The sequence below is a fragment of the Bactrocera neohumeralis genome, chromosome 2 (assembly GCF_024586455.1).
Source record: "Bactrocera neohumeralis isolate Rockhampton chromosome 2, APGP_CSIRO_Bneo_wtdbg2-racon-allhic-juicebox.fasta_v2, whole genome shotgun sequence".
Lineage (NCBI taxonomy): Eukaryota > Metazoa > Arthropoda > Insecta > Diptera > Tephritidae > Bactrocera > Bactrocera neohumeralis.
The window spans coordinates 30,852,223-30,996,401 of NC_065919.1; the positions used below are offsets into that span (position 1 = coordinate 30,852,223).

The window sequence follows — 144,179 nt, forward strand, 5'->3', positions numbered from 1 at the left end:
CATTGTCCTCGGTTCCACAAAATGCAATGCTTTATTATTACACGAAATGCTTTATGATCCATTTTTTTGTAAACTAACACAAGTTGCTTCAGAAAAATGCTATATCTTATTAACGAATAGTTATAATGCAACTAATAGAAATCGTATAGATGGTAGTAGTACATAGATAATATATCAGCCACAGCGAATCGTGGACGGGTCCTCTAGTAAATATATGTATAAAAAATAAATTTTTTCAAAATTATTTAAATTTTAAATGGTGGCACAATATTTGCGCACCCTTTTCTTGATGTTTTTAAAATTATCATTTACAAAATCTTCAATTTCCCTTGCATTACATAAATTGTCTTTTATATTTCGGGATTCGAGAACAAAAACAAAAATTAATAATCGAAAATCGCTTTACTGATTCTTCATTCTTCGTTTGAACCAATTGTCGAGGCACTTTTGCCACTCTGATTGAGCTTCCTCCGAAATATGTATTCTGAAAGTATCAATCGCCTCCAAAAACGTGGACCTCTAAGTTTACTTTTTACGAACGGGAATGAAAAGAAGTCATTTGTTGCCAAGTCAGGACTATACGTTGCGTTACGGTACGTTACGGCATGGTTGCAATATACCTATTCAGTTTTTCCAAAAAAAAAGAACAGGCAACCATTTGCTTGGAAGTGCTTCGTGCGCGAACAACGTTTGTTGAATTCGGCTCATCTTGAAACACACATACAGTCGACTGCTGTTTACTTTCGGGCCTACATATGTACATATATGCGTAAATGCACGATTCATCACCTGTCACGAAGTCATTTTTTACAGTCCAATGTCCATGCAAATTTGAATATACGCTTGTCCCACTAATATCCATAGTTGTCTCAATCTCACGAATATGACGATCTGGCAATATCAGTTTGCGCACAGCATCAAAAGTTTCCGGAACAACAATTGATTTTGACGATCCTCCCAAAATTCGTCTTAGAGTTATCTACGACCTCGATTGAATTCACCATACCATTGACAAACACTGGTCCTTGATGGAGGTTCATCGTCAAAAATTTAATTAAGTTCATTTATGCAATCTTGATGAGTTAATCCACGTTGAAAGTGGTCGAAAATAATCGCGACAAAATGTTGGGGATTTAATTCCATTCTTTGGGTGAGAAGAATACTTTAAGTTACTGTAACATATCATGTAAGTATACATATAACATCAAAAATGTCAAACTTTACAATAAAATTGCGAGTTGCAAAATTGCTACACTAGGGTTTCCAAATCCCGAAATATAAAAGGCAACCTACGTACTTAATTACCTGTGTGTACGTATTTTATTGTCACAATTCGACTATAAAAACTATTTTATTAGCTTTGCGATAAAAATTGGCTGAAAGTAAACAAAATACATATAAGTAGTATGTCTCTTTCTAAAGCCCGTACTTAAGGTTTTTTCATTTAAGTGCAAAAAGAAAGCGTGAGAGCAGAGTAAATTCGTACAAAGAAAAAAACACACACATAGATTATTTATCCTTTAAAAATTTCATTTATTTCTAACTTCATCAAATTCCGAACATCGGAACTTTAAAATTTCAGCATTTAAACGGATCTTTGAAGGAACTTGCTAAATTATGAACGCAGATAAAATTAAAAACAAATAATAATGGACATCATATGCATATGAATCGAAAGCCATAAAAAACTCCTCTTTAACTTAATTCATGCGCCAGGCATGTAAGTTGACAAAGGGTAGGTTAGCGCTGTCACAGCGTACTGGTGAATTGCTGTTGAGAAAATCACCAACGGTATATTCCACCAAAAGTCAAATTAACGAAACTTACTGTGGAAAACCAGCTTGTACAAAGGCAGACGGTGGTACCTCCATCAAAGTCAAATGGTCAGCATTATCACAGATTAGGCGCGCCATGCTCGTTTTCCGTATCTCATCGAGTTGCTCCAACGTAAAGGCGCCGGGATTCACATCTTTACCATACTCGTAGAAGTAGCGGTCGCCATGTTTGAAGCGCGAGAATTGGTCGGCAATTATTTCGGAGAAAGTGCTGCCAACAACTGCGTCGTTAAGTGGGTTTTCAAGTAGGCCGCCCACCCAGAGATCAATGTCGTCAGGATGCCGGTAAACCGCGGCGAGTTTGTTACCAATCTTGGAATTAAATTGGGGACAATAACTATAAGAACATAGGCATAGTCATACGAAACGGAATACCTCTTCAGGCAAATCTTTAAAAGAGCGCAGTTTTCTAAGGCCTTTCACTTCCAAGTAGTCATTATATCCGCGTAGTCCTTGGTCGCGTCCACGTTGTATGTTAAAAGCCGCCAGATCCAAGCCAAACGGATTGTGACCACGAAACAGAAATCGACTCAGCTGTAAAAATAGACATCGGATCTATTGAATTATAAATATTCACACTCACAATTCAAACAATTTACACCGTGTGTTATGAAGTTGTCCGCTTTTTGCATTGGCTGAGTATATAAGGTTCGAAGCATGTCATCATAGAAGGTGCGAATACGCATTCGTGACGGATTGAACATTACATCTGGAATGTTGATGGTTTCGTCCACTTTATTGCCTCGCTTATGTATATGGAACTTTCCATCGATTGTCGAATGGCCCATTCGGAAAGCTGCTCCTGAAAACTCATTTGTTATCGCTGGGTTCACCTCTTCACTGTAACCCTTGGCATAACCGTGATGCTGAGGTACCAAACGGAACCTCTTCATCTGTATTGGTCCAATCACTGCCGGTAAGTACTCATTATAGACGATGTGCTGAAGTTCAGCAATGAGTATTCGCCGTGCTTCCTGGAAGAGTGTTTCATCGTTTAAGTGGGAATTCAAACGCGCCAACTCCCCAGCGATACGATTGTGTTCGCGTGCAAAGAGAACATGCAACGTAATAAGCGATATGATTTGGTTGGTACGACCGTCACCTATGTAACACGAACCAATTAAAGGAACTTAAGGGGAAAACAATATGGTAGCCTGCCTGATTTGTAGCAAGTCTTGCCAGGATCATCACTTTCACAAGCCTTCTTGTCGCTTATCATAGGTAGCAGGTCTCGTCCGAAATCCTTGGACATGCGGAGTCGACCGCCATTGAACTCGCGTAATTCCCTAGCGGTAGCCTCACTCGAACCATACACTGTGGAGGCATCGATGAAGTGGCTCACCTTGCTGCGCTGCTTGCCATAGCCGACTTTGCATTCGGCGTTAGGTGCGAGTGATAATCGTACGAAGTTCATACAACGCACATTGAATGTGCCGTAAAAATCGTCATCGGGCGACACCATTATCGGCATACAAGCAAAATGGCGTTTATGTTCAGGTAAAGCTTGAGCGCCATTTGCGGTGCAGCATTCCACCAACTCACCACCTTCTGTGTGTGCGAAAATAAAGAACCATGAAATATTTTTCTATTAAGTGGCTGTTCTAGTCTAGAAGCCCGAATTTCAAGTATATTCTGACAATGTATGTACATATCTACGGATATTAACTATTAATTTTTATCATTCGTTTGTTCAAAATTTTAGAATAAACGAAGTAAATCAAACAAAAAGTTTTTCATACAGGTACTTCATTTGGAACCGCTCGCTTTGTACTTCAGCTAAGTATACTATATGTTATATTGATTAGATTTGAACAATATGTTCGGAGAATGTAGGGTTATCTCGAACAATAATCGATGCCTAATTTCGTGAAGATTTCTTTAATTCTTTATTTAATCTGGAACAATTAGTTTGTATGGCTGTATTTATGTTCCGAATCAGCGGTTCGGAAAACTTCTTTGTATAACAATGACGGATTCTTGAATACTACAATTGTCATTATCGCACGAACCAACAAAACTGGAATGAATTTCATAAAATGGCGGCGACTACTTTTTTCACGATTTTTTAACCTTTCTCGAATTTTTTAAGAATATTACCAATTAACAAACAAAACAAACAAATTTGTTAACAAGTTTAAAATTATGTACATATGTAAATTAACTGTTTAAACTTGCGGATTGGTGAGGATCAAACGGTTAAAAGAAAGTAAATTTGGATAACCCTTTCAGGGAACTACCTATATTCAAAGCTATTGAAGCATGGTAATAAAAAATTTCAGTTTTTTCATGTCTAGACTAGAAGACTCCCTTAAAAACTAAAAGTTTTGCAACAGATTTGCTCACCCAGTCGCACGGATGCTGATTGTGTGACATCGTGTGCAACGAACTGACCAAACTGCATTAAAAACAGGTTGTACTTTAGATGCGGTAAGTCCACGTCCGTCATGAGACGCCGCGAAGCTTCACGTGCTCCCATCAACTCGGATCCATCCACTGAGTGCAAGCGTGGCGTCCATATGCCATCCTCATATGCGGGTGGTAGTAAACGTTCCATAGGTTGGCCGGCTGAGCCCCATAGTGAGCGGTGCGGTAGTTTATTATTGCAGACGCCATCGAAGGAACGATAACGTGCGTTCGGCTCACTGCAGTGGTGAGGTCCTGAGCAGTGGTGAGCTAGTGGCGTTTTCTTAAAATCCACCTGAACATTATTGGTGATAAGATCGTCTACAGGTATCTCTTCTCTAGTTTAATACAAAACACGTACAAATAAGTGATTGAAATAAGGTTAAATAAGAGCCTACTGACTTTTTAGAAAACAGTTGTCCGGCTATGATTTGCTGCATAGCCGAATTTGACAAATGGAAGTTTTGTTTATCATCAAACGCATTGGAGTGGAAGGCTATGCCATGCAGGAATTCCGGTTGGCCGCGGCGTACCGGCAACATTGCCACATTATGCATCAATTTCTCAAACTTCTGGCGGGATTCTTCCAACACCGACAATGGTAGGAAATCGGCGACGGGCGTGCGCTCAGTGCCAGCACGTGTAGCTACCCAACGATTTCAGGTGCGAAGAGAGAACAATTAAAACATAAGATTAAGAATATATGTAATTGGTCGGCAAGCGATACTTACCTGTGTGATTCTGTCCAGTGAGACAGCAATAACCGAAAGTGCCACCAGGAAGATCGCAAATCTGCGGTTTCTCATGGTCTTTCATCCGCACATGCGCCGGACACTGAATTTGAGGCACACACGTCACATTGTCTGGACAAGTATCGCATTTAATTAGAAGGCTAGAAGCAGGGTTAGCTGTGATACCCTCTGAAATATTAGTACAATGAGAACTGAGTGCCTTTGCATTTGTTGAATTTTCCTAAACTTTGGTCCCGCTCGGTCACTAACATATTAAATATATCATAGGATTAAGACATAACTTAAAGGTAAAGAATATATAAAATTTTTATATTCCGAGGTTCTTAGATATCTAAGGATGACAAAGTCCAGTATTCGAATTTAAACGTACAGTCAAGTTTTCATAGTAATTGTAAACAGAGACCCCCCCATTTGGCTCCCGTCACCAGAAAGTAATGCGATTTTCTGCCAAACACATTCCGATAAAAGTAACGGTATAGGAAAACTGTCATAATCGCTATTTCTATCATTACTGTTAGGCAAAGTTCACGTTTTAGTCCTTAACTGAAGTTCATCTTCTAAGAATCTTCGCGTTCTAACCGTTGGAATAATTTGTAAAATCTTGTGTAAATTACACAGGTTACCTTTGAACTCTTTAACCTAAAAGTGGGTTCATTTAATGAATACAAATATAGTTTTTGAAAGCAACAACAACCAATGGACAACAGCCTGGTAGTCATATTCAGTCTGTCGATCCCCAACATAATTCAATTTTATAATATAATCTTCACTAAGAGACTGCAAACCTGTATCTCCTTTAGGAGGCAACTCCCAGACTCTGGTAGTATAATCTTCCTCATCCTCCAGACCGGCGGTGGTGAAAGCAGGAGCTTCCGTTGCACTGGATGTGGTCGTAAACACTTCAACAGGGGCAGTTGTCGATCGCTTCACTTTCACTACCGAAAACCCTCTCACATGACAGGTAAATAAGCAAAAAGCAATTAAAAACAAAATTGGCGCGTTAAACTTAATAAGAAGTCGCATGATTTATTAATTTAAGTTTTAGCATTTAAAAATATTATTCTTAAAATACAAGAAAAATGTTAACTCCTCTCACATAAGCCACAGTATCGATACTGGTGAGCCGTAATAAACTGAACTGTTTCGGTTCTTTTCCATACATGTTTTTGATATCAACATATGTACATATGTATGCATATAGTATATTTATATAGCAGGCATTTAAATATTATGGATATACATACACATGTACACATACATATATATACTACATGTAATCACACATGTCCTTTTAGGAAATCTCAGCTCATGCTCCGATAACTTTACGAAATGAAACCAGCCGATAATTTTCGCAGCACAAATTTCGTTCGTAATTTCGTCGATAATTAGAACACCCAATCACACTCTGTTTATGATAAACCCCAGCGGGATAATGGTTGACCGCTTACGTTTTTCTTTGAAGAATGCTCCGAAGAAAATTCTATGTAGAATTCTTCGATACTAGGTAATGCATAAAAGTAAGCTATGCAGCTAAATTCTACTGCGTTCATATTTACAATCAAGTAAGTACATGAAAAACGATACATACATACATATGTAAACAACAAATACATTTCTATTATTTCGTCAAATCGTCAAGCATTTGAAGAAAATTTGCAAAAAGTTGCTATTTTAATTAAAAATTTTGTTTAATTTTGTGTTTAAACTTTGAATAAAGAAATAAAATTAATATTCTCGAAAAGGCATATGAGAAGACTAATTGAAAATGAAGAAAGTGAAGCACTTCAATGCGTTACTATTTGGTAAGTTTTTCGTGTTTTTATCATTGATGGAAATTTGTAATTATAAATTTACGGTTTCATCTTTTTTTGTAGAATGTGTAAAGCAAAATTAATATGCAATTTTTTGAAAAAAAAAACAAAAAGAGACTCAGCCACAAAATTAAAAGAAAGACATTCCTTTTTATACATAAATACTTGTTTTCACAACGAATTTCATACGTATTTTCATAAATAAAGCAAAATTAATATGCAATTTTTTCTATTCTACTATTGCCCTTGGCATAGAAGAAATCCCCCTTAACTTTGGCATCGAAGAATTCTTCGTTAATTGAGGCATCGAAGAATTCTTCGTTAACTGTGGCATCGAAGAATTCTTCGTCCCTATGGCAAGCGAAAGGGGTGATCTGTTACTTTTCGTAGGACATCGCCGTGTTAATTTTCATCGGTCGGAGTAAGCGATACAATCATGCTGCATCGTTTACCTTGCTCGCTTTGCGCTCCCATAAGATAGGTCGTATCAGCTGACAAGGGCCACGGGTTTACGTTTTTGGCTGTTTCGGCTATTACCAATGTCTACCATATCCCGCTGTGACATTCTCTGCGTCAACCTTCTCTGTGATAAATATTCTCTGCCTATGATAAACGTTCTCTGATATAATACACGTTCTCTGCCCCAATCAAAGAACGTCACAGAGAACGTTTATAATAGAGAAGGTTCACGGCACGAAGAACGTGATAAAATGTTCATTTATCACTATGTATTGTGAAATATTTCACTTTTTAAATAATATTATCATAGTTTGTTATATAAATATGTAAGTATGAATATATCAAATACAAAAAATAATTAAAAAATAGGCCTTATTTTCTCATTAACTACGAATTTGAAAAGGTTAATTAATTCAAATGTATTCAATTGCACCTGTATTCATAAATATGCACAAAAAGAATTCATACGAATACACATGTTTGCATATAAACGTATAAAAATATAAGCAAAAGAGCGAACATACATATGTAATATATAAGTAGTTTTGAGCATAGTTTTTATTCCACGCTCAGCTCTGTTCAAGCAAAATGTTAAAATTTCTCCTGCTGAGCTGGCAGTGGTGAAACTCCTCCATCGAAGTTATCGAGTTATCGAAAAATATTTTTACGTTCTTCGTGCCGTGAACCTTCTCTATTATAAACGTTCTCTGAACGTCATATACGTTCTCTGGTTGAACTACATATATTTGCTATGCTGCATTCCACGAGCACTAAACATGTTAGTAAGGTCACACTCCTATTTTGATGCATTTAAAGTTTGAGGGCCACGGAAACTTATTCAAAAATTCAGTTAGAGAACGTACGTTCTCTGCCTGCAGTCCGTACGTTCTCTGCCGCGATCTCTTTTTCCCATTCCACTGTCATTCTTTGTTTGACAGTTGTTTGGTTTTGTTGTTACTCGAGTTCGTGCAATTCCAATGGATTAGTGGGAATTCAGTTGTGAATTTTCATTCGAGTCGTTGTGTTGTAAATTTTATTCACGTTTGTATTGTGCGGAATTCGGAAGAATTGCAGTAAATATAATTACATATTTAACCTGTTTTGAAGAGTGCCCGTGATAAAATTGCATTTCATTGCAAATAGCTTTTACATTAGTAAATGGTGAGCAATACACATTTGTGTGGTAATCGAAATAAAAGTTAATTGAATGGCGACGACGCGGCGCCGATTTTCTGGAGGTAAAAATCCGTTGCTGCGCTGCAAAATCGTCGAAGTTGCGCCGACGCCAACGACCACTTTGCAAGTGTGAAAGAGATGCAGAGACATATTAGAGTTTGTTCGTTGTTTAACACGTTAAAGTCTGGAATTCCAAAAGAAACGAAAATCTGCAAGAAAAATAAAATAAACAACGTAAAGGAAATAGCAGAAGTTAATATAAAATTTTCAAAGCAAAATCATTATAATTGAAATACGTATTGAATTTCGAAAAATTGTGTTTATTAGTGCAAAGTAAAGAATAAAACGAGTCTTAATTGGATATGTGTAATAAAATTGCCTGTGAAAAGTGAAAGATAAACTGTCAGTGCTGAAGTGACCTGGATGCTGGTATTTTAGAAAATCGGTATAATAATATGTATTATTTTTTGTTTACTCGACACTTCATATATAACTTACTGTATTTAAATTTTATTTTAACAGTTGTTTATAGATACATACCTATATGTATGTATGTTAATAGGTGTATATGAGTCGGTGTTAACATTTCCTAGTCCTAATTGACTAATTGTATCACTGACTTGAGAGGATTTCAAAATTTGTGGATTGTCCCAAAACCTCAAAAAACTCAAGATTAGTAAAATGCAATTAAGAAATGTATTATATTTTCTGCTTTGTAATATAAGGTTGAAATTCAATTGGAATGCGTTGGTTCTCTCAACTACCTGTCAATGCTTTTTTAATTACTTCTCTTTTCCTTTACACATTTGCTCTCCCACATTTAATCCAAAATATGTCGTTATTATTCTCCGCGTTTATTTACTCTTAAGGGTGCGCCTCTAGAATTTCAATTGAATACCTACGTCTCGGGGCAATAAGACTTATTTTGCATTATTTATTTTCTCGCTAACCTTCGTGTTTATAATAACTCCGAAAAGTGTATTTATTGTTTCCTAAGAAATCTGAGCCGCATCTCCATCACAACTCGCTGAGCATCGACACTAAACCGTGAAAACATCTAAGTGTGTGTGTGTGTGTACATACATACTATATATTTATGTACATGCATTTGGCTTCATACCTGTCCGTACAAGTATTCAAGTTGTGAAACCACAATAAACCTCGACTGAGGCAAACGTCGACGCTATGGTTTCGTCATCATCAGCTCTGCCAGTTGTTCATAATGAAGGTGTTCTCGACTGGAAGATCGGAATTTCTGGTGATTGTTGTTGGTTTAATGTTAGTTTCGTCGTTTTAGCTGTTTTGTATTTCTCATTGCTTTATTTGTTTTGTTTAGCATAGGGTACTTTCAACTGGCGTTTATTATATCAACTTTTCTACATCTTGACTGTTTTCGGTTATTGCTTTCTTTTTCATTTCGTATTCTTTCGTTATGTGAACACCCGCTCCTAACCTGACTTGTTTTATAATTGGCTAGCTGAACCGTTTGTTCGTTGTTCGCTGGTTTTTGTGGCGGCAAACGTTGTCAAGTTATTCCTACGAGTATATTCTGAGTCAATTCCGCGGCTCACTCGACATGCACTGTTGAAACCGTCGACTTCAAATTCAACTCTGGCTCTAGGCTGTTGTGTGTGTTCTCTATTCTAATCGCTGTTTACTGCCGGTCATTGGACTCCATTCTGCTTCCAATTTGTTCCTTACTTTTATATTCTGGTCACATAATTTGAACACTGGATAGCGCTGTTCTACGTCAACAGTAGTTGAATTCAAACATACATATTTACAATATTTTAATGGTCTTTATTTCGATCACTAGTTTCTTGATATGTGGTTATTTCGACACAATTTTCAGACAAAACAAATTCCATTTTTGCATTCAAAAGGAAAATGAAAATATTTTTCATTTCTTTATTAAATTTGACTGTTTAGTAATGTATGAAGAGCCGCATAATTGGGTTAGAAAATGCTATTTTGTGTTTTGCAATGCAAGTTTCCAGTTACATTATTGTGTTGCAATCATTCACTTGCAGACAAATATGTGTAAGTAAATATTTATAATGACGTATATTTACGGTAAATACATATGCATATTTATGTCGATTTTTGAAATTGCAAAATAAGAAAGTCTTAACTTGACCTTATGTGTAAATTAAATTGGCTAAATGACCTCCTTTTTATTCCATACTGATATTATTTCGATCTCTGAAGTAGGTAGCGACGATTAACATTAAATTAATTGTTTGTTACACTTTTATTTCAAACTATCAGTTGTGTAACTTTTAGGGGTGGTTTGTTAAATATTCCCATACAATTTTATCTAATAAATTGCCACATTTATTTTCATTACATAACTGTACTTGCACTAAGTTCGATTTTTATTCCCACTAATAATGCATAATGAACGTTTTGATCATTTTTTGTGTATACATTTAGCTTCAAACCTCATAAAAATTATTTATGTAGATTGGTTTGGTATGACAACAAGTACTCAGTTATTCAATCAAGTAATGGATTCAAAGTTTAAACTCACTTTTCCTATTTGTTTGTGAATAGTTAATAGTGGAAACATACATTTGCAATCGTCGATAGGCACATTTTTAGTGCATTACTGGGGAAAAAAAGCAGGTTCTATAAACCTAGGTTCAGCCTCCGTAAATTATTTGCTCTTTTAGGTCATTGACACAGCCAAAAAAATAACTTTCGTTTGAAGTACAAAGATGTTATGTTGTTCTCAAAGTAAATCAAGTAAACAGTTGTCTTGTGCCGCCTTATTTACTCAAGCATTTGAGATTGCCTTACCAAGCAGTACAACTTTATTTGCTTTTCACATATTTTTACAATTTTGAGGTAACATGTACTTGCCTATAGTTTTGTAAACATGTAGATGATTGCTTTTCTTGTACAAAGTTACAATATTTTTGCCTTTTTAATTGTTTATAGTGCCCTACTTTGTTACCTATAATTTACCCTTATTTCATATCAAAAAGTAAATATTTGGTGTAAATTATTGCCACCAGGGTGACTATGAAATACATATGTGTGCGGTATGTACTGATAAAGAAGTACTTATGTGCAACTTTATAATCGAGTTTTAGTCACGTAACTCGGCTATAACCGCGTAAGCGGTGTCTACGCTAGTAGAAAAGAAGAACCCCTTTGTTTTTGCAATGCAATGTGATATTGTTTGGTCGCCTTTAATGTCGGTACAGCTAAAAGTAACATTTTACTTTTTTGTTTATAAGTTAAAAATTGGTATACAAGAAAGAATATAGTGCTATTTAACAAAGTGTTTTAATTTTCTACCATATACCTGTAAAGTTGTTAAACCTTGAGTTTTGCGATTCGGCTAAAATAATAGTGAAAGTAACGTCAAATTCCATGCCATTTGAAGAGCTTAACATTCATATATGTGCAAATAAAAGTAAAGTTATTCGTGAATGCACCTACTACTATAAATATATATTTTATTAAATATATGTATGTATATTTAATAACAATAGCTGCTTTGCCTTTAAGTATTTTCTATTAATTTTCATATATGTATGTATGTATGTATGTTATGTTGTGCTCGTATAAATAAAAAGTCAAGTGGCACCTGTTATTGCTATTTTGAATCCTACACAAGGGCAAATGGGAAATGAGTGTTTAATTTGATGGCAACCCTATGGCATGTTGAGCAACTGCAGTTGATTGTTAAGAAGTGATATGTTCTATAACTTCCATTGAACGTATTTGTTGGTGTGTTTATGGAAGTTGCAACTTGGAAGCCTTTCTGCGTGAACAACAATGTTTATGTACATACATACATATGTATAACCATACTTTATTGTATATGTTGCACTGTACCTTCAAGTTTCTTGTCTAATAGATTTAAAGGAGTGCTTCCAATTAATATCATCAACAAGTTTAAAGTAGATCAATTTATTATTGATAAAATGGCTGAAGTATCATCGATATTCCATAATATTACGTAAGTATATGTGAGGTAGCTCCTACCACCATAATTGATTAAAATATATTTAAGGGTAAATATATGCTCTAAATTATTATTTTTTATTACTGCTATGGATTTAATAATGAAAAAAAAATTTATTAACATAGTAAAATATAATTCTGAGAATAATGTCATTATTATTAATATAAACAGAAAAAAATTTTGAAGTTTCTCATTAGCATAGCACACAACGAAGTGGCTCGCTCAGTGCCTTTACTATCTCCCATAGTCCTATTTTATAAATTCTTATTTTAGTTGTATAATTCTGATTACCGTCTGTATATTTGAATAAACTAAAATGAGGAATAAGTTATGCACAAAAAATTAAAAAGATAGTTCTTTTTAGAAGAATTATTGAGTTTTAATTGCATATTTTGGTCTGGGCATAGAAACTCCTCGATTCGAGTCCAAAGTTCTCCAGCATTTCTTAATTTTTTTTTAACAATCTCCATTTTAATACTTCTACATACATTTTCAATGGGGTTGGTGTCGGGACTCTGCTTTGGCCAGCTCAAGACGGCAATACTTTCTGCAGTGAGCCATTTCTGCTTTGCATCAATTACGTGCATAAATATTCGATTTATACGCCAATGGTTCCACAGTATTTTTCAGAATTTTGAAATATAAAATTTGGTCCAATCTACAATCTATCCTGTTTTTGCTTTAGTTATAGCGGCACATTTCTGCGGAGTTGAAAGTTCTTGACCGGATAAAAAATCCGAGTCCGTTTCGGTTACGTAGACCCGACTGTCGGGGGAACGGTCCTGTTGTTGTTTTGACGGAGTTATTAATCCTCGTTAGGATGGTAAGGGTCATTTGTGTTGTCGTCGACGTCATCTAACGGGAGGCCCAAGAAAGAAGAAGCGGGGTCGGACCAGAGGGAATAGGGTGTTAGATGAGTAGGGTTCGTAGGGCATGCAAAGAGGTGGTGTGTTTATGGAAGTTGCGCTGGGGTCACTCGCGTTTCTCGCGGTAGCTGGAGCTCTTCGTCTGCTATGGGTGGTTATTTGACTCCAAGAACGCCATTCACGGGAAGGGAGTCGTTGAAGGTGTTGATGGCTCCACTGTGAATGGCGGTCAGTACCTGTCGAAAGTTAGTTGCGTCCGAAGTTCGGTCGGCGTACTGGACGGTGATTTCTACGAAAGCATCCGAGCAGGAACTGCTTGGAGAGGAGTTCATTATGCTTCTTAACTGGGAGCATAAGCGTCTCGCTGTGGGGGTGTTCAATGGGAAACATCAAAAGGCATCCCGTCGTGGTCCGGAGTACAGTGTTCTGACAGGTCTGAAGTTTCGTCATCTGCGTGCCACTGCATCCACGCGACCATATATGTATGTAGGTGCTGCGTAATTAAGGACCGGCCGGCCGATTGCCTTGTATGTATGTTGCCAACAACGTTTCTTTGTCTTTTCCCCATGTGCTGCCGGCTAGCGACTTGAGGATTTTGTTGCGGCTCTGTACCTTGGCGATAATCGCGGTCGTATGGGGAGAGAAGGAGCATAGACTGTCGAAAGTTACACCTAAAATCTTAGGATTATTGACAGTCGGAATTTTGACGCCGGCGACTGCAATATTAAGCTCAAGTCTATACTCCTTCGTCCAGTTTGTAAATATGGTCGCTGTGAATTTGGTGGGGGAAAGTGTGAGGGGAACGGTCCTCATCATCAATGGTCCAACACCGTTCCCGGAAAACGCTCCCCAGACCATCATGCTACCACCTACATATGTATATGCCTGACACCCGGGGCGGTGGACATATGGCGTGTCATCGGATCCAATACAATCCATTTTTGTTTTACGGCTCAAAATTTGTTTCCAAAATGTGGCGTCCTTTTTAAAAAATTTTTTTTTTTTGTTTCTTTTGGACAGCAAAGATTTCATTCGACCAAACAACTGAGCACAAGCCTACGGATACGCTAAACCCAAATTCCTCATTTATTTTAGCTTTGATTTGTTTGATGATGGCTTTATCAGCATGTTCTGTTGTTTTACGTGGAGAAGCTTTGCGATTTTTTTTTTATATTTCAGTAAATTAGGATCACCTTTGACAAAATTTATGGCCATTTTCATCGACAAATTCATAATTCTGGCAATCTGAGTTGGATTTATGTCTTTTTTTGTTTAGATCAGAGTTCATTCTGCTTTCTTCCAGAGTACAATGCAAATATTTACCCATTTTTTAACAAATTTCGATAGAATGCGATTGTAAGGTGTAACAACAAAAAAAGAGGTATGATAACGCTTAAATGTAATGAAAATGAAGAAAATAATATGAAACTATTTTTCAACTTTACCTAATATTCCCGCGAAGTGCCAACATTAGATATTTTTTATGATAGCAAGAAAAATGATATCATTCTGTTTTCTTAGCAATGATACCTTTGTTTCGCGAATTTTGTCAAAAGCACATTTCTTTTGCATTTGACTGCTATTCGTCTAGTCAAGTAAACTGTCTGAAGCCAGTGTTCGTATTTAACCATGGGAAGTGTAACAATGATTGACAGATCAAATATGGTGGTTATTCGTCATCGATGAAAATTGCGAACACAGCTGAATAACGGAAATAATGGCGCATACTACATATTTTGTTGTATTTTTTGTCGCATTGTGCCCCACTTGTCCAAGAGGTCATCTAGCTACATACATAGCTTTTGTTCGGTTTAATTCAATTGTGTTTTGAACGCCACAACAAAACTTAAATACCCGATGACTGGCTGCCATTACTCGGCAATTACTGCTACGTCATGAGAATTGGCCGAGTTGCTGATATAGTGCAACCATAAAACAAAAACTCATGTGCGAACAACAATCGTTCAACAACTTATTATAGTTTATTGCACCCATGAACATTCCCTAAGTGGGGAACAGTTACACCTATGTATAGTGCACTTGGAGCCGTATCTAAATTACTTTGCTTTGCGGAGACATTTTGTGGATCCAGAGTGAATATAATTCTATATAAGTTGGTTGATTCCATAAATTTTATAAGCGGATAACGCAATTTTGTTTTTTTTCAGAATAAGTCATAAACATATACGCATGCATACATACATATGTACATATGATTATTTTCTTTTGCAATAACTCATAAGAAATCACGGTCAATCAAGCTAAACAAGTTTCGCGTTTTAACAATTTCAAAACAAGGCAATAGCAGCGCCTACAACAACTATACATACCTGTAGCTGGTCTACAACAGTAAATACAAATTTAAGAAATCAAGAAACGTGTTGGACTGGCAGCAACTGCGCACAGCGAGAAGTTCAATATTGTAGGAATGAATGAATGAATGAAAAGGATTGGTGGGAGTGGGGAGAAACTGTTGCTTTTCACTGAGAGTAATGCGTATTTGTATAAGCTTAGATAGAACGACTAACGGCTTACAGTCCGATGGCAATGCATATTTGATTAAAATTTTTTTCATATGCTTTGCCTCTTTAAGGTTAGCTGTGCTTCATTGTGCTTTATAATATTTGATACATTTTTATTAAAACCCGTATATTACGCAAACTAGTTTTTGAGATATCGACTTGAAGTCCTTGTCCCCCAAGAAACTGCTATACAAACTGAACGACCAAAATCATCCCGATATTTGCTATATTATTTGACTAGATATCATCACGGAAATTTTGCAGATCGGAGTATAATAGTAAATAGCGATCAAAAAGAACTTCTTATGTATTTGTGGAGGGTGTTATACATACATATGCAGCTTCGGAGTAACCGTTTTTTCTTGTTTCTGAAGCAATTTTATCTCATAATAAAGTTTATAAAAAACTCGAATTTTTATTTAAATTTAAACCTATGGGAATCTCTCTGTTCGAAAATATTTGTAAATTGTTCTTTATTAGTTCGTGCAAAAACTGGATTTTATCAAACTATCGGCAAGCGGCCTTTTCAAACGTGCATTTTTTTTTATAAGTATTTATGCATATTCACATGCTAATCATGCATCAACTCGCTGCTTTTATTTTGATGTAATATTTTATTGTGTAACTCGAGACAACATATGCACGTACATATGTATATACTTATTTGTGTGAGTAATTAAGTTATCGCGAATAAATTATACAGGTGTGTTTTGAAATGCGACTTTTAAGCTCCATCTTAATGGGTATAGAGAATGTTTTGTTTTTGTTTTACGTAGGTTTATTTGTATATTTTTTAGTATAATTCTAAGAACGAAGTAATAGGTTGTAAACTATTAAATATTCTTTGGTTGTTGCTCAAGTTGTTTTAATATTCGACTTATTCCAGCAATTATCGACTTATTTCATTTACTGTTTTATTTACAACAAATTATTGTATTTGTAAAAGTGTTTTATTTCACATTACACCAAATATTACTGCACAATAAGCGCATAGTAGAAATTAAGTCCGTAGGAATTTATAGGATAACAAATTATGTCAGAGTCCTTAACGTGGAGTGAATGCCAAAAATTTAGCGCAAAGTGTACATGTTTCGGAGTAGATTGAAGCGACCCTGTTGGACGTGTATATAACGCGGGATATGATATAACGGATCAATTTGCCACTTACAGATCCGAACAGGGTTAGAGCGCTACAAGACATCCCTTGTTAACTCGATAAAATCCAGCTCAATTTCCGCTGTCGCTGTCGCTGTCGTGGGTCCCATTCCTTCATACTTATTTCTAAATAAATGTGTTGTATGTATATCAGGATCAGTATATTATTATTTTATAATTTTTTCCATTGCGCTCTTATCTTAGTTTCTATAATTCTAAAGTAATTCCCTTCCGTATGTATTGGTGATTCATTTTGGGATTTGTAACATTTAGGTTTGTACAATGGTCGTAGCGCGCTGTCAAATTTAGGCATATAAGTCTTACTTGTATTTATGAATATGAATATTTTGAGGCTTGACGAGCTAATTTATGGATGAGTGATGATGAGTGTAAGAATATTATGTAGGTAAATTACATCATAATTAAGTCTTTAGAAAACATCCATAAACATAAATACTGCATTTTTAGATTAGCTAAAGATTTTGTGGTCCTATATCCACCAAATTCGTAATGTTCAATGCAAAGCAGATGAACATTGCCCAAATCTGCAGCTGACTCCAATGAAAAAGATTAATTTAAAGAACATCTCGGTTAAACAATTGGAGTTCACAGAGCGGAATAGTGAAACAATCCGACAGACATGAACACCAAGACAAAACATTGTTTCTCTTGCGAACATTTAAGACATCTCCGCTTAGCAACAGTCTACCGACCAAGAGATTCCCATATTTGCGACAGGGAAGATCAGTAGTCACATAACTGTTTGAAGTAAGCATGCGCATTGAATGGGAAGATAAGAGTGGCACAGAGGGGTGGCGAGTGGCAAATGGCGAAGATCAACGATGCAAACATCTCTTCTCCACACAGCCAGTAGATGCTAAGGCCTTGTTGCCATGCTATATACATATAAGACAGAAGACAAGACAATAAAGAATAACTTCAAGTAGACAATTGTTCGCAAAAATGCCTGGAATGTAGGTAAGAATAATGGAAGAAAATAATGCCTGACACTGATGACTAAATGTTGAAAGGAGAGCACCTAGAATCGTGAGTGAACTGATCGTCGCGTCAGTGAAATATAAGACTGGTTGGGGGTTGACTGTTTACACTTAGTGCCTGTGTGTGTTCACGTGTTTAGTGCTGTAGTCCTTATGTAAAAAATGGTATGTCATTGCACAAAAATATTAGTCGCATGACGCCAAGGATAAGATAAGGACATTCCAATTGCTGATGGCGGCTCCAATTTTGTAGCGATGAACAGGTAGTTGAAATTCTTGAAGATGTGTAGTATTATTTGGTTTTAATCTTAGAATGACGAAAGTAGAAATGGAAATAAAGTAGGGGGTATGTATGTATATGAGTAATGGAAAATATGTAGACAATGAATATACAAATTGACAACACTGAGAAATAAATACTAGGCTTATTGCGCTGACATGCACTCAAGTGGAACACGCATGGGCATTCTACCATACTATTGTATCGGTCACTGGCTTTATATTTTGTATATCTTTGACAAAATGACTTATTGATTTTACAAAGAATATGTTTTGTTATGTATGCAAGAGCAGACACTTTAGCAATCAGAGAATTTGTAGTTACAGCGGTGGCACCGTTTGTATGTAGCTACAACATATAGCTAAAAACAAGAAAAAAAATGTTGACTTCAGTTGCAAACAAAGCCATAATACTCGTACGCTTCACAAATACAAGATATTCCTCCCTAAAAATTTTCATGGATCAACTGGTATGACATCTATATATGCTATAGTGATCCGATTTTTTTTTTATTTTTTCATAGATTGCACCATGGACTTAGACAATGTCGAATTTCGTGAATATACCTCGTACAATGAAAATGTTTTGCATGCAAGCATTTGCTTACGAATGTTCCTTTTGTATGTCAGCTAATAATACAGTGATCCAATCTTAATAATTTCTTCGGAAATTGGACCAGTGACTTAGGCAATAACTTAGCCAAACTTTTGCTGAACTACTGTCCTTAGCAACCTTAAGATGAAACTAAATACATACATACTTATGTATGTATATTGGCGTAGTGCTCATTTACAAAGCTGTTTGGAGCAAGGCGAGATTGAATCATTCGATTTTTTTCTCCTCCACTGTCCAGTCCTTGCCAGGCTGAGGTTAAAACATGTCAATAGAATTGCTTTTGGTCAACCTAGTGAATTGGCTGCGATTAATATTAGTCCCCTTTAGAAATTTGTGGAGACGTAAAAACCCTTCGTCAATCTAAGAGGCTGCTATTGAGTATGGGCGGTATCTGAATGCCCCGCCCACAAAATTTTGTTAATCGAAAACTTATAAAGTGCCTTAACGACAAAAATTAAGAGGCAAAACTCTATGTTAATACAGGGCATCTGTGGTTTAAAACTTTAATATTTTTTATTAAATTTAAGACCACTAAAGCTATTTATACTAAACTTGTTGAGAATAAATATTTTCTAGCAATTCTTTATACTGTGGGAAAACGTGTGAAATCAGACTCATCAAAAAATATTGCAATAGATGATATATTCTACACAAAATGATGGCTTTCCAAAAGAAATAAATTATTATCAAATATTATTAATGTTTCTTTATATAATTTGTGTGTGTGTCACTGGAACGTACTTATGTTCGGTTATTGGAATTGGTTTTTTATGAAAATATTAATCAAAACGTTGTGCTCATGAAATTTGTCCAGTTATGGAAGGCATCCGGTTATAAGGACTGTCCGTTATGGAGAATATCACTCTGTATACTACCCTCCGATGATCGTGAGATCTTCAACTATACCTGTTTGCCAGTGACTTAATTTAATCAGTCAACAATTGCGCAGACTCCAATTTACAGTTATTTGACATGTACTTTGCATAATACATATGTTTGTATGTACATAATTAGGCCACAGTGTTTTTGTGTTCTCACACTAAAATGCAAGAATTTGTAGTGTTGTGTAGTAGAGTCATAATGAATACTTGTAACTTTTTGTTTTTGTTGGTACACCGGCACTCAACATCTTAATTACTTCCCCGCCCAATTAAGTGCCCACTGTTTACCGGATGGTTGCACATAACTACTATCTTGGATCAGGGCTCGAAGCTTACCAAAAGAGTTCCTGAAAAAGTCTTTACGCGGCCCCAGTTAGGTGCTGAGTAATCAGCAACTGGCGCTTAATTTCATTGTATATGTATGTATGTATGTGTAAAAGTGTGCGTTCCATTGTTTTCCAAATTGTGCCGCAATTTACCAACTATCATAAAGCGATTTGCTTGCCACATAACTTTGCTAATGCTAGAAAATAACTGTTTGCGATAGCACGCTCGCTTGGAAGAGTTGGGAAAAGAAAATGGAATTAAAATTTCACTTTATGAGCGGCGCTTTTGCTTCAGCAGTTGACCGGTGTCTGGTGGCTTGCGATTGCTAGCTGTAGCCACGGTGGTCAGGTAACTGCGGTTAATTGAAACCCATGCGAGATTAGTGGACAAAACATTACATTAATGCAACTCTGTGCGAGTGTACATAGTACATACATATGTATGTTCACCAGCATGTGCATAAATTGGCTACGTTAGGTAACTTGACGCGCTGGACCAAGCTGGTGTAAAATTTGTTGCGTATTTACATACTTATGTTTGGGTTTCATATGTTAGGAGTACATACATACATACATATGTACATACATATAGTTTGTGGATGTGTGTGTGAGTGCGTTCGCGTTCCGTGGCGTTATTGTGCACGCTTTACATCATTACACTTCACGAACGTGATGTTTCACTGTTTTCATGTTTTATGTTTCCTTTCAGCGTTTCTATTGCTGAGCTTTTAATTATTTCCAGTTGCATACAACTTGAAAGACACATATCGGGCTTGGGTGATCACTTTCGCTACTTTGTTGTTGTTGTTATTCCATTATGTTTATTTCGCGTTGTTATTTTGGCTTTTTCACTTCGCTATAGTGGCACTTTGCCATGTTAAACTGTTTATTAACACCACTGGGAGGTGTTGTTGTTGTCGTGCAGTGGCATTGGTCACTACCGCAAAATCCAGTAGCGAAAATTTCACCCGAAACTGCTTTATATTTACATAATTTATGCACCTAGGTTACTTCGAAGCTGTCGAACTAACGAACGCATAAGAGTGACTAATTTACAAAGTCATCGGTTATCTTTCAATTTGTTTACCTTTCACTCTTAAATTGTAGTAATCTAAATGTGGGCATACTTTTAATACAAAGTTAATGCCATTTTGCACTCACAACAGATCGACCTTAACACTTTCTGTTGCAGTCGCGATTTCCAGTTATAGTCACGTACATACATATGTACATATATGTATATGTATGTATGTATGTATTCAAGTTGTTTTATAATTTATATTTCCTTTAAAAATATCAGCAAATCACGTATGATATTATAAAACTTGGCCTTTCTTTTCAGTAAAAATACTAAATTATTAAATTTTTATTTATATACATACATACATATAGTACATACATATGTATATGTTGCACAGAGTATGATAGTATGACGAAGATGACGGGACGATCAAAATATTTAAAACGTTATAATCACCAGCCTCAAACTTTTTTTAATACATTGTTTGTCCGGAAAGTAATAGGACTGATTTTCTTACGCCACGTCTGTACTTCGGAGCATAGTGCGCACTGGAGGACTCGGTAGAGGTGGCTCCTAGCTAACGAACGAGCGGCTGGAGAGTCAGGACAAACATTTTCGCCAGAGGTACGCGATTAAATTCTGTGTGAAACTCAGTAAATCTGCGACAGAGACGTTTGATATGGTTAATCATCTGGCTTGGCTTAGCCAGATGTAGCTTTAGTTGTTGAAAATTATGCTCATTGTCTTTTTTGACAACAAAGACATCGTCCTCAATGAATTTGTTTCTCCTGGACAAACCGTTAACGCCAAGTTTTACGTGGAAGTCCTCAAGAAGCTCAAACGAAGGGTCAATCGTTTCCAACAAAACATCGCAGCCGATTGGAAGTTGCCTTCTTGTGAACAGCTACCTAAATCGACTCAGTCCTATCACTTTGCGGACAAACCCTGTATACCCACAAAGAAATAATCTGTATCAACCATATCTAGCAACTTTATATAGACCGGTACGGGTCAAGTTTGATCTTGAATGTATAATGAAACACCCTGCGGCGGCATTAAATTTGACTGCAAAGATAGAACAGCACGTTTCCATGTAAAATGATATGCAAATTTTACAATGAACGCGACGTCGTTCACTTTTAGGTGAAATCGAAATCGGAAAGTCGAAAAATGTTGATCCCTGCATAAATCAATTTTTATGATGCTTATCCAATGTCCAAACTGGGTGATAAAAAACCACTGACTAAACAATATTTTTACTTCACAACTGTTTAAGAGTTTTTTAAAAGTCAAGATGTACTATTTGTGGTAATCATGCTTTAAACATTTCCAAATATAACTTGCATTCTTAATTATCTGAACCCTATCTCCCTTTGTCTACTATAAACACTCTGTCTGCCTTTCCATAGAGTTAAACAAAGTACTATATAAATATCGCTCATTGGGCCACTCAACAAATCGTCATAGTTCGCAATCTGAGGCGGTAGATGGTATGTATTGTGAGGAAGTACGTGCACGCATGCGCCTATCAGCATAAGAAGAAATATCCTATGCCCACTCATACGCTTTTCATGCGTATCTGAGCAAAGTGTTAATGAAATGTTGCAATTGATTTTAGCTGCCACACCTTTTTTAAATATATTTCACATTTCGTTAACTTAAATAATATATGTAAATATGCCAATGAAAATGGAAAAAAATATTTATGCAAAAAGCCATTGCAGCGCGATTGCTAAACTCTATGACGCTCAACATAAGTATGCAAGTCAACAGAAGTCAATGAGTAAATGAATATTTAATTAAATAACTTCCTCAGTGTCCAAAGCGAAGCTTCGTCAATTAACTTATAACACAGACATGTGTTGGCACTCCCACAATAGACATTACGGATTGGAATTTCAAGAAAAGTAAACAAAAATACTTTCGTAACCTCAATATAAATATTAAGATTATTTATTATATACCTATTACGATCCTGTTATGCGTTGTTGATAGAATATCTTCTATCTAGGTCCACTTGATGCTACTACATTACAATAAATTATGATTTATTGCCTTTAATACATATACATAGTAAGTTACGAACAATAAAATATAATCGTCCTACACTCAGCGAAAAAAAAACCCACGCAGTCGAAAATTTTCTTTGTTTTGCCCACCGTAAAGCATTCACCCTATTTAATGGTGTGGGGGGCTATAACGAAGTTTGGTGTTGGGCAGCTTATTATTCTAAAAGGATCTGTGAATGCCGAAAAATACATTGGAATTTTGAGAGAAGGCGTTTTGCCAACAATTGAACAGCTGTCCGAACATACCCAAAAAGTGTATTTTCAGGATGATTCAGCCCCTTGCCATAGAGCCAAAACGGTAACTAAAGCATAAAAATATTGAAATTCATTTTTCAATAATTCATTTCAAACATATACAGGTTACAAAACAAAAAGAGTTTTATGGAATTGAGTCTCTCACTTGGCCAGGAAACAGTCCAGATCTCAATCCAATTGAGAACTGCTGGCATTATATGGGCAAAAGGATAAAAGAAAAGCGTCCAAAAAGTCTAAAAGAAATGGAAAAAATTATTGAAGTTGTGTGGAATGAAGAAATTAACAAAAATTATCTTGAACGTTTGTTTGAATCCATGCCTAAACGAATAGCCGAGGTTATAAAGAGGAGTTCAACAAAATACTCAGAAAATTTTTGTACAAAAAATGTTATTTTGATTTGTTATGTATTCTATTGCTAAATAAAGATCATATAAAACATAAAATATCTTAATAACTTGTTTAAAAATCACATTATTGTCCATAACAAATTTTTCGTCTGGGGTATGTTATGTGTGTGTATTTACATTTTTTTCATTAAAACAAGTTTTAAACTATAAGTTTTTCACATAAAAATGCTTGAAACATGAACTAAATAAAAGTGGTTGACTCCCCAAGAAAAATGTTTTACTTAGAATAACATGTATCTAAGTTTTGAGCTATTTGAAACCACTTTGTAAAGTGCGTGGGTTTTTTTTTCGCCGAGTGTACTTATTTTCCGGTCCAAAAAAAAAGTATTAATTTCATTTAAATTCAACTAAGTTATATTTTTATTATATACTTCATATCAAGTGCTATTGGTAGCAGTAAAAATATTGGAAAAAAAAACAATTTATAAATATTACATAAACATAGGTAATAAATATATTTCAAAAATTCAAAGGACAAAAAAATAGAATCAAAACTTTTTACATTAAAAAAAAATATATATTTTTTTAAGGGAACTAATAGAAAAAATTGTTAGTAGATTGTAGTGTATTCTTTATCGTCTAATACAGATGCACATCTTCTAGGCATAGACCTAATTAGGCTACCGAAAGTGTTCTGTGGAACAGAATACCAAACCTTTGTATCTTCTCTCAGAATTCTGTCTTATTTTTCGGTTAAACGGGTGCAATATTTTCCTTAACAATTTTCCGTAAGTTTTTGATTGGATTCAGATCTGGTGAATGCTCTGTCCAAGCCATAACGCTAACACCATGACCACGCTCTCTTGTTGGAATTGCCAAAATGCAAAGCGAATTCCATTCAGCATATGGGAGTATGACCTTATCTAAAACTTTATCCAAAAAATAGGTCCCGCACCACAATATGAGAAACAATCCTAAACCATTCGAAAAACTTGGTCGTGTAACAGACGCACATTTTTTTGTTTTTTGGACGTCGGACTCACACCCAACTATCATTTCCATTTTTTTTTTTTTATTTTTAGCTCCGCCCTAATTAATGTGTCGTTTTATCAACCGAATACGATTGCATCTACGTATGCTATTTTCTCAGCATTAGCACCTTTTGGGACCATGTGCCAAAGCAATTTTTCTCCACAAGTCGTCTTACTGTTCTTGAAGAAATTTTTGCACATAATTCTTATTGAATGACTGCAGAGGCCTTAAACGGGTCGTGCATCGACAATCATGCAATATTTCGTGCGACTTCCGCAGTCATTTTTTTGTGGTCGGCCTATTTTTTCAAACTTTTTTCGGAAATTTTAAAATTTAAATTGCCTTAACGAGTGACCTATTCCTTGCAAATTTTGAACGCACAGTCTTTCCTCCTCTAAGCAATGTTTTTCTTGACCCATTGTTTTTAAATACATTCATAATTGATACAATTATTCATTCCTGTTGAATAAATCTAATTAAGTTAATATACATACATATGTACATATCTACTTATTACGCTTTTTAAATTCAATATTTTTCATTTATGAAATCATTTCGTTATTGATTCTATTATTTTGTCACCAAGCACGATGCCACGCTATTTACACTTTTTAAATGACAGTTAAGTATAAAACTCGACAATACTATCTATTCCTCTTTTTTGAAAGTACATACATAAGTATTATCGCCTTTGTTATTATGCAGAAAAGTTACTACATAAATGAAAAATTTCACTAAAATTATACCACTGTTTCAAAACAAAACCTTCGATTCTATATTATTATCCGTAACCGTATATACATATATACATATTATAGTCTGGATATATATTTTTTTCCAAGCTCAGTTTAAGTTGAAGTTAAAGCACACATAAAAAGCATAACGCAAATTGAAATTGGAACTTAAATTTCTAGGATCTTCAGATAATGAAAAGACGCCAAAAATGAAATTGATATATGGACCTTATTTTGGAATGATCGCTTTCGAATCCATTGCTTCAGCTCTCCCCTAAGCTTTTCAATTGGATTCATGTCGGGAGACGGATTAGGCCAATTATGAGAATTTCCTCCTTTGCCCTGGAACCAATATCTTACTGTTTTCACGAATCCTTAAATTTTTGACATTCCTTTTAATTTTTGAGCATTCTGCTCTAAATACAATGAAAACCCTAGTAGAAACGGTCCCATAAAAAAATCGTCCGATTTGCTGAAAACCTTAGAATAATTAAAATTGTACTTACTATTTTGACCACTTAAAAAATGAACTTCAATAATAGATTGGCATGCTTACATCAATGTGGGGATTCACCATTTTCTTTTCACTTTAAAAAGTATTGTCATATCGAATTTATTAAAACTGAAAATTTAACCACGATTGCGGCCTAAGGGAATGTACTTATTATTCTGACCATGTGTGTAACTGCTAGAAAATTAGCACAAATAACACCTTGTTTTGACACGCTCACAGTCTTCGTGGTTATACCCTTAATTTCTTTGTCAACTCATAACATGACTTTGTTTCATTTATCAAAATATTTTTAATTTTTCCTATTTCAACCTTTTAGTGAACTAATTATAATTAATCTGTGTTTTGCGATCTACAGCAGACCGTTAAAATTCATAATTGCTAAGGAATCACCACCAGCTGAGAAAGACCCAAAACAATAAGATGGACCCACTCTATTGATGAATAGCGAACTTTAATTATTCCAATATTTTAAAGGTTTTTGGAGCTCGAAATAAAAAATCAATTTAAATGTCGTAGATATTGAAAACGATAACATCTATGGATCACTGTGGGGCGTCTCTTTTATAACTTTGCAATTCTGATTCGCAACAAACTTATCATAAAAAACTGCCAACGATTCAGAAGCTCTTAAGGGGTTGCCATTCAAACAAATTATGTTGCCAGTATTTTTTTTTATGAAAGTAAAAGCATAGCATCATTAAATAAGGTTTCGACTTGACATTTATGATATTTATGGTGTAAAAAGTCAACCAGAGGATCGAAATCCCAGCAATTTTATATATACATACATATACAATATATAACTTATACACTGACCGACAAATTCGGCATAAGGTTTGTTAGAAAAACGACCAAGTTTTTGCCCAATTTTATCTATTTTCGGTAAAAAGATACACTGTTATGAGTAAAACACGCTCTCTCATTTTCGTTGAGATAACCCACATATTGACTGATATATGCGGTCACCCGGAAGTTCGAAAATTATACTATTAGGTATATGGAGGCTAAGAGAAATATTGTTCCGATTCAACCCCTTTTTGACATACAGACATACCATTAAAAGAGAAGAATTATCACTTAATTTTAATTATATATCTCACACAATGAGCGACATTTTCGATCAAAAGACAACCATAGGTACTGGAGTCCAAATATTCGGTACCTAGGGGTTTGAAAAGTTTTTGTTGGATGTGTGGCACACACTGAAGACATTATTCGTGCAAAGTTTTATCCCGTTATATTAATTTCTTCATGATTCGTGTTTCGTTAATTTTTAAGAGTACAGTTATTGGGGAGTGAGCGGGGTTGTCCTCCGATTTTATCTAGTTTTGCATGGACTCAATTTGGTTGTTGCGGCTTCAATGGTTTAGAAGATATGTACATTAAACTTGTTAGAGGGCGAGGCCATACCCAATTTTTCAAAAAAAAAATTGCCCACATGTGCCCCTTGCAACTGCGATTTTCGGTACCAAATTAGAGTTTTATGTCTTAATTAAGTGCTTAGTTAGTTTCGGTTAATGGCGATTTGGGGGCGTGGCAGTGGTCCGATTACTCCCATCTACAAACTTTTTTGTACTAATGAATCCACATACCAAGTTTCATCGACATATCTCAGTTTTTACTCAAGTTACAGCTTGCACAGACGGACGGGCAGACATACAGTCAACCGGATTTCAACTCTAGTCATCTCGATTATTTATATGTATATATGTATATAGCCCTATATATATCGCTTAGTTTTAGGTCTGTAGCAACAGGTTGCAAGAGTATAAAAATTTTAAAGTTCCAAGTAAAGCTCCTTATGGTGACCATCACCAAAAGTTTTAACAAAATCTAGTGCCTGATCGTAGCTTATTTTAACGAAAAGGGAGCCTCATGAAAATCTGCATATATCTACATATGTATATTTGCAGCAACTGTTTTGTTAGTATAACTACTATTTATCGTTTTCGGCCCCATTTTCTACATTACTAGGCTGAAGCTCATGTTCTTTATTATTATGATTGAATGCTCGAGCACATCTCGAAAGTAAATTGTTATTACGTAGACAATAATAAATTGCCTTGATAGCGGCCCAAACATCAGGAGGTGAGGGATAATAATCGTGAGTATGAGTAGCAAGTAAAACCTTGCACTAACAACTGCTGCTAGCTACCTGCTCTCAATCGTTCCAGATCCCGCGGGGACTCTTGCTAATTTCTTACTCTATATATCTACAGGAGAACTTCAATAGAAGTTTATAGAAAAAGTTATTATTTCTATTATGAATATCCACTTAATATATTTCCATTTTCACTCTTCGCACTTTAATTTTATTCCAAATTTGATATAAACATCGCATAGGTACTTGGCTACTAGAACTAGCGGCACATCGTGAGCCATTTTGTACTGTTATGCTGCTTTTCGCTACTTAACAATTATCAACCAGTCTCATATTTTACACTAAATGGCCTATTATTCTAACAATCGCAGAGTGACTACTGAAAAGTAGTACATAAGTAAGTACCAGGAGCATGAACTTTGGTATAACTGTGTAACTGTGCAGGCACGCAACGCAGAAACGCCGAGATACGAGCGTAAGAGTCAACAACCAGTTTGGTATTTTTGCTTTGAATTATTACACTAAGATTTCGCCAACAATAGACGCGCGACTTGGAAGCAAAAACAAAATAGAAAGTTTGAAAAGTGTTACTTGCAAAAGGCAGGGCATTGGTGTGAGACGACCGGAAAGGTGGAAAATAGAGTACGAACTTGTAATGTGCTGAACACAATGAGCGCGACAGACTGCAGCAGCACGACAGTGAACTGAAAATGGCGTTGTGAATCCTTCTACATGAACATTTGTGAGAAGGCAGCAACATAACAATGGCCGGCATGTACACAAGACAACACAGCTCTCCATTTTGCATGTAGACAATTTCGTTGTGGCCATACTAATACCTTGCACTTCAATGAAATTTTAATATTTTGTTCAAAGTGAAATTTTTTATGCAAAAAATAAAAAAATAGGTAAATTTATTTGCTTTAAATTATCAATTGTTATTACAAATGATATAATAGAGCTGTTTTATGCTTTTGTTTGTAAAATAACGTAAGGTTTGTATGAGCTTTGAATAATTTTACATTTTACATATTAGTGGCATCACCACTTTACCTCATCTATTTAGTGTCAACTCTACTGTCGTCCTACTGTCGTTGGCAAATATAAAAATATATTGAAGTTAGCGAGAGCGACAACTGTCGGCCTGCAGTCGTGTATTCGTGCAGCTGTCCAAATACTGTGTCCATAAGAACGTGTGTATTTTAATATTTGACAGATGTCGTTTGCAGTCTGTCGCGCTCATTGTGTTCAGCACATAATGCTTTATTAAGTACACTGCTGTAAAATTGGATTAAAATCTAAAAGAGGTGGAGAACGAACTTAACCAACAGTAATGCCAATAAGCGGTCCACGGCGCCAAAAAAATGATTACATACTTATATGTACATTTACTCGTACTTTGTATGTACGAAGGCAGAGCCACAGTTGGACGACAAAAAGGCTCTCTGAACTTTTAGTTTGCCGAAGGTAAAGAAACAAAACAGTGGCAAGCGAGCGAGGCCGCAAACCGAGAACGAATGGCAAACGTAAACAAAATTGGTGATCACACAACGAAACCATAAAAAAGCAAATGCAGAATCAAAACAGAACAAATAGACCATACACGTTGGCGGTATCGCTGCGTTGAAGGAAAAGATAACGAAATGTGAAGAAGCGTCTACTGAGACACACTAATTAAATGACGAAAGCAGGCAATTGTTTAATTTGAAAGTTCAATTATTTAATTGCCGATTAATAAGTATTACCATAGTAGAATTACATAGCTTGCCAGAAGCACGATTACCATAGTGCGTGTATCGGCGCGTGTTTTAAAAGTATAAGTAAATGATATAAATTAGTAAGTAAAAAGAATTATATATTATATACATATATGTATAATAATATTATCATGTCAATGAGCTTGTATTACTTTTTCGGAAAATGAAAGCCTGGAAACGTTGACCATCATCCGAAAAATATTTCCTCAACATGAATCACCTCTTGACTTTATAGCATCGACAACTGCTTTAATCCGCATTATTTCAAGAGTTAATGAAAATAACTCCGTTGCTAACTCCCATTTAATCCTCAAAATTTCAGAGAGTAAGATGTACTTTCGTTGGCAACATTGTTAAAAATGGCCACACTGACAGCTGTTTTTCAAAATTTCAATAATAAAACAAGAGATTTTATGTTATGATGCAGTTTTAAAAATTACGTGTTGAGTTGTTTTTGTAAAAAAATGGTTTTGTAACAATTGGACGGCTAACAACCGCAATATTTATCTTTATCCATTTTCGTTGAAATATTATAAAAATGACAATAAGCTGTTTCCGAGAGTTTCAAATTCTCATAGCTGCCGTCTGTCACCTACAAATTTGGATCTGATTAAGTGCACAGTTAATGCGGATTAACGCTACCATCTGAAAAAAAAGAAAAAACGTTAACTTCGGTTCCTTCCAAGAACTGTTAATTAAGAACATGTATTTAATGTGAAACACAATTGATTCGATGAACCCAATTTTCGAGTACTTTTTCCACTAAATCAAGTTGTATATCATGAATAGCACGTTCTAAAGCTTAAATGAGGTTTTATTTATTGCTAAAGATCAAAGGCTTCAAATAATCCCACAAGTAGTAATCTAATGAAGTAAAATCATAACTTCTTGGAGGTCATTTAATGTCACAACTTCTTGAAATAATCGAATCTCCAAACTTTTCTCGCGATAATTCAGTTGCAGGTGCTGTGTGGCACATAGTTCCAGATGTTATCAAGATCAATTTCTTCCAATTGTGGTCTTAAAAAGTTGGTTATCATAAACCTTTGCTGCTCTCCATTGACAGGAACGGTGTCACCAGCTTCAGAAAAAAGTACTGACCGATGATTCCACCAGACCAAAAACAACATCAGACTGTCAATTTAGGTGAATGTAATGGTTGTTCATGAATAATTTGTGAATTTTCTTCGCACCAGAATCGACAGCTATGTTTATTTATCGCATCACTCAGATGAAGGTGAGCCTCATCCGAAAATATGATTTTCTTAAAAAAATCGTTATCGTTTTCACGTTGTAATTTCACGACGTTTACGGTGGCCAATGGCTTCAGTTCTTCAGTCAGAAAAAATTTATACGGATACCAGCAGAAAAGCTATCTCAAAAACCGTAAGAGGCAAAACTTGCCTGAACGGCAGCAATATTTTCATTGCTTCGAACGATTCTTTGTCTTATTGGGTATATCTTTCCATGATGAAAATGTAAACATTACTGAATACAATGACATTACAGATCATGACATATTAAAAATGGCCGAAACGACACTTAGAAATTATATCATTCCTAATTGAAAACCCGGTATACATACATATATGTATAGTCAGACGGACATGGCTAAATCGACTCTGCTCACACAGTTCACTTCTATTAAAACATGTAGAGCTTCCGCCGATTCCTTCTTAGTGGAAGTTCGTGCCAAACTTAAGTAGCCTGCTCAGGATATTAAAAACCAAATACTTAAGATAATATGCGTTGCGGAATCCACATAAAAAACTGTCTACATATGTATATCCATCATTATTTTGCCTCGTAACATAACTACAGAGAAAATAGTTTTGTTCATATAATCGTTCTTTGTATTACCTAGAACTATTCGGAATAGATATAGTATGTATATATGCACTTATTATATTACAGAGAGTAGTTAATAGTAGTAGAAAGAGAGAGAGATACTTTTTCGTAGACAATTTTTTAAAAAGTAGGCATGACTCCACCTTCTTATGTTTAAAGCGTATATCTCACAAACCAGTAAAGCTATTTCAACCAAACGGGATAAAAACTCTTCGTACACACATAACCTTTATGTTGAAAACTACTAACAAAGCAATACCTCTAAATAAAAACGTAAGAAGTGTTAAATTTTACACTTTTTATGATACGGAATGGCTTCATAGGAGCCGGTGTAAAAATCGGGCAGTGAACGGTGTAATCATATATCTCAAGATCTACTCGAACGATTTCAATCTAGTTCGGTGAATGACATTATCTTATTATTTTTATGTTAGATTGTGAAATCGGACGAAATAGGGCAATAACTATGTGTACCTATTTACAATCGAACGAAGTTTTCTTTAGAACGAATTTCCTGAGCTAGCAATATTATCTATATTAAAGCCAAAAATATATAGATTTTGCAGAAATAGTTTTTTGTACTATTCTACATTTTAGAATCATTACTGCAGATTACCCTAACATATAGCTTATGTGTCTCACCTCTTTAGTACAGACTGAGAAACATAATATGGCAGTGGTGCTCTTGGCGGCATGCTTGAGTAATTTTACCAGTAACTATGCATATGCGTATTTGTTTTTGCACATACATATTTACACATGTTCATACATAGCTTTATGCTTACAGGCCTTAAAGAAATTCGCAACAACAGCTTTGAGTTGCTCGATGGGCTGGTGCGCCTCTGCTCTACCAGCGTGTCAACCATGTACAATTGTACAGTCGTCAGTCATAATCACACGCAAATATTTGTAGACGCATACCCGGCCGACTAGACGCAGTGTCTTCTGCTTTTTGAAAAAAGGTTTACAACTAAATTGCCTGTAAAAGTTTCCGCATTAAACGACAAGAAATAGAATATGAAATTCGTGATCAACTAAGTGTAACCGTCGACGGTTATTAATCAAACAAATACAAATACAACAACATGAAGATTTGAAAAAAGTGCAAAGAAAGTCTAAAGCATTTACGGTTAATACGAGTGGCAGAGAGGACAGACAACTTGAGGCCGAGCAATGCAACCCTCTTTCGCGCAATGCCGCATTTGTAGCGACATTAACGAGATTGAACTCAACTGCAGTAGTAGTGTTTTGCTTTTGAAGAAACTTTCCGTTGTGACATGCATGGTTTCATTTGCACCAAAAACACACAGCACACCCTCAATTTGGTGCACACAAATTTGTGGCAATAACAAAACAACAAACAATTTAAATGAATGCTTGAAATAATCTTTAGGTCGCCAGCGAAACGAAGCATAGATAACCAAGTTAGGCATTTTTGTGTATGTTAAATAGAACCGTTACAACCGAAAATATAATTTTAGTCAAACTTTAAAAAACAAGAAAAGCGTTTAATTCGGTCGCACCGAAGCTAGCAAACCCTTCACAAATAAAGTTCAACAAAAGAACTTGATTTTGATCGTTCAGTTTGTATTGCAGCTATATTTCATAGTAATCCGATCTGGAAAATTTCTTCACAGATTTTAGCGTTGCCGTGGATGTTAATCGTAAAGATATCTCGACAAGTAAAAAAGTTTTCCTTATAAGAACTTGACTTTGATCGTTCAGTTTATATGACAGCTAAATGCTATAGTGGTTCGATATCGACGGTTCCGACAATTGAGCAGCTTCTTGTGGAGGAAAAAATCTGTGCAATATTTCAGATACTTAAAAACTGAGCGACTAGTTAGCGTACATACAGACAAACAGACAGACGTACATGGCTAACGCAACTCAGCTCATCCGGTTGATAATTTATATACATACATATTGATTGATTAATATGAGGAATGCACTGCGACCTTTGGTCTATTGTGCCCTCTCCTAACTTACATAGACTCACCTAGCCCCAGCGCATCGATGAAGTTCAGTAGCCTTCTGGGCGCTAGTGAGGCTATGCTATCCCTATCCGGAAGCACTGCTCCGAGGGCCTTAGTCCTGCGTCTACAGACTGCTGCGCAGTCAATCAGCAGGTGCTCCGGGGTTTCAGGCTCCAGGTCGCAGAACCGGCAGTTGATGCAAGAGGATAGGCCCATGTTATACAGGTGCCTATTCAGCTTACAGTGGCCGGTATACCATGCGACCAGCAGCCTGAGTTTGTTCCTGGGAAGGTTTATTATAACCTTGAACCTGCTTAGATTGTATCCTCCCATTAGCAGTTTGGCATGTCTCATACCACGCGTTTGCCGCCAATGCTCCTCTCTGCCCACTCCTTCTTCCCTACGAAGTAGCTCCTTTATGGTGTGTGGACCTACCCCAATAAAGGGTTCCGGTCCCACCATCTTGGTGGAGGCTGCGGAGCGGGCTAGCTCATCCGCCAGTTCATTGCCGGCTATACCTCTGTGACCGGGCACCCAGATTAGGTGTACCTGGTTACGTTCTGCAAGGCTATTCAGCCTCTCCCTGCACTCCTGCACTAATAGCGATTTGATTTCGTAGGAAGTGATCGCTTTTAGCGCCGCTTGGCTATCACTGAGAATGGCTATTCTCTCATTGCGATAGTTGCGGTGGAGGTTTATTTCTAAACACCGACTTATGGCATAAACTTCTGCCTGGAAAATGCTCGGGATCTCTCCCATGGGTATGGAGAGCTTAGTGCGTGGGCCAGCAATCCCCGCACCGATCCCCTCCGACATTTTTGATCCGTCGGTGTACCACCTTAGCGTACTATTCCTCAGCATCAGTTCGAGGTTGGACTCATTCCACTCATCCTTGCTGCCGAGGGTGACCTTAAACTTTCTCTTAAAGTTAACTATTTTGGTAGTGCTGTCCCTCGGGAGGAGGGCTGATGGTACATCGCCACTGATCTTTTCCATCCTCTGGGACGAGATTACTCTACCTTTGCCCCACCCCTCTGCCGTTAATTGCAGAATTGTGTGCTTGGCTACCTGACCGATAACCAAATGAAGCGGAGTAAGCTCCGTCAGAGCCTCCAGTGCTGCCGTTGGACAGGTGCGCATTGCGCCCGTCATGCAGACACAGGCTAGCCGTTGCAGCTTCGATAGCTTGGTCCTAACCGAAGTCTGCGACGCTATTGAGGCCCAGGCTACCGCCCCATATGTGATTATAGGTCGCACTATCATGGTGTACAACCACCTGAGGATCCTTGGCTTACAGCCCCAGGATTTGCCCGCCAGCCGGTTGCACACCATACATATATATATGTACATATATATTTTATAGGATATATGTACGTTGTTTCCTTTTGGGTGTTACAAACTTCGTTGCAACGTTAATATACCCTGTGAAAGGTATAAAATTTTCAGTAATTGTTCAAAATTCTAATAAATCAATTCTGACATAGTTAAGTCTTAAGTTTATGTTAAGGCTTACATTTAAGTTAAGTTTAAGTGTTAATAGTTTAACTCAATATGTTAAAATAATAACCTATGGACATTTCTTACTTTTTATAGTAACACCCAAGTGTTTCTCCAAAAGGTGTCCAGATGCACGGAGCCTATCGGTGCGCAAGATTTTAGAAGCTAAGTAAAGAATGACACACGATAGAAAAATGCTTGACCGAGAAGCCGTACGTTCTGTCATCCAGCAATGGAATGCGAATCGTTTGGATCTGTTCGCTTTATCCGAACCTGACGAGGTAAGGCAAATTTGATTGAACTGGGAAAAAGGTTCTAACATTCCAAATTTTCAAACATTCCATTTCTCCACAGAATCTTTTATTTCATGGCGTTATGCGTTTTTATTTCCAAGATGCTGGACAAAAAGTGGCAACTAAGTGCATTCGTGTTGCCTCTGACGCAACAGTCTCAGATGTTATTGGTAGGTGTAACGGTATTTTACTGAATTAAATGCTAAAATTAAAATTAATTGATATTTATATTTTACATTAATTTGACGCATTTAACCCTTACAGATACCCTTATCGAGAAATTCCGTCCCGATATGCGTATGCTCTCAGTGCCAAATTACGCTCTCTATGAGGTGCATGCAAATGGCGAAGAGCGGCGTTTGAACCCTGACGAAAAGCCATTGCTTGTACAATTAAATTGGCATATCGATGATCGTGAGGGTCGGTTCTTGTTAAAAAACATCGACCAAAAAACTACGGTAAGCTAGAATTTTTACATGTGCAACTTTAGTATTTCACTTACAAAACTTTTTGGTGTTTCTACTAAATTTATACGAGTATACAGTTTTTGTTACGATATCTATAAATGCAATGCTATTTTTCAACTCTGTTTAGCCAATCGAACAGTCAGATATGAACTTTAAGCGCAAACTGTCTAAACGCGAAAAGAAGGAACAAAAAAAGAAAGAAAAATTGGCAAAGTTGAACTCTGAATCGACAGCTGGCGGCTTTAACGGTGGCATCGTCAACGGCGGAGTAGAGGGTGAAACCCAGGTGGCTGGCAAACTTTATACTGAACTACCGGAGACATCTTTTACGCGCTCAATTTCAAATCCCGAAGCTGTTATGCGTCGACGACGACAACAAAAGCTTGAAAAGAAGTTACAACAGTTCCGCTCGCGCGACGGCGGACCTGACACCGGCGGTACATTGAAGATTTACGGCGAGAGTCTTTGCCAAGATGTCCCATACAAAACATTGCTGCTATCAATACGCGACTGTGCGCAAGCAGTCGTCAGGGAAATGCTATCGAAATATGGTTTGGACAAAGCTGATCCCTTACACTATTGTTTGGTGCAGGTTTGACTTCCACTCACAATAACTTTCGAAAACAAAAGCTTAAACATTTTTGTGTTGTTATTATAGGTGAACAGTGATGGCACAGAGTATATATTGGACGATGATGAGTGCCCGCTATCGATACTGATGAATCACCCAACATCGCGAGGTAAGTAGCTTCCAAGTGGTAAAAATTTCATAACCCAATTTTATTTGAAACTTGCCGCGAATGCTGTATTTCCAGCGAAACTCATATACCCGCATAAACAACAAGCACGATTTGTGGAAAGAATTCAAAAATAGATATGTGCAATTGAATTGTAATTGTTTCATTCATAACTCTGTCCATCACTCCTCACTTGAAGAAAATAATTTGTCGGTCACAAGCATAAAAGCTGACATGTATGTATATATGTACATACATACATTTGTTGTATCAACGACTTGTATACAACAACTGAGCATGCTTGAGGCATACTTGAGCACATATACATACATATGTATTCGTTTGTTGCTGCATTAGCAAGGAGTTGCCTGTAGCTCTATGCTGCGTTACATTTCCATACAATTAAGAAAAGTTTTATCAATAGTTATGGCTGCGCGGGAACAGATGTGCGCTGTCGACACAGAATGCCCATAAAAGTTTTTGGTGCATTGCATTTTTGTTTATATTTTTGGGAGGCCCTTATTGCTGTATGCTTCCGCATATTTTATGTTGGGTGACCCGACTATTGAATTGGAAATATTTGAATGCTCATAATTCAGTAGTGAACGGGAGCGACGAGTATTGCTGTTGAGTAGTTCGCAGAAAATAGCAATATTTTCGGGAAAATGTGAAAATTATATTTCCGGGAGTAAAACTGTATTTTTATGTGGATATACATATATAATATTATAAAAGTTTTAAAAAGCATAATGCCCAAGAAAATAACGAAAGAATGCTATAAAAAATTAAGTAAGTTATAAACCAAGATGAAAAATAATTAGCCCAAATAAGAAATAAACAAAAGTGGAAAACTGGTGTGAAGTTGAGCGATTCGCAGTATAAAGAAGCAGGCATTCATAAATGTACTCGTACTTATAAAGTGATTTTTCTAAAACAGCATACGAAAACAATAGGGACAGCTACGATTTGGGATATTTCCGAATGAAACTTTTTAAACAAATATTTTTTTTAAATAACTGTATAAAGTGTAGTAAAAATAATACCACTATTTTCACAGTAAATTGCACCGTTTTGTTCGAAAACTTGTTGGCATTTTGAAAGTGATTTCACTTATCTAATCTAATCATCTTCGAATATTTGGCCTGGTGTTCTTCTATTGACCAAATATGGCCACTTCTGCGTAATTGCCTCCTTCAGAGGGTCCAATCGTTGAATTCATATCACTGTTGAAATAATAAATTTATTTGAATTTAATTTTTCAAAGGATTGGAAACCCTTCTAAAAAATATTGCCAACATAAATTTATCTTAAACTTTGTAAGATTGATGCCAATATTTCATTTATTGTATGTTAGTGAATAAATATATTAACCAAATGGTAACATTCTCGAAAATATGGCGAACCTTAAGCATTCTTAAAAGTCTTAAGTTAAGTGATATTTAATTTAACTTATTGTGTCGTCTCAAAAAAATATATTTTTAAAGTATAATCACAATTTACATATATTATTGTGAAATCCAGGTTAATTATTATTTTCATTTAGCAGTTCTCTTAATATTTCATTCATATATGTATATGTACATTCAGACATTCTGAGGAAATAATTCTATCTTCGTGCTTGGTTCTTTGCTGTATGTTTGGGTTCACGGAATATGTTGATGACATGAAAATTTTGAGAATCAGTTTCTTTTGTCCTTAATTTTTTGATAGACGAATTAAGACCTTTTTAAATGATCAGCGTTACAAGCTGAGTCGATTTAGCCATGTCCAACTGTCCGTTTGTCTTTATATACGCGAACTACTCCCCCAGTTTTTGAGATATCACTCTGAAATACTTATTTGTCGGAACCGCAGATATCGGACCACCGTAGCATATAGTTATTGTATGGAAAAGATATCTTCACAAAATTTGGCATTGATTACTCTCCAAGGCTACAATACGATTTCGGACTTAGATGACATCAGTTATTATTGTTTTTAGAAAGTGCTGATATACAATTCCATATTTAATAAGTATCTGAATTCATTTAACTTTTCACTGTGTACTGGAAAGTGTTCACCAGCTGATTAAAGGAATAAAGAACGTTGAATCCTACGCATGCGTTAATATAACAGCCAAGCTCTCTTGCACAACATTGTTGCTTCTCAATCAAATGAAATTACTTACGAACAAATAAGCTAAAAAAGATTGTAATGTTTTCCAAGATGAGAGCAGCACCCCTTCGGAGAAGCAGAAAGTTAGTACAAATTTATCATGGACGCTTTTGTTGTGTGAACGAGCTTTGGGGTTTAAGATGAGATTGCAAATAGCCACATGTTGCCTGCGAGTCTATTCGCTACAAGGCTGAGGGACTGAGTGAAAACAAAAGTAAATTGGCATGCAATAGTGTTTGCATGACAGACGAAATGGACATAAACACTTTTCGCATGAAAGAGTACTTACATACATACATTTCCCATGAGGCGGGATCATGTTACCGAAATTTTAGTGAAAGTGCCGTCATACGGGTAAATGGCATTTAACCACCTTTACATACCAATGTTCTGGATAAATGTCAAGAATATGTCCCAAGTATCAACTTGTCTGACTAAATTATCACGTGCTATGGTCACCTAATGGCACTGCACCACCCGCTATAAAAGTACAATCCAACTACAGTTTGACTAATGGGTGCATCATATATTTACATTTCGAGTGATAAGACTAAATTCTTGTCTGTCCGGATTATGGTGCAATGTTGGCACCGTTTTTGGCATTCCTCATCGTTTCATAAATTTAATTATTATCTTTGTAAAAATAACACTACAAAGCGTAGCCTTTGTATATATATATGCATGTGCGTTTAAGCATATCAGTTACCTACATATACTGCTTATCGTCTTTTTGATAAGATACTCCTGTTACACTTGACTCATTCGCCAGCATACACTTTCAGGTGTTCTGAGCGCATGTGTACCTTTTTGATGAGCGCTTTGCACCCTCGATAGTAGTACGCATGTTTGTATGTGCGGTGGAGTACTCATTTTTTGCTGGCAGCAGTCGTGATTGTCTCATACGCTGGTGAGTTACACGCTGATAGGTACTGCTGAGTTTTTATTTCATCAAGGATACTATTTTCCACAAATTGTTATTGTTATACTGCACACAAGTGTTGCATAGGTATTGTAGCCATAATGTCGCTGTCGTGGTCGGTGTTTTCGTCGTAGGCGCCGCTGTTGTGAGTTCTAGCATAGAAGTATATGCACCGCGTGTTTCGCTCTCCGATTGCCATCACCAATCGGCTGGCAATAGTCACAAAGAAACGGTGCTCTTAAGCGCACTGCCACTTAGTCTGACGGTGTAAAAGTTCTTCTACTTTTTAGAATAAGAATTTTTTCAAGTTCAAGTTCACTACTTTTATTTGTGCAATATATATATTTTTATGTTTGTTCACTACAATTTTTTTTTTGAAGTTTATGTATACTCTCTTTGTGCTAACTGTTGATTGATTATCCAAATTGGCATCTAAGATCAGCAAAAAGAATTTTGTGTGTGAGCGAGTTTGTATTTTGTACAAGTGAAAGGATGCAGGAGTTTGTTCTGATTGGCCGCGGGGAACGGATGTGCGGTTCATTGGATTTTAATGTGTGTCATTGCTGAGGAGCATCTGCGCAAACAGCTGCAAAATGATGGATTGGGGAATCAGGCGTAAGTGCATAATTTATGAACACTCATTACCGTAATAGTGGGAGGATTTGTCATCATTGCAAAGATTCACAGAATACTGTAACTCACAAAATGGCAAAATTTCTAAGTGAAAGTTAAGAAGGAAAAGTACTCAACCAACTTGAGTTTAATGTCAAAAATAATTAGTTAAACAAAAATGATTAGTTGAATTGTGGCTCAAATATGAGAAGCCTGTTTGTTGTAATGGTTTTTGTGATAATTTATGTTAACTGTAGTGATGCTGTTGCTAATGTGCGGTCGTTAACGTCTCAACATGCCGCTAATAGTTTTACTCTTTATTTCCTATGGTCCGGATGGTTTTGTGCAATTTGTGTGAAATCACAGCGAGTATTCCATATTTATATACGGGAAATTGGGCGCAAACTTTCCTTCAATATGTACATACATATATATATTTTTTTATATACGAAATATTGTTTACATACATGTATGTATGTAGTATGCACATATGTACATATTTAAGTTAAATAGAGTAATTGAGGATTTTCTTTTAAAAAAGGTAAAAATATTGATAACTTTATCATTTCAATATATTCAGAATTTCATGTTTCTTTAAGAATTAATGTTTTTGCATTTTTTCTGTGATAGCTTATTGCTTGCATTCATATTTATATACATACTTATGTACATACATACACACACACATGCATGTTTATCTACAGTAAATCTAGATTAAATGTATGTAAATTGTTTACTATGTTTTGCTAACGTCATCACGAATGTGACCTTTATTTAATGCAAACATTTTATTACTTATATATACTATACATATATTACATAAGCTTGCACTAAAAGTATCTTTTGTATCGCATCTCTCATTAATTCTCATATGTGGGCCAAAAATAGTAAGACTTTTTAATTTCAAATCATCAAATCCTTTGTGTGACATTTGCTTTTATTACGTCCTGGCAAAAACTCCATACGCGGTCCACTAGTACAGGCTGACTGCATATGGTAATACTTTGTATTTGAACTTTTAGAGTGATAGCTTCTTTCAAGGACCTCATAATAAGTGTTATTTAGTTTTCCCAAAATAATACAAAAAAATGCCGAACAATTTTGTCGCACGGTTCAAGGTATTGTTTATGGTTTATTCTGGTTTAATTACTAATCATTATATCCAACCAAATTAATGAATATTGATTTAAGACACATGCGTATTGATAGATGTATATTATTTACTTTTCACATACTTTATAGGCGGTGGAATGGGCCACATATACACAGCCTAATGAAGCCATGTGCATATGTATGTAAATATCTATACTTACATATACTATATAAAGCTCAATTGTGAGGAAATTACGCAAATCTACTTACGACGTCAATCGTTAGCTCCTCCTCTCCGAACTTATAATTTCGTCGGAGTTGATTATTTATCTTAGCATACTTTGGTATAAGGATACAAAGGAAAGGTAAAACATTTGGGTGAAAATCAGATAGGAAAGCACAAACGACTGGCTGTTGAATTTAATGATGGTTATTATAAGTGTGTCAATTTGTAACCGCGATTCGGGCCAAACAAGTTGTGCTTTACTGGAATGGTTTGTAAAGTGCCTTCTACCCCATCTATTCGGCCTTAAATTTTAAGATGATAGTTAATATATAGGAGCAAACGATATTCTGGTTTTAACGGACAAATGAATGTGTTTGAAAGCAATACTAAGTTGAATTAAGATCTCTCGATACAGAGAGTATGCAGATTTCAATCTTCTCTAAGATCATTTATTCGCGATCGTTTCACAGCTCTATGGATCATTCTGAACACAAAACTTCTTGAAAACTTCCCATTTTTACTCATCTAATCACGGTAGCCGTTTTGGTCCAGTTTTTCTCTTGGTTCATCACTTTGTGAAATTGTTCATTTTGATTGCCATGATTTAGAAAATTTACTTTGTCCAATAAACTAACAGGATTTTTCATTATCGCTACAATCATATTCCAACATAAAACTTTTTTGGGATAGAGTAATAAACAATCGACATATTTTCTAGTGTTTTTACTTTCCGCTTCATTTCCGTCCATTACGAATGTACTTAGTTCGACATATTTAGATTACTGGATCAAGAGCAGGAGTGTTAAAATGGCACATCGAACCGAAAGTTATACACATTTTTTAAATTTCATTTCGCTTAAGTTAAATAACTGACTGATTTTAATTTCAATAGTATAGCAACCATATGCCTGTTAAATCTAAGAAAAACACTTCTTGGAGTGCGAAATTTCCTCTTCTGTAAGAGATATTTTTATTTACAAATGCAGGTTTCCTACTCTTTCTTTTTCTCGAAAAGATTGTACCAGATTTAAGTCCATAGTTTTGTGGTTCGCAATTGTCTCCATGACTGATGCGTTTACATTTTTACGTGAGCAAATACTTTATATACAGTTAAGGACAATAAAATAAAATCAATCGGTTTGTTTTGCAACAATGGTATAATTTTCCGAAATTCTTCATTTATGAGTAACTTTTCTTTTAAAAAAGAAGAAAGTATAGCATTGTCGAGGTTTACAGTTAAGTGTAATTTAAAAAGTGTAAATAGTGTGCCTCGAGCTTAATGACAAAATATTTAAATCATTAGCGAAATGGTTTCATAAACGAAAAATATTGAATTTAAAAAGCGTAAAAATTAGTTTTCTTAACTCAGTTAGATCTGTAGAACGAATATTTGTATCAATTATGTATTTACATATGTAAAAAAATGGGTCGAGCAAAGCATTTTTCAGAGGAAGAAAGATTGTGCGTCCAAAATTTGCAAGGAAAGGATCACGGGCAAAGGGAAATTGCAATCATATTGAATATGTCCTAAATTTGTGTTTAAAGCCTTAAAATTTCTAAAAGAAGGTTGAAAAAATAGGCTGACCACAAAAAATTATTGCGAAAGTCGATGACAATATTGCAAGATTGTCGAGCACGATCCGTTGAAGACTACTGCAGCCAATCAACAAGAATTTTGTGGAGAAAAATATACATATTTCAATGCTGATAAAACGAATCGTATTCAGTTTGCAAAAGGACGCATTAATTAGAGCGGAGCTAAAACTTAAAAAAAAAAACGGTTCGACAGTCTATGGCCTGATTGCAAAATTTCTATTATAGGAAATTGTGGTTGAACATGAGTGCGACGCCCAAAAACTAAAGAAATGCGCTACACGACTATGTCCTTCAAACCCCGTGGCGGCAGTATAATAGCTTTGGGTTATTTTTCATAGTGTGGTTTCAGACCTATTTTTTTTTTTTGGATATAAGAAAACATGGACGGCAATATATACGTTAAAATTTTAGGTAAAGTCATACTTCCATATGCTGAATGGAATTCGCCTTCAATTTGGCAAATCCAAGAAGAGAGCGAGCCAAAACATACTTCGGGTCTTGCAGAAAAATGGTTGAGTTATGCTCGGCCAGTCTTGAACCCTTTAAACCGAGAAATCAGTTGGAACTGTGAGCGAAAGTTCAAAAATCTGGTATTCGTAGCCTAATTACATTCGTGTTACAAAGTACGAAAAACTTTTTCAATTAGTTCTCTGTAAAAAATATGTTTTTTATATGATTTTATTTTTATTGCCCTCCGAATTTTTGAAATTTGTATTTTACCCTTGTTTTTGCGATGTTTATGAATTGTTTTTTTTCAATATTTTTACTAATATAATAATAATAATTCACATGAAGTAAATAATAAAATTATGTTGGTTGAATTTAAATCAAATTCTTATTTTTTTAGAACGGAAAATTAATACTAAGTACATATATGTATGTACAGTTGTCCCCAAAAAAATAGGAGTGAAACGAATTGTTAATTTTCATTAACAAAAATGTTTTTTTTTTTAATTTTTGCACAATGTAATTTGCTAAAGATCTATTACTATTTCCAGATTTCATTTAATTCAATTAAACATAAACAAAATTTTATATCGCAGTTTATATCAAGTAAACTAAAAAACTCGGCTATAATCGCGTAAGCGGTGTCTACGCCAATTAAGAAGAAGAAGAAGAAACTAAAAAACTAGTTCCACAAAAAAAATAGGAGTATTTTATGTAATACGAGACCGTTCTATAATTTTAATATATAACGCTTCCAAAGTTTCACAGAATATTAAAATAATTAATATTTCGTTGAATAGCCTCGATTTTTTAACACAGCATCACATCTCCGAGGCATGGAGTCTATGAGATCCTGACAACATTTTATTGGTATTCCTTTCCAAGCCTCTTTCACTACTTGCCATAAATCTCTCGAATTGATTGGTTTCTCTTCAGCTACTTTCTTCTTGGTATCTGTCCACAAGTTTTTAATGGAGTTGAGGTCAGGAGCACTTGCTAGTATGTTTAGGGTCATTATCCCGTTGATATACCCAAATCGATGGCATATTTCACGAGGCATGTGTCAACATTACCTCATATAATATTTTGCCCTTTGGTCCATGATGCCTTCAATTAAGTGAATTGGACCACTTTGATTTGGCATCGTTATGTATAACGGTTTTTGTGGTAAACCGGGGATTATATTCCGAGGTAGGGGGACATCGGACAAAGTTCCTAGAGCCTGTACTACCAAATAACTTAACTTTGAATTCGTCTGACCACAATATGTTTTCGCCATTTAGACGCGGATCAGGAGCCATGTTCTTTTGCAAATTGTGTGTGGGCTTCCTTGTGCTTGTTTTTAATGGGGGTCCTTTTCTTGGCCTTCGGGCAAATAATTTGTTCTGTCCCAAATGCCTACGAACAGTTTCAGTATTAACCGACAAATTTAGTTCGTCGTGGATGCTCCTGGTTGAAGCAAAAGGATTAATTTTGCAGTGGCGTACTATATTGCGATCGTCTGCAGTGGATGTTTTGCGATTTCGTCTACGAGTTTCATTTTTGTACCAAATACCACTATAAAATAAAAAAAAATTGAATAAAATAATAACTAATTTGAATTGCTGCTAGATTATGGAACTATACTTACTATTCTAATTTTGTGGATATTTTGTATGTTATGGACTATTTTCAAAACGAAATATCTAGCACTCCTATTATTTTGTGGAAAGTGTCTCCGAGTACTAGCAAAGCGGAAGTAGAATAGCAATAATCGCAATAAAAATTTGTTTTGTATTTTAATGCTAGTATCCCGTTATATGTATGTATCGTTAATGTTTCGCGTCATTTACACGTGATTTAAAAAAGTTATGCAGCCAAACATATTTTTCATATTGTTACTCCTATTATTTTGTGGACAACTGTATATGTGTATGTTATTGTCCTAGTAAGCTATTTTCACATGTGGTACGTTAAGTGTCGAAACACAAGTGCAGGACATGCTTGTTGAGCGGTATAGGGTAGAGCATGAAACAGAATGTCAAAGCAACAAAAAATGAATACATACACCTACACTTTCATACATATACATATAATAGTGTAGGCTATCGTGTGGACTAGCCGCGTTGAAAGGTGGTGCTACAACTGACATTGTGTTAGAACCAAGCTCGGTGTGAGTGCGACGGTGATACAGGCAGTGCGCGATAAGTTCCTTTTGTTGCTTGCACTTTTTACCGATTCGCATTTTTAGTTTTCCCCCAACTTGTGGCTGAAGTTCTGAACGCACAATATACACGCATGTGTATGTATGATATACTATATATGTTAGATGGTAGAACCAAAGTTTTAATATGGCCCAAACAATACAGCGACAGCCAAGAGCAACGGCACACGCTGCGGCAAAACCAATAGGAGCATGACACAAACATACTACAGCATAATACCGCTTTCTTCTTCGCTTATTAACAATAATTCGTTCAGTTCCTTCAGTAATCATTTCACAGCGAAGCGAAACGGTTGCACTGCGTCCTGTGCCGGGACACGTCGCGGGTAGAGTTGGCTTAGTTTGAGCCACAAGGCACTTTCTCACCTATCAACCTCTTGATTTAATGGTAGCGACATTGATAACCAATTGTGTACTACCCTCCAGGTGAGTACTGTCTACATTCGATACTAGAAGTATTCCCAAACAGTAGGGGGTTACTTTTGTTCGCTCTCTAAGAGTAGTGTGTAAACAGCGCTTCATAGCAAGACCATTAAGAAGGTAATAAAATTGTCCTGATGGCGTTTTCACAATTACGCGTAAAATATCAAGTGGTATATTCGTATACACGGCTGCCAGCACCATTTTGAGATGTTAGATTTTATTACGCATACCGAAAATTCCAACGCGAAATCGCATTTCACTTTTATAAAAATCAATATCAGCAACGAATACCAGCGGAAGAGCACTTCACCGGTGCCGGTGTGACAATAGCGTCATTGCCATGTATCCTATGTACACAATGAGTGCACGAACATACATACACACACAACTACACATGTGTAGATAAAACACGAAACAGTTGGAAGCCCAGTTGTGAAAATACAATAAGACAAGCTGACTAACGGTATAACCATTCCATTTTCGTAGAAATGCCAATGTAGTAGCGATTTCGAGGATAAAATCATCAAATACCTGTAATGGCCATTGCTAGCCCTAATATAAAAATATTGTAGTTAATTTAGAACTCATATAAGCAATCTAACTTAGGCTAACTCTGCGCCAAACTGCAGACAGACGCTAATTCTTGAATAAGTGTCACTTCTGCGAAATGCGATAAGCACTTAATTGCCCCTCAGCGACATTACAATTACCAACATTTGGTTTGAAAGGACTGCTTATGCTTAGCCTAAGAGACTCTACCGCATCCGGCACTTCACAGATATAACTGCGTCCTTGTTGAGTGTTGTCCAGTGCTTGCAAGGTGTGGCGTTTAAATAATGAAATTCTCGTTACAGTCACATAGCTTCACACATTTCCGCAAAACCTCACTATTGTTCCACTCAATGGAAAATTTAGAAAAGCTGCAGAGAAATTTTTCAAAATAGTTATGTTTTGTGTATGTATGTGTTTGTAGGTTAGCTAATGCTACGAAAAACACCACTGATGGTATTAAAAAATGAAGACCACTTGTACAATATCCAATAAATTAAAAAAAAAAAATTGTAATCATAAAATTGTCATTGAAAATCGAAGTGGTAGATCGCCGAAATTATTGCAAGCCTTGGCCGATTCGGGTAAATTTTTGTAATGTAAAACTATGACAATCAGGAAATTAGCAATTCTTTCTAAAAAGCCGCCATTTAGGGATTTTCAATTGTCATTAACTTTTCTGAATAATAATTTGGATTTCCCTTCAAAATTCTCAACAATCTATTGTTCTTCGTTTGTTACACTAAATCTTTTTCAGGTGTTTGACGTGGAACTAGGTATATTCTCGAGAGGGTGTTAAGTTGAACAATAGTTTAATTAGGAACCAACACAATATATAAATTTATCACTGGGATCAAAATGCATTTGAAATACGTATTTGATTTAAGCTAGTATTATACAAGCAAACTTAAATTTGTAAATATATACACATAAGTATGTATACACTTCGATTTTCAAATTGCAATGATTCCAAGACAGGTCATTGCATATTTTCCCAATACCGAAAAACGTTAGCTAAAAATTACATAATGTATAATATCTAATAGATGTAATTTATCATAATATACACCCACAAATATGAACTAACTGTCCCTCAAAGTTATAGGAAAATATGTTATGAAGTTGTATACAAAGTAACATTCTCAAAATAGTAGACTTAAATAGGTACTTAAAATCCCACTTTTGTAGGTTAACTGCACACAGCTTAGATAACTTAGCTCTCAGTTTCTTTCAACTTATTGTCTGTCTATACATATGTATATGTGTGTATGTATATATAAATTACGTGTCAAATTGCTAAATCGATTTTAGTAAAGTTTAGTACATTGTGCTCAGATTAATCCAACTTAAAAGATAGTTTATATCTGAACAATTAATGAATAAAAAAAATCAATTTATATGCATTTGTTTAAAATCCATGTATGCATGTATGTATGTACATATGTAAGAATCATTAAAGACGCGCATTGACTGAATTAGACTGCTAGACAATTGTAGCACTGCACGAAATAAAATGATTATTTGAGAGTATTGAGCGAGAGTCTCAGTAGTTGAAGAAATTAATATCCAGATACGAGAGCTCTTACCAGGCGATCTGATGTATCTTAAATGAAAATGAAATGAAAACGTTAACACTAACGGAATTCGTTAGCGTAATTTGAAACCACCTCAATTATTTATATAATTTGATATATACAGCAACGCGTGGCCAATTAGCAATTAAAAAAAAGTGCTAATTAATAGGATCAGGGTTGTTTGAATGAATATGGAATTCGGATTTTTTTTTATAAATCTGACAAAAACTTAAATTTAACCATGTAGCTCAAGTCCCTATGGCGTACAAATCCATCACAGTGGCTCAGCTTAGCCCTGTTTTAGTACGCATCGAATTATTGGAAGGGATAGCCTTGACCTAGTCTTGTGAGTGTAGAAATCGAAAATCGTGTGAGTGTAGCTGTGAAATAGGAATGGACTACTGAGTTAGTTAGTTGGTCAAATCGAAGGTCGGCATCTGATGAAAAATTATCGCTGACATTTTCTTCTTATATGATTATAGCTGACAGTGTTTCCTTGTGTCTAAAATAGATGCTAGTAGAGGGATTTTCGGTGGTTGACTTTATACCATATATATTTGTCGCTATATGTGTTATCTTTGTATTATAATAGGTTGTCAAAAAAGTCTTGCGGTATTTTCGCTAGTTGGCGCTGAAAGCGCGTAGTTCTAGTTTTATTCGTCGCATCGGGTCATGCTATACCTTTTTGGAAAGCTCATCTCACGCGTTAACACGTGATTGATTGATTGTCGTTTCTTTTAAGTCGTTCGTGAGTTATAGCGTCGCAAACATGGAGCAAAATAAAGAGAAAATACGGCATATTTTACAGTACTACTACGATAAAGGCAAAAATGCATCTCAATCCGCCAATAAAATTTGTGTAGTTTATGGACCCGATACAGTTTCCATTTCCACCGCACAACGATGGTTTCAACCTTTTCGTTCTGGTGTAGAGGTGGTCGAAGATGCGCCACGCTGCGGAAGGCCTGTCGTCGAAAATTGCGATAAAATCGCTGACTTGGTCGAAAGAGACCGGCATAGTAGCAGCCGTAGCATCGGTCAAGAGCTGGGCATGAGTCATCAAAAATTCATTTCAATTTCAATAAAAAAAAATTCAATAAAAATACCGCAAGACTTTTTTGACAACTCATTATTAATGATATGTCGTAATGCCAAAATTTGATGAAAACGGTTCAATACTACCCCCAGTACGCATATACCTAATACAAGTTTTCAAACCGCTGGTTGGATTTGAATCGAATATATCAGTCAAATTGTAAGAAATCTTAGTAAAATTAAGTTTACGCATAAAACTGGATACAGTTTAATGCTGAAAATATGTTCTGTGAAATCCGGTCAACTAATTGCCCCAGCTTCCATATACTTCAGTCTATAACTCTATTCGACGGTTTGTTTTATTATTTTTCAAAATTTGAACGTTTATTTAGGAAAAACATGTACCAATAGTATTGCTCAAAGTATTGCCCATTTGAAGCAGTAACATTTTCCATTCTTTCTGGCAATTTGTGGGTTGCTTTGTAAAAGACATGCAAAAACATCCGTGAACGTCTCTTCGCTTCAATTCCTATGTCGCACAATTTCCTTGCAAGTGAATGCAAGGCTGCTTTTAAATGGCTGCTTAAGTAACTTCAAAAAATTCTGAGAGCTCTTCTTGTGTTTGACAATAATATTCATGAAGTAATGCTTCTAGCCTCTTCTTCAAACTTTTTTCACCGCCGAGGACATTCCTCTTCTTCTAAGCCAAAATCAGCACTTGTAAATCGGGCAAACCACTTTTGGCACGTCCACACGGCTAAAGTATCGAAATATCGAAGTTTGCGTTTTTGAGTTTTCCTTTGCAGCTCACCCAAAATAGAATGCTTTTATTGAGATATGAGAACAAAATATAACTGATAATACTTAATACTCAAAAGCTGAAAACCTAGCTGACTAAAACTTTCTATTTGCCTGAATTCAACTGACATTGATTTGAAAACTAAGGCATTTACGTTTGCACAATAAAAGGAAGCATTGTTGAAATTATTCAATTAAATCGCTGATGTGCTCATTACTGTAACCAATGAGTAAACGGTGGCAGCAACAGTTGTTCAAATATGCATACATACATACATTCCAATTAATTTCCTGCTTTTCAACTTCCACAAAAGTTTCGCACGAACTTGTATTCTCTAATTGAATTACTCCACTGTGATGGAGCTTGTATGCAAAAGAGCTTGAATTATTGCCAAAGGACTCGCGGCAGAACTTTTGAATTCATAACCATGGAAATTTGCATGGAAGGTGTTGCTCGTCAGTCACAAAATGCCAAAGCGCCGAGCCGTTGCGCTGCTGAGTGCAAAAGAACAAGCGAGGTACCCATTAAGAGCAAGAAGAAGCACTCAACGCTGTAATGAGCGGCGACAACGTTAAGTGTTACAGTTATTTACATACTTTGGTACGTCAATATGTTCGTTCATTGAAATGTTTTAATTTGCACAGTTTTCAGCAGTCCCTAGTGAAAATAATGATAGCTGTACAAGTTAAGTACGTACATTAAAGAGCAAAAAAGTAATGCAAGGAACATATTTCGAGTGAGTTTTCCTTTATAATTTCACAATGAAGCAGCATTTATTCGCTAAGTCAGGGAATTGACTTAGCGAATAAATGACATCCAGGAAGTCAGCTGTTTTAGTTTTATATATTCTTTGATTGTAAGGAATATATTTTTTTATTCCTTACATATGTACATACAATATTTGTATACAATATATGTATGCCATAAGTTGAGAAATCAGGCTAAAAAGAGCGAAGAAAAAGAATTATTATATTATAATATTTCAAAAAGTAAACCCATTGAAATTAAGGGCCTACCATGTTCGTATTGGAATCTAATATAATTTTTTGTAACCACACATATAAATTATAAATCAAAGTTTTCGTAGTAGATCTGTGAAGAAGCCTTTGAAAAGTGATAGAAATTCATAGTAGTTTTGTGTGATCTATTTTTTCATTTTCTGAGAATAATGATCATCATACCATCAGAAAGAAAAGATTTCGGTAAATATAAGGTCTTCTGACTTAAATAAAAAGACGACATAATTATTTTTTTTTTTTTGCACTTTATAAAAACCCAATGACTTGGATATTTACATTTTGAGGTTATGTTAAAAATGTATTAATGCAAAAGTTGTTGGTCTGCATCTTTGCCATATAACTTTTTCTATAGAATTGTATTTTTGTTGGAAATCGAACTTCAGTTCATATCTACATACATATATACCGAAACTTGCTTAAATTTGACCATTTACAATGAAAGTTACATTTTGTTTACAAATGGTTTTTCATAGATTCCTGCAAACATACATATGTACCTAATAGAATAGTTATAATGTCAAACAGGTCCCACGAGTAACAATATTTCACCTCAGTGTATTTATGTATGTAGTTCTCTTTAATTTGCATATTGCTGTTTGCAAAACTGTGCCAGTTGGGCGAGACTCGTTGTAGTGAAAGGGGTGTTGTGTTGGGCGCCAACTTTCTTCGCCCACATGAAATGTTGTTTTGGTTATGATTTATCGATTGAATATATGCACTTACCTTTCTATTCACTTGGGTTTGTATTCGAACAGTGTCGTCTAAGCATGGACACTTGTTGCCATTAAGTATGGATTCTTTAATTTAGCAATTTAAACAAATGGGCTTTGAATGCTTCCTAAACATTATACGACCACATTCTACAGTATTACAGACTCTAAGGAACTTCAATTGATGTCTTAAGATAATCATAAATTATTTTGCCGGATTTTTTCTATTGTTGGTTATTAATGTCCTTAGATAGATAGATATACATTAAATGCATCTGGTAAATTCCAGTAACATGCTGCGTGCCATTAAGGCAATGTGATCCATATTCGGATATATGAATCCAAGGGCCTTGATCCTACTATCTACAGACTGCTGTGCAGTCTACAATCAACTGATCGGGAATTTCCGGCTCTATGTCGCAAAGCCAGCAGTTTGTACAGGATAGCCCATGTTAACAGGTGGTTTTTGAGCCTCCAACGGAATGCCCCAAGCAGCCGGAATTTGTTTTTCGGAAGGGTAATTATCCTATTAAACCTAGTGTGGATGTTCATACCCTTTAACAGCTTTGTCTGGGTGTGATTTGCTCCTTAATGGTATAAGCCCCAACTGCAATGCAGAACGGGCAGGCTCTTCAGCCATATTGAAAACTGAAATCCATATGAGAGGCGCTTGGTTGCAAACTAATAGGCTATTCAGACGTTTTATACACTCCTGCTCCAAAAACGATGTAATCTCGTAAGTTGAAATCGCTTTAAGAACCATTTGACTATTTCTAAGTATATTAATACTTTCATTTCGGTATTTGCGTTGGAGATTTATCTCTACACTGCGATTTATAGCAAAGAATTTTGTTTGGAAAATGATAGGAAATCGTTCCATAGGTATGGAATGTTTGTCTGTCCTGCGATGCCTGAAACAATACATTCCGAAGTTTTCGAGCCGTCAGTGTATCCCTTAGTAATAGGTCAAGCATGGTGGCCTTCATTTCTTTGGGCGAGATCACCTTCCCTCTTCCATACCTTTCTGCTGTCATTTGAATCATTGGGTTTGTCTGTTTAGCTGTATGAGTGAAGTGGAGCGATGTGAATTCCAGCATGACTTCTAGTGCCGCTGTGTATTCATGGCCTCCTTTAAACAAATGCAGGCAAGTCTTTGCAGTTCGATGCTGAAGTAATGTAGAAATATTAAATGCCCATGCCACCACTCCATGTGTAACAATGGGCCTCACGATCATAGTGTACATACATCAGATGATTCTTGGCTTACCCCAGGATATAGCGCCTAAGCGATTGCACACCATGAGTGCTTTTGTGGATTTGATCATCGTCAAATCCACATGCTGTTTTCACTGAAGAGTGAAATCCAAAGCAGGACCCATATATTTGGCCACATTTCTCAACTCTAACTCTCTGCGTGAGACACATTGTCAAAAGCCCTTTCGTATCGTAACCTCTACATTATCCAGCTAACTTTAGATGTCCGCATTAAATTTTACAAACATTCCAAAATATCATTTTTAGAGCTATTGTCCAAGCTAATAGCTCAGGAATTCAGACTTAAGGTGAACAAACACTTTATATATTGCAGAACTTGCAATATTATCCTAAATACCAGAATATTTACAAGGGCTTACTGCAAGATCGGCTTAACACACTTTAGTCGACGTAAGAGGCCATCTGTTTGCAGAATATATTTCCACGTGATTAACGAGCCAAGCTTCGTGGACCTTTGCACAGTTAATAATCCTTTTTGTGACCATATTTATTCGTACGTCGTAGGGGATTAATTCTTTTTCATAATATGAGGTGTCCACTCGTGGTAACACTTCTCAAACTCGATTTTTGGAAACGAGTAGCCTTTAGCTCTTTCAGCAATTTTCATCTATCTTGAAAAATGACGACCCTTTAAGGTTTTCTTTATATAAAATGGAGGCTGGAGCATTATTACAGTAATGCACTTGGTCAAGAATTGATGAGCAAGCTACGAAGTGTGAGCTTTTAACAAACGAAAATCGCCGAGCTCATAAAAATACGTCTGAAATTTTATCGTACTTCTGTGGCATGTATGTACATATGTATGTATATCAACAATTTACAGTTGTTGACAATTGGATTCTCCAAACCCGCACAATTTTAAACTAAAAAATTCCCGATATTTTCGAAACACACCATCAAAAAAAAATGGTATAATCTAGTTCTAATATCGAAGTATAAACTATGTATTTTATTTTTTAATACTGAATCTATATGAAGAAAAAAGCAAATAAAATATATAAAGATCTCAAAAAATGTCTTCAGACACGATGACCCACATAATCAAATAAACATTGGTCTTACGCTCAAATGAAATATAAAAACACATACATACATTGTGACAAAAAAGTACCTCGAAATTGGAAATAAAACGCAAATTATTTAATTATTCATCAATATTTATTTTGTCTCCTTCAAAGTAATCCCCACCAGCTGCCAACGATTTTCCCGTCCTTAAAACACCTTTCATAAGCACAAGCCTTCAGCTCCTTCAGCGAAGTTTTCTTTATCTACTCTATTACGGAGCGGTAATTTCAGTTTAGGGAACAAGCAAAAATCACACAGAGCTAAATTAAATGTTATTTAACGATCAAGCATGTCCAAAGATATCTGTTTAAGGTGCTCTTTTTGAAAAAAAATTATTCTTTATCAGGACGAGTCGAGCAAGAACACGTTTCATACCCAAAATCATTCGAACGGACTCGCGAGAGATGTCGAGCTCTCTTGCCATCTCCCTAACACTTGTCTGACGATTCTCAAGCAACATATCCTGCACTTTTTTAATATTTGCATCAGTTGAAGGGGTCGAAGGTAGTCCAGAACGAGGCATGTCGTCAACGATCTCTCGACCGTCTTTGTGTTTTTGATAAAACTGAATCGCCGTAAGTCTTTGCCAAGGAAATTTGGTTAGAAATACAAAATGTTTGACAAATTTTTTGCTCGGAATTTTTATACGTTCTAAAAATTGCAACGCACTACTGAGGTGTACAGACTTAAGCAACTGCTGTAAACAAACTGGTTGGCAGAACTCGCACATATTTGCCATAGTATTAAGGACACTCCTACAATTTAGCAAAATACATTTTTTTAAATATCATATACCCGGGGATTTTAATTACAATTTCCGAGGACTTTTTTGTCACATTGTACATACATGTAAATTTATAAGTGAATATAGATAAAAAATGCATTTGAGTAAATACCCACCAATATTTGCGAAATTATTGAACCACAAACAAGCGCAAGATAAAAAGGCACAGAGCAGAGACTCACATAAAATGTTCTCATATTTTCACGGTTTGTTAAACACTTGCCCAAACTGAGAAAAGATGCGAATTATGAATTGTCTAGCATTTCACCCGAGACGCTTCAGTAGCCAGTGTGCTTATTGCTGTTGACTGCAATCGAATATAACGGATATTTTGTAAGCAAGTGATGTGTAGGTGGGGTCGAAATGAAAGGAAACAATTATTTCAACAAATACTATAACAGTTCTTATTTTAACACACCAGATACATACATACATATGTAAAGCACTTACTCATACAGCATACAAAAATCAGTTTAAATGCGACGTACAACAATGTAAAGTAATGACACCTGATACATACTTTTACATTAGATACAAACCTAAATATTGCCGGAAAATTAGATGTGTAATTTTCTTCCGAGTTGTGATATATTGAAGCTGTCGGAGATATTTTTGTCTTTCTAATTGACGCTAGTATTATTTTGTCAGTCAAACTTCTACTCGTATAGTATTTGACTTAGTGTCTACAAGCAATCAAAGCAAAAAGTTGTCTAATAAGCTTTGGCGCTGATCAAAAATGAATTTAACTCGTAATAGACACTGCTTTATGCTATCTTCTTGTTCATAGTTGGAATTAAATAGTTAGTATGAAACATATTGAATAAGACCGGTCCTTCTCTCTTTACAGGTTCTATTATGTTCCACGTGAGGCGGCGTCCGGCGGACTCTCAACCACGTCGGCGCAAGAAAAAACCGCTAGGTGCTTCAAATGGCGCCAACAGCATAGCCAGCGATCGAGAGGGTGCAGTTTTGGTGGAAGTCACACATAGCGGAGATGGAGGACGTCGCATTAAATTGGGCAGTGACCCAATCGAGGTAAGTTTCTTCAACACCCTCGGTGTTAATATGCTTTTGTCTAAATAATATAATTTTTTTTTTTAACAGGTTGGTTCCGCAAACACGAACTCGTTGCAGCTGTTTGGGCCATCGATACAAGCGCGCCATTGTCTGATTTCACTACTGGAGGGTGTTTGCACAGTGACGCCATTGCACACTGATGCATTAACCTTTGTCAATGGCCACCACATAACACAACCAACAATTTTGCATGTGAGTATCACTTCAAATATACGAACATAAGAATAAATTACTTGTTCGTTATATTGTACGAGAATAGGTGCACTAAACCATTCTCCTCTCCTATTAGATTGTAGTCCTAATGATTGTGAAATCTTTCAAAATAATATTCTTAATATAATAATATATTTGTTTGGTTTACTTACCGCATATTATTAACAACTAAAAATAATCAAGTTGGATTTAGTATTTCTAAGCACTGACGTCAAAAATTTAAAATTACATAACAAACTCACTCCATATCCTTCTAGCCTCCATACATGAATTTTGATAATTTTGGTTTCCCCTGCTCACTTATCTCCGCGCTAGCTACCTAAAAATTCTTTAGTCGCTCTACGATAACTATGAATCTTTCAAACACGCTCCCAAATTGAATAATAATTTTAAGTAATTCTGCAATTACATAATACTCATTTACTGTGCAAAAAAAAAAAAATAGTGAAAGAGATTTTCATATTGAATATAAGCTTGACGAAGATCTCTTAATTAGCTTGAAATTGGAGGTGAGGCTTTCAAATAAATTTAAAAAACACGGAGAATAAAACAGAAGTGGTTTCCCCGAACACCAATTCGGACCTCGATTTCAGCAAATCCTGAAGCTTCATTTCAATGAGATTATTTTACACCATTGTCTCCTAAAAATTATTTTAATTTTATCAAAAGTCATTTGTAATTAATTTTTTCATTCGTTACTTTAATGTTGCTTTTTCACAAAATAATTTTTTAGAAATAGTAGCAAATAATATGAGGAAGTATTGAGTAAAGTAAATTTAAATAAATATATGTAGTTCAATTAAGGAGATTTTTTTCAAGAATGAAATATCCTCGCTGTTTTTAATTCTTTATATTCTGCATAGAGGTTGGTTTTTTGATTTCTTCTTCTGTCGGTCTTTCCTTATGACAACTGAAAAAACCCAATCCACTCTACTGAGAAACATTCCGATTGTTTTATAAAAGTAAAGCTCTTTTTTGTTTTTGTTTCCAACTAATTTAACACTATTTGGAAGAACTTTAATTTTTTACGTTGCGGCGAACCTCTTGTTGGAAATGCATATGTATCTCAATCGTCAATAAACAAAATGGCAATTTGACAAAAACCTACCATTCACCGAGTGTTAGTTACCAAATTTATCACTTTATAAATTGTGCAGGCGAATCGTTGTCTGTTGAATTTAAACTTTCATTTTGTATTTAATCGTATATGCATGCACGTACATACATACATATGTACAATGTACACCAGTAGTGCATACATAAAACTTTCATGAGCGGGAGTGGGTTTTTCTACAGAAAAATTTTCCATCCAACAAATTATTAGTACTGATGTTACTCCGTAAATACTTCTGAATTTGAAATAAAATTATTTTCCGCGGCGTCCGTGACTCTCAAAATACCGCCGTGGATCCACTAGAGGGTTGGCATTTTAAACTTCTTTTTGTTTTTTAAGATTTTCATTGAAATTTAACGCATGCCATGCTCCCAAATATGAAACAGTCATTACCCTACTACCACACGTAATCACATACATACGTACATGCATATATAGTATAGGTATGCCATTGTCTTGATTTTAGTTAAAAAGGTGACGTGTAAATTGTGCTAATTCCTTTGTATTTTTGTTTAATTTGTGTTGGAGAGTAAATTTTCGATGCTGTGAAGCTTTAAAAACACAAACAAACATCGGCAAACATGACATGAGACTTAGTTGCATGTTATAAAACAAAACATTAGCAATTGCTTACATTTGTGCTTATGTGTGAGTGTGTGTGCATAAATAGCGAACTGTTTTACACAAATTAAAAGGTTGATTATGGGGACCAATTTACTGATTCGTAAAATAAAGTTAATATAAAAGGGGCGTTTATTAGCTAGTTTCATTAATGTTTAGAAATGTGTGTGTGTGACTTGCATCACAATGTGTGCTTATGTATGCGCGGCTGCGTGCTTTTATAAGTCTGTGGGCCAGCATCAACAGTCACATTCAAATTATGCTTATTCGATTCCGTTTTGTGCTTCGCTTTACTTTTGTTGACCTGTCGAATTGTTGATGCAACAACACGAGCGACTGCCATTCGCGATGATGTGAGCTTGAACGCCCCTCATTTAGTCTGAAATGTGAATTGGTGAATATCGGAAGCTGTGCGCCATGCAGCCTTTCTCATATTTGAATGTAATTAATTTCTCCGCTTAGCATTTAACCTATTATTTTCGATAATACGCACCCTAAGAAAGTATTTAATTGAAACTGGTTATTGTTATTGTTTTTATTTTTCTTTTAGAACGGCTCTGTCGTGATGTTTGGACGTGTGGCCTCATACAGATTTTTGGACTCACCAACCGATGGACGCTACAACCTCGCTTTGTCGCAATCACAGCTGGACTCAGCCTGTCTTTACGAAAGGTTAGTGCGTCCAATGTGAAATTTTACTCTTTTTACCCTTGGTAAAAAGTATTGTGTGAATTCATTATTGATGTTTAAATGTTGTGTGCATTCCTTGAACATTTAATGAACTTTGTAAGCCTACGAATGGTCGCTTTAATTTGTTCTTCTTCCATATGTTGTTTTATCCGATTTATTTTATATGTTTTTACTTACTTACTTATTTGTGATACCTTTGAAACATATTTTTGTATTTTTCATTGTTGTTTTCCCACTAAACCTCTACGACCTCGCACATTCTTTTTAATATCAACTCCCACTTCACTCAATCACTTAAATTAACACACACACATATACATGTAAAACTCGCTGGTATAAAATCGTTCGAACGTACGCCAAACAACGGCAACAACAAATGTACAACAATTGCGATTCACAGTCGTTCACCAACTTCGCCTGGCTCCTGGAACGATGAGGACGGCGCGTTAAACTCAGTAAGTATGCAAGAATGAAATTCAAAATGCGAAATATGAAGTGAAAATTTCTACCGAATCATTAGGCAAACAAGAACGAAAGTGGTGGCACCAGCAACAATAGCGGAAATGGCAGCGGAGGTGGAGGTATGAGCGTCACAGAACAATCGTTGGGTATGCGGGATCAAGAAGAAAACAAGGTGCGCTCTGCTGATCCTCTCAGTCACGCTAGCAGCGCGGCCTTCGACGGCCAAAGTATTGAGGGTAATTTGGAAAATGAAACCAAATCCATTTCAAGCTTAAAGTCGGGCGGCTCCAATAGCCAGGAAAGGTAATTTGATTGCATATTATTTTAACAAAATTAAGACAAAAGCTTTTCAATTCTCTTTTTCAAATTTCGGTATAGCCAGCAAAATACGGAGTTTATTCAAGCAAAAAAGCTGAAATCGACAGAACTCGAATTTTCAAGAGGCATAAAAATAAACACATACATTCTTTTTTTCCAATCAGTAACAACTAAATTTACCTTTAATATATATGTTTGTGTTGCTCTTCATAATTTCAGTTCCGTTTTGTTTTGAAGTTTTCTTTTAAACCAAAGTGCTAAAACCACATTCGTTGCCAAATCATAATTTTAATAAACAATCATTTAGTTTAAATAGAAAGCAAATACGTTATACAACAACATAAAGTTTAAGATTTGTGTTTATATATTCTCTTCACAGATCCCCGAAAATGACCGGTAGTTCGGAGAATCAAGGCCAGGAGGCAATTCTACCCGCCGTCTTGGAATTTCCTGAAACACATCAGGAATTATTCCTTAGACACATCATAGGCGAATTGGATGTGAATGCGCCGCATTTCAAGCTGGCGCCAGTGTACTCTCTGTATTTATGTGCCAGGTAAAACAGTACTTACTTTTTAAGAGTATTATTTTCAATACAATTTTCTGCATGAATTGACTTGTGAGGGCACTAATTTTAAATGGGCTTCTATGTGTACCGTTTGTGCCCACTAAATGTGTAGTAATTCATATGTATTCGTATCTATGTGCTTTCAATTCAATACTCGCTTAAATTTACTACTTCGTTTGAGTTCACGAGATCCTTATAGGGATTTAGAGTGCACTGAACACACACCATAAAAGAAAATTACCAGAAAACTATCAAGCATGTTAAATAACAGTAAGTAATATAGAAACCTATAATAGAGTGCGAGCACCGTTTTCTCATTAATAATGGCGAAGTTGAAATGCCATATTGGAATCAAAGAAGCAAACAGTGCTATATCAAATGTAGATTTTCTCAAGTTATGTAAAAGTCTAGAAATAAAAGTGTAATTAACTACTTATTATTGCTTTAGATATCGTGCATCGACGCACTATCGCCCCGAACTGCAGCCCACAGAACGTGCCCACAAATTGACAATTTTTCTGCATCATGTGGCCAATTTGATTTACACCGTTGTACAGGAACAATATTCCGATCCACGCATTCTGGCTTTTTGGATGGCCAATAGTTCGGAGTTCTTACACTTCCTGAAATCGGATCGTCATATTAGTGCGTTTAGCGTTCAAGCTCAAGAAGTACTAGCCGAGAGCGTGCAAACTGCGTTTCGAAATTTGGTGAATTGTTTCCGCTTGGAATTGTCGCAGACCTTGAATCAGTTTCTCTCGGAAACCATCGATCACGACTCGGCTGCAGGACTAGTACTCACTGTACTGGGATCCGCAATGGCTTTGCTGCGCCGTTGCCGCGTTAATGCTGCACTAACAATTCAACTTTTCAGCCAGCTTTTCCATTACATCAACGTGATTTGCTTTAATACGGTGAGCATTGAAAGTTTGTTGATCCCATTTTTATTTATTATAAATAAAGCATATTTAATTGTTTTAAAAAACAATTTCTTCAAAATAATTAATGACGGTATGGCTTATGTGCTTTCAGATTGTGGCCAATTCCCACATGTGCACAGCGGAATGGGGGAAGGTTATGTCGGAACGCCTCCAACTTTTGGAGTTATGGGCTGAACGCCAAGGACTGGAACTGGCGGCCGACTGTCACCTGGCAAAGATCAACCAGTGCGCACAGTTTCTCCAAGCACCCAAATCGTCCGTCGAAGAGATACAACAATTGGCTTGTTCCTGCTTCCGTTTGAACTCTTTGCAAATGTCCGCATTGCTGCAGCAAGAAAAGATACCACGAAATTTAGTGGACACTGCAATAAGAATGGCCGAGTCGGTGGCGGACGAGCTTACGCGTTCGGACGGTCGAGAGGTGCGCTTGGAAGAATCGCCAGAATTGCATTTAGCTTTGCTGTTACCCGATGATGGCTTTAGTTGTGATGTTGTACGTGGCATTCCGTCCGGTTTGGTGGATTTCTTGAATCCACTACAACAACAAGGCATGTGTCGACTGGCTGCGCAGCCAACTTCAATTGGTTTGTGGACTGTCTACATGCACCAATTCAATGTAATTTTTCTATAAATCAGGAAAACTTATTTATGCAACTATTAAAATTTTTTGTGCAACCACTTTTTTAGGCCCGTTCTTCAAGCGCCATGTCCAATAAATTGCCGCAACCTGAGGTTCAGGTAATAAAGCTGCACAAGAACGCCAACGGCATGGGCTTGTCAATAGTAGCAGCAAAAGGCGCAGGCCAGGAGCGTTTAGGCATATATATCAAGAGTGTTGTGCCTGGCGGCGCGGCTGATGCTGACGGTCGTTTGCAAGCAGGAGATCAGCTCTTACGCGTTGACGGCCAGAGCCTGATAGGCATAACCCAAGAAAAGTAAGGATTTTATTTCAAAGTCTTAAACTCGTTTCTAATCATCGCATTTTCCAGAGCGGCTGATTACCTGGTTCGCACTGGTCCTATAGTCACTTTAGAGGTGGCAAAACAAGGCGCCATTTATCACGGTTTAGCGACTTTACTACAACAACCAAGCCCGGTCATAGCGCGCGGTAAGTCCAGGAGATGTACTTCATGTTCATAACCTAGTCATAAGTTAGAGGTATAAGTATAGTTGCGTGGCTTATAATATCCGTAATATTAATGAAATGAGTTAGTTATTTGCTATGAACTTAGTTTTAAACACACGCCAGTAAATGCGTAATTCGCTATAACGTTACTCAATAACGATGAATGCTAATGGCTTTTTTACTAAACTACTCCCTTACATGCTGCCAATTACAAAAAAAAAAAAAACAATTTTCGCAACATTTCAACAAAATTTATAATGTCTAACATAACAAACCATAAAACTAATCAGAGCCGACAGCTACGGCATCTGCGGCGGTGTACCATGACCAACGCCGTCACTCGATGTACAACAATCGCTACTTCGCTTCGGCTTCCGACGACAGTCTAAATCGCAGTCGACGTGAATCTTTAGTTTACGTGCGTTCATCATCCCCACCCATGCGCCGCTTGAGCGCATCCTCGCTGCAGGAGGAACTTTGTGCTAGGGGTCATCAACTACACATCGATCCACGGTATCGCGACACGCGCCCGATTGCACGGTCGGTCAGCAGCCTTTATCTCTCTAATGAGAACAATTTGAACAACGTCCAAAATAACAATAATTATTTTCATAACAGTCCAGTGCGCCAACGCACCAATAGTACAGTGAACACTAGCACACCGCCGCCGTCAATATACATAGAGGAGTACACGGATCCCGATCCAGATCCAGAAAATGCCCAGAAACGATCCTCCAACGATTCATTCGCAAACTTATCCTATACTGAGGCTCATCAACCGCTCAATGAAGACGGCATAGCTTCAGTAGCCGATTCAGATGATATTCCATTTATTGATGATGGTTCACCCACGGAAGATGTGCCCACTTATGTACCAGTTCCAAAAGAAGTTCAACAATCGCAGCTACTTCAACGCCTAGAACGGGTACCGAAACCACCGCCTGGTATCATAAGTAATGTACGACGCAATGCTCCTGGTTACCGCAAGACAGTAAGTTTCGATTTGGAAGAGACGAAAGCACGGAGACGTGACAGCATTTCGCTGGATCGCGGAACGGGTATCAACCGCAAATTCCACACGCACGACGCCATAAGTAAATTCGCGCGTGCAGGTATCGATAGTAATCGTGCTTCCTCTGAGTCGTTAGACAAAAACGAGCGAGAGCGTATACCGTTAATACAAAAAATAAGACGAGAACTAAACTCGCATCGTTCGACCTCCGGTAGCATAGCAACCAGCACTAACTCCGGCAGCGGTTCCAACAGCAACCGCTCTTCAAATGAGTCCATTGAAAAAATGCCATTGATAACTAAACCCATTAATGATTTAAATATAAGTAATGCAACAACAACGCCGACACTAATAACGACCACCATACGACCTAAGCGAGAATTAAATGCCATTCGTGCTACCTCCGGTGGCGGACTCAGCGGTAACCAACAGCGCACCAACATAAGCAAAAGGTCTGCTCCATTGCACAACCCCACCAATCTTGTAAATATCACAAACACTTCTGTTTCAAATTCAAAGCCCGTTTCCGTTTCCCGCACTTCTGATATACCATTCCATCTAAGAGCGGGCGGTAATCCAACGACAGCAGCCAAAACCAACACAATTGTTACTATAAAAGTTCCTAGTGTATGTGAAATTGAAAGTTCCTCTGAAACTGTCCATAACTACTGTCCAATGCGTTCACATAGCCATGCAAACATACATTTTCCAAATTGTCCAGACAACACCGATATGGATGCATCCACAACATGCCATACTCACACCACCACACTTACCGTTTCTCAGGGGCGACAGTTGAATTCACAAAAGAAAGATGTGGATCACCTACACCAGTTTAGTAAACCGTTTGGAGAGGGGAAAGTGCGTGAGATGACTGCATTTTTCGAACGTAACCAAACATTTGATGCCACTGGACACCCCAGGGAAGGCTGTTCTGGCTTGTCCAACGCTTTTTCGAAATCAGCATCATATTTATATCCACCCAAAGCTGCTACATCGCCCTGCAAAACGAAAAAGAACCTTAGCAAACAAGAACAATTTGACATTTTACAGCAGCTAAAGGAATGGAGTTTGCATGGCAGTAGTGGCAAAGATTACCAAATAAATTTACAAGATAGTTCTTTTCGAAATAATTTTGAAAACGAAACCAAACAACGAATTACCGAAAATATTAATATTAATACTCAAAACAACTCAGAATTTAATGCACCTACAAATGTAATTTCTGCACCGACGTTACTAACACCAGAATCAGAGCTATCCATTAGCACCACTTTTACCTGTGATTGTCCTTGTTGTGCCAATTGTAAGAAAAAAATCGTTTCAAATATCTCAGACCCTAACGAAACCACCCCAGAAAATGCCAAATCATCAGTAGGCCTAACGACACCTTCTTTCAAATGCTACGACAGTTGCCCCAAAACCACGCAAAGCCAGTTGAAGCGACAGCACAGCGTTATGTCCACTGCGAAGGGTAACACAGTGCGTACGATGAAGCGTAATCAAAAAGAGCATCGGAATTCCGATGGAACGAAGCTCTCTTTAACGCTGGACTTGAAAGCAGGCAAAAGCACCGCTGCCACTACATCAACAACTGCGAGAACTGAATACATAGATTGTCCACATTCAACGACGCTATCGAATAAGGAGTTATCGGAAGACGAAGTTGATGATGCGGCCGAAAGCTGACCACTTGGCGACTAAAGGTGGTGACGACATTGACCTGTTAGAAACGTAGTTTTTGCTTTCGTACGTACCAATTGGATGCCTACCTGAAGATCGATCCAAAAAATATTTTTAATTATTTTATTAGTTAAAGCCATTGCAACATTCGGATTGGCATCCCATTGGTATAGATACAAATATCCATACACCCTGTAGAGGTTTCTTGATGATTTTTTGATAGATTCATTTGTAGGACTTAACTATTACTTTTATTATAATTTTATCTTTTTTTCATTCGTATTTTGAGTCAAAATGTTTGGACGGACGTACATTAAGGACTGGATCAAATAAAAGAATACACCTTGATCAAACACTTTTGAATACTCTTTCATATGTATAACACTGACTTAAACCGCAATTTATTTCCATTCTTGTGTCTTTTTATTTGTGTAAATTCTTTCTTGTATTTATTTATTTAGAAATGCCACATTTGCACAACTTTTTTTTGTCACATACATATAACTGTAAATGCACCTCTCACGCTTTTATACAACTAATTGCAAATCTCAAAATTTTAATAATCCACTTGTTTCCTTTTCATATCTAATATTCGCCCATAACAACATCCGCATAACACACCACTCCATGCACCACCAAAATCGAAAATTATAAATGGTTGCTTACTTAATTGGTTCCGATGCACGTTCGCTGCTGTGGCGTTTGCCCCTAATTAAACCATTATTAAATTGTTTGTGCGGAATGTATATATAACCTCGCTATCGTCGTCGGCTCTATCGTACGCCTCATGCAATCACAGGTAACCGCCGCATGTCTGAACGTGACCTTTCAAGAATGGGCGTAGCCGATTCCAAAAATGTTGGCCCTCTCATACCCAATAATCATTTATCAAATAGTAAATCAGTACCAGCACTACACCATCACACCGGAAGTGGTACTATTTGTAAGTCAAAATTAACACATTTACCTCTTTTAATATAAAATAGAAAAAGTTAATCATTTTACAAAATTTTCGTTTGATTATGTTTATATATTATTAGTCATAGTTGCAAATTTCAAAAATACGCAAGCATTTAATAAGTGTTCTCTAACGTTTAGCCATGAATGCTTCGAAATCACGCAGCACCCACAGCCTCATCACCAATCCCAACAGCAACTTCACTGGCGGCGTCAACAGCCTAAACAACAACGAGCAGGGCTTCTATCAGAACTTAAGCGTTTACCGTGCACAAAATCAAAGTCAACCGATTTTAGCCGAAAGGTGAGACTTCCTAATTCAACTCAATTAAACTCAGTACGATTTTAAGTCGGAAAAATATCTGAATACAACAATTACAACTTGATGTCTGCTTAATTTAAAGCATCGCTGATCGAGCTGAGTTCGAATAAGAGATTTCGATAAATATATATATACTATATATATATACATTCTTGTTCATCTTGTATACAATACTAATATCTAATATTTTCCTACTGTGTTGCACATACATATGTATATACTTTTACATTCATGTACTACATAATTTGTATATACACAAAGCTGCTAGAAATGCAATAGACTCAATAACAGAGAGTCATGTCTTGATTAATGAAGAAACACTTCATTGCATTACATGCCCTCACAATATTTTATACACCAGCGCTCAAGCCAAATAGGTTTATTTGACTCACTAAGGAACCTGAATTAAGACAATTACATGAGAAGCCAACAACAAAGCTATCAGGATTCAAGATTTGTTTTGCATACTTCAGACTTGTTTTAATATTGTGATGGTCTCATGTGACAAATTGCTATGGAAATTGAAATACAAATATTTCGATTTATAAAAGTTCGAAATTAAGGGGTTACAAGAAGGAAGCATCGGAAGTGCAGCACGCCTCTTTAAATAATTGGTATAGTTGTTCGATTTGCTTCTCTTTAACGTTAAGTTAATCGAGGACAGCTAATATATCTTCTAATAATGCAAATCAGAGTTTTGGGCAACTTTCATCGCGAAAAGCAACGTGTGGATTCTCACAAAGTATGGATTGTCAAGCAAAGCAAGGAGATTCGTGTGTGAATCGGTCATTAATTTTCTTCCAGCTTTTAAAAGTGAAAGCCTGGGGTACAAGCGTCTGTGATAACTCGAATCGCAGTCCTTATTGATTTGATTCAGTTGATTGAGGACATGTTATACATACATATCGCTCATTTGCTGCAAGACCGGCATAAGTCAAAAAAATCGATTTGCCAGAAAACGCGTTAAAAGTTTTCAACTGACTCCAACCTTACACGGAAAACAGGAATCATATTCTCTTCTCAAGCGGAGCATATAAGAGGTATTCATATGAATTTTTCACTCAACATGAAGTATGATATAACGAACAATTCTGCATCATTAACTCAAAAATCACGTTTTTTGATTTATGCCGGTCTTGCAGCAAATGAGCGATATGTATGTACTATATATTGAAAATATTTATTTTTCAGAATATTTCACAAGCTGTAGCTTATTACATCAATTTTAAATATTAACAAAAAAAAATTAACTTCTGTTGCATCTAAGTTATAATACCTTTCACAAATAAAAAGACGTACAAGAACTTGATTTTGATAGGACCGTTTATATGGCATCTATATGCTATAGGGGTCCGATATCGGTTCCGATAAATGAGCAGCTTTTTGAGTAAAAAAGGACGTGCGCAAATTTTCAATTCGATATCTCAAAAACTAAGGAACCAGTTCGTGTATATGTAAAGACAGACGGGCATGGCTACATCGACTCAGCTCTTCATGCTGATCATTTATATATAATTTTATTTTATTTACAAACTTAATATACACTGTTCCGGGTATAAAAAGACAAACTTGGAGTCAAGAATTTTTCTTTTTGGTGACTTCCATTTCCATTTAGACAAATGGAGTTTTTCTTAATGGTCACTTGCCTAAATTAATTGTACTGTTAAGATGTCATTAATAATGATTCCATTGCCCCCACTGCCAAATCTTCATAATCAACATAATCAACACGTACACAAATTTAATTCCTCAACAACATCCTCAAAATTATTTTGGGAATGTTTTCAAGCGGTCGTAGATACTAGGTAAATCGAAGTAGTGCAATTCTTCCCTCTCACCGTTCTTGAATAGGTTTAACTAAAGGAAATTAATCCAAACGCTATTCAGGGTGCTATATCTATTCTTTCTTAAAAAAATACTCTAAAACGGAACACAATCTTGGTTACTTGAACTAATTATGAGTTAGTCAGAAGAGTAATTCGTAATAGACCTCTGAGATTCCAATGCATTTTTATGTACTCATAAATGTTGATGTATATTTCTACATGTGATAGCATTCGTTTTTACAGACTTGTATACACTTATAGTCTTTACACTTTAATAATATTTTGTTTTGCTTCAAATTTCTACCTCATGCAGACCGTCAATATCGCTTCATTCCGCAATGAGCACCCACAATGGAAACTCCTCCAACAACGGACCAAATCCAATACTGTCACCAGCAAATGGAACCGCGTCAATGCACCACCCAGCATTTACATCGCAACAACAACAACAACTGCATCACTCATCAATAACTTCCCCAACAGGGTCTAACAACATGCCACCTACCCGCCCAGCGTCCGCATATTATCACAATGCCAACACAGTGCCATCGACAAACAACAATCAACTGCAACAGAGCTTGGCAGCACAACAACAACAACAATTTATGCACCACCCACACAATATGAGTGCAAGCAGCAGCAATTTGAACAGTGGCAACATGACAGCGGCCACCCTTCAGCAGTACCAGCAGCAGCAGCAACAACAACATCATTTGTCACAAATGCCGCCACACTCCTCATTGACGATGGGAAACCGATCGAGAAGCACACAAAATTTCAATCGGGATATGCAAAATCAGCATAGCCTGCGTATGCAACAAATGATGGCGCCGTCAATGCCGAACATTAGTGGTTTGTACCAGCAACAACACATGTCTGCCAGTCAGAGCATGCAAAATGTAAATATGAGCGGAGTGGACACGGGTATTGCGTATCAAAATGGCGGCGGAGCTGATACTTATATGCAACAGCCACATCAACAACAACAACAGCAGTTGCAGCACTCACCAGCTGGTCAAACACTTCGTCGCAATCCACGTCACGAGCTAATGTCGCAGGCTGGCGGTGAAGGTGCGCAACATTCGCCCAACCCAATGCAACAGCAAAACTTTGTATCGCTGCCGCCGAAACCGGGTAGCATGCAACAAGTGTCCCCGATGAAGCAACAGCAGCAGGCCCAACAACTGCCTCCCACAGCACCGAAACCACACCCAAATCGCTTGCAACAACAGCAATATATGCAGCACCAACTACAACAACAACAACAAGGTCATCAGCAGCACCATCCGACGTACCAGCAAAGCCTTGAGGATAAACCTCCACTGCCGCCAACAGCAACACATCCACTTTTCAAACCCACGCAGCAAATAACACCGGGCATGAATTATGTTGCCAGCTCCATAGATCCACCCAAAGGTGGTTATGTGCCAGTGTCATCCACAGTAGCGGCACAAAACCAGAAAAACTTCATGGGTACCAATCCGTGGGAACGTGAAGAGCGCGAAAAGGAGGTTGAAATTCGACGGGAGCATATACGTCAATGGCGAGAACAACAAATAGCCGAACTCTCGTCCTTGCCACAAAGAACACCACAACAAGAAGAACAGTTAAAGACATTAATTCTGGAACGTGATTTTGAAAGACGCGCGCAGGAGGTGGAAGAGCATGAGGATGAGAGTGAAACTTCGTATGAAAAAGAAAATTTGCAAGAAGCTTACCGCTTACAAGCAAGCTCTTTACAAAATCCGCTGACGAATTTCAGACAAACAGAAATAAAAAATACAACCCTCTCCGACAATGTAGGAGGAGGTTCTAACAGCGCCTCCGGATCTTTAGACGCATCGCCGTTATCATCAGCGCGCAATTCAGCAGCTGGTGGATCAGATGTAGCACCGGTTCAACAACAACAACAGCCACCTCCTTTGCCGAACAATCCACCCCCTCCGGTTGGAGTCAATGCGACAACCGTGGTGCAACCTAAAAGTATTCTGAAGAACAACCGTTATGATAGCGGCAATGGTACGGCACCATCATCGCCATCCAAATCGCAAAAATCAACTAGTTTCGCGGACGATAGACATTTACAAACTGAGCACCCAATTTCAAGTTTGGCCAAGAATCTTTCGCAATTGTCAATAAATAGCCTAGGTTCTACTGGCGGCCTCGCATCCACCTCGGGCGCTGGCACCTCTCCACCACACAATGCCAGTGTAGACAATGCAGCAGTTCCACCGCCTCCACCACCAGAACGGAACAGCTCGTATCTCATAATGTCACAACAAAAATTACGCAACTCTTCCATCGGACTACTAAAGACCGCCACAAGCAATTCCGCTGATTTGCTCAATCAGAATCAGAGCTTGGTGAAGAAGGCTAATATGCTAAATAACAATGCTATAATCAATAATAATAATAACAACAACAACAGCTTGAATTCGCCCACATCAGCAGTGGCTGCGAACAGCACGGCGGTGAACAGCAACAATATGGCCCAAATTTCCACACCAGAACTGTCGCCGTCAGGCTACCTGAGCAGCAGCGGCAGTAGCAACATGTTGTTGCGGGATAATAAGCGCGTCTCATTCCATGACGAGGAGAACAACTACACGGGAGGTTCACAGTTGTATGGAGCAAGCGCCACAGGGTCGTCTTCCGACATGTACGCCACAAATGTCGACAACCAAATGCCTCTAGACCTGGATGCCATACTGGAGGATAGGAACGTAAGTGATTTGGAATCAATGACCACTCCTAAACCAAAATTGGTTCTAATTCGCAACAAAAATATTTTCATTGTAGCATCGCGCGCGTATGTTCGACAACACGGTCTTAGAAACATTGCCAACTTCACCGGATTCTGTTCTCTGGAATACAACAGTGCAATCCACTCCAGGTGTTATTGGAGCACAAGAAGTATACAGGTAAGTGCTAAACTCTAATTACATATCTAGTAAAAAAATATCTAAACGGTCTCCTAATTCTAAAGGGATCCCCGCCAACGACGGCTTGCCGAAAAACAGCAGCAACAGCAACAACGCAGTACCGAAGCTGTCCCAGAGAAATTGTCGTTCAAAGAGAAAATGAAAATGTTTGCCTTAGAATCGGGAGAGGACAACACGCCTAAAGACAAACTGAAAATCTCACGAGCACAACGAGACATCGACGCTGTACACTGACTTACAAGCCCCTAACACCACCCATACACCAACAAATGTACACAACACTAGAATATGCTTAAGTAAAAGAAAACCAATAATAACAATAAAAAAAAACGAATTTGCTAAGCAAGGCAATAATTTAAAATATTATGTAATAAATAAAAACAAACGCAGAATAAATATTTAATCGAAGAAGCAGACGAATGTGAAAGTGAATTCCTTTTGAATGAAGAAAGAAACAATATGTTTATTTAGTTTTAGTTCTTTAACCTTGTACACAACAAACATTTAGTAGTCATAATTATCATTGTGCATTAAGTGAAATGTAAAGTATTTGAATTGAGTAGTCGATACTAAGAAAAAGTTAATTCAATAATTTTTCGTATGCGTAGTTAGTAGCTTAAGATCGATAAAGTATGAAATGCAAATGAATTTGACACTCGAAATATTTACCTACAAACTTTTATTGAAAATAGGCAATACCACAAACACATGTACATTTATTCGTTTCGAAACTGAAGCAGTGAATTCAAGCGACAACAAACGTACTATTTTTATAACTAAATTTATTAAAAAAATTATTGTCATATTATACACCGTACGACAAGCTTGCGTAAATGTCAGTAAAAATACAAATATAACTCAACATATATTTTATATCCGTTATTGAATGTGTATATTTTCGCAAGATGAAAACCCAGAAATGCGAAAATTAGTGTAACTGTAAACAAATCTTTAACAAATACAAAAAAGGAACACGAAACGGGTTTCTTTACGATGAACTATGGCTTTAATGAAGAAATCATGAAAGAGGGAACTTATTATGAAATTTATTGATTTAAAAAAAAACAACTTCTAACAGCAAAAATAATATATTTATATATACATATTTTAGTGATGTGTGTAAAAATCGCAATGCTAAATTGTTATATTCGAATAAGTCACTAGAAACACATATGAATTTACAATGTATAGATAAATTCGATTAACCTGCATTCCAAACTCGTCCCTGTACTAAGAAGTTTGTATAAGGAATTTTGAAGTCAACTGCAATGCAACTCTAATTGAAGATTTCGTTTATTGAAATTAAAATGTCCAAACCATTTAGGTATACATTTTGTAATAAGTATTCCGGTAGTTACACGTAAGCTTGAAAAGTTCAAACATGAACACTCTATGTTATTATACATTAAAATAAATCAAAATATATAATATTTCACAAGAAAACTTATAACCGTTCTTTGTAAAAACTTTGAATCTCCACCAATGACTAAAAAGTCTTCTGAATCTTGGACGATTTATTAATTACTTTATTTTAGAATACCATATACCATGCATCTCTACATATTTACCACTTTTGACATCTTTAGATATTTGAAATCGCTGCACAACCGATTTTGCCTTGAACGCAGACTCAAGACAAGAAAAATATACGCAACAAGGTATTGATTCTAGTAAGAATTAATGCTACTAGAAGAATACTAAGAGGTATTCGTTTAATTTGATTGCAGCTGAAAATTACGTTTCTGATACATTAAATTATTAATTTGTTGTCATTGCAAGTACTTTAACTACTTTTTGAATTCACTATCTTATTTCATTAGTCATATTTCATATACAACTAATAGGAAATAAAATAGAAACTTCAATTGGTACAACAAGAAGACCGTAAAATGCTTTAATCTTAAAATATAGAAAAAATTAATATTTTGAACATTTTACTAAAACTTTACATAACGTTAAAATTAAGTAAAAATACGATATTTATGTATGTACAATATATGACTAGTTGGTGTAAGTATGTTTACTTATGCTTCTATTCCTAAACACTAAACGTTTGAGTATGTGTAGAAGGGTAAATGTTTATGAAGGAATTCAGGCAAAGCCTACTCCCGAATGCTTTAAAAAACCGAAAGAATTTATGAAAAGAAAAAACTAGAATTAACAAAAGTTGGGCATTTTAATACGACCAAAATATCAAAACTCTGAATTGGCATACGATATGTATGTACATATGTATATATTTACATACTTATTTGTAATGCTGCACCGCAAATCGTTAACAGTTACACAAACAGAAGCAAAAATATCTAACAAATCAGGGGAAACTTAAATGATTATATTTAACAATCCGACTTGAAGATATGTATAAAGAGAGAAAGTTTTTGAACTCGCTGAATATGAAATTAATTAGCTTTAATTAATATGTCGAAAATAATATTGAAATAACAGTAGTATGTAGTAAATGTGTCTTTATCCTTTTTGAACTATGGTAGAAAAATACAAACTGAAGTATCTTGAAAACTAATTAACACTATGCACATTGTTAAGAAAAAATATCTTAGAATAAAGTGTTCTAGCTTAGTTTTAAAAAGCATAATTAACGACTAAAATGTGTTCTTACTAACCTATGCATTCTTAACAATCATTTAAATTGCACTGATATTGGAAATATTGTTATTTTAGCGGCAGAAAATGGTACCGAGTAGAGTACTCGGCTGAATAAAAATGCGTGTCTTTTCCGGTTACTTGCAATTCAACTTCATATAACCCAACACTTTTTCGGTATTATGAAGCTCAACTATTTACTGTCGAAGTTTCATTGGTGCTGCCAACCTAAAATGTAGATCTGTAGGAAAAATTGTGGGGTTTTGAGTTCAAAAGTACAGCTATTTTTGTCATTTTAGTAAATGGTAGTGGTTTGACCTCTAAACCTCTTGAAGACAACAAAAAAAATTCTACACGTTTTTATTTTTTGATCATAGCAATTCAAAATTAATAAGAAACAGCCTGTAACATCACAGTCGCAAAATGCTTGTAAACAAGTGTAATTAAACAGCTAAAAACTTTTAAACGAAAAATCAAAACAATTCAATTAAGTTCTTGTTCACGATTATGTGAATGATTATTAAAATGAGCATTAGTTTTGATTTAAACTACGATGACTAAACTGTTAAGAAAAAGTCTTCGTGATCCCTCAAACGATTGTAACTTCCTACCACCAAGTAAGCCAAAGCTTTATTGACAATTAAATTACACATAAAAAATATTTTTGGCGGATTCTTTCTTTACTTTCGTTTGAATAAAGAGGCATTTTGAGTTTCATTATGGACCGATTTCTTAATGTCCTCTTAAAAAAAAAGATTCTTTACCGAAAATAGGAAGCTTGGTTAAGTTAACCAGAGCTGAATTGACAGATGGCTGCTAACCTGACTTTGAGGAAACGAAACGAAATGAAATGAAGGAAGATTAACACAAGCTCCGCATTTCCTAGCTGACGATAGTTTTCAAAAAAGCATTTTAAATGATTTTAACTTTGGGCTGACCGAAAGCTATTGCTTTTACAAAACCTCTTATTAAATATCACTAACGCAAGGTTCGTGCGCAGTGGATAAAACCCAAATGACTGAAGCGTGAAAAGTTTTAAAAATTATATTTCTAAGAATAGTAGATTGTATCGGCTTTTTATATTCCAAACACTTCCCACGGTCCATTAGTTTTATTTATAATCAGCCCTATGACGCAGCCTAATTTCCCTTCAGAGGCTCAATAAATTTTTCACCTTCCTATGTACTTGTACAAAATAAATGAATAAAATTGTTTAAATATATAAATAAAATATTTATTTACCCAGTTTCCAATATTTTAATTTTTTTTTTTAATAAACGCAATAAAGTTCAAATTTTTTCAACTCATCCATTCTGGCACAGATTTGAAAATCGTAATACCAAACAAACGTTGAACTTCTACATTGGATTTACTGGAATTCAATTCATCTAGGACACGGTATCGAAAACTCGAAATGGAAATCCTTGAGGAACCGATAATATTTATTAAGGCTATTGCAGAGATAAAGCTATTGATTAAAATTCAGTTACGAAAAAATTAAGTGCTTAACACAATGAGCGCGACAGACTGCAAACGACATGTGTCAAATATTAAAATACACAGGTCTTATGGATGCAGTTATGTAGTTGTGCAGCTGCCTCAATATTTTTTTTTTTTTCAAATTCGTCGTCCCAATGTACATAACATGCTGTTGGTTTTATGGTTTCGTAACCTTGTTTTTTATGAACGGTGACGTATTCGGCATAGTATGAGTGCAATCACTCATGACGAAGTTGGTGGACAGGACAATTACTCACAACTCAGACGACCGGTGAAATCATATCTGTGTTATAAAAGAATTTATTAATTTGCACTGGAATTATTTTTTCTTCGTGGCAACGCCAACATAATTTTTATCGATAGCATATTAAAATCATATGTTTTTGTTTACATTTGATATCAGGAACAAGTTTAAAGCCAAATTCATTCATTGTTGGAATTAGCAATGGATAATAAAATTGTCAAAGAAAGAATGTATAAAATAACTTCACAATTTGAAGAATTATGTGAAAACATTAAAAATCCATTGATCTTGAATAATGATTGTTGGCTTTTGATTTGCGATTTACTGACGTGTCATGATATATTAAATCTGTCCAAAGTGTCACAATCTTATAAAAACCTTGTGCAATATCTTGTTTTGCCGTCGAAGTTAACAAAATGGGAAATTTCATTTTCGTACGATATCATCGGTTTAGATGACTTTAAATTTATTATAGATTCTATTTATACAACCGTTCGAGAACTGCGTATATTGTTTCTACCTGAACGGCATTTTGAGCTTTTGAGTTCCTACCAATTCCCAAACGTTACTGAAATACGTATTACGTTATCTCGCCCCATGGATGAAGCAGATATCTCTACGCTAAGCTACGTCTTTCCAAATTTGCAGGAATTCTCCCCTCACGGAATTTGCAGCAGTAAAGCAATAGAATTATTCTCAAATGTGGAACATTTGACACTGACATGCTGTAGAAACTTAACTAAAAGTGATTTAGGACGTATTCTCTTAACACTTAATTTGAAATCATTAAAATTAGATATTTTTAAAAAAGTCTCTCCTTTAAGTCGTGAAGAGTTTTTAAAATTCAGTAAAATTGAAGTCTTAACTCTTAATCGAATTGAGCTGGGACTTATTTCTGGAGTTAATTTATCCGATGTTCATAATCCAATCATATTTAGAGATCTTAAAGTGTTAATAATAACAGGTAAACTTATAGAATCAACAGAGGTAGATAAACTGTTTGAAAACATTCAGTTTATTGTGTGCAGAAATGTTAGTTCTATAGAGATCGCCAACGTTTCAGATGACTTCCTTAGTACATATTTCAATACTGAAAAGTATGACTTTTTGAACCGTGTTAGTGTTCTAAAATTTATAAATACCACCATTTTGAATAACGTGATTGGTATGCCTAGCAAGTATAAGGATCTTAGAGAGCTTTATTTTTTCTATTGCCATGCAGCAATAAATTTGGATATTTTAACCATTATATCAAATAGTCAGAAGTTAGATGTAATAAGCTTTGAGGAGTGTGATATCCCACATATTGTCATAGGAAAAGCTTTTATAAGGGACCAATTAGGTATTCGGAGAAATGAACTCGTATTGAACTGGTGTTCCAAAGAAAAGGTATCTGGTAAAACATCAATGCTTTTCCTTCAGTAAAATATAATTACGTTAATTACATTTACAGAATCCTGATGTGCATTGCTATAATGAGTATCGCAATTTGATAAAATTAACAAATGTCTCACATATTTCCAGTAACTTTGACTCTATGACAATACAATTTAAGTAATTTATACATATTTATGTACGTATAAACTGTAAATTTAGTCATATGAAACGTATTTTTAAAAGTGGTCTTAATGTAGATTTGTTAAACATGTTGTAGTCCTCCTTTTGATTATTTGGGATGAAAGGAAACAACCTTCATCTTTCTGGTTTTGCTGATTCAATATTAGTAACTAAGTAGATACTGTATGGTTTAAATTTGTTTACTTATATTTAAAGTCCTGTTTTACAAAATAAAGTCATTAGCTTACTTAAAAATAGATTAGTGCCTAGTTGTGCACTTATTATTAAAGTTTAAATGCAACGAAACCTTGCAATTGCTTTTTATCACTGTAATGGTTTAACTTTTCTGATACCAAAACTGTATCTGCGATACATAAATACTGAGGATAGAAAATGGCGTTTAAATGCTCTTCATTACGCAAGTCTAATTCTCCTGGAAAATCCTCCGAACTTGCCCAGTCCAATAGATATTTTTCCAATATCCATTTAGACGCCATATCTCTGTAGTAGTTTTCTCGAAGTATATCAACTTTTTCAAGTTTTTCCAAATATTTCAAAGATTTATCATGATATTTTTGAGAGTCTATAGCTCGCATCAATAAAGCAGATGTCAGCAATGTCCACTTACTATCTGGCTCGTATTCTAACAAGCTTTCGCACGACTCTAGTTGCGTTTGTAACTCGTTTAAAACATTTTCCGTAAATGTAAAAGACTGGTTTGGTGGTTTGAAAAAGTATACACTCTGGTTGTATGTCTTTAAAGCAATTTGTTTCACATTGATATCAGTAATGTGCAACTCCAAAAGATATTGATCGTTAATATACTCTAGAACTTTTTCACCGTTAAGGGAACAAACCCATGTAGTATCTGATTTAGCACCATTAATAGATTTCCAATTTGTAATTTTTTTCTTAATATTTCCCATGGAATCAGTTATTACTACATCTTCTTCGGTTAAAATAATTGGATTAGTGAATGATAGGACCGCACGGTTATTATCGCAGCGAAAAGAACATACATCTAATTCTTGGCGAGAGTAACCTAATAACCATCTTTGGTAAAACCATGCACTGCTATCATTTGGATCTGTAAATGCGGCCGTAAGTACCATTTCCAGTTCTTCTTTCAATTTTTCCTCATTCATTGCTCGCTTTGGTTGTGCATCACCTTCATAGGGATACAATTGAGGTAATAATAAGCTGCGATGATGCCAGGATGAATAATTCGAGAAATTAGCTTTTATTTTTTCTGTGCAGAAATCCAGTTCGTTTTGTTTAGATATGCCTGCCTTTTCAACCACATAGCGGCGATAATCCCAAGTGTGAAAATTTCGTTCATCCATTTTTAAATATTTACTGCACAGCATGACTTCCCGCTCCCAATTAGCAGTCGGACTGTGTTCTAATGTCCAGCACCGATGATGCCAGCCATTGTACGATTTAGGATTTACTAATAAGCACTGTTCGCTAAAATTTAATTCGGTATCGTAAATTGCTTGTCTCTGATCCACATCGTCAATATTCAGTGATTTTTGTTCAACACATTCCCTTCTAATGTTCCATAATGTTGAAACATCTGGATTTCTAAGTAGTATTTGCGAAGTAAGCACCAGCATTTCGTCATCCAGTTGTTGTAAACGACGTTTCTCCTGTATTTTTGCCATTGCGGCTCTATAAGCTTTCACCTTAAGTGTTTGCTCTTTTTTCTTACGCTCGCGTTCCTCTTCCGTTGTACGAACTTTCAGTCTTCCGTGCATGTTGGAATGGAGGTTATTATTTTATTTATTTTACGTGAAATAGGAAATTTCAATCAATTCACTGAGTCACTGATGCTGATAAAATGATATCCACTTCTGCCAACAGCAGACAGCTGACAACATCTTTTAATCGCCAAATAATCGAAATACCAATGTTGCCAGATGGTTATTACAAATACGTACGTCTCGTAAGGTCTATCCGTACGTGGTACGGGTATGGTATTAAAAGCAATTTTTTTATTAAAAATAACAGAAATATTACCAACATATATTTAACATATGTAGGCATATACTTTTCTCTCTCTATTGTTAACAGTGAACAATTTATAGTTAATGGAGTATTTGTTATATTTTCAGTTAAGGCAGGCATTATTCAGATTAAAAAATTTGGATTTTCTTTTGGTTTAACTAAAAAGGTTATGTATTGGGATTGGGGCAAAATTTAGATACGTTTTATTTCTTTGTCAAATCATAATATGTCAAAGATAACATTTTAACATAATGTTATTAATTATTCTATATATTTTCCGTTTACGTTGGAAAGTGGCGCCAAGGTCTAGAAGAACTTGCTTTGGAAGTATTTAAAAAAGTTTGAAATTCAAATTACGTTATACAAATATTTGAAATAAAACTGGCTGCTGTTTAATTTGGCCTATATTTTATATACACAATTATATTTAAATTGATCGAGTAGTTTGTGGCCATAGACCAATTATTAAACTGGCCCAATAGATCATCCTCTCCATTTTTGTATTGTTTCTAGACTTTACCGTTATACTGAAAGTACGTATGTGAATAGTTTTTACGTTTCTCAAATCTAAGTAAGAGTTGAAGAAATCGGTTGTGAGTTAGAACGAAAATTATTATAATAATAAATGGTGTAATGAGGTATAGTCATGCTTCTGGGCTTGCAGTTATAATCGTAGGACTTTACCCACTCTTGCATCCTCGCCGCACACGCTTCAAATGTGAGCAACCCTGTGACGGTCTCGGTTGAAAGAGTAAAAGCTCCAGCGGAATCACTCCGACATATTCGAAATAAGGATTCGCTTTAGTCTAATTGCAGCGTCTGTTCATCAGAAGTGCGGTTGCAAGCGGGCGTTGGAATGTCTGGATTTTAAATTAGGAAGGTGTTGATGCTCAGCTGATTGATGTCCTCGTAAAAGTAAAGGTTGACATCAGTACCGTCCAAGAAATGCAATGTAAAGGACAAGAACGGAAAGGAAGGTCCTAGTGGCATTAACTACAGCGGTCTTATAAAGGAGCGCAAATTCGGTGTTGAATTCGTCTAGTCACAATCCGCTTCAGAACAAAATTTTTTAATATAACACTAATTTACGCCCACGCTCCTCCACGATGTACAAATTGTGTTTTGCGTTTTAAACGCCAGGGTGGACAAAGAATGCATCTTTGGTAGAACAACTGGAAAATTCAGCCTTCATGACGAAACCTCTCCAAATGGGTCGAGGCTGATCGACTTTGCAGGTTTTATGGTTGTCTGTAGTACTATATTCCAGTTCGAAATCAGTTCGATCATGTTGTGATAGATGGAAGACATGTCTCCAAAGTCCATAACGTGCGTACGCTACGAGGACCTAACATCGACTCGGATCACTATCTTGTTGTAGCGAAAATACGCACCCGCCTCGGTGCAGCAAAGCACGCCCATGAAAAAACACAGGGACGGTACGACATCGAGAAGCTACTTTCACAACGAAACGGTTTTTTAGTCAACTTGCCCTACTGCTATCTGAGAGCACTCATGCACTCATCACCAACTCGGTATAAGGGAACTGTTAGACGGTATTTCAAGCTTTTTAAGCACAGCTTCAAGCGAAACCATTGGTTTTCGTAAAAGGCAAAAGAACTATCGTGTCGCAGTGGAGAGAAAGCAGACAGTCTTGCAATGTTGCTATCAATCACAACACGTGTGAAATGAGATACATACCGAGAGTTAAAGAGGAAATCGAGACGACAACGAGAGAAGAGAGAGGCCGAAGTGCGTGAGTATGAAGAGCATGAGAAGCTGGCCGATAGGGGTCCTGCTCCAAAATTCTACGAAAGGATGCGGCGACTAAAGGAAGGTTTCAAGACCGAAGCATACTCTTGTAGGGTCCAAAAAGTTGATCTAGTGAGTATATTGAAGTTATGAAGGAAAAACTTCTGCAGCCAAGTGAAAAATTTGGAGATGTCGAACCCAATTCCCCAATCGATGACGATGGAATAGATGTTCCATTGTCCGACTATGATGAGGTTCGAATAACAATTACCCGCTTAAAGAACTACAAAGCGGCGAAGATATGGTTGCTTTGCCCAATCCACAAAAATGGGGACTCGACAATTTGCTCCAATTACCGGGGTATGAGCTTCCTTAATATCGCATATAAAGTCTCATCGAGCGTCGCGTGTGAAAGACTGAAGCCCACCGTCAACAAACTGATTGGACCTTATCGGATTGGCTTTAGACCTGGAAAATCTATTATCCACCAGATTTTCACTATGCGCCAAACCTTGAAAAAGAGCCGTGAGAGGAATATGGACACACACCACTTCTTCGTAGATTTTAAAGACGGCTTCTGCTCTACGCCGTTATGTCTGGACTTGGTATTCCTGTAAAGTAAATACAGGATCGGGATGGACCTCTGCAAACCGTTCTATAACAAGGGAGATTTCAAACAAGAAGACTCCCTATTGTGTTTTTGATGTCTCGAATTGGCGTCAAATAGCGAAAAGAAGAAACGACTTGTTCGCTGTTGTTAACTCGGCGATAACCGCGTAAGTAGTGTCTACGCCAGTAAACAAGAAGAATAAATGTTAAAGGATTCATATAAAGTGATTTTTTATTTTTTAAATCACATTAGGTTAACAAGCTGTCTATGTTTACTGTGGGGAGGCTGATAATATATGTATGTACGTTGAAAATTTTCGTCTTGTCTCCTCATAGAAAAAGCTCGCTTGATGATTTGAAGCCAATATCTATGTACATATGTAATAATTGTGTGCGGATCCACTGCGAAGAAAGGTTCCAGTCCAATCGTGTTGGTTGCTGCCGATTCATTTGGCAGATCATTTCTTTCAATATCCTTCTGTCGAGGCATCTATGCAAGCAGTACATGTTATACATATATCATCACTTTTTATTCCTTTTTTCACGTCGGTGGCGATTCCCCCCTGGCCTGGAGTTCTCGAAAGGCCCGTATTTTTCAAAAAATTAAGTGAGTAGTTAAAAATTAGACTGTTTTTGATAGGTGATTTATTGGAACATTTATTTACGTTACGTATGCTACATTAGCACAAAAAGGTAAAGTAATGTAATAAGGCCGGTTTAACAACCATAAGTCCGGTACTCAACGCAGCTGCAAAAAAAAAATTAAAAAAAGGTGCGTGGAGTCCCTACGCGCGGATGAAGTTATACTTCTTACTGATATTCCAAGAAATGCATATCATTTTGTATGAAAGAAAACTAGAAAACTTAAATTCACATTTTATAAATTTATTATCTCCCCGAGCATGCCAACAAGTCGTCTTTTCGCGACGATGGCAAAAGCTAAAAATCATAAATTGCTCAACTTTCTGGTGCTTCTCGCAAAAATCTGCGTCGATATGTATTCACGATCATACGTATACATACATACATATTTACGCATGTTTGTAGGCGAAGCTGCTACAGCGGCAAGGGGTGACAATCGGCGGCCATTACTTTACTTATGCCATAGAAATTCTATTGCTACGAATATGGAAATGACAACGAAATAATGCAAATATGCATATTTCTAAAGGTCATTAATTTCTTTGAAGAAATGAATGATCCTGAGAAGTATAGTCTTAACTTTTCAACGGCCAACGCAGAGCATTTCAAACAAAAGGAATTCATTCATTAAAATCACCACTCAGAAGTCGTTTTATTCGTTGTAAGCGAACGATTTTCGAAGAAATCATTCTAATATGCTACAAGACAAAATTAGAAATGAACTTCTTAAACCTCACGCTGTCAGATAAAACGATATACCTCGTCATCGCGTGTCGATTTCCTAAAAATGTAATTGAAGACTAACTACAGAAATAATCCTGTAAAGTATAGCCTTAATTTTTCAGCGGCCAACGCAGGGTATTTCAATAAAAGGGCACATAAAATAGTTGAGAATTCGCAGAAATGAAAGACAAAGGAAAGAAAAAGGAGTATAACTTCAACAATGAACAAGCATACAAACATACATATGCGCAGCAGCAGCAAGGAAAGAGGTAACAATCGGCGATCCATTGTATATTTCTTTCATGCATAACCAAACCATAATTAGGACAACGCAATTCAAGTGTCAATGGTGGTGTTGGTGGTAAGCGCTTCAAAAGTGACGATATTCCAAGCGTAGCCAGGTCCTTCTCCACTTGGTCCTTCCAACGGAGTGGAGGTCTTCCTCTTCCTCTGCTTCCCCCGGCGAGTACAGCGTCGAATACTTTCAGAGCTGGAGTGTTTTCGTCCATTCGGACAACATGACCTAGCCAGCGTAGCCGCTGTCTTTTAATTCGCTGAACTATATCAATGTCGTCGTATATCTCGTACAGCTCATCGTTCCATCGAATGCGATATTTGCCGTGGCCAACGCGCAAAGGACCATAAATCTTTCGCAGAACTTTTCTCTCGAAAACTCGCAACGTCGACTCATCAGTTGTAGACATCGTCCAAGCCTCTGCACCACATAGCAGGACGGGAATTATGAGTGACTTATAGAGTTTGGTTTTTGTTCGTCGAGAGAGGACTTTACTTTTCAATTGCCTACTCAGTCCGAAGTAGCACCTGTTGGCAAGAGTTATCCTGCGTTGGATTTCCAGGCTGACATTGTTGGTGGTGTTAATACTGGTTCCTAAATAGACGAAATTATCTACAACTTCAAAGTTATGACTGTCAACAGTGACGTGAGTGCCAAGTCGCGAGTGCGACGACTGTTTGTTTGATGACAGGAGATATTTCGTCTTGCCCTCGTTCACTGCCAGACCCATTTGTTTTGCTTCCTTGTCTAGTCTGGAGAAAGTAGAACTAACGGCGCGGGTATTAAGGCCGATGATATCAATATCATCAGCATACGCCAGCAGCTGTACACTCTTATAAAAGATGGTACATTCTCTACTAAGTTCTGCAGCTCGAAATATTTTCTCCAGAAGCAGGTTGAAAAAATCGCACGATAGGGAATCACCTTGTCTGAAACCTCGTTTGGTATCGAACGGCTCGGAGAGGTCCTTCCCGATTCGGACGGAGCTTTTCGTGTTGCTCAGCGTCAGTTTACACAGCCGTATTAGTTTTGCGGGGATACCAAATTCAGACATCGCGGCATAAAGGCAGCTCCTTTTCGTGCCGTCGAAAGCAGCTTTGAAATCGACGAAGAGGTGGTGTGTGTCGATTCTCCTTTCACGGGTCTTTTCCAAGATTTGTCGCATGGTGAATATCTGGTCGGTTGTTGATTTTCCAGGGCTAAAGCCACACTGATAAGGTCCGATCAGTTTGTTGACGGTGGACTCGATAGAACCTTATATGCGATGTTGAGGAGGCTAATCCCACGGTAGTTGGCGCAGATTGTGGGGTCTCCTTTTTTATGGATTGGGCATAGCACACTTAAATTCCAATCAATGGGCATGTTTTCGTCCGACCATATTTTACAAAGAAGCTGATGGATGCTCCTTATTAGTTCTTCGCCGCCGTGTTTGAATAGCTCGGCCGGTAATCCATCGGCCCCACTGCTTTGTTGTTCTTTAGACGGGTAATTGCTATTCGAACTTCTTCATGATCGGGCAATGGAACGTCGGCTCCGTCGTCGTCGATTGGGGAATCGGGTTCGCCTTCTCCTGGCGTTGTGCATTCACTGTTGCTGTGTTGTGGTCGATCGTAACGTTGCGAAACCTTCTGTAATCCACCGGTAGGCAGCCTGTTTTCTCTCCGCAAATGCGACACGGCACTCCTCGTCGTACCAGCTGTTCTTTTGACACTTTCCGAAAACCAATGGTTTCGGTTGCAGCTGGACGGAAGGAGTTTGAAATTCCGTCCCACAGTTCCCTTATATCGAGTTGTTGACGAGTGCTCTCAGAGAGCAGGAGTGCAAGCCGAGTAGAAAATCGTTCGGCAGTCTGTTGTGATTGCAGCTTTTCGACGTCGAACCTTCCTTGTGTTTGTTGATGTGCGTTTTTTGCTGCGCAGAGGCGGGTGCGAATCTTGGCTGCAACCAGATAGTGGTCCGAGTCTATGTTAGGACCTCGGAGCGCACGCACATCTAAAACACTGGAGACGTGTCTTCCGTCTATCACAACATGATCGATCTGGTTGGTAGTTTTTCGATCCGGAGACAGCCAGGTAGCTTGATGAATCTTTTTGTGCTGGAATCTAGTACTACAGATAACCATATTTCGGGCCCCGGGGAAGTCGATCAGCCTCAACCCATTTGGGGATGTTTCCTCGTGGGAGCTGAACTTACCGACCGTAGTGCCAAAGATACCTTCTTTGCCCACCCTGGCATTAAAGTCGCCAAGCACGATTTTGACATCGTGGCGGGGGCATCTCTCATAAGTGCGTTCCAAGCACTCATAAAAGGCATCTTTGGTCACATCGTCCTTCTCATCCGTCGGGGCGTGGGCGCAGATCAGCGATATGTTGAAGAACCTCGCTTTGATGCGGATTGTGGCTAGACGTTCATTCACCGGAGTGAATGATAGTACTCGGAGACGGAGTCTCTCTCCCACCACGAATCCCACACCAAACTTGCGCTCCTTTATATGGCCACTGTAGTAAATGCCACAAGGACCTTCTCGTCTCTGTCCTTGTCCCGTCCATCGCATTTCTTGGACGGCGGTGATGTCAGCCTTTATTTTCACGAGGACATCAACCAGCTGGACAGCGGCACCTTCCCAATTAAGGGACCGGACATTCCAGGTGCATGCCCTCAATTCGTAGTCCTTATTTCGTTTGCCATGGTCGTCATCAAAAGAGGGGTTTCTCATCCGAGGCTGTTTGTCATTTTTCATTGGGGTAGGCTTTTTACGTGGCGGGTCCCAAACCCAGCGCACAACCCTATGCAGGGGATGTTTCGCCTTCTCACTTTAGCTCGCCTTCGAACGGATGTTCTTAGGCTACCCAGAGGATACTTGGTCAAAGACCGGAAGTAGTGAGCTGCTTGAGTCATGTGTAAAAGAATCGTTTCTGACCACTTCTGACCATTGTTCTACAAAAACAACAACAGCATAAACATGGAAACATTGTGTTGTTGGTAGAAAAGCCGAGCTGTGCCGAAAGAAACGAACAAGCGATCGCCGATTGTCACCGCTTCGCTTGCTGCTCGAACATCTTCGCAGACAAGGTTGCGTAGATTCATATTGAGCAAGGTTGCGCAACCTTGAGCAAGGTTGCGTAAATTCATATTGAGCAAGGTTGCGCAACCTGAATCTATCGCAACCTTTTCCGAACTCGTATAAGAAGTATACATAACTTCAAAAAATGCAAAATAGTATTCCGTAGATGTACCTGTTTTCCAAAGAAGCTATTCACCTCAAGCACGTTTACGATGTAAATTTTGAAACCCGTCTTAGTCCACACACCTTGTTGAATGGCATCAATGCTCGATAATTAGAAAAACTTTCATCAAATATTTGCATTGCTTTGAGAATATTTTGTAATTTACCCGTTTCTGTTTAAAGTGGTGAACGATCGTTTAGTGCTTTAGCAAGGGCTCGTCACAGGGCATTATTTGGGGACAAGCTACACTGTGCTTATAGGCAGATTAAAGTTATGTCAACTGCATTTTGGTTGGAGTTTTGAAATTTGGCATTATGGTTTTCAACTCAACCTGTCAAGAAAAAATTTCGATTGAAGTGCTGTCAAACTTCAAATTTTCTTTCGGATTACAGTTTTCAACTCTGTGTCAGTGGGGTTGACTAGAGTACCAACTACTCATACTACCAAGCAGTTGTAATTGAACTGCGTTTGTTTAGGAAAAGTATTAACAAAAAAATGGATAAAAAGAACTATTTTATTCAAAAATGTGTGTATTTAAACTATTTTAGTCAATTATCAGTAAAAAATCCACGTAAACGTGATAAATGTGTTGAGTTCGTGGAGTAAAGTCACGAAACTGGAAAAAATAAAAGTTGGGAAGGTTTTCGAACATAAGAGTCGATACAATCTACTATTCCTGGGAATATGCTTTTTGAGTAAAATTAAATTTCTGAAGGGTTTTGCTCCCAAATATTGTGTTCCTAATATGTATTTAAAAGCTGGTTTTATAAGAACCATATCGTATTTTACTTCAGTTAAAATCATTAAAAATACATTCTTGATAACTATTGACAGCAAGGAAAGTTGATGTTGACGTTCCTGCATTTCATTTAGTAAAAATCAAAACGATTTCTTATTTAAACCAGAATAATTTGTGAATCTGCAATAAACATTTGTCAAAAGCCATTTATTTGACAGTAAAACTTTGGCTTACTTGCTGTTAGGAAGTTCGAATGGATTTCAGTGATTTTCTTATGCCCAGCAAATCAGTTTTGATCCTAACATCTTTGTCATCGTAGTTTAAATCAAAACTAATGCCCATTTTAATAATCGCCCATCGTGAACAAACACTTAATTGAATGGTTTAGATTTTTCGTTTAAAAATTTTCATCTGTCTAATTATCCGTCAAATATTCATTTTTTAGATTGACAACACCAATGAGACTTCGCCTGAAAATAATTGAAATTCGTAATATCAAAAAGGAGGTGGGTTGATCTGAAGTTGAATGGTCGATAATGTGTTAAATGGGATGTTTTTGTCTTCCTATTAACTGTCCACTCATGCTATCTCTATATTTATGTATATATTCCGATATAATCTGAAATAATATTTTTGACTGATTTACAGATTTTTGATTTCATACAAAAAAATTTGTTTCACCCAGCATCAACAAGAAAGCAAATTTCATACAAATGTGATGGATCTACGGCGACATGGATATAGTTAAGAGCATAAAAATCCAACGAATGCGCTGGTTAGGCCATGTCTTTCTCATGGAAGATGGTGCTCCAACGAAATGCTCCTTCGACTCGAGACCCATGGGTGGAAAACGGAAGCAAAGACGCCCAGACATTCAATGGAAGGAACAAGTACATAAGGCCTTGTCTGAACTAGGGATGTGAACTGACGTAACCTCGCAAAGGATGGAGGCAACTGGCGAAGTTTTTTGTTCTTGGCACAGACCGACCCACGGTTGTAGTGCCAATGAAAAAGAGAGAAATGAGTGAGCAAAGCATTGAAGTAGTAAGTGGTATAGCTAATACACCTCCTCCTCCACCTTTTTAACCCTGAGCCCGGTTTTCCCTTCTGCGGCCTTATATGTACATATGTATGTATGCTAACACGTTGGTCTATGTAGTATTTCACATATGAAAATATGTGTATATATTTACGCAAAAATTACTGATATACATATATACATACATACTTACATATGTATTTAGTTACTGCAATTCCAACATTCAAAGTTTTAACTTGCATGAACATGAACACACAAACGTGCATGTGTGTATAGTATATTATACATAGATGCTGCAGTGCAATATATTTTGTTATTGCACTGCCAGAAATTTGACCACATGCTTTTTTGCTTGCGATATGCACTTATCCGCATACTTTGGTTCGGATTCCACGGAATTTTGTCGTGTTTCGTATTTCTCTAACAATTCCATAATCACCCCTGCTGCTACTGTTGCAGACATTGTCTTCTTCTGACACGGTATTAAAGTTTAAATTTCATGCCTAAATTAGTTAACCTCTGGAAAAGTTGAACTCATTCGCAGTATGTGTTTCGAGACTTTATCCTGATCACTTCTCCTTGCCACCGTGTAACGTGGGATTTGTGCTCTCGTCATTTTTCTTACTAGGAGGTAAACAATTCTTTGTGAATGTGACTTTCGTATGCTGATGAACTGATGAATGAGAACTCGTTTTTTACTTGTATACTAAAAAAATGAAGGAAACAGCTTTCCAAACTTTCAATGTAATGTAAACAATCGTGTCTGACGAAGCATTATATTTTTCTGTCAAAAACTCTAAAGAGCAAGAAAAACGTTAACTTCGGTTGTATTTATGTATATAATACTCATCATAAATAAAAAATTTTTAATACAAGCACTTGATTCCGATCATTCAGTTTGTATGACAGCTACATGCTTAAGTGCTCCGATATCGAAGGTTCGGGCAGTAATCTCAAATTCTAAGTATATTTTGGTATATGGATACACCAGGAAAAAGTTTAGAGAATGCCCAGCTTTCCTACGCACGAAAGGAAAATAATCAAGATATCACTGGCTAATGAAACACAGTATTACATAAGATATTAGGAGACTGCGCACCAAACTTACCTGGTTTTAGGACCACTGTTTTAGTCTTCAAAAATAGAAGCAAACTCGCAGAAAAGCGTATCAACATACCGGCTCATGATTATTATATGGAATAGCAATAATTTGGAATAGCAATTTGGATTAACTTTGATCTTTGGTCAAATAAATTCAATAACGTTCAGCAATACTTATGTTTATTTATTGAAGTATCATGGAATAAATTCCTGTTAATTTCGAAAATCTTGGCTTTACCGGCCGACTATTATGTTTCCGAAAGCTTTGGTCGACTTTCACCGAGCGATTATCAGTCAGCAGACCTCTGATTAGACTGAGGTGTGTAATGATGTATATATGTTTCATTGATTGTCGCTTTCTCTTTTAGTTTCATGAGTGCCGGATCTTGTGTGTCGAACATATGGGTCTTTTTTGATTAATTATCAAAAACACAGCATCCATCGTGGGCAATATTAACCAAAAATCAAATTAAAGATGCGTAACTTTAAGACCAATAACTTGAGAGCGATAGCTTGTATGGCATGAATTTCTGTCAGTATTTCACCCGAGCCCACAGTTCTTAGGGGAGGCTCGGTGTTCTGAAACAATGTTTCGCAGATTTTTTTCTTCAACCATTTCATCCTCCTGCTTGGATCTACTGATATATACATATATCTAAATTCGAACTATAGTATATCCACTGGTTCGGTAATACCTCGGCGACTTGCTGGGGCTCCCACATCCGATCTGATTAGAGAACTCGTCAGTACTTACGCCGCATATTTACATACGCATATGTTGCAGTGGGCTCTTTAAGTTATATTTTTTTCGTTTCTTTTCGCTGGCAAAGAGGGTTTTCCACTCTTCTCGTAGTTTCCATTGTCCAAATGCATATAGAATATATGTGTATGTTTATGTAAGACTACTTATATAAGTGCGCTTAGTGTGGCAAATGTGTCATTAGGCATGTTTCAATGTTTCATGCCCTCTTGTCATGCACAAATAATTATAATTTAATACACTTGCCGTCCAACCCTCGCCTGTTTCGCGGCTGTGAGCCTGCCGCTCCCTGCTGTGTGTTTCTCAGAGCAACAATTTAATGCGTGCGCTTATGTATTTTTGCATGCGGACGTGTCATCTGCACTCTGGAGAATTGTTCGCGTCCGCTTTTGTGCAACGAACGTCGTCGAGAATAGCGACGTGTGCTTGGCCTGAATTTTTAACTTCAGCCGTTTGCGGACTTTGGCAACGTCATTGTATGGATTTTTAATGACCTCGCTGTTCTTGTTCCCCAAGCATTTTGTTGCTTTACTTCAGTCTTTTTACCCAGGCTACAATGTCTTGCTTGCACCTATTTTAATTAACGGTAATTAGTAAAGTAAAGTTGACAGTTGCACAAGAAAACCATGTTCTTTTGCAATAACAACAATGTTGAGTCTCTATTTTGAGGTATTATATTCCATACAATTCGTATTTGAGCTCCGATCGAAATGTGCACAGTCCAAGAACGACTGTAAATTTTTGTCATTTACTTTGATTCCCTCTGCCGGTGACATGCTGACTCATCTAATTTAAATTAGTGGAGGGTCATCTTTGCCTATCACAAAATTTATTTGATGGTATTTTTATCTGGATCTTTTATTAAAGTTAATGAATTTACAAAAATTAAAGTGAAGTCAGAAAAATCCATAAGATGTATTTCCCGGAAACTTTTATCATTACTTCAAAGGGGGGATAGTTCCGATTTCCCACTTTAATTGAATTTTAATATTGCACACACCACTGAATTTAGTATGGGGAGAAAAAATTTGGAAGAAAAATGTGAATGTTTTAGACGTGGGATCAACGACGAGCGGACGAATCCATGTCCGGATGAAAACAAGGTGCAGGATCGCGATTGTATATAGTTGAAGTTGTATGCGTTGGAATGCTGGTGTCGAATTTGGATGTAACTTCGTGCAGCCCTGTATAGAACGGAGTGTTTTGTGGAGGCTATCATCTAATCACTTTTGTTAGTTTAATATGTGGTGTATTAATGTGTGTTGTCTTCTTCGCTGTTGAGTGTGTTGGTGTCTTCGAGTAGGGGGATATCCATTGACCGTTCCTAGATATAGTGTGTCAGTTTTTTTGAGTGAAGTGGTGTGTATATAAATTGAGGTTTAGGATGGGAGAGCAATTTCAGTTCAATTTCATGCAAATTTGAAATATCATCGTTTCATAAATTTCATTATTTAAATAGAGTAATTGGCGTTAGTATTCCTCCCTGGGTTGCATTGAACCTTCACACAGTTCATTCAAATTGACAATTTAAAAGTTAATATAGCTTCTCTGTGCTTTCTGCAGAATTAAAATTAATTGCACTCCCGGATTAATAAAAGTATCAAATTATAATTCCTGCTAAGATTGCCCCCAAGTAGAGTACACAAAAAAATTGAAAACTTCTAAGCGCCTATATGTATGCCCTTGTTGAAGTTACTTTAAATTATTAGCACCTCTAGATGTCGAAAACACTTTGGGGAAACATGTTAGTTACATTTAACTGCAGCCGACTTCAAATAACAGTAAGGACCGTAAGTATACGAGTAGTATACCGAGTTGTCAATTCACATTTGTTCCTCATTCCACTTCTACCGAACTTTGCTGGGCATATAAATATGTTTTTGAATGAAATCAGGCCGTCATTGGCGTTGTTGCGACATAAGAACCGGAAGCACAACAACAACGATAGCAAGAACCTTGTGCTGTGCTTTGCAATGGAAGTTTGCCGCGATTGGCATCGCTTGCGCAGCCGACGGGGCATACGGTTGAGACATTTTGGGTAGACCGACATTTTTATTTAATTCTATCTCACTGTGTGCACTTACAACAACAAAAACATGCAAACTTACACCTAAACGATTATTTCTCTTGGCGTGCACGCACTTATAAATTTATATATATTTGAATATGTACTACATAATTATTCCGGCGTAAACGTGGCACTGGTAATACTATATCTATGATCTTCGAAAATACAAATCTACATATATGTACATACATATGCATATACGTAGGTATGGTTTCACAACAACCTCGGGCTGTAATCTCAACAGGATACTTTAATATCCTGTCCGCATGCTGCCTGCCTGCCTGTCTGGTGGCTCCTTGCCACAGTGTGCTTGGCATTAAATTGAAAATATTGAAATGGGGAACGCAATCTGAGCAGTGTGCGGGCAGCAACAACCATGTAGCGCAAACGATTTTAGCTGCACACTTGGCGCGTTGTACGCCCACTTCTCGTTCGCTTAATTTTTCCCTTCCAATTAAAGCGACGCCTCAGTGAGTTTGTCCGTCTGATTTGTGTTGTTGGCTCGCCTCGATTGCATCGCAATCCTTCCACTGCCTCTTCACAATTACAAATATTACTTTCTCTCCTCTTCTTGTTCAACCACTTCTCCCACTTCTAGGGACAAAGGCATGTTGTGCCAAAAATTATAAATTTCTTTTCATTTTAATGCATTCCGCTATTGTTCTCCCTGCTGCCACGCTGCCGTTGGGATTGTTGTGTCAGCTGTTGTTCGTTGCCGCCTTGTTTTTGTTGCAGCTGATGTCGCCTCTGCCGATTTGTGCATCGTGGAGTAGAAATTTAATTACATTTTATTAAGCTGAAATTAAAAAGTTTCGTTTTTACGCATTCAAAGGCAATTTGGATTTTATGACGCCACTGCGACGTGTTGGCATTCCTCTTTTCTCACTTTTTCGTGTTTTGGACTTTGTTAAGGGCAACTGAGTTGCCGTGTTACCAAGTGCAAGTGGATGGGAATTCCTTAATGACCGTCTTATAAGACGATAAAAAGAATAGAATTATTACTAGACCCTTTTTGGAAATCTGATTATTTTCAAATTACCAAGTATACTCAAATGGCGAGCGTATTTGAAGAATATACTAACTAGCTTGCGCCAAACATTATATTTTTCGCAATAGTTTGCAGAGTGTAGAATAGTGTTGTGCATAGTAGATGACAAGACGACTTGAATTCCGTGCTACTGTTTGTCTGATAGGCGGGATGGTTAAAATCGGGTCAATATTTTCCAATTCGTCCATTTGGGGATACAGCTAAGATAAATATTATAACTTCCGGGTGACTTAATGCCACATCTTATAATAGTAATTGGCCAATCCCAAATAGAAACTCACTTTCCTATTACGAACTAAGAGGGATACCCCATAATTCAGACAAAATGGAAAGGGATGAATAAACCCTCTGTTATACGCTCATCTTCGTAATGTGGGAAGTGTCAGAATACCCTCACCAACACTACCCTAAGCCAAGGAGTCGAGACTGATGGTTGGATGGTCAGCGCGCGGTAATTGAGTAATTGGTTGCGAACGGTCTCCTCCGATACCCGGACGAGGTCGGAGGTAACTAATACCTTCTGGCAGCATACCGGCTCTACGGACAAATGGACCAAACCTTTCCGGATTACTGGTGGGACTAAACACAAAAACAAAACAACTACAACACAGTCTGCTGGCGGTTCAGTCGATGAAAAGGAGATAAAGCGACAGACACTGGTGGTGGAGAAGTATGAGAGTTACTTGAAAAGAGAGTAATGGGAAACTGCGGTAGTGACCACCTAAACAAATTCGGAGAAAAGAAATCGCTCCCACAACGAAACGTTGGAAACTCTGGCCGAAAAACTCTAGCATAGGGGAGTAGAAAAAAGCAGCACAACAACAGTTAGACACTTTTGCGATGTGGCAAAGGCAGTACCTTGCGTCTTTAATAGACGAAAACTCTACATCATCTAACGCCTTACAGCAAAGAGGGGCTTTGACCCCTCTGAAATCTTTTGAGGTTGCAAGCTACATAAGTGCGCGGACCAGGCCTCTTTGAACCTTGGAGGGTAGACAGCCTCAAATTGAAGCTCATACCTGCTAAGGATATCCAAAATTAGTTAGCCCCTCAAGAGAAGCCGACTGACAGCTTAGTTTTTAAAGGCAAAAACAAAAGGATATATTTTTATTTTTTGTTTGCGGCGACATGAGTAATATAATTTTATTAAATTTAAGAACATATTATTGTACAACTTTTGAAGTATATTAAAAAAAAATTTTCAATGAAAAATGTTAATAAATAAGCCTGTGACGGTGAATCTCTAGCAGCGCCTTAAAAAAAAGTGGTTTAGCAGTGAATATTATAACTCGTTACCGGTTCATCTGAAACAAACAAATTTATAAGCGTTTTAAAGGAGATGTATTTCTCGAGGTAATCAGAACGAGCTTTTTTATATTTTTTGCAGCACTGGGAAGTAAAGAGCGCGATTTTAGCTAAAACAATCGCAGTTAATTTGTTAACAAAAAATTGTAAAAAAAATGAAAAAAACTCCATCTGATTACCTGTTCTTTTATGTGAAGAGGTAATGTTCAAATTTTCAAAAGGATTGGTTCAGTAGATTTTGAGTTCTAATGTTCATGAACTTCAAAAATAACGTTTTCGGGAAAATTGATTTGAAGTTTCAAAGTCAGGTATCACGGTCGGTCGTTAAACGCTGTAACTCCGCTAGTATGACTGTAATTGACTTAAAATTTGCACATAATATTCTCGACATATTGGTCGTTCAGAAAAAAAATAAAAATAAATGCAAAAAAAATTTTAATTTTACCTTAGAGCTGAATACGCAGTTTGAACAAATAGCTCAGAACAGATGGAATCCTACAACCCAATGTAAGATAGCTAAACAGATATGGTCAAAATATGACAAAAAAGAACAAATGACTTATTAAGTAGGTCCATGAAAAGCATACTTATATAGACTCACAGGTACTATAACGGGGCATTGGCTATTTGGAGAGCACGCGTTAAAAATGGGAATGCTTCATAACGATATTTGTCGCAACTGCAAAGGCGAGGGTAGTACGGACACGCTACTATACTTCCTCTGCGAATGCCCAGATCTATCACAATCCCGATATAGAACTCTTGGAACCCATCAGGTACCAAACCTGACCTAAGTAGTAACATTGAGGGTACCAAATGGTTTGCACATAACAATGAAACGAAAGGTCTTACGAATAGTGTATCATAATGGCTGTTTAGCGCTAACTGCCTACCTACCAACCTTACACCGCATTTATTGCTCAATATGTAGAAATATTAGTGAAATTAAGAAATAATCTGTTTTCAATAATAGTATATCTTCTTGTCCAAATGTAAGAAATCAGGACAATACTTCCCTTAGTCACCAAATACCTAATATATGAATAACCGATTTACTTTATATCGTATATATGTGCAGTACTAGTTTATTAATACACGTCTGGACAACGTGGTAACCAAAATCTAACTGACATGCTTAGCTTAGAATTTAATATCTTAAAGCTTATAGTAGCAGCTTATTTAGATAACGGTGATCGACAATGCTGATATCAATAGGTATTGCATTATTATGATAGCTTAATTAATGTATGTAAGAGAGAAAAAAGTACTGTAACTTATAGGACAACAATGTAAAGAATGTAAAGTAGAATGTAGGATAACTTGTCCTTTAGTTGTACTAATATAAATGAGATTAGTATTAACCTATCAATGCATGAATTAAAAAAATTTAAAGATGTGTTGTGCAAGTCGCCACATACATTAATCAATCTATTTCTTAATGAAATTCATAGAAACTATATTTCTGGTAATAATATTCTAATACCAAAACTGGGTGGAATCTGATCAAAATAATCCCTTCCGCCCATATACTTATATAGGAACATTTACAAGAATTTCGTATTGATCTACAGGTATACTATATATAGAACTGTTCAAAGTAATGAAAATATTGCTGCCGTTCAGGCAAGTGTTGCTGCAGACACCCATTTGTCAATTCCAAGACGTTTTCTAGAATTTGGATAGTCTCAAACCACATTTTCATCATCTTCTGAGCCAAAATTGCATTTGAGTGTTGCGGAAAATAAACAAAACTATCGATTCTGGTGCGAAGAAAATCCACAAATTATTCATGAGCAACCATTACATTCACCTATTAGTGTATTTTTTTTTTTTTAAGAAATTATATCACGCTTATTGGAAAGCCTTGCATTAGGGATAGAAGAATATTAAAATTTTATTAAAGTGTTGCGAAACATCACTATATTAGGTAGGCAAAACAAGTTAGAAAGGACTTGGTTTGGATATAACCGAATATTTAAAAATCTTCTAATTTGCCGTAAAAAACTTAAATGGACTACAAACATATTTCGTATATTATTGACTTATGTTATATGTAGGTCTTAGGGAGCCTGCAGAGAGGATGCGAGATTTAGCGCTGTATTCCGCGCGTTTGCTTTTTAATTTGGTAATTTTATTTGTGCTTAGGCAAGTTAAAAGGAAAGACATGGACTCCTCAAATAAATAATATTTTACTTCGCCCAAACCGATTTTTGGTAGGCGAGAAGACGACGAGTAATGAAGAAGGCACCTTACCGCTGGTGCAAGCTTTGCATTATTTTTCGTAACTGTAAAATGTATTTAATTAATTAATGTTTTGTGAGAAATAGAAAAATTACAGGTCGTAAAAAATACGGATATTTAATACTTCCCGATCGATAAGGAATATAGGGAATTGAATATATTCTGATGAATTAGGGAATTCCCGTCATAATTTTTCCCTTGAAAATATAATTAGCGGGTATTCTAAATATTGTTCTACAATGAAATGAGACCACCATGCAAACGAAAAACATTGCAAAACTGTTTTCTCGCATTGAACAGCTTTACTTTTAAACTTCCAATCTGCGCGCCAATCCGATTTCGTATAAAAATGTACGCGCACAGTTTTGAAGCTGATTTCTACCAATCGTCAGATTTCAGCGGACATCTTAAACTCATTTAGTTTCATTAGCTGTTTCAACAACATCCGACCATAGAGAAAGGGGTGTTAAATAAATATAGTGAGTTATGTTTAAAGGGTGTTTAATAGTGATAGTTCTTACATTATCTTCAAACCTTGTTATCCCAAATAATATAAATGGGTATGTTACAGAACAAATGTCGGGTGATCGATTTCAAAAAACTATTTGAAACATTCTAATGTAAGAACAAGAAAAAGAAGTTGGATCTAAAATTAAGCTAACGGAACCCTACTATCGCATAATACCAAGTTCCCTTGCTAAAATGCGTTCTTGAACTACATACTAACTATGTCCAAGATATTATTTGTGAACTTGATTTAGTACAGTGACACAACTTTCAGCTTTAAAATATTTTATTTTCTGAGTTACTACAAACTCATTTTCTTTTGCGGTTGCAAATTTACGGATTTTGTGCTGTTGAAGATGTGGGTTGCTGGCAATTATTGGGATTTTTACGATCTCTGAGTGGTTGCATAAGAATGGCTATGGACACACATTTCCGATTACTAGTGTTTTATTAGTAAGTGCATGTATCCTATCCATGTTTCGTCGCTTACTAGAAAGTGCATTCATATGGAAATAAGTGCATATGCGCTGACACTATTGTGTTCGTCGAATCCATTTGGACCTTCAATGCGCCATTCAATGGCTTGGCTTTCGATGGATGCACCATTCGCTTGTTATTGTACTTGTTTTGTCTGATGATATGGTTGTTGTTGACGTTGTTGCTGGCAGACGACAGGCCATAAGTGGTAATAACAATTCCGTTCGAGAGGCGTTTCGGTTTTCAATGACATAAATGCTCTTCGGAATTATACTAAAGCACGATTTGCAATGCTACGACTAGCATCTATGTACGTATTCATATGGTTACATAAGTGTGTTTGCCTATGCTTACATGCATTCATAGGTCTGCAATTTCATTCCCGTAGGAAAACGCATTATATACTCGTATATTCAGACGAATTTTATTTCATAAAAAACAAGTTTCGAAAACGTCAAATGTCTGATCTCAAAATATTTTTGCAGAACTCCACAGATTCTAAAATAACATTATGCTCGCGGTAGAGAATGGAACAATCACTTACCATAACTTCAACTCACATCTGAAAGATTCGATGTCAACACTTTAACTTCTCTATCCACCATTTATAGTTCGAAGTACCATACGCACAAGCTTTGCTGATAGAGAACATTTACACTCTTAAGTTCATCCAAAGGTAAGACTTCTCAATTCTTATGTATTCTTTCTTATGTGTATGGAGAATAACTCACATTGACGTCTAGCGCTCCGAACAAAGTCGGAACTTGTACTTTTTCCTACAGGGATGTAAGTATGAATGTGTTAGGTTTTTAAGCGGGTCGGCCGCTGGCCTAAAATGCAACTGACATGGCGAGACATTCTTGCCACATGACTTATGAATGCATATACAAATATACTTATAAGTACGATAAACTCATACTCGATTGCATATTCGAGCCTTTTAAGAAGACTTGGGTATGAGTTGCCATTCATTTTTGTTGCGACAACTGATAAAGATCTGAAATTCTAGACAAATCTAGTGGATTTACAGGTCATTTTTGCTTAAAAATGTGGAGTAAATATTTTGATACTCTTCGAAATTATACTGTTCCTTAAAAGGGAATTGAGTCAAGTTTCCTTGTTGACTCAACCAAAACTTTAACTTCTCTTTTAGTTTAACAATGAAATTACTTATTTATGTATATCCGTTATGCTCCGTCCGTAAAGACAGCCATTCACGGTTTGGTGCCTGATAGGTTCCAAAAACAATGAGTCGGTTTTTTGATAGAGCTTTGCCTTCACAGAGAAAGTGGAAAACAGTTTTCGTATATCCAGGCCCATTTTTAGCACATGCTCTTCAAAAGCTCGGTGCCTCGTTATAGTAGCTGCAAGTCCGTATATACTATTTGTAGATCTATTTCAAAAATCCTTGGTTTCATACCTGTCGTATTTGGACCATATATGCTTTGTTATCTTGCAGTTTGTTGTTGATTTCCATTTGCGCAGAGAATTTTGATCAAAATGCATATAAAGATTTGATCGTCCCCAGCGTGCATGGTATTAATTACATACGTATCGGATTAGTCTGAGGAGGTTCCTAGCTTTGCCAACTCGTCTGCCTTTTAGTTGCCGAAAATGTTTCTGTGACCCGAAACCCAAATTATGGGCAAATGGAATCGACTTGCCAATGACCTGAAAGCCTTGTTGTAATTGTTAACTACACTGGAATTGATCCGTTGATGTAGTTATTCTCCATAGGTCTTCTGTATAACTAGTTCTTTTGCTTGGAATATGATGGCTGAATATGGTAGACGGATAGAAAGTGAAATGCTCAGATTGGAGTATAGCCCCGCTCCTACTCCGCAGTCCATTTGAACCCGTCAGTATAGATAGAGATAGTATCCTTCTTCCCTACTAAACCTCTTTTCTATTCACGTCTAGAGGGTAACCTTATCCGACAGTGATATTGAAATCTATTCTTAGGAGGATATATTTTTATTTACTTAGGTTTACCTGGTTCAGGATGGCGCTATGTCCATAATTTTTCCGATTTCAACCTGCTAATTCCTTTATTCTAAGAGCAGACTTTCCAAGTAAACACGTCTATGACCATTTGATGCAGGAGAATATTAAGAGCTTCGGTCGGACATGGCTTAATGAGAGGGGTCCATAATGCTGCTCTTTGTATTCCATTTAATTTCCTGATATTTTTGTTATAAGTAGGATATACATTTATTTTATTGGTTGGGAACTCCTATTTATGACTCCCACGGTTTTCACTAACGACCTTGTGGCAAATCAGATAATTGTTTTTATATCAAGTAAATGCATCAAGTATGTTCTTGAAAGATATTCTTACAACGATCTGGATGTTTTAGAAAATTACAATATCTACAAAAGTCTATTTCGGACCTTAGTCTTAATTGTATTATCAGAACATGTCCTCTTTAAGGCAGTCTAACTATTATGGTAGTAATATTTATTATTTGTTCTTCCCATTTGTAACATCATTCATATTTTCAGTAAATTACACTGGCCTATAGTGTTTTTTTGCCCTAGATATAAGATTGGTTTTAAATACATAAGTACTCACAGTTCATGACACTACTCGTATCAATGATTTTGAAAGATTTTCTCTCGTTAATTTTTTATATATTTTCATTGTAAATTACTAAATCAGAAAACATGGAACAAAATAACGTATATACCATATTTCAAATATCAGTTTATATTTGAAATATTGAGATGTATTATATATGTATATTATATCCTTACTTTTAAACGTCTTTAACAAGTACTTCCTCTATATTTTTCTTGTTAACAATATCTTTTTAAGGTTCAGTAGTATTCTGCCAAAATGGAACGATTTAATCAAACTTGATCCCTCTCTTCTCTCACTTTACGTGCAAGTGGAACAACTCTCTCTTTGCTTCCCACCATAATTATTTAAATTATCCGAAAATGTATCCAAATGATTGTGAATATAATCTAACTCATATTTGCTCTCAGAATATTAAAGAATGTCAGCATATTTTGGATAATTTATTCATAATTTGATTGTTACCTACGAAAATTTCGACTATCAACACTAAACTTTTCCAAGCTACACTTTCCGTAACAGTCAAAATTTTGACAAAATCTGTATCTTTTATGTAACAAATTGTTTTAACATTAATTTATGAAATTACTGAGTTCATTTTGTGACAATAACTTTGTTGAAGATGGTTCGCCCTCTTATTAACATCCATTGGTGGAATGTACCAATATCACTGGCCTACACTCATTGTGGTGCCTAAGATTCTAGAGTTGATTTTAGGTATATTTTGTGAGCTAATACGAAAATATCAGTCACATCTCGTTTGTGTGGAACCCACGCTTTATCTTGATTGCCAATTTCAATACCAAAGTAAGCAGAATACAAGCGAATTACAATGTCATTAATCGGTTTCCGTTGATTTTTCATTATATACTCGCCGCATATATAACAAAACTTGTCAGGATCATTACTGCAACTACTCGACTTACTTTCCATAATAAATTTGTACTATTAATCTCATAAAAGTGATAATCAGATTGACAGAGAATAAAACCGGAAAAAAATTAAAATAAGACTTTCAGGTAAACCAGAGCTGTCAGCTGACATCTAGTAGCAGCAATACAGTTAATACCTACTTTACAGACTACAGATACGGACAGAGCTGAACCAAACAAACAAATTTTTTTTGTAGGCCAGTGTTATTGAACGCAGCTCGCAGAGATAAGGAGAAGCCCAATTCATCACTCATTAGATATGAGAGATCAATTGCTTCTTAATGTCAAAATCTTCTGAACTCAAGAAACTGTCAAAGTTCAGGAGTATTTGACGTTTCTCACACTGGAATAAGTTGGGCATCTCTTTATCCCTGACTACATGTGACATAGAAATCTGTTGAGCATTGATTTCTTTACTGAATGGCAATTGACATTTTCGTTGATGACATTTCACATTTGCGTGCTCTCACATATGGTATGGTAAACCTGATAAAACTGAAAATTAATGAATAAATGATCTTGGCAGAGAACGAATAATTTTAAAATCCAGTGGTATAAAATAGCGTTAATAGCTAAAAGCTGCTGCAAAAAAAAGCATTTTTGAACAGCTGTGATTTTTATTGAACTTACACGGATTTAATTGGTTTTTGGTTAAATGAAGCTTAAAATCGCATCTTTCCAACACTATATGGTATGACACAATGTGATTAGTAGCACTGGAGATATACGATTGCAACGACATCTATTGAGAAAATACGAAAAGTCTTTTTCAACTACTCAATAAAAGTACTATGGCTACGGCTATGTCTTACAAGTAAAGTTTGTCTATGCAGTACTTGTATACAAGTTTTCAATCAAATACTGATTTTATCTTAAATACAAATTATAAATGAAATAAATTTTAGATAAGTGTACTTTTCTTTTATCAAACACATCACAGTTCTTAAACATTTGCATTCTTGCACTATGACAAAAAGTTGTCCAAATCCAACCAAAACTGTTCAAGTCCTTAGGTGCCGAAGCTGCGGACCTCAACACATATACATAGTTGACTTTTGACAGAAAATATCGGTCAAAGTGTGAGATATATAATTGGATTCAGAGAAAATTCCTTTCCGATAATATTTGTCTGTGTGTCAAAAATAGGTTGAATGGGATTAATACCTTAAGGCCTCATACACCTAGAAAAATTTTCCAATAAGGATGATACGATTTCTAAGAGTCGTTTCGGCAATTTTTAATATGTCATGAACTGTAATTTTTTTCATTGTATTCAGTAATGTTCACAGTTTCATCATAGGAAGATATACGCAAGAACAACATTTAAGAATTATTCATTTTTATTATCAAAGAAATCGGTCTCCAATTAGAACTTTTTGTGCGCTTTTGCCATTTTATGGTCGTAATAATCGTTCACCTGAGCTCGCTATTCGTCGAATTGTTGAAAATTTCAAGCGCAAGTGTTGCTGAAGACCACTGGTTATCGACTCCAAGAAATGGGACTGTCTCGAACCACAATCTGCGGTTTTGGAAAATGAATCCGTATAAAATTGTTCTCACTCAAGAACTGAAGAAATTGGACTACCGTAAACGTCGTGAGTTTGCTGATTTTGTCTGCAATCTGAGTGGAGCGATAAATAAACAAAACTGTCGATTCTGGTGCGAAGAAAATTCACAAATTTTTCATGATTATTCGGTATTTGGGGCTTGAAAAATTTAGCCTGATTTCGACAATTTTGCAGAGTTCTGTTCCGATATCTTAATGGTGCTTGACTTATATATTTTAAAGTGAAAGAAACAGATGAAACACAAAATTGTGTATGACGTGATTGAAGACCGACTACGTCCATTTTCATAATACAATATAACATAAAGCAACATATCAGGTTAATATTACAATAGTGCAAAACAATGAGCAATAGTGCAAAAGTTGGTTGACAGAGTAATAGAAATGCGCATTTGTATGGTCGAAGTGTTCCAATATTTCGCCGTAAGAGTGATTGCTTTAAACAAGTCCCACATCGGCGAAAGTCTGACTGACATCTCCAGACAGAGCAGTCCTTCAAATCTTTTCTAATTCCATGTTTCGATTGAATATTGGTAAGTCATTGTGTACTCATTCCAAATTACGATTTTCTTTCTTGGATACTTACCCTTATCTGCATTGTGACTATAAATTGAAAATAAACTATCCTTTCTCCGAAGTTGGATCTAGCAAAATTTTTATTAAATTGGTTGAATAATTGACATTTTTTATATATAAAGTAGTAGTTCCGGGAGGATGGAGTCATGTGTAGAAGTTCCCACAAGTGAGGAAAGTTCTCTGATCGTCATTCACTTGGGAGTGGTCAGAAACGATTCTTTTACATATGACTCAAGCAGCTCACGACTTCCGGTCTTTGACCAAGTATCCTCTGGGTATCCTAAAAACATCCGTTTGAAGACGAGCTAAAGTGAGAAGGAGAAATATCCCCTACATAGGGTTGTGCGCTGGGTTTGGGACGCGCCACGTAAAAAACAGTACCAATGAAAACTAAACGACAGCCTCGGATGAGCGACCCCCCTTTTGCTAACGACCATGGCAAACGAAATAAGGACTACGAATTGAGGACATGCACCTGGAATGTCTGGTCCCTTAATTGGGAAGGTGCCATATAAAGGAGCGAAAGTTTGGTGTTGAATTCATGGTGGGAGAGAGACTCCGTCGCCAAGTACTATCATTCACTCCGGTGAATGAACGTCTAGCCACAATCCGCATCAAAGCGAGGTTCTTCAACATATCGCTGATCTGCGCCCACGCCCCGACGGAAGAGAAGGACGATGTGACCAAAGATGCCTTTTATGAGTGTTTGGAGCGCACTTATGAGAGCTGCCCTGCCACGATATCAAAATCGTGCTTGGCGACTTTAACGCCAGGGTGGGCAAAGAAGGTATCTTTGGCACTACAGTCGGTAAATTCAGCCTCCACGAGGACACCTCCCCAAATGGATTGAGTCTGATCGACTTCGCCGGGGCCCGAAATATGGTTATCTGTAGTACTAGATTCCAGAATAAGAAGATTCATCAAGCTACCTCGCTGTCTCCGGATCGAAAAACCACCAACCAGATCGATCATGTTGTGATAGACGGAAGACACGTTTCCAGTGTTTTAGATGTGCGTGCGCTCCGAGGTCCTAACATAGACTCGGACCACTATCTTGTTCCAGCCAAGATTCGCACCCGCCTCTGTGCAGCGAAAAACGCACGCCAACAAACACAAGGAAGGTTCGACGTCGAGAAACTGCAATCGCAACAGACAGCCGAGAGATTTTCTACTCGGTTTGCACTCCTGCTCTCTGAGAGCACTCGTCAACAACTCGGTATAAGGGAACTGTGGGACGGCATTTCAAACTCCTTACGTACAGCTGCAACCGAAACCATTGGTTTTCGAAAAGTGCAAAAAGCAGCTGGTACGACGAGGACTGCCGTGTTGCAGCGGAGAGAAAACAGGCTGCCTACCTCGCAACGTTACAATCGACCACAACACGTGCGGGATGGGATAGATACCGAGAGTTGAAGAGGGAAGCGAGACGCATTTGCAGACAGAAAAAGAAAGAGGCCGAAATGCGTGAGTACGAAGAGCTTGATAACCTGGCCGACAAGGGTAATGCGCGAAAATTCTACGAAAAAATGCGGCGGCTTACAGAAGGTTTCAAGACCGGAGCATACTCTTGTAGAAAATTATGGAGGGAACACTTCCTCAGCCTGCTGAATGGCAGTGAACGCACAACGCCAGTAGAAGGAGAACCCGATTCCCCAATCGATGACGATGGAGCAGACGTTCCATTGCCCGACCAAGAAGAAGTTCGAATAGCAATTACCGGTCTGAAGAACAACAAAGCGGCGGGGGCTGATGGATTGCCGGCCGAGCTATTCAAACACGGCGGAGCAGCACGAAAGGAGCTGCCTTTATGCCGCGATGTCTGAATTTGGTATCGCCGCAAAAGTAATACGGCAGTGTAAATTGACGTTGAGCAACACCAAAAGCTTCGTCAGAATCGGGAAGGACCTCTCCGAGCCGTTCGATACCAAACGAGGTTTCAGACAAGGCGACTCCCTATCGTGCGACTTCTTCAACCTGCTATCTCCTGTCATCAAACAAACAGTCGTCGCACTCGCGACTTGGCTCTCACATCACTGTTGATAGTCATAACTTTGAAGTCGTAGATAATTTCGTCTATCTTGGAACCAGCGTAAACACCACCAACAATGTCAGCCTGGAAATCCAACGCAGGATAATTCTTGCCAACAGGTGCTACTTCGGACTGAGTAGGCAATTGAGAAGCAAAGTCCTCTCTCGACGAACAAAAATTCCTGCCCTGCTATCTGGTGCAGAGGCTTGGACGATGACAACAACTGATGAGTCGACGTTGCGAGTTTTCGAGAGAAAAGTTCTGCGAAAGATTTATGGTCCTTTGCGCGTTCGATGGAACGATGAGCTGTACGAGATATATGACGACATTGACATAGTTCAGCGAATTAAAAGACAGCGGCTACGCTGGCTAGGTCATGTTGTCCGAATGGATGAAAACACTCCAGCTCTGACAGTATTCGACGCAGTACCCGCCGAGGGAAGCAGAGGAAGAGGAAGACCCCCACTCCGTTGGAAGGACCAGGTGGAGAAGGACCTGGCTTCGCTTGGAATATCCAATTGGCGCCAGGTAGCGAAAAGAAGAAACGACTGGCGCGCTGTTGTTAACTCGGCTGTATTCGTGTAAGCGGTGTCTACGCCAATTAAGAAGAGGAAGAAGTTCCGGCCTCACTTTGACAACGGAATACATTAAATACTATTTCGTGATTAAAGAACGAAAATAAATATTATTCATCGAAAATCGCTTTATTGATTTTCAAAATATTTTCCACTAAGATCTTGTTTGGACCGATTCTCGAATCCCTTTTGCCACTCTGATTGAGATAAATAAATAAATAAATAGGTATGGGTTCTGAACACATCAACCGCCTTTTCTGGTATCAGAAAACGTTGACCTCTTAGTCTATCTTTTACATACGGAAATAAAAGTTATTTGGTCCTAAGTAATGACTATACGATGGATGACTCATTAAAGTGATGGTTTGAATGCTCAAAATATGAGGAGTGATCTGATTTCGACGGTTGGTTTTCCTGACTTCTTGAAAGACAGAAGAACTCAGAATTTACTGTTTTGCGTTTTGGTATGGATGCGATATGTTCAGTTGTTCCATAAAAACAAGCAACTATTTGCTTGGAAGTGCTTCGTGCACGAACAACTTTTGTTGGATTCAGCTCATCTTGAAACACCTATACAGTCGACTGCTCTTTACTTTCGAGCACATACGCGTTTCATCATCTGTCATGCCGTACGATGTCCATTATTCGAAGCCATTATTTCTCTCAACCAATCGACAAGAGGCTTATTTTAAGCGATCTACAGTCAAATGTACATGCAATATTGAATGTATGCTGGTCTCACAAATGTCTATAGTTGTCTCAATCACATGATAGGTCATGTAACGATCTTGCAATGTGAATTTGCGCACAGCATCAATAGTTTCCGGGACAAGAGCTGTTTCAGACGACCTTCACGAAATTGGTCTAAGATTGATTTACGACCACACTCGAAATCACCACACCATCGATAAACACCGGTCTTTTATGGAATTTCATCGCCAAAATTCCATTAAGTTGCTCAGTTAATCAACCTCGAAAGTTTTAAAAAATAATCACGCGAAGTGTTCGCGACTTAATTCCTTTTTTGATCGAAATGAATATTTCAAGTTACTGTAAACAACACAAACACATATATAGACATCAGAGTATACATATGTAACATCAAAAATGTCAAACTTTACGATAAAGTTGTATGTTACAAGATGGCAACACTAGGGTTGCCAAATTCAACGATATAAAAGGTATCCTACGTTATGTGTTGGTGTTATAGTTTTTCTTGTTTTTATAAAGTTTTTAAGAAATGTTTCAATCAGTTCTCCATGCAGAATCACTACGTCGAAACGTCGGGCTTTGTGAACAGAACGCTCCTACATACATACATATGTATTGTGAGTTGGGAACTTCGTTTCTTCGATATAAAAAGATTCGAAATATTTAACTATACTTATTAGAAGATCTCAAAGTATAGACGAAATTCAAACTCAATATGCGCTCAAAAGAACAAAAGAAAGAAAACAGGGGGTGACATATACGATAAGTAAGTCTAAAATACTAACAAGTCTAAGGTAAATAGACTTCAAATCCCAACGGCCATTGAGGATGGTGAACTTCAAAAAGCTTTTGTTCATGTGGGCGTTAAATATGAAATCACCATAAATTAAAAGCCATCGAAATAAATCAATAAAGATTAAATCTCAAGCATAATCCATGCCACCAAAGCGCACGTTCGAGCGTTCTGCAATATACAACCAAATGTCATTACTACATATGTATGTATGTATGTATGTACATGTGTGGTATGTAAATGCTTACTTATGCATGCATATACGCATCTGCTCGTACATTAATGCGCTTCCAGCAACTACAAATAGTCGGCTGATACAAAGTACGCCCATTCAAGTAGGTATCCGCAATTTAAATAATGTATTTAGCAACTTTCTATTTTTCATATACAAACATACATGCATACTTACATAGTAAATGCGGATACACGTATCGGACGGCACTTCGTTCTTTTGCATAGTTGTAGATCAGCATTTGCAAAGCAACATTTAGGTGTGTGTGGTATGCCGCATCTTGTAAAGGAGTATATATCTTAATTTATATGATTACATATATATACATATATTTATGTACATATATACATACATATTTCAAGATTTCAAAACATATTATAGGAGCTGCTATTGGAATATTCGTGATTGCACATTCATGAGATTCAGGTGGGTCATATGCAAAGTAGAATTCTTAAACGCTTACTTATATACAATTCATACATACACACACACACATGCGTATAGTCATACATATGCATTCGAATCGAAGTAACAAATTTTAATTAAAATGCTGAAATTGTTAAGCCTCTCAGGGCGTAGCGATAGATACAAAGCAGATTAAAATAATAGCAGAACTGAATATAAAATACCCAGTCACCCAGTCTCGACAACTATGAACACCATACTTGCAGACTTCATAATGCCAAGCACTAGCACACACTCGCACAATGATTTTGAGATTGTAAGGATCTTTGTTTCCAGTGACGAAAACAATGCCACAGTCAGTGAAAAAGATTTGAAGACAATGCAAAAGTCATTCATCGGTTGATGAAGCGACTCAAATTGGCGGGCAGAGCGACAACAAAGCGCTGAAACCATAACGGGACGCCGTAATCTTTTGCAGTGTTTCCTCTATGAATAAGTTGCGAGTAGGCTTAGAAAAAGTTTCTCGATATGGATTGGCAATGTTACACAGTTATAGTGTACGAGATACGAGGTATGTTCAAAAGTAAGTTTACAAAATAAAATTTCGCTGGCTTGTGGAGACTTCAAATTTTGAATTCTCTTTTGGAGAATTGTCTTAGTTTGATTCGCAAAACCTTGGAGGTGGCGAATCGAACAAGCAACTGGTATAAATAAAATGAACAAAGAATAACAGGCGAATCTACTCGTATGTATTACTTATTATATAAATATATATAAAACAATCACTACATTAGGGATATGGAGCTTAAAGCAAGGCTTTGTTTTCATACAATTTTAGGAAGACAACTCATTGACCGATATTCGATATAAAATCTGCTATAATATCAAAAATCTTCATAAGCACTATATGGGTACTGAGGTAATTTGTGGACCGATTTCATACATTTTCGGCGTTAAACTATATACCGTCTTTTGGGAACTAGGCCAAATATTCACCCGATTTTTTCTATTTTAAGCACAAGATTTGCTTTGAATTTCATTAATGCAACTGATATATGCGGGATAGGGGAGTTATTAAGTTATTGGAGTTAAGCGAAAAAAGCACCCGGAAATTGTAATTAAGTACCCGGGTAAATGATATATCATTTATTTTATTTTATTATATTTATTTTGCTAAGTTGGTAGTAATGTCCTTAAATACTGTGCCAAAATGAGAGCGATCTGTCAACCAACATGTTTACAGCAGCTGCTTAAGGGGCTATACCAGTGTGGCAGTTTCAAAAAAAAAATTTTTTTTTTTTTTTTTTTGCTTTTTCGATAGTTTATATTTTCAAAAATACCCTGTGAAATCGGCAAGATCATTTCTTGAATAGTTTTTGGATGGCAGCGTTCTAAAGAGCGACCGCTCGCAAGTACAAACATATATAAGTGAAACTTTAAACGCGTTTTTCTCGAAACGACATTTTTCAAAATTGCTGACATCATAACTCAACGAGAAATTAACCGATCGACTTCAAATTAAAACTGAGTATTGTACAATACATTTACTATACAATGACCTACGATCTTTTTGATTGGTTGAAAATTATAAATTTGGCATAAAAAAGGGACCATTTTTTACCTAAAAAAATTATTATTTTTTTTTCAAAATTACGCCATTTAGTTAATTTTTGATATTTTCCAAATCGTAGGTCATTGTATAGGAAATATATTTAAGTTTAATAAACTTTTTGAATTTTTTTGTTTCAGCTACTCATTCGGCCGGAATCATGTCAGCAGTTGAGGCACATTTTATTTAGCACCTCCGAAGACAGCACATATTTAACTCCGTTATTTTTTAAAATTTTTGTAAAAAAAAAATCTTAAAATATAGCTGAAACTATACCTCATTACGTCCAAGGAAGTGCGAAACTTTCAATTGAGTACTTTCTTTTAAAAAAAATTCACGATAATCGCCTAATTTTTCATGCGCTACACTGGTATAGCCCCTTAAGTCGGTACACCAGGGAAAAAATATGGAACAAAACATTTTTCTCAAATTTTGTAGTTTTAACAAAACTGTGTGCGGAATCCTTGCGAATATTAAAAAGGTTACGGTGATTCAGTTTTATCAAAAACACAAGCCACGAGTGCTACAAAGCCTTCAAGGGCGGTCGAGAGTTCATTGAAGACATGCCTCGGTCTAGACGACCTTCGACCTCTTCAACTGATGGAAATATTTAAAAAAAAGTGAAAGATATGGTGCTCGACATCTCTCGCGAGTCCGTTCGAATGATTTTAGTGGATATTTTGTGTATGAAACAATTTCGTGCTCGACTCGTTCCGATAAAGCTGAATTTTTTTCAAAACGAGTACCGTAAAGAGGTTTCGTTGGTCATACTTGATCGTGCGAATTCCGATCCCACATTCATCTAATTACGTGGTTGCATTAAGTTAGATTGTTCACATGAGTCCTGAAATATAAGAATTGACGTAAAAGTGAGCAGTTTCATTCCCATGGTCCAATTTTGACATCGGGTGCTATGAGGCCCTTCTATATTATACGGATTTATTATACTCTTGCAACCAGTTGCTGCAGAGTATTATAGTTTTGTTCACCTAACGGTTATACGTATCACATAAAACTAAGCGAGATAGATATAGGGTTATATATATATAAATGATCAGGATGACGAAGAAAGTTCAAATCCCGTTGACTGTCTGTCTATCCGTTCGTCCGTGCAAGCTGTAATTTGAGTAAAAATTGAGATATCTTGATGAAACTTGGTATGTAGGTTCCTTAGTATAAATTTCGAGTTCGTAGATGGGCGTAAGCGGACCAAGTTATGCCCACAATTCGCTATTAACCGAAAACATATAAAGTGCCATAACTAAGCACTAAATTAAGATGTCGAGCTGGCACTTGTGGCCACAATTTTTTGAAAAAGTGGGCATGACTCCGCCCTCTAACAAGTTTAATGTACATATCTCATAAACTACTTAAGCTACAATAACCAAATTTGCTGAGCACAAATTTTATACGAACTTTTACCGACAGCGTGGAAATGGATGAAATCGAAGGAGAAGCCCGCTCGCTCCACATATAACGGTACTGTTAAAATCTACTAAAAGTGCGATAAATCAATATCTAAATACGCCAGAGAAAAAATTTTACCGCCGAGATGACATGAGAGAGCTTTATGGGAGCTGGGGTGAAAATTGGACGATGAGCGTGGCACCGCCCACTCTGTTGTGAAATTCCATATCTCGGAACCCGACCAAACCATTTCGAAAATTTAGTACGTGGCATTGTTCTTACATTTTTGTGTTACATTGTGAAAATGGACGAAATCGGACAACAAACACGCCTACTTCCCATATAGCACAATTTTAAGTTCCACTTGATTCGTTCAGTTTTCAGTACACAAATCAAGAAGCAATTAATATAACGGGATAAAACTTTGCACGAATATTGCCTTTAGTGTGTGCAACTTTATGACAAAAAATTGTTCAAATCCAACCAAACTTGTTCAAGCCCCTAGATCACGAATATGTGAACGCCAGTACCAATAGTTGACTTTTAATCGAAAATATCGGTCTATGTGTGACATATATATAATTAAAATGCAGGCATAATCCTTATGTCCTAAATGGGTTAAATCAGGCCAATACTTCCCTTAATACTCATATACATATGAATATAATATGAAGATTTTCGACCTTCCGGGCGATTCTGTACCGCATATATCGACCAATATGTGAGCTATCCCAATAAAAATAAGACAGTGTGTTACTCAGAATTGTGTATCTTAATTTGGGCGAAAACTTGTCTGAGCCCCTATATAACTAATATCAGGACTTTCGAACATCCGGCTGATTTTACTCTATATGATTGGACACCTTAAAGTATTGATTCTTGCAAGTTGCAAGAATATAAAATGTTCGGTTGTACCCGAACTTAGCCCTTCCTTACTTTTTTTTATTGTATTGTCTCTTTTTTAATAGTTTTGAACATAGTCGAGGTTATCATACGATTTCACTCATTTTCACAGTGTCTGAAAATGGAATGGATGAATGGCCGGACAGACAGAATTAGGTGACAGAAAGTACCGTTAAGTGAACAGAAGTATTATACTCTGTTCCAACAAATTCCGAGAGCGTAATAAATACATTTTCATAATGTTATGTCTAAAGCTGAGAGAGAGAGAACAGAAATGATTTGTTTTCATGAAACGGGAACTACGCAAAAATAAAGGTCGATATTTCACTAATTTTCCAACCTTTATCCTTTTTGGAAGAAGTTTTCGAAAATATTAACTTTTCAATCCTTTGAAATTTTCCAACTATAATACGCCTTTAACTATCCTCATATATATGCATCGAAAATTTAAAGGTCCGATCATTTACATTAGTACTGTGGAGGATGGGGTAATGTGGAGAAGTTCACTCAAGTGAGTAAAGTTCTTTGATTGTCATTCACTTGGGAGTGGCCAGAAACGATTCTTCTACATATAGCCCAGCAGCTTGCGACTTCCGTTTGAAGGGGAGCTAAAGTGAGAAGGCTAACCATCCCTCTCCAGGGTTGTGCGATAGATTTGGCACCCTCCACGTAAAAACGCCCCCAATAAATACGAAACAACAGCCTCGGAAGAGAAACCCACCCTTTTGATGACGATCATAACAATCGAATAAAGGATAACGATTTAAGGGCATGCACCAAAAAGGGCGATGGACGGGACAAGGACTGAGACGAGTAGGTCCTTGTGGCATATACAACAGTGGCCCTACAAAGAAGCTCAAAATCGTTGTGGGATTCGTGGTGGGAAACAGGGTCCGTCGCCGAGTCCTGGCATTCACCCCGGTGGATAAACGAGCCACAGTCCGCATCAAAACGAGGTTCTGCAACATATCGCTGACTTGCGACCACGCGCCTTCGGAAGAGAAGGACGATGTGATCAAAGATGCCTTCTATGGGCGCTTGGAGCGAATTTATCGGAAACTCCTCGCCACGATGTCAGAATCGTGCTTGCTGCAATCGCAGCAGACAGCCGAACGATTTTCCACTCGACTTACCCTACTGCTCTCTGAGAACACTGCTATCTGAAAACACTCGATATAAGGGAACTGTGGAACGGCATTTCAAGCTCCTTACGTACAGCTGCTAACGAAACTATTGGTTTTCGGAAAATGCAAAGAACAACTGGTACGATGAGGAGTGCCGTGTCGCAATAGAGAGAAAACAGACAGCCTACCTTTCAATTTTGCGATCGACCACAACACGTGCGGGATGGCATAGATACCGAGAGTTGAAGAGGGAAGCGAGACGCATTTGCGGACAAAAAAGAAAGGGGCCGAAATGCGTGAGTACGAGGAGCTTGACAATCTGGCCGATCTTGGGTAATGCTCGAAAATGTAATTCTTTGTAGAATATGGTTGGATGAAAGCATGCCCAACGATTGGAAGTGTACTCTGCCCAATCCCGAAAAAGGGAGACCACACAATCCGCGCCAACTACCGAGGGATAAGTCTCCTTAATATCGCATATACGATTCTATCGAGCATAGTGTGTGAAAGATTAATGTCCACCGTCAACAAACTGATTGAACCTTATCAGTGCGGCTTTAGGCCTGGAAAAACTACAGCTGACCAGATATTCACCATGCGCCAAATTTTGGAATAGAAACGTGTTAAGAGAATCGACACACTCCACCTCTTCTTCGATTTTAAAGCTGCTTTTGACAGCACGAAAAGGCGCTGCCCCTATGCCGCGATATTTGAAGTTGGTATCCCCATCAAGGTAACACAGGTGTCTAAGCTGATATCGCGCAGAGTTCTGGGAACGACCTCTCCGACGCGTTCCCTGATTATTTGACAGCGATGGAGATCAGGGAATTTCTATCAGCTGATTTCAGAAAAGGCGGGATGCCAGAAATAAACCGCTATAATTAACTGACAAAATCAGTGTGAAAAGAAATTTCATTGAAGTGTGTGCATATTTGGTAAAGAAATTTTTAATGTGTTATGTGTATTTATGATTTTACATACATACATTTTAATATTTATATATGCATTTTCAAAGTGATTAATTTAGTATTTTTGTATAATTTAGTGAAAATACCAAAAGTAAACTTTGTGCATGATATTTTATAGAGTTAATACAGTAGTTTTTAAAAATATGTAATTTACTAATCTAACTACATATAATAATAATATATTTGTAATTAAATTCTACTACGTACGTTAAATAAAAATAAATATTTTATTGTATCACAATATTGATTGTAGTACTTAGTGTAGAAATAATTTCAAAAATTACAGTATTTTGGTAGGAAAATTATAATTAGAATAGTATTAATTATATATATGTAGGAATACATATACATATCTTAAATTTGTGATATTTTTATATGAATTGCTTTGTTTTTCTGTTTTTCTGTTTTTTCATTACATTATTTTATTACTTATTTATTTATTTTGTGTTCATTTGTTATTTTAAATTGTTACATTTATTTGTATTATTCATTTATCTACGTACATATTAGTACTAGTATACATACTGTGATTTCTTTTATGAATTGTTCTGGTTTCTGATGTTTATATACTTACATATATTCTTTTAATTTGTTAACTACGTATTTATTTTACATTTTTTTTATGTTGTATAAGAGTGATATAGGCCTTCTAGAGAACCCAGCACCCAAAAATAATATCGGTAACGCGCTATTTGCATACCTCAGCGGTAGTGTTGAAATTGCAAAATGCCCAAAAGTTATTTATAAAATGCCCAATCTAATATTTTTCAGCAGTGGCATCAATGGCAAACGTTATAAAAATGCGAATTTTGATAGCTCTCTCCCGAATCGAAGAGTCTCGTATCATATTATCCATGACGTCTGATAAGTTGACGTTACGAGTTTTCGAGAGAAAAGTTCTGCGAAAGATTTATGGTCCTTTGCGCGTTGGCCACCGCGAATATTGCATTCGATGAAACGATGAGCTGTACGAGATATACGACGACATTGACTATGTACTTAGTTCAGCGAATTAAGAGACAGCGGCTGCGCTGGCAAGATCAAGTCGTCGAATGGACGAAAACGCTCCAGCTCTGGAAATATGCGACGCAGAGGACGCCGGAGGAAGCAAAGGAATAGGAAGACCTCTCCGTTGGAAAGACCAGGAGAAGGACCTGGCTTCGCTTATAATCTCCAATTGGCGCCACATTCCGAAAAGAAGAAACGGCTGGAACGCTGTTTTTAACTCGGCTAAAACCGCGTAAACGTTGACTACGCCAGTAAAGAAGAAGAAGAGTACTGAATAAAACCATTTCTCTGACTGGATAGTTGCGGTAGGATCCATTTTTAAACTGATAAAATAATCCTCAGCTGTTTTCGAAAATATAGAAGCAGTGAGGATGGTTTCTTTAACTTTTTTTTTTATTGCGAACGCTGTACTATTTAGTACTATCTGTATGTGGGGTAAAGTCGAAAAATAGAGAATTTACTTTTTTACTATGACTTAATCCATCAAAAAAAAAAAAATAATAATAATTATTTGGTCCCGAGTATTATACTGTATATTTGGTATTTTTCGGTCCAGTTTATTTTCAGTTCGAAATTTCTCGCATTATATTATATGACTTGTTCTGTTAGCTGGTTATTTCTGTTAGTTATACTTGTAGTAGTAAGCCGGCATTGGTATGATGGTTCGCTACAGGGACACACTTATGTATCCGTATGAGAGTGTGCGTCAATTGTATATGTTTTGTGTTGATTAGGATTTGAAAACGCGTACGGCTTTGTACGGGTATCAATGTGCTTCATTTTTCATTTCTCTCGAGATTTTTATTGTTCGGGTATTTTATTTGAATTCGCTGCTAGGTCGCTTCCTGTGCGCACATTTCCACTTACGAACCGTTCACTCAGTCAGAAGTCTCTGAACGTTTTGTACACTAGGTATATTTATATGAAAATTTGTACATCTTAACAACACACAAATGGACGTACAACTGTGTTCGAAATAATAGCAGTAGTATAACCAGGAATTTAATAATGATATTCTAGCTGCAAGAAATTTGGTTTCTTCAAAAAATTACATACTTCTTTAAATAATCAAAAATATCAGCTGTGACAATAATAGCAATATTGAGTATTTTACATAAAAACCGAGCCATGTAGACCACCTAGCGCTTACATTTCTCTAGAGAAATCCATATCCATAACTGCTCCGAACTTGACGGGTAAAGAGACCCCATAGCTTCCTTGAGCCCCGTTACGTGACTTACGTTAATTTAGCATCCATGTTTTCTTTAATCCAACATAACGGACTTATACCATAGTAAGAGATGAACCACTGTACTTTGGTTCTTGTGCCTCCATGTTTGTCTGGCCTTCGTACATACATACTCTCGGCATGCTCTTGAATCAAATAAAGCAACTTTTGTTTTGTCGGAGCACAAAATGCTGCACCTTCAACTGGACAGTGCATGTGTTCTTCAATAAATTGAGCTTTGTCCTATACATGCCAGAGTTGCAGTAATGACTCCCTTCTTTTCTTATCGTGAAGATAGTAACACTAGTTCTTAGTTCATTTTGAATTTTTTAGAGCCTAATTTTTCGGCATTTGGTTTCCATTTCGAGCAAATATTCGATAAACTTGCAAGATTTTCCTTCCCCCATTAATTTTTTATGATATTTCACACTGCTATTTAAAAGCTAAATAAATAAATAATAAACGCTATTTAAAAGCTAAATAAATAACTAGCACACAAAATAACGGAACTCCATTAATTTGGTAACTATTACAAAATAAATTTAAGCACAGAGTGCCAATATTTAAGCCCTTAATCGGACATATGTATGTAGAGGAAATTACATATCAAGGATCCTTTAATTTTCACAAACCACTGCTATTATTTTCAACACAGTTGTATATATGTGTGTGTTTATGTAGTTGTTTGCGTATGCAAAAGTAAGCATTTGAATTCGGTGCGGCGACGACACCCAACAGCAAACAACAACAACAACGATAGTAAACACGCCGCGGCATCGTTACTTGATGGCGGGCTGGAGGGTTGTGCATCTCAGGAAGCTTACTATCCATACATACATATGTACATATATTACATAATTGCATATGTATGTATGATGGCATTGTATGTATGATTGGTATTCATCTATGTGTGCGTGCGTACGTGTATTCTACGGACACAGTCGTGCGTTTCCCGTTGCAGCCCACAATTTAGCATTTTGTTTGCTTTATGTTAAGTATTCGCGTGCAATCTTCTTTTGTCGTTTCCAGCTCCATTCGCGTTACCGTTGTTGCAGTTGTTTTTGTTGTTGCTGCAACTCGCATTTCCATGTATTTTTAATCGCAATTCAAATCAAATGAAAGGAAGTACTTTGACAGCATTTCGAGTACACTGCCGCCAATGTCGCGTCGTGCTCTCCCTAACGGTACCGTGGTGTGGCATTGCTTTGGGTATCAAATGGAGAATAATTAAATTTTTAAATATCACATTAAAAGGGATTCAATGCACATTCAGGAAATGCGCAACGTTCAGGAATGGAATTCGAAAGGGAGGTATGGTACAAACAAATATCTATGTACAAACATACATACATGTATGTATATATGTACATACATATGTACATAAATGCATATGGTATGCGACAATTCCAGCAGTTAGTTGGAATCATTCTTAAACCGAAAATCTTTTGAGTGGAAAGCTCGCGCTTATCCGCACTAAATAAAGCGAATGGAATGCAAATGTTTAAAGCATGACGTTTGAATAAAATTTGCGTCAAATTCGATTTGAAAAAATGTTCAATAATATTTAGGTATTCTGATCCCTCACAAACATATGCAGGCTCCGCTTGCGGGGTGAGAGAGATAAATAAAACTCTTATAAAAGGAGTTGAAAAACTTGAGAAAAGAAATAGGAAAGATACGTGTATTTTGGTATGTAGGCATACCTGTGGTCTTAATGAAGCTCGTCAATACAAAAAGTTTTATTTGTGCAACGTCCGAGGCATCGTCAAGAAGCTTTCATCCGATAGTTCCGATTCTTGTCCATACAAAGTCTTACTTCTACAATGGTCTTTCAATGGTGTTGCCCAGAGATAAAGAGATGTCCAACTCCTCTCTCACTGGAAGTGAGAGAACAATTGCTAAGCAAAACCACTATAATTTGACAGTTGACTGCTTGGGGAGAGAGAGCTTGGAAACGAGCGATCAGATTGAAATCTTGCCAAAAACGGAGGGATTTGTAGCATCGTTCAAGACCTCTTATAAAAAGTAAAACAATGAAAATTAAATAAATTTGTAAAATTTAAAGGTATCTGATGAAACGTTTTGTAATTTGAAGCATCATAGTTTTATTTTCAATGGAAAATGATTTAAAACATTTAATGATTGAGAGCTAACAAGCTTAAATTCTTTTTTATTGGGTATTGAAAGGACAAAAGTCAGTTGTTCTAATATTCTTTAAAAAGATTTAAATAGTTTCTCCATATAATAAATAACCACTATTTAGTAATTTTTATACGTACTAAATGTTGGGTGTTGGGTTGATAAATACCCAAAAATTGTTATTTTGTTCGATCTGGCCATAATGGAAAATGTTGCTTGTTTTGAGGCACACTGGAATAAGTTTGGCATCCATCATCCCTGATGTTGCAGTCTATTTATACCAAGTCTGCCGATTAAATAGCGAGCTGTTAGCACTGAGTTCTTATGCAACAATGTTGCTAAGGAGAGTATTATAGTTTTGTTCACATAATTTCTAAGTCCTACCAAACTTTGTGAAGAGAGTTATGTAACTTGTAAAAATTGAGATTTTTTTATTCTTCCATAAGAAGGTTAAGTAAGATGGGCAAAATCGGCCCACTGCACGCCCACAAAACGCGGAAACCGAAACATATAAAGTGTCATAACAAGCCATAAATAAAGATATTAAAGTGAAATTTAGCACAAAGGATCGCACTAGGGAGGGGCATATTTAGACGTAATTTTTTTGGAAAAGTGGGAGTGGCTCCGCCCCCTACTAAGTTTTTTGTACATATCTCGGAAACTACTATAGCTATGTCAGCCAAACTCTAAGAGTCGTTTTCTTCAGGCATTTCCATATACAGTTCAAAAATGGAAGAAATCGGATAATAACCACGCCCACCTCCCATACTTATGTTGAAAATACTAAAAGTGCGTTAACGGACAACAAAAAACGTTAGAAACACTAAATTTTACGGAAGAAGTGGCAGAAGGAAGTTGCACCCAGGCTTTTTTTTAAAAATTGAAAATGGGCGTGGCGTCGCCCACTTATGGACCAAAAACCATATCTCAGGAACTACTAGACCAATTTCAATGAAATTCGGTATATAATATTTTCTTAACACCCTGATGATATGTACAAAATAAATGGGTGAAATCGGTTCACAACCACGCCTTCTTCCAATATAACGCTATTTTGAATTCCATCTGATGCCTTCTCTGTATAATACATGTAAATGTACATTTAGGAATCAATGATGATAGCGGAATAAAACTTTACAAAAATACGGTATTTGAAAAATATGTAATTGACTGATAATGAAATCTCGATTATCACTTTATCATGCGAGAGTATAAAATGTTCGGTGACACCCGAACTTAGCCCTTCCTTACTTGTTTTATTTAATATTCGTCATGCGCGACCCATACCTCATTAATGCCACGTTTGCTTGCTTGTGTAGCAAGTTAAGGATTGACCCAAGACTCAGTCGATTAAATAGAGGCAAGTAAATTCCAACTTTGTAAGTGTGTCTATTTGGTTAGTTAATCGATCAATACAAACAAGAAAAACGTTTATACAGTTCACAGATTAAAATTTCGTAAATATTTTGTCAAATCTTTTCCATACAATGGTATTCAATGGTGTTGACTATTACTGTATACATCAAATACAACAAGAACTTGATTTCGATCGTTCATTTGTATCTATTTAACCGATCATTGTTGCCTCAGAAAATAATCTAGACCAAATTTTGTGAAGATACATTGTCAATTCCGATCGTTCAGTTTATATGGCAGCTATATGTTATAGTGGTCCGATACCGGCCGTTCCGACAAATGAGTAGCTTCTTGAAGAGAAAATGAAGTTTGCAAAATTTCGGGCCTAGTTCGTATATACATATACAGACAGACATACTGATCATTTATATATTTATATATGTATGTATATATATAGGGTCTCCGATCCTTCTTTCTGGGTGTTACAAACTTCGTGACAAACTTAATATACCCTGTTCAGGGTATAAAAATATCACTATATCCTGGAACCATTGCAGGCTTATCGTCAAATGAGATATTATATCTACCAAGAAATCAAAGCAATCTTTCACTATCTGTGATAAAGCCCTAAGAGACTTTAATGATTTCTAAGCCGTTTTGCTTTCTGTATATGTATATATGTACATAAATATATGTTTTTCTTTTTGGGAGCTCACTCTTTGTCAGAACAAGAACGCGTCCTTTAATACTTTGATGTTCGCTTGGAAAATACTGCGGTGGTCTGTTAGTCGGAAGGCGATTCTGGTATCTAATTTTGCTGCGAAGACACCACCTCCCACACAGTGGCGTAGCTAGGTAACCAAGGGCCCTGGGGCAAATTAAAAAATGGGCCCCACTGCTATGTAAACTGATTAGATTTTATCAAATAAAAATATGAAATATAGAAATACTTTAAAAATGCTAAGCTATTTAAGCTCTTTTTTGTGCACTGCCGGGCAGTTAATAAAAACATTAAACAATAACGACAATTACAATTAATGCTTGTTTTAGGTTAGGCTAATAAAACGAAGTAGAGAAGATTCAAGGGCTTATTATATAAAGGTTGGGACTACCCACTGACTAAATAACAATTACACTGGTAAACAAAAATCCACTTGTTTTTTGTGATATGAATAGAACAAAGTGTTTATTATGTAAAAATTGCCACAAAAGCAGAAAATAGCTACAGATTTCTTCTATCGCCTATAGTTTTTTGCTATGTTAAAAAAAACAGCGATAGATATATTATTTTATTAACCAAAGAGTACCTTAAAATGTTATTGTCGATTTTTTTTTGTTTTTAACCAAGCTGTTAACAATGTTACACACGTTTTACAACAGATATGAGGGGCTCATGCTTTGTCTTGGTACCCAATTTTAACACCAAAATACAGTTCGAAAGCTTTTAGCACAAGCGGAGTAAAATATCGTTTTTGCGATTTAAAAGCTAGTTCTCCGCACACATAGGCATTGTACCTAAAAATCTTAAACACAATAATTTCAAAAACGTAAAAGAATGTGAACTCAAAAACGTTTTGCTATACAAACATAGAACACGTAACTGATTCGGACACCGTTAGAATATTGATAAATTTTGTAAAATAAAATGATCGCAAAATTCGCTGTTTACTTCAAGCAGGCAGAACCGATCTAAACCGAATAAATCCCAGATCGTATGAAAATATGAGATGACGCAATACATACATATGTATAATGAAATTTTATGTATTGTAAAATAATAAAAAAATTCTGTTTTCAGATTTGACTTCAGAGTATCAAACCGCATTAGTAACACCTAAGAATTTTCATGTCACAATTTATGTTTCTACCAGTGTTATATTTACAATTTTTTTTTAGCTTTAGTTTTCGCAAAAGTATCAATGACTTCCTTTAAATCCAACCTTAATGCGGTTTTGCTTTGAATTGCTATTAGCGAAAAATGTCAGAGTCGAGTTTGGCCCATATTATTTCTTAATTAATTTTTTAATATTTTTGATTTGCCAAATGACCTTTCAGCTACTGCTGCAGGAACAGGAATTGTAAAGAATAATAACATTGCTATAAATACAAGGTGTGTTCCAAAGTAAACAATACTTTTTAATCAAGCGCCCCCTGGTGACGCCATCTATTTGTCGACTGGTGCGTTAGAATCTGCTATCTTTATCGATTGTCTACTGAGAATTTCATTGAAATCGATTGGAATTAAAGTTATTGCGTTTTAAGTGTCAGAATGTTTGTGTTATCGGTGCGAAAGTAAGCTTCGAACAAAGAGCCAACATAAAATTTTGTTTAAAATTGATAAAACTTTTACCGAAACGTTGCAATTGATGAAACAAGTTTATAGCGATGATTGCCTATCCCGTAGCAGAATGCACGAGTGGTTTCAACGTTTTCAAAGTGGTCGTGAGGACATAAATAACGACCAACATGTGGGCCAATCAAAATCCGTGATCACCGGAAATTCCATCGAAACTGTGCGTAAATTCATCAAAAATCAGCCGAAATCATCATTGAAATTCATGGAAATGGATTTGAACATCTCCAAAACATCGATTCATCGAATTTTAACCATACATTTAGGCTTACGAAAGGTGTATGCTCGGTTTGTTCCGCACAAATTGACTGACGACCAAAAATTGCTCAGAATCCGTCTCATCGATCAACGCTTGTGACCGATTACTTGACCAAAAATCACATTTTAACCATTAACCACTCCCCGTATTCATCTGATATGGCGCTATGCAGACGTAGAGGCCATTCAAAAGGCTTGCACCGGCATACTGGCGGCCGGCCATACCGGCCAACCAGCTAAAACACTCGTTCGACATGCTATTTTGAATAAAATTAATTGATTTTGCCAAAAAATCATTTGTTCTGATTTTTTTAAGTCTTGTTTACTTTGGAACGCACCTTGGATACCATTAAGTCGCATACTAGCGCTCCATATCTACGCATTATTTCCTTACATGATTGGTGAACAGCCCATGCTTGGTCAGTTGAGTTAAAACTAGGTGGTAAATATAAATAAATTGAAGAAAAAAACTGAAGCCTATTATATAAGAATACTAGCTGTTACCCTGTGCGTTTCGCTACACCTAAATCGATTAAAACTCTTAAGGGTTTTTACTTTGTGTTTTATTTATTGTTGTAAAACTGTTACTTATTTATAAAACATTTATAAAACATATTGGTATACAACATTTTTGGTTTTTCCACCTGGCGCGTAAATGCATAAGCACCTTGGTGTTCCCACTCTCGAGCATGCGACGAACAATTGGCCGTGGGAGAAGCACGGTTCTTCCAAATTGACGCCGCACACTTGAAACGTTTGGCCTTGCGATTTGTTAATGGTCATCGCAAAGGCAAGACGTACTGGGAACTGCAATCGCTTAAATTCAAACGGCATGTCCGTTGGAATCATGGGAATGCGTGGTAAGAGTACAACTTCACCTGCTGCCTTGCCATTTAGTATTGTTGCTTCAATCAAATTTGGCCACAATCTTTTGACTGAAAGTCTTGTGCCATTACACAAAGTCGGTGGCTTCAGATTTCGTAGAAGTATAATGGGTGAACCGACTTTCAGGACCAAACGATGCGGTGGCAAACCGGGGGATCCAAAGAATTCAAGAATTCAGTTGGATAATTGACTACTTCGTCTTGATTTAAAACGCTATCAATCGATGTATATGTTGTAGCTTTTCTTGGCAGTTTTTCTTGAATGGCAAAATTGATTTCGTTGACGTGTACATTTTTCGGTGCCAATATTGCGCTTAAGTGAACGCGCATAATCATGGCGTTGATAGTGTTGAACAATATTCGGAAATTCACTTTCAATCAATTCTCGATTGTAAAAGTGTACAAAAGTTGTTCGGCAATGTGATCAAATCGGTATCATCGATTCTATTTTGCCTTCGCCAATGTCCAACCACTGCTTCGAAAACGCCGCTGCGAATCGATCATTTTGCAATTGGACTCGCATGTTGATGGTAAGAGTCAGCCTTTGAACATGTCTCCACAAAACTGACGATTTTAAACATGCGTTTATTTCGTCGGCAGGAGTTGATCGAGGAATGACTGACAAAGTTGCCGAAAATCGCCGGATAATAAGACTAATGCTCCGCCAAAAAGTTGTTGCTATTGGCGTAAATCTTGCATTGTTTTATTGAATGCTTCTAATGACTTTTTGTTAGCCATTGGGCTCTCATCCCATAGAACTATTCCAGCTCCTCGCAGAACTTTTGCCATTGTTGAATTCCTCGATATGTTGCACGTTGGTGTTTCAACGACTTGGATGTTCAACGGTAATTTCAACGCAGAATGTGCTGTTCGGCCGCCATCAAGTAGAGTAGCAGCGATGCCTTACGAAGCAATTGCCAGCGCAATTTACTGCTGTGACCGTATAGTAGCAAGAATCAAAGAGATCAGAAACGTTTTCCCTGTACCACCGGGCGAATCCAGAAAGTAGAATCCACCGGCGTTATTGTCAACCGCTCGTATAATCTTATCATAAGCATTTTTCTGCTGAATATTCAATTTGGTAATGTAAGCTTGTATGAAAGCACGCAATTCATTGCAATCGTATTGTTGTTCACGTTGAAGCTCATGGTCAAGCATATCAATCGCTGAACGATTGGGCGCAGTTATGCCAAGTTGCGCTAATGCCTTATTCGCAATTGTAAGGCACAGATCTTCATCATTATACATTTGTAATGTATATAGCAAGTCCTCGTCCGATGCCCGATTACGCGCCAAAATTAATAAGTCCTCGGTTACGCAGTCTTTGTACTTATTCCACAGTTCTTGCGGATTTGACGGAAGGCATGTAGATATTATTATGGCGAATAGTACGCGTATTTGTTTTGGATGAGATGTGAGTGATGCGTCAAGAAGTGCGGTGTCCCAATGCATATCATCTTCTAGCAAATGCAATCTCTGACATGCTTCACGATACGTCGCACACAACTGACTGTCAACAGTTTTCAAATCATCAAATGATCTTGGTCCGCGCACGTTGACTAATAGCAGACGCAATTAGAAACATTCGGCGTTGTTCGGATGGATGGTGTAAATGCGTCTTATGGCATCGGTTTTACGGACATTTGGATAACCGTCAACACGCTCCCCTTGCTTTCGTCGTTGAAATGTTTTCGATGATGGATTCCAAGTGAAATATTGTGGTATTTCGGAATATAGCAATGTTCTTGCAAATTCATCGTTTTCACACAACTCGAAAAAGTTAGTTAGTGTTTTCCCCTGTGGTCGTGCTAGAATATGCATATTTGAAGTACATAAATAAAAATTGAAAAATTAACCTAAAACTACATCTTAAACTATGTATTTTACCCGCACACGCATATGCAATAAGATCCACCAACAGTGTATTTGCAAACCGCATGGAAGCAATTACGAAACAATAACAATTTCATGAGAATTCGTATAGGCGGGATGCATCATTTTTTTTTTTTTTTTTGCAAAACGTGCAATGATACACACATTAAATTTCTTATGTGCACCCTCCAAACAGACCCCAATCACCCCTGAAAATTTCATTAAAATCGGGCAAGCCGTCTAGGAAGAGTATGCGAACAGGAAGTTTTGCCACTTAATTTTATATATATAGATTTACTTTTGTAATGAAATTGCTTCATCAATAAAACGTAATATCGATTTTAAATATTTATTCTCGGTTTGCAAATCTTTGATCAGCAGCTAATTCATCAAAATGTTTTTTAACTTTTCTTTGCCTTTTTACTTGAAAATAGGTACCAATACCATATTTTCTTGCAGTTTCACTGGCTTTGCACTTGAATAATTCGAATTAATTTCTATAAATTTGCAACTTTTCTTTGGTCTCTGCTAAAACTTCATTCGCCTTGCCGAAATTGATGTCGCATTTTTGTAAAGACACATCATGATCGGCGGCGGAAGTATCTTCAACTGCAATAATTGTTGCATCTTCTTCAGTAGGCTTCTCAACCAACACCTGTAGGTACCACTTTGAATCACTATCAGTAGAAATATTTTGGCCAGTTTTGGGCAATTTCTGTTTACAATCTTCTCTTTCTTGGCGTTGTGTGCGTTTAAATGCATCACTGGGTTTCTTCATTTTATCCGTAATTTTAGTTTTCTAATTTATTTAAACAATACAATATTAGATTGTGCTCAAGTAGGTAGGTACTCACTATTCACTGATGACGTTAAAAGTTAAATAAAAAGAAAGAGGAACACAATAATACGCTACAAGTGTTATTGGGGAATAACCGAAAAAAAAATCACCGTTCGTGTTACCACATTTAACAGTGGAGACCATGAACGATCTCCTGCCCGCGGACCTGAATTAATGTACCTACTGCAGATGACTTGAAATTTTTCACGATATTTCGTGTTATACAATGAGCTGTAGCCGAAATCTATAGATTTGACACGATTTATTGGCTTAACGGACATCAATATGAGTAGTAAAATCAAACAAAATTGAACCACTATATTGACCGGCACAAAAAAGTTTATTGACATTAGCTTACTCCTGATACAGCATTAATTTTTTAACCGTTCTCGAAAAAAATCTTAACTCGAATTCACAATAAAACTCACATATCACTATCCGTCAAATTGACAACACAACATTGCCAACCTACAGAAAGAATTTAGGGAAATTCCCTAAGCATAACTTTTGAATTTCTAGAAATTGAGTGTCATTATTAAAAAGGGTTGGAACCTTTCTTATTTATTTTGAAAATGGGAGAAGTTACCAAAAGTACAAAAGGGTTCAAGGGCCCCTGAACTTGAGAGTCCCGGGGCGCTGCCCCGCCTAGCCCCTAGGTAGCTCCGCCACTGCTCCCACACTATTATCTTCGTGTTCTTTATAGAGTTTGGTCTTTGTTCGTCGAGAGAGGACTTTACTTTTCTGTTGTCTACTTAGTCCGAAGTAGCACCTGTTGGCTAGAGTGATTATGGGTTGGATTTCATGGTTGATGTTGTTCTTGGTGTTGATGCTGGTTCCCAGACACACGAAGTTATCTACGACTTCAAAGTTTTGACTGTCAACAGTAACGTTCGAGCCAAGTCGCGAGCATGATGACTGTTTGATAACAGTAGATATTTGGTATTGTCGTTCACATCCAGACCCATACGCTTCACTTCCTTATTCAGTTTGGATAAAGCAGAACTAACGGCGCGGTTGTTGAGACCAACGATATCAATATCATCGGCTTACGCCAGCAGCTGTACACTTTTATAGAAGATTTTACCTTCTCTATTTAGCTCTGCAGCTCGTATTATTTTCCCCAGCTATAGATTGAAGAAGTCACGCGATAAGAAGTCTCCTTGTCTGAATTCTTGCTTGGTATCGAGCGACTCGGAGAGGTCCTTCCCGATCCTAACAGAGCTTTTGGTTTTTGCTTAACGTCAGTTTACACAGCAGCATTAGCTTCGTGGGGATGCCAAGATCACACATAACGGCATAGACGCAGTTCCTTTCCATGCTGTCGAAGGTGCCTTTGAAATTTAGCGCATGGTGAAAATCTGGTCGGTAGTAAATTTTCCAAGTCGAAAGCCTCGTTGATAAGGTTCAATCAGTTTGTTGACGGTGGGCTTCAGTCTTTCACACATTACGCTCGATAAGACCTTATATGCGATATTAAGGAGGTTTATCCCACCCTATTTTTGATTCAGCAGAGCACACTTAGGCTCCAATCTTCGGACATGCTTTCATCCTTCCACATCTTTAAAATAAGCTGATGCATTCATCTTATCAGATCTTTGTTTGAATAGCTCGGCCGGTAATCCATCGGCCCCTGCCGCTTTGTTGTATTTCAGGCAGGTGATTGCTATTCAAACCCATCCCTATAGATATTTATTTCTGTTTCCGTATCCAGCTCTCCTCTCTTCTCTCCAAGAATGCTCCTTATTACAGACGACTAATAGCAGTGATTGCCTCAGTTTATGGGCTAACATCGCTGCCAGAACTAGTCTGTAGGCAGTAAATGTGAAAGAACGTATACTGCCTGAGTTGGCGTTGCTCTAAGAGGCGCACTGTGAGATAGAGAAAAAATATATTTATATATCCATAAACTTTTCCCTTTTACTATAGTGGGTAGACCCATTATAAGTTAAAGACAAAACTCGTTGGTTCACAATCTTTTATTAATTAAAATGTGCCTAATTGCAAAACATCGCAGGAATAACAGAGTGCGGGTATCTCTAGGGGTACCCCACAAGCGAGAGCGTTATCGCACGTCTCTGGATAATGTTTTCTAATGATCTGCTGGAATAGTAGCTTTACAAAGATGACATCCGAATGTTTACCTAAGCAGACGATACCTCAAACTAGTAAGACTGAACAGGAGTCGAATCGTTACATCCGTGCACGGATCGGCAAACATACGAAAGAAAATTACGTGATACGTCAATTGTATGCGGCGATCGGCATTACGACATATGATAGCAAACGGATCGGAATGTGTTTTCAATTCACAATAGTTTTTAAATTCCACATTGCTTTCGATCGTATTTTTAGATCACAATAGATGTGGAACTGTCAAAACTGTTGCAAAATATTCAATAAATTTGTTAGTTTAAAAATCAAGTGGTTAAATATCAGGATGGATCCGACTTTGTTTTTTTATTTGAGCTCTAGTGAGAGTGATGGGGATGAAAAAATAGTGCGGAGGCAACTAAGAGATCGGAGCAATCCTTTGGCACTGCCGTATACATTAACGAAGTTTTCTTTGCAGATTTTTAAAACTATTTCGTCTAACTAAAGAGGCTTTTGAATATGTCCTAAGTAATATATGTTAAACGCAATCTGACGTCAGAGCAGTGCCTCCAAAGCTACAATTAGCAACCACACTCTCACATTTGGCTAACGGTGGATACCAGCACAGTGTGGGCAGTGACCATTTGTTTGGGATTTGTCAAAGCAAAGTTTCGAAGTTGACATCCCATGTGCTTAAAGAAATGGAAATGAAGTGCCCACAGTTTAGATGGTTTACACCGGAGGATTCCCTTACGTGTAAAGAGTAGTTTGTGCAGCAATATAAAATTCCTGGTGATAAATATACACTTTACTAAAATAGTAATATTACTAAATATAAAGAATTTTTAGTTATTGGGTGCGTTGATGGTACCCACATCGGCTTACAAATACGCACAGTAAACGACGAGTGTACTTCATTAGAAAAGGCTACCGTATGTAGTATCAACGCTATGATAGTAAGTTGCTATTAATATATATTTCTTGAATATACATACATATATGTATATTTGTTAAATTTTGTATTGTCAGATATGTGACCACACTTACAAAACTTTGGCTATTAACTGTCAATACGGTGGTGCAGTCCACGACTCATTTCTTTGGAAACACTCGGACCAGAGAAGAGTTTTGGAAGAACGATTTCAGTACAGCAGGAATGAAAATTCATGGCTTTTAGGTATATTTTCTTTTTGTTCTTTTAACCACATAGATTTTATTTATATTTTAACAGGGGATTCTGGCTACCCATTGGAACCATGTTGCATAACTCCTTATAGAAACGCTTTGGATGGAGCAAGTGAAGCTATGTTCAATGAAATTCATTCCAAGGCAAGAAGTATCGTCGAACGTCGAATCGGATATGGCAAGAGAGGAAGGCACCATCCGACAAAAGTGGCAAGATTTGCTAACGTTTGTGCAGCATTGCACAACATCTGCATAAAATTTAAAATAAAACATGATCCTCCGAATTGCGATTCTGATCAAGCAACGAATATCGACACCGGGGTAGCGAACCGCCTCACCGCATTCGACCAAACGATAAGAGATCAAATAAAGTACTTTTTAATAAATTGAAGTTGAAAATGTCTATGTCTTTACCCTTGTAAATACTTTTATTATTAATGTCAACTAAAATACAAAAATGGATGGAGTCATGTGTAGAAGTTCACGCAAGTGAGGAAAGTTCTCTGATCGCCATTCACTTGGGAGTGGCCAGAAACGATTCTTTTACACATGGCTCAAGCAGTTCACTACTTCCGGTCTTTGACCAAGTATCCTCTGGGTAGCCTAAGAACATCCGTTCGAAGGCGAGCTAAAGTGAGAAGGCGAAACATTCCCTACAAGGGTTGTGCGCTGGGTTTGGGACCCGCCACGTAAAAAACACCCCCAGTGAAGAGCTACAACCAGCCTCGGATGAGAGACCCCCCTTTTGATGACGACCATGGCAAACGAAATAAGGACTAAGAATTGAGGGCATGCACCTGGAATGTCCGGCCCCTTAATTGGGAAGGTGCCGCTGCCCAGCTGGTTGATGTCCTCGTAAAGACAAAGGCTGACATCACCGCCGTCCAAGAAATGCGATGGACGGGACAAGGACAAAGACGAGTAGGTCCTTGTGACATTTACTACAGTGGCCATATAAAGGAGCGCAAGTTTGGTGTGGGATTCGTGGTGGGAGAGAGACTCCGTCGCCGAGTACTATCATTCACTCCGGTGAATGAACGTCTAGCCACAATCCGCATCAAAGCGAGGTTCTTCAACATATCGCTGATTTGCGCCCACGCCCCGACGGAAGAGAAGGACGATGTGACCAAAGATGCCTTCTATGAGCGCTTGGAGCGCGCTTATGAGAGCTGCCCCCGCCACGATGTCAAAATCGTGCTTGGCGACTTTAACGCCAGGGTGGGCAAAGAAGGTATATTTGGCACTACGGTCGGTAAATTCAGCCTCCACGACGAAACATCCCCAAATGGGTTGAGGCTGATTGACTTCGCCGGGGCCCGAAATATGGTTATCTGTAGTACTAGATTCCAGCATAAGAAGATTCATCAAGCTACCTGGCTGTCTCCGGATCGAAAAACTACCAACCAGATCGATCATGTTGTGATAGACGGAAGACACGTCTCCAGTGTTTTAGATGTGCGTGCGCTCCGAGGTCCTAACATCGACTCGGACCACTATCATATTGCAGCTAAGATTCGCACCCGCCTCTGTGCAGCAAAAAAACGCGCGCCACCAAACACAAGGAAGGTTCGACGTCGAGAAGCTGCAATCACAACAGACAGCCGAACGATTTTCTACTCGGCTTGCACTCCTGCTCTCTGAGAGCACTCGTCAACAACTCGGTATAAGGGAACTGTGGGACGGCATTTCAAACTCCTTACGTACAGCTGCAACCGAAACTATTGGTTTTCGGAAAGTGCAAAAGAACAGCTGGTACGACGAGGAGTGCCGTGTCGCAGCGGAGAGAAAACAGGCTGCCTACCTCGCAACGTTACGACCACTACACGTGCGGGATGGGATAGATACCGTGAGTTGAAGAGGGAAGCGAGACGCATTTGTAGACAGAAGAAGAAAGAGGCTGAAATGCGTGAGTACGAAGAGCTTGATAAGCTGGCCGACAGGGGTAATGCTCGAAAATTCTACGAAAAAAATGCGGCGGCTTACGGAAGGTTTCAAGACCGGAGCGTATTCCTGTAGAACCCCCAAAGGTGATCTAGTCACTGATGCCCATAGCATACTTAAATTATGGAGGGAACACTTCTCCAGCCTGCTGAATGGCAGTGAACGCACAACACCAGGAGAAGGAAAACCCGATTCCCCAATCGATGACGATGGAGCAGACGTTCCATTACCCGACCATGAAGAAGTTCGAATAGCAATTGCCCGCCTGAAGAACAACAAAGCGGCAGGGGCCGACGGATTGCCGGCCGAGCTATTCAAACACGGCGGCGAAGAACTGATAAGGTGCATGCATCAGCTTCTTTGTAAAATATGGTCGGACGAAAGCATGCCCAACGATTGGAATTTAAGTGTGCTATGCCCAATCCATAAAAAAGGAGACCCCACAATCTGCGCCAACTACCGTGGGATTAGCCTCCTCAACATCGCATATAAGGTTCTATCGAGCGTATTGTGTGAAAGATTAAAGCCCACCGTCAACAAACTGATTGGACCTTATCAGTGTGGCTTTAGACCTGGCAAATCAACAACCGACCAGATATTCAGCATGCGCCAAATCTTGGAGAAGACCCGTGAAAGGAGAATCGACACACACCACCTCTTCGTCGATTTCAAAGCTGCTTTCGACAGCACGAAAAGGAGCTGCCTTTATGCCGCGATGTCTGAATTTGGTATCCCCGCAAAACTAATACGGCTGTGTAAACTGACGTTGAGTAACACCAAAAGCTCCGTCAGGATCGGGAAGGACCTCTCCGAGCCGTTCGATACCAAACGGGGTTTCAGACAAGGCGATTCCCTATCGTGCGACTTTTTCAACCTGCTTTTGGAGAAAATAGTTCGAGCCGCAGAACTAAATAGAGAAGGTACCATCTTCTATAAGAGTGTACAGCTGTTGGCGTATGCCGATGGTATTGATATCATCGGCCTCAACACCCGCGGCGTTAGTTCTGCTTTCTCCAGGCTGGACAAGGAAGCACAGAAAATGGGTCTGGCAATGAACGAGGGCAAGACGAAATATCTCCTGTCATCAAACAAACAGTCGTCGCATTCGCGACTTGGCTCTCACGTCACTGTTGACAGTCATAACTTTGAAGTCGTAGATAATTTCGTCTATCTTGGAACCAGCGTAAACACCACCAACAATGTCAGCCTAGAAATCCAACGTGAGTAGGCAATTGAGAAGCAAAGTCCTCTCTCGACAAACAAAAACCAAACTCTATAATTCTATAAGTCTACTCATAATTCCCGTCCTGCTGTATGGTGCAGAGTCTTGGACGATGTCAACAACGGATGAGTCGACGTTGCGAGTTTTCGAGAGAAAAGTTCTGCGAAAGATTTATGGTCCTTTGCGCGTTAGCCACGGCGAATACCGCATTCGATGGAACGATGAGCTGTACGAGATATACGACGACATCGACATAGTTCAGCGAATTAAAAGAAAGCGGCTACGCTGGCTAGGTCATGTTGTCCGGATGGACGAAAACACTCCAGCTCTGAAAATATTCGACGCAGTACCCGCCGGGGGAAGCAGAGGAAGAGGAAGACCTCCACTCCGTTGGAAGGACCAAGTGGAGAAGGACCTGGCTTCGCTTGGAATATCCAATTGGCGCCACGTAGCGAAAAGAAGAAACGACTGGCGCGCTGTTGTTAACTCGGCTATAATCGCTTAAGCGGTTTCTACGCCAATTAAGAAGAAGAAAATACAAAAATATTGTTCATATAAATAATTTTTTATTTTAATTTTAAATGAGATATTCCATTCATTGGTTTCTTGTTTATGTTTTCTATTACTAAAAATTATAAAACAGGTTAAATTTAAAAAAAATTTGCTCACATTTCCAAAAATTTGTCTATTACGATTGGTAATTTGCGTTCGAATGACGATTCGAACGAACGGATACGTTTATATACTCGTTCACGTACATATGTCATCATGTCAGACTACGATAGAAGCGTTACGATCACGTATGTCATAATACGAAATACAGGCTTTTACGTGACGACTGATACGTTCAGAGATGTAACTATTCGACCCCAGCTTTTCAGATAAAATGAGTTCAGACCTACTGATGTATTATACTCGTATACATACATAAGTATATACATACATATGTATACAGTTTGACCACCAGCGACAGGTGTTAAAACTTCTCGCTATCTGAAAGTTGATTTTGAGTATTGAACGCTTCAATATGTAAGTTTATCTAAGTAAATGACTAAAAATGCTTCCACTTTGAAGTTTGCCTTTTTAAGTCAAGCAGGCCAAATACGTTATTGTCTCTGCTTATTATAGTAAGTTTCCATCTTAGTGTACTTAATACATACCTACATACAGATACTTATGTGCATATACGTACTTCATACTCGCATACGTTCGCAGCTCATTGAGTCCGGTAAAAAAGTGTTTTCCGAGAACAATTGAAGCGTAAATTGCTGCACAAATACTTGCTTGCGAGCACGACATCTGATACAAATTTGCGCTCATTCAACTCATGGCAAAAATCTCACGTTCCGGTTGCGCCCAGCACAAACAGCGTCACTGGCATCACCATAGCCATCGATATCACCAAAAGCGGCAACAACAGCAAGACTACCGCCGCCACCACCAACGTCATCATCAGCGGCGCCGTGGTCATTATTGTGCAGATCATAATCTGGGCCTCATCGAAGCTGCCGTCTCACTGCTGCTCGGCACAGCGGCGTGAATGGGTAAACAATCACTTTGTAGTGAAGCATGAAGTGGAAGCCACTTGATGCACGTCGCTCACCACATGTGTACACAGGGATGTGTGCATACATGGACGGCAAATAAGTCAGTTCACGTGCAAACACATACATTTGTTGTATGTGTACGAAGAAAACTGTCGTGTGTGTACGTGTGTGCACCATACCGACATAATTATGATATTTTTTGTAGGAATATTAATTTCCATTTTCGTTAATGCAGTTTCATTCAAGTATTTCTTTTCAGTCACGATTTATGCACGCACTCATCAGATGTTTGCGCAAGTAAACAAAATAACAACAACACAAACATGCGCTGCCCCCTCAGCGCCTCAGCCGTCAGCTAGTTATCTGCATGCTTTTAAGGTTTGCAATTGTGGCAAAATATTTCGCTTCGTTTATCAGAAAAGTTGCGACGTCAAGATGAATGGTTGATTAGTGGCTGGGGTTCGCTCTGGATATTGCAGCGTTCTGTTGGTGACTGCTGAGCTCAGGCTGCATATGAAACACGATTTGACGCAAACGAGGTTGGCGTATTAAATGTCTTCAGCATCTGCGTCACAGCCAGGCGACATATCGAATTTACGTAAATCGGTTGCACGTAAACTTTGTCGTTTTCTACCGACGCGCAACTGCCAATTTTTAGGTAACTAAAATATCTCATTGCGCAAGTTTATATTATACCTACATATGTCAGCAGTAAGAATGATAATAACTGGAAAAAGACAAGGCTCTTGCATAAAAGTGCTAACCACAAACTACAAGGTCTATCGCAAAAGAAACAGAACTTTTTAATTATAACTGTTTCTGGTGGCGCCACCTATTGGTGGGTATATGAAATAAAAAGTTTGATCCCTTGTTGACATTTCGTAAAAATTTTAAGACCATTGGATAACTCAATCGATGTTATCGATCAAAAAGTGACAGCAGCTTTTGGTCAAAATGCATTTTGAACAAAGAGCAAATATTAAATTTTGTTTTAAACTTGGGAAAACGTTTACTGAAACATTTCAAACAATGAAAAAAGTTTATGGTGATCAGTGCCTATCCCGTAGTAATGTGCATGAGTGGCTTAAGCGATTCCAAGAAGGTCGTGAGGACCTCTGTGACGATCAGAAGTCGGTCGTCTTCAGAAGTCAAAAATAAAGGCAATGCTGATTTATTTTTACGATTCCTAGGGTATTGTACACCGAGAGTTCGTCCCACCTGGCCAAACGATTAATGCTGTGTTTTACCTTGGTGTTATGAAGCGTCTTTTGTGACGCATTCGTCGTGCTCGACCACAATACCGTAAGGCAGGGTCCTGGCGCCTGTTGCACGATAATGCGCCGTGTCATCGGTCGACGCTTGTCACTGATTTTTTGACAAAAAACTCCATATTAACCATTAATCACTCACCCTACTCACCTGATCTGGCACCCTGTGATTTTTACCTATTTGGAAAACTTCATTTCCCCATGAAAGGACACTGGTTTCAGGACATTTCAGCTATCCAAAAGGCGACGACGGATATTCTCAAGAGCATTCCGAAAAATGACCTTAAACACTCATTTGAAATGCTAATTGACCGGGCTAAACGCTGTATCGAAGCACAAGGAAACTACTTTGAATAAAAAAATATGACTTCTGAAAAATATTAATTTTTTGTTGTTTTCTTTAACAGTCCTGTTTCTTTTGCGACAGACCTTGTATACCGAGATGGATGAGTCTATGGATTAACTTTGCCTACTTTTCTCTTTCCACATCAATACTCGCACGAATTATTGTATGTATGTACTTACTACTGTGAGAAAAAAATAGTAAGACACTTTAATTTAAATGTCGCCTGAAAACCCATTCTAGGTTGGTATGACTGACAGTGACATCTGTACCAAATGTAACATCAAAATAATCATTATTGTTTAGTATACGCCCGTCTTTCTGAAGTACATAAAGTTCTTTCGGCGATTTTTACGATGTTTCCATTAAATTTTGAGTGCGGAATCAAATTTCTGGTGCCGAAAAGTTCAGAATATTTGAAAAGGCCTTCGGTGATAACAGTTTGTCGCGAGCAAGTGTTTTTCATTGGTACAAATTATTCAAAGAAGGTCGAGAACGCGTTGACGACGAACCACGCCCAGGGCGACCGTCAACATCAACTGATGATCAACACGTCAATAAAATAAAGAAAATGGTTCTTGAGATTCGTTGACTAACAGTCAAAGATTTTACTGGCATCGTTGAAATATCGGAAGGATCTGTGAAAAGCATTCTGAAAGATCATTTGGGACTAAGAAAAGTGAAATCACGATTGCTTCCAAAATCACTCAATTTTTTCGACAAACAGCGTCGCGTTAACGTCTGTGAAACAATGCTTTCCGACTACAATTATGTTATGCGTCGTTTAATTTTTATTCGTAAAAAGAGGGAGGAATTTTGGGCAGACCTCTTCTTTTTTTACAACACGGTAATGCACCGTCACATACTTCAATGATTCTTGGTGGGTTTTCGCCAAATTTTTAGCGAATATCGGCCCGCAACCATTTAGCTCCAGCAAACTTAAACGACCGTTCCGGTGAAACCGTTTTGAAGACATTAAACATGAATCACTACGCGCATTGAAGGCTATTCCGGAAATTGACTTTAACAACTGTTTCGAGGATTGAAAAAAATGTATTTGGGCTAAACGGGATTACTTTGGGGGCGACGACAAAGGTTTTGAAGAATAAATTCAGCCAGAAATAAGTCTCATTGCTGAAGATGATTTCTCGATAAAAATCTGGATCATTTTCAAGTTGTTGCTCAGCCCAATTAACGAACATACGACAATTCTGATGGTCAAACGGCTTCAGTTCTTGCGTCATTTTGACTCTGTAAGGACGTCGCAGAGATGCCCAATGCTTGAGAGCCACGTGTGAGAGACTGATAGTCTTTCTCCATTGATGCTTTAGCGGCAGCAATATTCTCGACCCAACGGGCACTTCTTTGCCTCACTGGCACGGGAACATTTTGTACTGAGCCTGTGGATTCAAATTTTTCAACTAGACACTGAATTGTTGATCTGTCAGGAAGACTATTACGTCATTACGAATTTCAGTAGTAAATTTTAATAATTTCGACTCCTTGTTAGATCCCATTCTTTCCATGATGAAATGTCAAAATAGCGGGCAAAAATATGGCGTCGTTGGTTGTCCCTATCGGTCTACTTTTGAAACGTCCTTACTGAAAACCCCATTATTTGCGTACCTAGTCAAAATATAACTTCGCTTGCAATTACAGATAAATTATAAACTTAACAATTGTCCTCCTCCAACAAATTAGAGCGATACTCAATATTTTTATACCCTGAACAGGGTATATTAAGTTTGTCACGAAGTTTGTAACACCCAGAAGGAAGCGTCGGAGACCCTATAAAGTATACATATAAATGGTCAGTATGTTGAGCTGAGTCGATTTAGCCATGTCCGTCTGTCTGTCTGTCCGTCCGTCCGTCTGTCTGTATATATACGAACTAGTCCCTCAGGTTTTAAGATTTGATTTTGAAATTTTGCAAACGTCATTTTCTCTTCAAGAAGCTGCTCATTTGTCGGAAAGGCCGATATCGGACCACTATAACATATAGCTGCCATATAAACTGAACGATCGGAATCAAGTTCTTGTATGGAAAACTTTCACATTTGACAAGATATATTTACGAAATTTGGTATAAATTATTTTCTAAGGCACCAATGTAATCTGTGAAGGGTATATTAGCTTCGGTGCAGCCGTACAGAGAAGATGGTTTTACAACTAGTGAACCCGCCACATACACGTATCTGGCCGTATGAAAAACATAGCATTTACAGATTTATGCCACACACTTCTAGCGACTATCCTTGTGTCCCGTTGATTGTCATCGCAAATGCAATTTTCCCTGGAAACTGAATACGTTTGAACTGAAATGGCAAATCGATGGAACTCAAAAGAATTCGGAGAATCAAGAATTCTGCCCACTTGTATTCGATAGCTGCGTAACACTCAATCGGGCTCCATTACACAGTTTCGGTGCATGAAGATTGCGAAACATAATAATGACAGATCCAACTTTGAGACGAAAATGATGCGTCGGCATTCCCAGCCTATCCAAAGAATTTAGAAATTACACTGGATAATTCGCGGCTTCGTCTTCATTGTCAAGAAGATCGATCGATTTGTATGAGCGCAAATCTCCCGGAATTGGACTTTGAATCTTCCAGTTTAAGCCATTAACATCGGTATTTTTGCGCGTGAACTCAAGGAATCGTAGTTACGATAATTTGGTCAATGTTCGGATAAACATGATGAGTCCATCTTACGTCGAAATGAATGAATGAAAAGGCAGGTGAATTGAGATCAAGCCGTTGGAAATATAATATTAACCGGAATTTGCCCTTTTCCAATACTTAGTGAATACGATGTAAAATGTCTTCAGCATTGTCATTTTTGTTCGTATCCCATAGTGACACGGATTTGAAGGCTGATGTCGAAATGATCATCACGAAAAGTGTACGAATTTCAGTGGCATGCGAAGTAGCTATCGTATCGTTCATCGTTTGATTCCAGTGATTATCATACCGTACCATTCACAACACGCAATGACTCAAATGAAGTTGAACCGCGTACATTAATCAATAGCAACCGAAGGTAGAAGCAATTGTCGTTTTTCGGGTGGATTGTGTCGTCCTAATGCATTAGTTGAGAACACACCTGGATGTCCATCTACTGCTTGGCCTTGCTTTCTGCGTAACCATTTCTTCGACGATGCATTCCATGTATGATATTAAGGCATTTCCGAATAGAGCACTGTTCTCGCGAACGGATCACTTACGCAAGTTGAGAAAAAACTCGTCAATGCCAATTTTGTTGTTGACGATGTTTCCGCTGGCTGTACTGTATTCTCTGGGTTGAAATACACTCTTTGGCCTTCTCCAAAAGAAACGCAACATGCACAACAGTCGGAAAACGTTCATGAATTGCAAAGTAAATATCCTACAAATCGCTTCATTGCAGTTCACATATCGACCCATTTGATACTTGCTGATCTCATCTTGCTCAAGACCAATAACTGCCATTTTGTTCGTGACTTGCAAACATATTTGATCGATTTCACCAAACTGCAATACTCAACATTGATATTAATTTTGAATGTGAATTAGACAATAGTGGCGAATATGGTACTATCCATGTGTTGTCAACTTCGATATTCACTCCTCTAAATTCAATGCTGATTGTTCTGCCCTTGTCGTCTGGTGAGCGACAACGATTCAATAGATATCCTTCATTTCCAGTTTGCGTTTGCGAAAGAAAACCACGTGGATAGTGTTTCGTGCATTTATTATCAAACGTATAAGCCGAAGGATTATGGTGTCTGCAAGGTCCATGAACCATATTGGTTTTCATCCCTTCGTATAATTCTGGATCTATCTCTGGATCAGGAAATTCCGCAGAAATGATTTCATCAATTTGATCTCGTGTAGCCACCATCCACCATCCAAAGAAGAATGTGTGCGTGCGGCAAATCTTTTTTTTGTCCCTCAGCAGAGTACATCCAGCATCTAACAGAACCATGCGTTGCAGCTAAGGGCTGCCAATGTACATACATATGTTGATGGCAAAAAGAACGCCGACCGATATTAGCGCGACCTCTTCGTGGCATCGTAACAAATTTCAATCTGTAATTGATCACTTTATATGAAACCCACATAAAGTTTTCACTGCATAATTTTCAATAATTTACCCTTTGAATAGCCGAAATAAAGAAAGCAAACGACAGAAATTGAACGATTCAAATAATTTACAAACAAATCAATTGGAAACCAAACCAAAGAAAGCGTTTCATTTATATATAATATATAAGATAACTGATGATGGGATGATTACCGAAAATAATTTCGGTTGGAGCTGGATCAACACAAACAGCCATTATTTTTAAAATTACAAAGTTTTGTTATTTTAAATTTCTATGAAATCAAAACAGAACCATATTTAAGAGTGCTAAGCTTTTCTGTTATAAAATAAAATATTTTACGATAGTAAATATATTTTAAATTTGCAATTTTCAATGTCTCTGACTACACCTAATCCTTTATGTTTCAGAAGAAAGGCATATTTGATAATTGCTTGTAGAGAAAAATTAATCAACTTGTTTAAGATGGAAAAGGGAGTTTGATCCATACATCCATTGTGCTAAAATTAAAGCTAGAATTACACTCTATGCAGATATAGGCATAGCATTTCTCTAGCGTTGATGAGTTTATATATATTAGTATAGAATGAATTTCAAAACAGAGAATCTTACTGAAAATGCCCTAGAGCAAATTGTAAAACTAGTTTTTAACAGAATCATGATCTTTTACCAGGGTTGCTTTTCACCGAACCGCGTTCTAATAATGTATTTAGCGAACATAATCTTGTTTTGCTGGATTTCTTCTGAACTTTAACAACGCAAATGATACGCATTGTTCGAGAAGACCAAAAGGGGGACTAACGCCAGAAAACTGTGAAAACTCGTAAAATTTTGTTTGTTGATCATAAAATGAAATTGAATAAGTAGCCGTTAATTTTCGCGAATTGTAAATTGATCAAACGAAATAATAATGACTTTCTGCGACGGCTTCAAAGTAGGCTACTTATTCCAATTTTCTATACTTCTTCTTCTTAATTGTCGTAGACACCGCTTACGCGATTATAGCCGAGTTAACAACAGCGCGCCAGTCGTTTCTTCTTTTCGCTACGTGGCGCCAATTGGATATTCCAAGCGAAGCCAGGTCCTTCTCCACTTGGTCCTTCCAACGGAGTGGAGGTCTTCCTCTTCCTCTGCTCCCCCCGGCAGGTACTGCGTCGAACACTTTCAGAGCTGGAGTGTTTTTGTCCATCCGCACAACATGACCTAGCCAGCGTAGCCGTTGTCTTTTAATTCGCTGAACTATGTCAATGTCGTCGTATATCTCGTACAGCTTATCGTTCCATCGAATGCGATATTCGCCGTGGCCAATGCGCAAAGGACCATAAATCTTTCGCAGAATTTTTTTCTCAAAAACTCGTAACGTGGACTCATGGAGGATGGAGTCATGTGTAGAAGTTCACGCAAGTGAGGAAAGTTCTCTGATCGCCTTTCACTTGGGAGTGGCCAGAAACGATTCTTTTACACATGGCTCAAGCAGCTCACTAGTTCCGGTCTTTGAACAAGTATCCTCTGGGTAGCCTAAGAACATCCGTTCGAAGGCGAGCTAAAGTGAGAAGGCGAAAAATCCCCTACATAGGGTTGTGCGCTGGGTTTGGGACCCGCCACGTAAAAACCAGTACCAATGAAAAAGACAAAAACAGCCTCGGATGAGAGACCCCCCCTTTGATGACGACCTTGGCAAACGAAATTTTCTATACACTTGTTCTAAATCTCCGCCAGGCAGAGCTTTCTTTGCCTTCGGTGAATTTTGCTTCCTTCGATTTTGACGAATATTTAGGAGTGCCATTCGTTAGATTATTGGACAGTTTCGATATCATATTCATAAACCCACGTCTCATCAACAGTAATGATGTGTTTGTTTGATGTAGAAACATTTTTGCGAACTCTACTCGACGTCGTTTGGAAAAGATAGTCCTTTAGTACGAGTTCTCACACGAACCATATCCATAAAATTAACCAAAATAGTTGAGTCGAACTAAAAGAGCTGTTGAGATCCCTCCTCTTGCCCAAGCACGGTTTTTTTTTTTAAATATTTCGAGGTTATCATCAGCACACAGGATCTTTACTGAATGTTTTGTGCAACTCAAATACTTCTGTTCATGATAAAGTAGGCTTCCCAAAACACTTCTGCAACATTTCGCGTTGTAAACAAACAGCTGCCAAACACATACTAATACACATATGGAGTTCAAACTTCGCACGAACAGTTCAAGGTTGTACCAACCTAGCAACAGTTTAAATTGCACCAGTCCGAGTTCAAACAGGGTATATTAAGTAACGCCCAAAAGGAAATGTCAACATATTTCTACCTATATCAACGTGGCGAGCTGAGCCGATTTAGTTTTGTCCGCCTGTGAATCTGAGTACACACGATCTAGTCCACCAGATTTTGAGATATCGTTGTTAAATTTGCGCTCGGTCTTTCTCCCAAAAGAGCTGCTCATGCCTCGGAATCGTCCATACTGGACCAATACACCATTACTCTGACATTCTTATGTTACAGAGTAAAAATGGGAGAAATCGGGCTACAACCAAGCCTACTTCCCATATGATACAATTTTGAATTTCATTTGGTTAATAGAGAGAAACAAAAACTGCACATAAAGTGCATTTGTGGTATGTGACCTTATGACCAAAAATTGTCCAAATCGATCCAAAACTGTTAAAGCTTCTAGGTGCCGAATATGTGGACCCCAGTGATTATTACTGATTTTTTTATCAAAAATATCGGTCAATGTGGGCAATATACTTGTATAATTGAAATTTGGAAGAAATTCAAATTACAGTTTTGTATCTTAGTTTAGTGATTATAGGTTTTCGAGTACAGACAGATGGACGGCCAGACAGATATCCGGATTTCAACTCGCCTCGTCATCCTTCTCTTTTATATGTACGTAGGTATATCTAAACCTTTATCTATTTCGATTGGGTTTAGATGATACGAACAACCGACTATTGTAACACACTCTGTAGCATCATGTTGGAAGAGTATCAATATTGTTGCTTGTGGACAATTGCACGATCTTATGTCAGAAATCGTTGATAAAACCTAATGACAGCCGAAGAATAATAACAAATAAATAAAACAAGAATAAAGCGTCTAATGTTTGATTGACTATAATCAATATACTAACACTGGCTTTTCATTTATGTATGTATGTATGTACATACATGTGTATGTAAAAGAAGGCAACAACCGGAGACTCTCGGGACCACAGACGGTATGATTAAGATAAATAAATCTTGAAATTTTTGGATAAAAATTCCCATCAACGGGTGTTAAATCACTGTAAGGGAGTGATACATTTGTGTGCGTATACATACATGCATACATACATACATATGTGTGCATGTACGTGGTGTGGCGGTTATTGTCAGAATGTGTTAAATTGAGTCTATCGATAAATGTAATTAATATTGATTCGAAAGACACGACATTGCTTCATGCCAGATGCCTGATTGAAGTAAAATGGAATTGTAAAGAGCAGGGTATCTAAGTATCTCTCCATAAAAATGTACTTCAACTCTTGCTTACATAAGCACACAAACACACCGACGCATGTATGTTGGCCGGAATGTACGATGCTATCTTAACGACCGTTGGGGGGACATTTCCAGAGATGTTGTCATAAGATACCGGCAATCGGCTTCGAGACTGCTTTCGCACTTACACTTATTGCTTTCAGTTGCCGCTTGTAGATGCTTTTATGCGCTGAACATAAAATGTGTTGTACGATATTGTTGCATGTATCTGACACAGATATTCCCGCATGGCGAACACACAACCGTACAGGCAAAGTACAACATACTTATAGCAGACATCGCTAAGTGCGTGTAGGTTCACCAGCTTTCCGATACACATCAGTTATTTGAAATAACATTTGCGATATAATTTTCGTTGCACAAACGGCACATGAAACCCAGCACGCGAAAGCGGGACGGCGGTGCAGGGCAACGCAGCGCTACTTAGCCAAAAACCGACTTACAAGCGACAGACAATTCGACAACTAGTTCAAAAGAAAGAGCTAAAAGTTCGAGTGTGAACGAACATTTTATACTCTTGCAACTCGAAATACTTCGAGGTGTTGGCAATACTCATTATTCGACGAAATCGTGAATGTATTACAATCCAATAAAATTTGGTATTTAACATGAGTTAATTATTAATAATTTAGTTTAATAACTATATTTTACTTCTCTTCAGCGAGAAATATATTAAAATCATCCTTAAATGAGATTGTATATTTGACATAAAGTTAACTGAAGAGGCTAAATTCAATATACTGAGTTGATGAGCAAAAGTCAACCAGAAGATCGGAATTGATATGATATTAGGTCAACCGGAAATTTGAAAATTTCGATTTGGACAATTTTTAGTCATAAGGTGGCACACCTCAAAGGCAATATTCGTACAAAGCTTTATCCGGATTTATTGATTCTTTCTTATTCGTGATTTGTATACTAGAAAATGAAAGAATCAGATAGAATTTAAAATTGCGTTTTATGGGAGGTAGACAAGAACCACGTCACCCGGACAGACGGGCATCCGGATTTCAACTCGTCTCGTCGATACGAACAACCGTTAGGTGCACAAAACCATTATTCTCTAAAGCAACATGCTACAAGAGTATAACGATAATAAAAATTAGACAGC

General features: G+C 37.2%; 4 protein-coding genes and 1 pseudogene across 10 annotated transcripts; 2 read left to right on the forward strand and 3 right to left on the reverse strand.

Annotated features, from left to right (window-relative positions):
• Positions 1–1,509: 1,509 nt before the first annotated feature.
• LOC126763428 (chorion peroxidase) lies at positions 1,510–6,101 on the reverse strand. Of its 2 annotated transcripts, none has more exons than XM_050480950.1 (9): positions 5,776–6,101; positions 4,970–5,158; positions 4,641–4,884; positions 4,179–4,576; positions 2,989–3,383; positions 2,435–2,932; positions 2,211–2,369; positions 1,828–2,147; positions 1,510–1,770 (listed from the first exon to the last, which is right to left on the reverse strand). In XM_050480950.1, exons 1-9 carry the CDS (start codon positions 6,011–6,013, stop codon positions 1,701–1,703), a joined length of 2,511 nt encoding a protein of 836 aa, XP_050336907.1. In that variant the 5' UTR covers positions 6,014–6,101; the 3' UTR covers positions 1,510–1,700. The 2 variants fall into 2 exon arrangements, with proteins under 2 accessions (XP_050336907.1, XP_050336899.1); XM_050480942.1 differs by having other exon boundaries at positions 2,435–2,937; positions 2,994–3,383; positions 5,776–6,100.
• A 2,153-nt stretch (positions 6,102–8,254) lies between these two features.
• Positions 8,255–73,657, forward strand: LOC126763279 (afadin). 6 transcript variants are annotated; one of them, XM_050480618.1, is made up of 21 exons: positions 8,255–8,421; positions 35,303–35,487; positions 35,561–35,669; positions 35,764–35,957; positions 36,094–36,558; positions 36,625–36,706; positions 56,033–56,220; positions 56,290–56,454; positions 58,761–58,882; positions 59,301–59,355; positions 59,421–59,665; positions 60,060–60,236; positions 60,697–61,162; positions 61,281–61,805; positions 61,877–62,124; positions 62,179–62,297; positions 65,810–65,953; positions 66,109–66,271; positions 68,429–70,838; positions 70,915–71,036; positions 71,102–73,657. In XM_050480618.1, the coding sequence occupies exons 2-21, from the start codon at positions 35,383–35,385 to the stop codon at positions 71,289–71,291; spliced, it is 6,294 nt and encodes a 2,097-aa protein (XP_050336575.1). In that variant the 5' UTR covers positions 8,255–8,421; positions 35,303–35,382; the 3' UTR covers positions 71,292–73,657. The 6 variants fall into 6 exon arrangements, with proteins under 6 accessions (XP_050336575.1, XP_050336566.1, XP_050336583.1 ...); XM_050480609.1 differs by lacking the exon at positions 8,255–8,421 and adding an exon at positions 8,639–8,881; XM_050480626.1 differs by lacking the exons at positions 8,255–8,421; positions 65,810–65,953 and adding an exon at positions 8,639–8,881.
• A 1,507-nt stretch (positions 73,658–75,164) lies between these two features.
• Positions 75,165–77,219, forward strand: LOC126763963 (uncharacterized). Its single transcript, XM_050481744.1, has 3 exons — positions 75,165–76,794; positions 76,859–76,978; positions 77,040–77,219. The coding sequence occupies exons 1-2, from the start codon at positions 75,607–75,609 to the stop codon at positions 76,961–76,963; spliced, it is 1,293 nt and encodes a 430-aa protein (XP_050337701.1). The 5' UTR covers positions 75,165–75,606; the 3' UTR covers positions 76,964–76,978; positions 77,040–77,219.
• On the reverse strand, positions 77,142–78,827 carry LOC126763894 (geranylgeranyl transferase type-2 subunit alpha). The gene has a single exon (XM_050481661.1). It carries the CDS (start codon positions 78,717–78,719, stop codon positions 77,247–77,249), a length of 1,473 nt encoding a protein of 490 aa, XP_050337618.1. The 5' UTR covers positions 78,720–78,827; the 3' UTR covers positions 77,142–77,246.
• Positions 78,828–82,604: 3,777 nt separating this feature from the next.
• LOC126751833 (small nucleolar RNA U3) lies at positions 82,605–82,804 on the reverse strand (annotated as a pseudogene).
• Between the last annotated feature and the right edge of the window lie 61,375 nt (positions 82,805–144,179).

Bases quoted from the DNA above. Each gene is read 5' to 3' on its own strand.
- LOC126763894 (XM_050481661.1), bottom strand. From the start codon at position 78,719: ATGCACGGAAGACTGAAAGTTCGTACAACGGAAGAGGAACGCGAGCGT.
- LOC126763279 (XM_050480618.1), top strand. From the start codon at position 35,383: ATGACACACGATAGAAAAATGCTTGACCGAGAAGCCGTACGTTCTGTC. The intron at 35,958-36,093 runs GTAAGCTAGAAT...AACTCTGTTTAG, and splicing joins ACATCGACCAAAAAACTACG to CCAATCGAACAGTCAGATAT. The intron at 61,163-61,280 runs GTGAGCATTGAA...ATGTGCTTTCAG, and splicing joins ACGTGATTTGCTTTAATACG to ATTGTGGCCAATTCCCACAT.
- LOC126763428 (XM_050480950.1), bottom strand. From the start codon at position 6,013: ATGCGACTTCTTATTAAGTTTAACGCGCCAATTTTGTTTTTAATTGCT. The intron at 4,885-4,969 runs GTAAGTATCGCT...ATCGTTGGGTAG, and splicing joins CACTGGACAGAATCACACAG to CTACACGTGCTGGCACTGAG. The intron at 2,148-2,210 runs GTATTCCGTTTC...TTTAATTCCAAG, and splicing joins TTAAAGATTTGCCTGAAGAG to ATTGGTAACAAACTCGCCGC.
- LOC126763963 (XM_050481744.1), top strand. From the start codon at position 75,607: ATGGATAATAAAATTGTCAAAGAAAGAATGTATAAAATAACTTCACAA. The intron at 76,795-76,858 runs GTATCTGGTAAA...TTACATTTACAG, and splicing joins ACTGGTGTTCCAAAGAAAAG to AATCCTGATGTGCATTGCTA.